Below are 140,281 nucleotides of genomic sequence, written 5' to 3' on the forward strand. Positions count from 1 at the left end.
GGAGAGAGGGAGAGAGAGAGAGAGAGAGAGAGAGAGAGAGAGAGAGAGAGAGAGAGAGAGAGAGAGAGAGAGAAAGAAAGAAAGAAAAAGAGAGAGAGAGAGAGAGAGAGAGAGAGGGGGGAGAGAAAGAAAGAGAGAGAAAGAGAGAGAGAGAGAGAGTGAGAGAAAGAGCAAGAAAACAGTGAATATCACATGTACACATACCATAGCGAGCATACACACAATGTTTTGCAGCACACAAATGATGCAGTTACATCAGCTTTTACACGTGATGTGCGTTTGCCACATCAAACAGAACTAGGGCTGTACGATATCAAAAAATAATGCGATTCTCGATAACGTTATGCAATACCTCGATAACAATCTTTCAATGATATTTAGAAATATAGTCATGAGTTTTTCTTGTCACTAATTTGTCGGTCTGTGTGGGGAGCGTGGCTTTGGTCATGGCAGACTTCTTGCACATTTCTTGACATTCAGCAAGTGATTGGACTGCACAAAAATGATTTACTTATTCGCCATAATTAAGTCATTTTCGCGATACGCGTATCGCCACTTGATATCGCAATTTCGATACATTTTTGATATTATATATTGTGCAGCCCTAAACAGAACTACTAGAGCCTGTGCAATCTGTGCACTCTTATTCAAGATTCAAGATTTCTTTCATTACATCTCAGTATAAGTGTATAAGGCAGTCAAATTCTGTGCTTTGTCTCCTGAAAAGAAATTGTCATTGTGACAAAGCAGTTCACAGCAAACAACATAATTGCATTTATTTGCCTCATCCGTGCAAGGGAGGAGGTCTGATTAAGTAAGGGTTAACGTTCGGCGAGAAGGTCGCTACCGTGGAATAGCAGCACGACAGAGAGAATCTTTAGACCCCGACGCGGAGCGGAGGGGTCTTGTTCTCTCTGAAGTGCTGCTATTCCACAAAGCGACCGACTCGCCGAAAGTTAACCCGCTTATTATATGGATATACTTAAATGATTCACACATGCGGGGACATTTCTTTAGACATATTTAATGTTAAGATTGTTGCTGCGCAAAACAAAACATTGCCGTTGTGGAACACCGCTAGGCAACAGTTAGGTAGCCAGGACAACAGGTGTTGTCTATCACAGCAGCTGATTAGAGTGACAAAAGACCGGACCCCCTGCGGAGTGATATGAAACATTCGCTTTAGCCACTGACTTGTATACAAGCCAGTGGCTTTAGCAGTGAACGTCTTGTTGCCATTGACAGCGGTAGCCAGGACAACGGGTGCTGTCTATCACAGCAGCTGATTAGAGTCTTGTTGAAAAGTCGCTTTAGCAGTGAAAAGTCTTGTTGCCATTGACAGCGGTCTGTTATAGACCAACCCGTCCGTTATCGAAAAATAACAGACGTCCGAACGTTGGGGAGCCCCGTTGAAATGAATGGAGCATTAGACAGATGACGTCACAACCATATAATAACACTGGTTAATTACTCCCTCACCAACCAGCACCTATGGCCTAATACAAGTCTGAAGCCCTAACCGCTTACCCATGACTGCCTACCGGTACATAGAAGTGTGTAGTTAGTAAAATGTGCTGAGCTGTGCAGAGGCGGCCAGGGCTGAGCTGTGGCCAACCTGAGCCGGATTCAAGATCATCTGACACACTCCATCACTTCCTCATCTCCTAGACAATACTACCATGTGTGTGGAAGTGTGTGAGCGTGCCTTTATGTGCATGAGTCTTTGTGTGTGAGAGTGAGTGGGCATGTCCGTGTGCGTGGCTGCATGTATGTGTGCGCGTCTGTGTGCTTGTGTGGCTGTATGTGTGTGTGTGTCTTTGTGTGTCTGTATGTATGTGTGTGTGTATGTATATGTCTTTGTGCGCATGTCTGGCTGTAATGCGTGCTCGCATATAACTGTGTGTTTGTGTGTGTGTGTGTGTGTGTGTGTGTGTGTGTGTGTGTGTGTGTGTTTAGTGTAGCCTATGTGGGAAAGAACGGAGCCTGTAAAAGTCAATGGCACAAACGGTGTTCTGTGTAGTGTGCTGAGCTGTGCTGTTTGAGAGAGCTGTTGTGAGGCCTTCATTCACTCACTAATATCATTCACACAATCAGCAGAACAGAAGCAGATTGGCCCGGCCAGCTCACAACGCAGAGCACTGTACTGTACATTCAAGTCTGTATGTGTGTGTGTGTGTGTGTGTGTGTGGAGAGAGAGCGAGAGAGAGAGAGAGAGAGAGAGAGAGAGAGAGAGAGAGAGAGAGAGAGAGAGAGAGACTGTGTGTGTGTGTGTGTGTGTGTGTGTGTGTGTGTGTGTGTGTGTGTGTGTGTGTGTGTGTGTGTGTGTGTGTGTGTGTGTGTGTGTGTGTGTGTGTGTAATAAGGGGAGACAGGGGAGTGGTCTGTAAGGGACAGAGAGTGGGTGAGTGTGAGTCATGTGTATGAGTGAGAGAGAGAGAGTGTGTGTGTGTATGTGAAAGTATGTCTATGTGTTTGTATGCGCTTCCTCTTTTTCCCCTTGCAAGTTGCCAGCCATCTCAGTTTGGCCGTGGCCAGAGGATATGACACCCCTCTAGACCACTGGCTCTCAGCCACCCCTCCCCTCTACTCGCCTCCTTCCAGACACACACACACACACGCACGCACGCATACACGCGCACACACACACACACACACACACACACACACACACACACACACACAATTCTCAGGGTCCCAGGAAGAGCCAAGTGCTACCAGAGCAGCAGCCAATGAAAAGGCTCCCCTGAGGAACTCTAGCGGCCGGAGGGAGGGCTGGGTGGCAGCCAGCTTCCTGTCCGAGTGCCAGACCCAGTGCAAACCTCTTCCTGCCGAGTCACCCCAGGTCATGCCAGTCCAAGGCAGGGCAGACTGGGGCCAGACCTGGGCCAGCTGGGGGCCAGAACCAGGTGGGGGGATGGGTGGGTTTGGTTGGTTTGTCGGTCCGTCTGTCAGCCTGGTCTGGGTGGCCAAAGTTCTGCTGCTGTGTGTGGATGACAGACAGGCAACCAAGCCCACACTTCCATCAGCAGGCCAGCCTGTGACAACAGCCTCTCTGCTTGCTACTGCGACTGCTTTCCCCTACTGACAACACTATTGTAACAAAAGCAAAATAGCCATCCCGTCCCATGTTTTTAATACATTTTAGACCTTTTTAGACCTACATGTAGACCTAGATTTAGGGTTTAAATGCTTCTAAGGGCAAATAATCACAGTTGCTGCAAACAGTATTAATGAGTTAAACGTTCAAAGCATTTGGAGCTGCATGAATTGGGCTAGAGTAGAGTGCCATTTATTGATCCCAGGGGGAAATTAAGACATTCATTTAGAAATTACGAAATTAAGGCTTTGCAGGCAGTTAATCATTATGTATTACAACTGCAACTGCCTGGATACTTCTCATACACAGAAGCTGACCACTTCTGCTCCTACGTCTGCAAAGTAGGTCTCACAAACTGGCCAACTAGCTGACTGCCTGTCCTGGAAAACCACCAGAGGTCCTTTGTGGTGGTAGTGGTGGTGGTGGTGACTGATGGGGAGTGGTGGTGACTGATTTCCCCTAGAGCTGACTGACTAATGCCTGAGTTGACCACTTACTGGTAAAGCGTTTTCTTTTTCTCATAGGGTTAACGAGAGAGAGAGAGAGAGAGAGAGAGAGAGAGAGAGAGAGAGAGAGAGAGAGAGAGAGAGAGAGAGAGAGAGAGAGAGAGAGAGAGAGACAGAGACAGAGAGAGAGAGAGAGAGAGAGAGAGAGACTGTGTGTCAATTTAACTGTGTGGTAGCACAGAACTCTGTAGCACGGACGAAGCTGTAGAGAAGAGATGATCGCCTGGTGTTTTTCCATGACCCAAAGTGCAGTGATGCAGATGGCCACTGACTCACTTTGAGAAAACGTCATGACTCGACAGGAGAGAAAGAGATAGAGAGAGATGTGCTTCTGGCCTCTGTATACAGCCAAAGTTTGAGTCCAGCCATACACAGATGTAGCAAAAGTAGCCAGACCAAATACCAGACTTAACAAGCACACAGAGCGACAAGCCTCTTTACAGTGCAGCCAAAGCTCACATAGCCAGAGGGTTTAAACTGGCAAAAGGACTAGAGGACAATAGGCAGAAACAAGAAAAAAACAGATGTATTCCTGAAAGGTTAAAAAAAAATGTTCAAAGTTATAATGACAATCTACTAGCAGATGTTAAATGCAGTGTTATCCACCCGATTTCACATATGCCTGGGTTATTTCAGCACTGTATAGGCCTATGTCAAAGTAAAGTCCATTTCAACCACATTTTTCCAATGACTGTTTTAGGGAAATAAAACAAAACAAAAGCAGCGAAAACAAATCGACGTTTTTATATAGGCTGTGTGAATAACAGCTTTTCACTCGTATGGCTGATGGAGCACAAGGTGTGAGGGCTGCCTGAGGGTCAAAGCTGACCTTGTTATGTTTCTCCCAAGATAGCAGAACAACAAACTTCTGCGGCCATTTTGGGGTTCACCAGCCAGAGCTAGCTGTCCTTTTCTTTGAAGGTGCTCTCCAACAGGGATGGCTGGGCTGGGCTGGTTGACCTACATGGTGGCTCATCAAAGACAGATGTTTCTGGGAAAGCCCTCCATGCACGCACGCACACACGCACGCATACATGTAATGCCTGACTACTGTGTGCGTGTGCAATTACTCATAATATAGCATATAGAATAGCTACTTTTGAGTACAGTATTCCCAAAAGGGAAGGCTAATAGGGTTGACCTAGATAGTGAGTACTCAAAGACACTGAGACAGATGTTAAATGGAAGAACCCCAACGCAAACGCAAAACTGCGGTCTGTCTGACTGTGTGTGTGTGAGTGTGTGGTGTGTGTGTGTGTGTGTGGTGTGTGTTTCTTCTCCCCTGTATGATCAAAAAAGCCTCCTTAGTTGACGGCGGGCAAGGTTGGCCTACATGATGATGAAGGGTCTCTCCCCCAACTAGAAGAAGTGTATGTGATGCGCGCACATCCAGTAAAACAGGTGCTGTATCAAAACCAAAGTGCGTAAAGGAAGAAAGGAAATCCGCACACTGTTGCTGCTCACCGATTTATTATAACACAACGTTTCGACCTCAGGCGGTCTTCGTCAGGTGTATAGGTATATGCTATACACCTGACGAAGACCGCCTGAGGTCGAAACGTTGTGTTATAATAAATCGGTGAGCAGCAACAGTGTGCGGATTTCCTTTCTTCCTTTTCTCTCCCCCAACTACCCACAACCCACGACCCACCCCTCATCGATCGACTAGCACCACGTCTTTCAAGCACTCTGACACTGATCCACAAGGCCACTCTGAGCCATCAAGACAGACGGGATCCTGTAACGTTTGTGTCATGCTCTTTTGACAACATGTCTTACTTGTTTACATGTCTTACTTCCTCTGTCCTTCATTGACATTAACGAAGAAAATTAGGGTTCCATCCCCCTCCTATTTCTCCCATCGTCTTTTTTTCCACCAGTGAACAAAATCTGATGCAATTCTTCACTCTTCCTCTCACGCAAAAAAAACATCAGAGGCTTTTGGAATGTCATGACACCAGACGAGACAAGATGAGGGAAGGAGAAAAAAAAAGAAAAAGACTGGGGGGAAAAACGAGGCTGTCGGAGGCAGAGGAATAGTCTGCCTTTCTCATAAACGACCCAATCTCACTTCCAAAAGCAATCTGGGGCTGAGGCCGGGATTAGAGCCCCTCCTCTTCTCTTCTCTCCTTTCCTCTCCTCTTCTCTCCTCTCCTCTTCTCTTCTGCATGTGAAAGCACCACACTCCCAATTACGGCCCCGAGATCTCATCCTTGTCAAGGGCAGCGCCTTCAATCAGCACACAGACCCCTCCATCCGCCTGAGGCCTGACCTCTACACTCCTCTTTCATCATCTCTCTCTCTCTCTCTCTCTCTCTCTCTCTCTCTCTCTCTCTCTCCAAAGCCCAGTAAAGCCCCTGTCCACCTATCCTGGCAACAGATCCAGCAACAAACAAGGGGGTTGAGATTTACTCCAAAGCTCCACGTTGCACTATTATCGTCATCCACCAACATGATGATGCAACGATCTTGCAAAATTGTGCAAACAACACGCTTTTGGACAAATTATATGGCACACACTGCATGTAGGTTACCAACAAGGTGACGTGGGGTCCGTAACCTTTATAATTGCTAATCATGTCATCGGTTTATGAGTCAGGTTACAGGCTGATGCCATATTAGCAGAGTTTGAGCCAAGGACAAAGTGATGGATCTTATACTCATGCCACAAATAGCAGATGGCGATGGGCCCATTTTACACGGTCAATTGAATTCACCACGCATTTGACACAGATCAATATGTTACAATATCTGACACCAACATGACTCCCTTCCCCCTTGGCCATTTAACAAATCATAATCACGACAATCACGTCATGTTGTTGTGAGCAAGGAGAGGAGATGCTTGGTTTGCATCCATCAATGTCATCCGAAGCCTGCTGTACTTTGTATAATGGAAAATAACCATTTCTAAATGCTGATAATGGGCTTCTACGTGACTGACACAATATTAAGTATTTCTACATTTCCTATGCAGCCTGTATTATCACTTTATTCATCCAGTGCATGTTTGCAAAATCACACAAACATTTTGCTTTTTCTCTCCTCAACTATCACAAGAACAAGCTGCTCTCACCGGCAAGCTAGAAGACAGGCAGCTCCATCTAAAAGAGGTTAAATCCTGTACTCACTGCCATCCACAATTAAACACACAAACCTGACCAGGAACACAGTGTACACACAGGCACACACACACAGAAGCACTAAGGCCTAATGTCCTGGCCTCCTAATGAGAGGCGATGCCACTGATTTCAGCTGTCACTGTTTCAGCACCATGGAGAGGGAAGATCCCCCACAGACCAGGTCCTGCACTCTCTCATAGCGTAACACACACGTGCACACACACACAAACAAACACACATGCATACACATGTACCACACACACACAGATAAGGTGTTTGAGGTCACGGGATCCGTTGCCGTCTAGTCAGGCTCTTTAAGGAATGGCACGCTCTGTCAGCTCAGCTGTGGCGCTACAACATGATGGATTCATGCATCGCAAACATGGAGAGCATTCATAACTCATACAAGCTGACCTTGCAGAGTTGTGGGCGTGTGTGTGTGTGTGTGTGTGTGTGTGTGTGTGTGTGTGTGTGTGTGTGTGTGTGTGTCTCAGCATGCTTGTGTGTGTGAGAGAGCATGTGCATGTGTCAACAGAATGTGTGTGTGAACATGCATAATCATCAGCCTCCTGTGTGTGTGTGTGTGTGTGTGTGTGGTGTGTGTCTGTGTGTCTGTGTGTCTGTCTGTGTGTCTGTGTGTCTGTGTGTCTGTCTGTCTGTCTGTCTGTCTGTCTGTCTGTCTGTCTAGTAGTTGTCCTTGCAGACCTGTCTGTGTGTGTATAGTCTATCAATTTGAATGCTGGGGCGGGTGACCAATTCCTTCCAGGGACAGCTACCACGACACGTACAGTATCAGGATGCTGCACAGACTGGTGCACCTCCACTCCCCCCCAGCCCTCTTCATCTCCCTTAAAGGGACAGTTTGGTCAATTTCAACATGCAGTTGTAATGCTCACACTACCCTGGACTTGTCAGTGCCTGAGATTTTTTTTTCTTCTTCTTCAGCCTTTTCCTAGATCCTGGTCATTGTAATGGGGGCAGCTCTTTGTTTACATTTCAAAAAAACATTTTTATTTATTCCCAAAAACATCCAAAAGGTTATAAAACATCAGCAGACAACTAGCAAACAGCAGTACCTTTTGGGAAAATATTTGGAGTTGGCCTATGTTTCATTTTTTAAAAATGTAAACAAACGCTGCCCCCATTAGAATTGCTCATATCTCGGAAAGGGCTGAGCCGAAAAATGTGGCATCACCAGGTACTGACAAGTCAAGGGTAGCGTGAGCAATACAACTGCATGTTAAAATTGACCAAACTGTCCCTTTAAGCAGGACACCCAGAGAAGGCTGACGCAGGCAGACAGACATCCCCTGCACTACGTCCCCAGAGAGCCAAGAACCGTCTGAGGCAAAGAAGCACTTTGATTTAGCGCTTTGGTGGCTTTCTGGAGACACCCTTGTCATGATAGTCCACTTCCTCTCGAGTAGACCTTTCTAGAACACCTTTGTTTTTGCTTGTACATCATGCACTCCTCCACATCCTGTGGGACAATATATCATGGTGGTGTCAATTGTGACAGTCAGAAATCTTAGGTTGATCTAATAATACTGAATAGGTCTAGAGCAGTGATTCTCAAATTGTGGTCCGGGGACCACTAGTGGTCCGCGACAGAGCTCAGGTGGTCCGCGAGGAGATTTCTACTTTTCCAAGATACGCTAGCAGTAGGCTATATTTGTAACATTTTCATGTTTTCAACACAATAAGACAGGCCTATAATGTGAATAAAAAGTAAGTGATCTGCATAAAAATTAGCAGTGTCAAATTAGCATTCATCAACTGCCAATTCAGTTGACAGGTGGTCCCCGATCATTTTTGGGGGGGACAAAGTGGTCCTCGGTCTGAAAAAGTTTGAGAAACACTGGTCTAGTGGTTATCCTAATAGTAGACCCATCACTATCAGGGTTGAATAAGGCAAGGTTGTTCTTGAGCCTTGAAATCAATGTTTAAATTGTACAATTGTGCTTTGTGTTGCTCGTATTGTTCACCTCTGGACATTCTTCAGAAAAGTACTAGGTGACTCACTCCTGAGTGACATGGTGTTGTTGGGCATTAAGAGAGAGAGAGAGAGAGAGAGAGAGAGAGAGAGAGAGAGAGAGAGAGAGAGAGAGAGAGAGAAAGAAAGAAAGAGCGAGGGAGGAGGAGAGCCACAAGTTCAACCACTCAGTTAGAGAATGAGGAGCATTAGGCCTGCCACTTAAGCACATACAGCCACTGTGATTGGCATAATCACATCCAAGAGGATTTCACGGCACAGGGGTAGGGCACAAGCAGTCATCAGAACCAAGTCAAGCAAAAGAAAGAGAAAAACGCTAAAAAAAAACATGCTGCAAGAAAGCTAATTAACAAGCAAGAGAGAAACACTCAATCAGGCAGAAAAGGAAAACAAGTGAAATAGAAAAGAAAAGTATTGAAAAGCAAAAAATGGATGAATGAGAGAGCAAAAGCAGAGGTCCGACAGAAAAGAAAGAGAAAAAGAGTGCGAGAGAAAAATAAAGCCAGTCCCTCAGATTCTGTTTCTGACTACTGGACACAGGGAGCAAAGGACACAGAGCTTGGCAGCAGAGCGAGCCAGTCAGCCAGAGAGCCAGAGAGCCAGAGAGCCCAGTGCTGCTGTCACGTGGACGGGAGTGGCAGGCAGTGCCATCCTCGGCCAGTGACGCCAGCTTAGCTGGAGAGTGGAGAGAGAGAGAGAGAGGAGAGGAGGGCAAGCGAGCGGATGTGCAGGCGGCGGCTCCATCAAGAGGGCATTCCTGCCAACTCTGGACCAACTACAGACTTCTGAGACTTTTGTGGACATTACTCAGCTGCTCATGAAAGTGCAAGGATAGTCGCCTACATGGGTCAATGATGTTTCTGTAGGTGGTTCTGACAAGGTGGTGCAACCACAGCTAATGCCACTATTGTATGGATTAAATGTTTTTTTATTTTGTTTTCTGATTTATCTAAGAAGTGGGCCTATATTTAATGCTTGTTTAATGACCAAGTACTAATACATTTTGGTTTTACCCCCTGATGTCTGCTACTAAAAAGAGCAAAATATATTTATTTCCAAAGTTACTTCCATAAATAATCATAATGTGTAAAGCCGGATCACACTGCACTCTCGATTAAAAGGTGCCAAACATAAACAAAAACTGTGTAAAATTGAAAGAAAAATGTCTGCACACTTAAATCCCCTTTGTGTTCTTTTTAATAGGCCAAGCTTTCGGTCTACTGACCTTCCTCAGGGCTCAGTTACAAATGGAACATACAAACACACATATCAATTAAGACTCATTAGGTGTTCAGTGACACCTGCACTGGTTGTAGTCCAAATGTAGTGGGAGTTGTAGTTTTTCTCTTCTTCCTGGTTGTCATGCTTCCTCTACCTAAGGTAGCCAGGCATACATATTACATCAATACACCAAACAGAGTTACCCTCCACCAAAATAATATATTTACATGTCAGTCCACATTCATACAGACAGTATAAGTTCTAGAAAACTGCAAAGACATCAGTAAAAACAACTTCATAAATTGCAATTTCAAGACTTTAAGAGTTATGCCTCCAATCATAACATGACACCCATATCAAAATCAACGTTTAAACCTTTGGGGTGTAGGGCATCCAAAGTGTGGATCCAGAACAGTTCCCTTTGGCATAATACTTTATCAATATTCCCACCCCTTGATAATGTAACTTGCTCAATTCCCTGAAACCGTAGGGAAGAGACAGGTGGGCACATTCTATAAAGTGACAGGCCACAGGATAATTCAGATCAGCACGTCTAATAGAACTTTTATGTTCACTGATCCTTTGTTTTAAACTACGTGTCGTTTTCCCCACATAGACCTTATCACAGGGACATCTTAACAAATAAATAACATTCTTTGTCTTGCAGGTAATAAAACCCTTCACACTGTAACTTTTTCCAGACCTAGGATGTTTAAAAGTGCGGGTCTTGTGTGTACTGTTACATTGAGCACAGTTACCACATGGGTGGTTACCATCCCTCAGGGGGGCTAAGAGTGTTTGAGAGGGAGTAGATCTTACACGTGCTTTGACAAGTTTATTCCTGAGGTTGGGACCCCGTCTGGAGACAAACAAAGGTGGGTCCTCAAATTTACCCTGGAGTGAAGGATCATCACATAGCAGATGCCAGTATTTCATGATTGTGTTTTTAATTATGTGGGATTTCGGGGTGAAAGTAGTAATGCAAGAGACTGAGAACTTTTTCTCTTTTTTTAACACTTTTTTCCAGGAGGTGTGACCGTGGTGTGGACAAGGCCATGTTATATGCCTCCTCCACAGTTTTCATTGGGTAACCCCTGGACAGGAATCTTTGTTTCATGTCTAATGCATTCTCCTCATATTCTTCAGTGGAGTGACAGATCCGTCTGAGTCTATAGAACTGACTCTTGGGCAGTCCATTTTTTAGAGCAGTTGGATGGGAGCTACTTGCCAACAGGAAAGAGTTGCGGTCAGTCTCCTTTCGATAGAGGGTTGTGGTCAGTCTCCCATCTTCAAGTGTGATCCACATATCTAGGAAGTGCACACGTTTAGAATCAGACTGCACAAGCATGGGGAGTACTTTTGCCCCCAGCTACGCAAATCTGTATGTGGGATTTTTTGAACAACAGTTCATTTTCAATGAGGACAGAAACCCATTTTATAGCAATATCATCAGATATTTTAGATATTTGGATGATGTTTTATGTGTTTTCAAAGGGTCTCAAAATGAGCTAAATGAATTTACCATGCATCTGAACGAGATGAGCCCCGACCTGAAATTCACTGCTGAGTCTGATTCTAAACGTGTGCACTTCCTAGATATGTGGATCACACTTGAAGATGGGAGACTGACCACAACCCTCTATCGAAAGGAGACTGACCGCAACTCTTTCCTGTTGGCAAGTAGCTCCCATCCAACTGCTCTAAAAAATGGACTGCCCAAGAGTCAGTTCTATAGACTCAGACGGATCTGTCACTCCACTGAAGAATATGAGGAGAATGCATTAGACATGAAACAAAGATTCCTGTCCAGGGGTTACCCAATGAAAACTGTGGAGGAGGCATATAACATGGCCTTGTCCACACCACGGTCACACCTCCTGGAAAAAAGTGTTAAAAAAAGAGAAAAAGTTCTCAGTCTCTTGCATTACTACTTTCACCCCGAAATCCCACATAATTAAAAACACAATCATGAAATACTGGCATCTGCTATGTGATGATCCTTCACTCCAGGGTAAATTTGAGGACCCACCTTTGTTTGTCTCCAGACGGGTCCCAACCTCAGGAATAAACTTATCAAAGCACGTGTAAGATCTACTCCCTCTCAAACACTCTTAGCCCCCCTGAGGGATGGTAACCACCCATTTGGTAACTGTGCTCAATGTACAGTAACAGTATGCACAGACCCGTACTTTTAAACATCCTAGGTCTGGAAAAAGTTACAGTGTGAAGGGTTTTATTACCTGTAAGACAAAGAATGTGATTTATTTGTTAAGATGTCCCTGTGATAAGGTCTATGTGGGGAAAAACGACACGTAGTTTAAAACAAAGGATCAGTGAACATAAAAGTTCTATTAGACGTGCTGATCTGAATTATCCTGTGGCCTGTCACTTTATAGAATGTGCCCACCCTGTCTCTTCCCTACGGTTTCAGGGAAATTGAGCAAGTTACATTATCAAGGGGTGGGAATATTGATAAAAGTATTATGCCAAAGGAACTGTTCTGGATCCACACTTTGGATTGCCCTACACCCAAAGGTTTTAAACGTTGATTTTGATATGGGTGTCATGTTATGATTGGAGGCATAACTCTTAAAGTCTTGAAATTGCAATTTATGAAGTTGTTTTTACTGATGTCTTTGCAGTTTTCTAGAACTTATACTGTCTGTATGAATGTGGACTGACATGTAAATATATTATTTTGGTGGAGGGTAACTCTGTTTGGTGTATTGATGTAATATGTATGCCTGGCTACCTTAGGTAGAGGAAGCATGACAACCAGGAAGAAGAGAAAAACTACAACTCCCACTACATTTGGACTACAACCAGTGCAGGTGTCACTGAACACCTAATGAGTCTTAATTGATATGTGTGTTTGTATGTTCCATTTGTAACTGAGCCCTGAGGAAGGTCAGTAGACCGAAAGCTTGGCCTATTAAAAAGAACACAAAGGGGATTTAAGTGTGCAGACATTTTTCTTTCAATAAATAATCATAATAAAAAAGGTGTGAATGGACGGGCTATTGTAATAATAATATCCACTAGGGATGCAAACGATTAATCGATTAAAAAACATTAATCGCAATTAATCGCCAATTCAACTGACAAAAGACCCAGGTGAAAAGGGCATGTGAAGAGTGTGTGTGAAGAGGGGTGTGAATAATTGGGAATATTTAAATCACTTTTGGATTAAAGAGTATAAATAGAATTCATTTAAATTTAGAATTTTTTCTCACTTTTTAATTACATTTTTTTAGATTAAATAGATATAAACATTGTCATATCAGGGGAAAAACGCCTCTCATCAATTAATCGTAAGTCGATCAATAAGGTAATCAACTAACGATTAATGAATTAATCGATAATTTGCATCCCTAATATCCACTTGTTTGTATTACTTATCCACTTATTATTTTTCACATAGCTAAAGGTACCGGTACACAGACAACAGTCATGGGACAACTAACTTAACCCAAGCCAGCCCACACAAATATTTCTCTCCCAGTGAATTGAATTTAAATTGAAATTGACTTGAGCATAGAAAGAAGAAGCTTTTTCTGTTGGTTACACTTGAGAGTGTTGATTGAACCTTACTCCCTGAGGGTGGAGTTAAACATCTGATAACTGGAGTGAAGGTGGTCTTTTATGATCGCATTGGCTTTTTCGAGACACCTAGACATTGAACTTGAGTCAAGGGAGAGGAGGAGAGGGGACAACCGATCATCTTGGTGACCCTCTGTAGACTTCACCTTGGCCACTGTACAGCCAACGTTAAACACTATAATGATACATTATCATGTTTTGACCCAATAGAAAGCAAGAATATTGCTGCACTCTAGATGTTTAGAGAAATAGCCGGGTGCACGGCCCCCAAAAAAAGAACAGTTCAGGGTGAGAGCAAGTTCATTGTGCTAACCTGTTCTCACCATGACCCAACAGAGGAAAACCAGACCGGTCCTCAAGGCAGGACAGTACCCTGTCCGAGCCGCTCACCCGCCACCTGTGATCTGCTCCAGGGTCTCTTAACCCCTTTGCGCAGAGCCTATGTTATAACCTTACTGTCACCAGAATTGTAATGGATATTAATCTGTCACTTATGTCATAGCAATGTTGTTATGATGATGTAGTGAAATATTTTCAGCAAGTAGTGAATAGGTCGCCGGCGACCCCATTTGCACAAAGAGGCTACAGACCTCATGTGGACTGTGCGTCCGTTCTGCAACAACCTGTGACTGTTCACTTCATACTTCTCTTTAATCCCCCCTGCAAGGTAAAGGCCAAGCTAAAGAATAATCCTGTTACAAACATTAACAAACAGCCACCTCACACGTGCGCTCCAGAAACGAGGAGCCTCGCTCAGCGGCGCTCAAACTAAGTACCTGATATTGTCGTCCATTGCTTCCAAGTTTTTCTATCACTGGAAAAGAAAATACTTCACAGGGGTGGGTTCAAATTCAGAAGCCTTGTACAGGCAGACACCCCACACCATCGACCCCCATGTTTCCTTTCTTCATCCCTACAAACCTTTGTCACTATAGGTCAACAGTAGGCAATGCTGCACTCAAGAACCAACAGAGCATGTCAACTCTGCTGCTTGCTCCTGGAAATTGTTCCCTTGTGGATTCGGATCACTGGGCAGCATGCTCTTACATGTAAATGTTTCTGTGGAGGAGTTAACAGCTGCTGTGGCTTCTGTTTTTACTGCCTTCAGGTCACATCATGCAAATTCCCAAATGGGCCCAAATATTCCAAACAACAACATAAATGAAATCATGTTCTCAAACAGCAATTCTGAGAATTCTTTGTGGGGTGTTTTAAAAGTGTTTCCATCAATCAAGTAGCATGTCTACTACAGTACATCTTACTGTAGATTTGTGGCCACTGCAGATTGAAAATGTATACTGCTGCACTGATATGAATGCAGCTCTGCCATGGACAATTTAGGGATCATTTACCCTCAGCTGTCAGAATGAGAGAGCTGTAACTGATAACACCAACACAAAACCACTGTTCACCACTGTCTGAGTTTGATAGTGAACGTTGTAGAAGGAAATGGCTCTTCCACAACTGCAGCAAGGCTGTCAAGAGTCATCTATCAACAAAACAAATAAGATCTAGCATAGGCTCCATCTTATCTTAACGTGATGATGAATGGGTCTTTCTTTAACCAGAAATTACTCGCAATGCGTGTTCAGATAAGAATGTGGGAGAAAGAGCAGCACAGTCTCGCGAATTCCATAAAATGACCCACCCCTTGGCACAGTCAGGGGACCTTTTGGCTTTGAAGAAAACCAAACCCAGTATCCTCACATCAATGGGTTTTGTTATCACTGTGAGTGCTAAGTTTGATGAGAACTCGTGCCGCAAGTAGTCTATTGTGATATTCTAAAAATTATGAAAGCTTCTGGGATAGCTTCTAAATCCAATGGCCACATTACGAATCTCTAGGGACCACCTCAACATCCGCCTGAAATAGAAGTTAGGCTACACAACTTCGAAGTGTGTTGTAACAATGTAGTTACATGGCGTACGAGTGTACTATTCTATGAGGGTGACGAGTTGACGACCTGCGTGGTCTTTAATGATTAAAACTTGCTCGCCTTGCCTCATCAAGCTACCGGACTACAGCGCAGACCACGAAGATGTAAGCAGCGATATAACTGCGTTATCGCTAGCTTCTTGGATTTCTGCTCCTTTAGAAAATTACGAGGTGCCTCAGCAGGTCGTCAATGAGACGTCTGGCATGAAATATGTGAGATACAATATCTCATCCAAACCAATGTCACCAACCCACTGACAAGCGCAAATTAAATTCTTTCCTGTTAGCCTGCTAACTGAATGCTCAGCTGCTGTGTCAAAACCATACAATCTCTTGTATGGCTAGTTAGCAGAAATGCTAACAGGATGTAGGCTGCACATTCAGATGATGTGGCTGACACAATTTGCACAAACATTGGGGGCATCACAACTCTTCGATTACATCAATAGTACATCGCTACTGATATGTCTCTCAAAGTCAGGACTTACCAATACACTGGCCAACAGGAGTGCTGTAAGGATTCCCCAGCAAGAACTCCATCTTGATGACAACAAACAGTCTGCTCAGAGTGAAGGTGGGAGACAGCGCGGCTATGCGGCTCCCGCCTATGATATGGTTTGATTGGCGAACAGGCGGCAATCTTATGTGTGAATGGATAGTTCAGATGTCAGTCAAACTTGTCAGCTATGTTCAATGAAACTGGTGTAATGTATTTGTAGCAAATCATATCTTGCACGTAAAGTACCCTATTGTTTTGAGTGTGTTTGTTTGCGCTTGCTTTTAAATAACAAATGTGCTGTACATCTGACACATATTGATTCCATTTGCATATTAAATACAATTTGCAAAAAATAAATAGAAAATTGTCAGGAATGGTAATGTCATAGGGAGATTATTTCGCTATTTACTCAGAAAATAAATCGTCGTGGAAAATATCCATACCTCCTAAAAATGCGACAAATCTAGACGCTTGAAGAAGATTGTGAGTAGTTATTGGAGCTTACGCGTGACATTTTGCGGAACGAACGTGCCCATGAAAGAACTTTTGCCGTCCGCCTTGTTGCCACGCAACGATGTCCGCGTCTGTTGGGGCCAGCTCTCTTCCGTAAGGTAGGCAATCGACTATCTTGATCATTTGATTTTGCGATCAGTTTCTTTACGTTACGAACAGTTTACTTCTCTTCCCATTCTAGCCTAACAGGTGGCTCACTTGTTACTGCACGCCTTCGGTTGCTGAAATAACTTTTACCTTTTTGATTGCTTAGCATGTGCAATGTCAATGTGCACTATAGTTTCCCCAGAATATAGCCAGAGATAGAGAGATAGGCCAGAATCTCTGATATAGCTTTCCCTTTATCTAGCTTAGTCGTAAACAGCAAGATGAAGCACAGACGCAAATATCGCCAGCACATGAGCTACGCAGACGAAATTTGTTTATTTATTTAACCCCAGACGGTCAATGAGATAGGCCTACTCCAGAGTAGCCTAACCAAGATTGCAATTGGAAATGCATCTACAGCACAGTTTGTTAAAAGTGCAGGCAAACAGAGGAGGCACATAAAATAGCCTACTAACAAGCAGAGGAGGCAAGGATAGGCCTACACTAACCATAAACCTGGACAGATGGTGCAATCAGGATAGAAACAAGAGAGATTGCAAACCAGGCAGACAGCAGTAAAAAAAAAGAAATAAATACAGAAATAAACACTAGATATAAACCAACACTGACAGAAATGCAAGCAACATGAATGCATGGGATTTATATAGCAATAGAGCCCTATCTCACGTCTTTCGTGAAGTCTTCACGAAAATAATATATTAATTTTCGTGGTGCATTCACGTTTTTGCCCGCCTTTCGTGAAGTCTTCACGAAAATAATAGATTAATTGTCACGCTGCCTACACTCGGGACTCACTAATTCGACGCCCTTTCGGTACTTACGCCTTATGTCCCCTAAACCTAAACCTAAACCTAACCCTAACCTTAACCCTACTTAACCCTAAACCTAACCCTAACCCTAACCTTAACCCTAACCTTAACCCTAACCTTGACCCTAAACCTAATCCTAAATTGCTTGTTTGAAATGTTTGATTACCATGTGACGGTAGGCTACCGAAAGGGCATCAAAGGCAGCGTGAAAATTAATCTATTATTTTCGTGAAGACTTTACGAAAGGCGGGCAAAAACGTGAATGCACCACGAAAATTAATATATTTTTTTCGTGAATACTTCACGAAATGAGTGAGATACGGTTGGAGCAATGGCAGCAGTACATGATACCTATTTCTTCATATGTTTGCAGCTTACAACTGATAAGATCATCCATCCAGCAAGATGAGTAAATTATATGATGCCATAGAGCCTAGTGTGGTCAATGACCAGATGCTACAGAAGGCCATTGTGGAACAGGGACCACAAGGCACAGCAGGAAAAATTGCAGAGGAGGAGGGAATTGAATACATCGAAGTCACTCAATTGCGTCTACAATTCCTAAGTAAGGAGGGGAACACATGGATCATACATTAGCTTTCTTGTGGCTCGAATTGCATGATAAAAAACACATGATTCAGAAATAGCAGTGAAAAGTGAGTTGTTACATGATTCATTTGATGTGTTTTTGTAACATCATTCTGTTTGATCTCCATTTAGACATCTTAAAGATTGACAACCTATGGCAGTTTACATCCTTGACGAAACTTCAACTTGACAATAATATCATAGAGAAAATTGAAGGTCTAAACAGCCTGGTCAATCTTGTTTGGCTTGGTAAGTATTTGTAGAACTGTATTATTTGAAGGCTAGACAATAACTGTCCTGTCGTTTACATTTGTTGTAGTTCATAACGGATTACATCAGTGGTTCTTAACCTGGGGTGCGGGCACCCCCTGGGGGTGCGCCAGAGATTTCAGGGGGTGCACAGAATTTTGTTTCTGTTGAGGTGGTGACCAAAATTCTGCTTGCGAACATTATAATTAGACCAAATCAAAACCAAATTAAAACATGTTTTGGTCCCCATGTAAAGTCATTAAGGTATTGATTAATGTCTCAAGCAACAATCATTGTAATTCATCACTTAAATAATTTTTTTAGTGTGTATACACGTGTAGAAGTCTGGGTTGGGGGTGCGTGGCATATCTTGGGCACAGGTAAGGGGGTGCATTTAGAAAAAAAGCTTAAGAACCACTGGATTACATTACTTTGTTTTACTTTGTTTCTCTCTCTCTCTCTCTCTCTCTCTCTCTCCCTCTCTCCCCAGACTTGTCATTCAACAATATCGATACAATCGAGGGACTGGACAAGCTGGTAAAACTTCAAGACTTGAGCCTATTCAACAACCGGATCTCAGTTATTAAGAATCTCGACACACTCCTGAACCTTCAAATACTCTCGATCGGGAACAACTTCCTTTCTGAACTTGAGAATGTGAGTCCCAAAACCATCATTGGAAACTTGCAGCCAGACATTGCGACAACCTGCAACTTACAGTTTGATTTTGGTTTTGCCACTTATCACTGAACTCAGTCTCTTTCTTCAGATAATATATCTCAGGAGGTTCAAACAACTGCGTACCCTTAATCTGGCAGGCAATACACTCTGTAATGAGGAAAACTACAAAATCTTCATCGCTGCCTACCTACCAGATGTGGTCTATCTCGACTACAGGATGGTGGATGAGAAAACTGTGAGTAGTTGCCGTATGGAATGTGTCCAAAAAAGGTTGGTGTAAGTCAGTCCAAGTCTGTTGTCGCTGATGTGCTGTTTGTAGAAGGGACAGCAGAAACATTTGATGCAACCTACTGTAGACCAGACATTAGTGTATATGGAAATTAAATGGAAAGTTTGTTTCCGTGGCCAACTCAATTATTTCATTTGTTCCATTAACTTTTCTCATTCTTTTTTTCCAACTGATTGCATTTGGTGACTTCAACAACTACTTGACTATGGAGTGATTCACACCAAGCTTGCTGCTTCAGCTAATAAAGACATGTTCCTCCACTGTAGTGTAAAAAGTTAAGAATGGCTCTTTGTACAGCGTGAAGCAGCGTTTGCCAAGTACCAGTATGCCATAGAAGAAAAGAAACACAATGAAGCACAGGAACAAAAAGCCAAAGATGAAAAGGCAAAGCTTGAAGAGACCTTCCAACTGCATAAGGTACAGTGCATACTGCTGCAAACTCTCCACTAAACTCCACAGAACCTTGTCCAATTTCAATCTAGGCCCAACACTGTACCTACCAAATACTTAAACATACATTACCACTCTATGGCTTGTTTCACTCTGAATGGCATGGCCTAATGGCATGTCTGCATGTAAAAATACTGCAATCTACCTTTGTCTTTCTTCCCAGGATGCTTTTGTGGAGTACTTGGATGGACCTCATTTGTTTAACAGCATGTTTGCAGATGATGCTGATACTGCAAAGTTGACTTCTCTACCTGGAGTGCCCACATTGTGCGATGCATATCCTTACCCTGCACGTTACTCAGTATAAAATTGGGGCAAAAGGTTGTGTTGTGCTAAGTAGATGTCCAGATACTGTAGATTCAATCCATTGGACTACATCATTTTGATATAGCCTGGCTATCACCACTGGAAAGCTCATCTAAGCTTAGTCTGGACAAGCTGATGTGCAAGCAGGTTTCACAAAGGAGTGCACCTACCAAATGGGTATAGAGAAAGCCACCACTAATTACATCATTTATTCTTATAAAGTATGCATTGTTTTAAAACAAAACTACACCAAATGGTGCTTACTCACTCACATTATCATGTGACACCCATTGAGCGCAGTTACATGTGAGAAATATTCCGATTTTTTAACAGAATGGTGGCTGTATTCAGTTTGTGCACGAGTCATGTACTTTAAACTCTTTATTCCTTCCGAATCTGGCCGTGTTTCATGAATATTCCGGTGGCAGAACACCGTTTCACACATGTAAACGGAATATTCCAGAACAAATACTGAGAATATTCCATTTGACATAGGAATGCTCTGTACATGTAACTGCAGCCATTGAGTTCCCGAAAATTTGGGGATCTCTGAAATGGCAGTGATCTACAGCTTGACCACACTAACTTGATTGCAAAATTTTGTGCAGTGTCATAGGAAGAATTGGAGGCCCATTGCTTATTTCTCAATACATGCTTGGTGGCAGTGTTGGGCAGTACTGCATTACAAAAGTAATGAATCACTGTAATGCATTAGTTTTTGCTGTAATGCAGTAATGTAAGGCAAAAATCTGTAATATTTACTTAGTTACAATGCTAAATAACTTGAGTTACAATGCATTACAATGACCTGGATTTTAGTGGTATTCAGTGTGGTGGGTCAGAAAGAAGCTATTCCTGAACTTGGTAGTTTTTAGTCTGCATGCTGCCAAAAACACCTCCTGGATGGGGGGTGAAAATCACGACTCATGAGCTTGATTTACACCATAATAAATGGCCAGATCCATATTTAGGCCTACAGTACTTTTGGCGCAAGTAACTAAAGTTATCCAAAAGTAGTGTAATGCCTTACATTTTAAAAATAGTAATATTGTAGTGTAAGGGATTATTTTGAAAAGACAGCAACATGTAATCAGTAATGCATTACATTTTTTGAGTAACTTGCCCAGCACTGCTTGGTGGCAGTTTGGCCTTGACACAAAGCTACTTTCAGAACTCAGCTGGTGGCTCAATGCACCCAGCTGTTTGAGGTGGGCTTATCCAAACACGCGGTACGACAGACAGAAGTAAAGACCTTCTTCACCTGCCACAGTGAGGCTGTGACTGACAACCAAGGGAGATCTGCTGAGCTAGTCTACAACTTTGAGGCTGTCCGCAGACAGGTGTGCCTTCTATGTATGCGTAACAAATGTTACATTGAGTCACTTTGTTCATTTGGGCTCAGTATTCTATCAAAATCCCCACTTGGGTGATGTCTTTAAAGTATAACTACTTTTGAGACTTTACAGTAGTTTCTGTTGAGGGTTTTTTTTTGTTTTTTTGCTTCAAAATATGAGTTGGCTACACTGTGTATCAGTTTGTGATCTTCAACTTCCTGGGGTGTCTGATTTGTGTGTTGGAGAGAGTAGAGGATGAATGAGATCATTTCCACGACAGACAATGACATGATGGATGCCATGATTGACCAGTTGAACGAAGAGATCGACCAGCTCTACGAGATGCTGATGACCCTGGAGCTGCAGCTGGTCGACCAGCTCGAGGTGAGCCTGGAACCAACAACACAGGGAGGGACAAACTGGTCAGTTGCCCCGGGCCCAAATTCGGGTCCCTGTTACATTGTATATTCACCCATTTTAGCCTGATGCAGCGTATACTGTATGTTGTTTGACCTTTGGCGCCTGGAGCGACATACGCAGCACTCAGGCTTTTGAGATTTTGGCTTTTTAAATTAAAAATGTGGGTTTGTTAGAGCTGAATGAACACATTCTAATTTAAGATAAGGAGCAACTTGCAAAAATGCAACTTATTTTATGTTTTTATGTCCTTTGAAGTCTGAGATATTTAGGATTTAATAGGCAGAGGGCACCTTTTCCCAAAAAGGGCTTAGGGATTCAGCAGGCTTTTTTTTGCAGGCGCCTTGGGCTAAATGGGTGAAAATGGGTGGCCCTTTCAGATGATTTTGTCAACGCTGTCAGCGACTGCAAAGCTCTGCGAGCCATTATTATATTAGTCATTTTTTATTGTAGAAAAGAAATGAGTCTTCTGGAAAAATATGAAGCACTCAGGGTAGACTGAATTATACAACTAGAAAAAAATATGTTTATGGCATAGATCATATGCAGTGACCGAAACAAGACTAATCAAGTTGTCTTTACTTTCAAAGGATATCATAAAAGACTTCGAAAGGAACATCACAGACATGTGTACAGCATTTGTGGAGCACGTGCAAGGAGTATATCCTTTACCTGCTTGCCATCAGAATGCTTATTCTGGAATGGTTATTCTGTATTACTTTTGAAGACAAAAAATAGTGACACAACTTTCCCTTCATTGATGCACTCACAGGTAATTTAGAGCCCAACTCTCCTCTTGGCTTGAATTATAGTATATCAGTAATATAATCGAAGATGAAGATTTAAAGACATATGTAGTATTCATGAATTGGATGTCACAATTGACAGGTTTTGTGGCATGACATCGTAAATAAGATTTAGCCTGTTAATACTATTCCTATGAAAGGTTAGCTCCACTCCCTCACTCACCAAGCAAACATGCTCAGCAATTCTCTGCAAGGACAGGGTAATGTGGCCACAAGGCTGTCCTTCACTGACATATGGACATAGTCTCTGACCCCCAACTTTAATGGTACTGTATGTCCCAGACCCAATTCAATCTAGTGGGAAGTGGGACTCGTCCTACCTCCAACTACAAAGAGTGTACTGTACTGGATCTTCTATTTAAGTGAAGCAAACACAGGGTAACTCAACCTACTCCCACTTCAAAAATGGGAGTGGCTTGGATAAGTCCCACATCTCACTTCATGTGATGAAATCTGGAATACAGCAGAAGGATCTCTAGCTTGCCTTCTTGATACCACCTTGTTCCTCTGAGTTTCATCCCCATGTCCCCAAGCAGTAGTTCTGGATGGTTCCTTGACCCGGCAACACGTTTGCCCAGTGCAGAGACCTGGAGAACCACCACCACGAGAAGCTGCTGGAGATCGCCGTGGCAACGCTGGAGCGAGTGGCCAAGAACGAGCTGGAGGACGAGCTACCTGATGACGTCAGAATGGTCAGTATGCATTACATGTACACTAGACATCCCCATGACTTAACTTTCAACCAATCCTGTCTAGCTTGAGGAGTTAAAGAGTCAAATGGTGCTTTCCCTCATACGTAAAAATAAAAAAGTGAAAACACATGTGCAATTATTCACATATGACTGTACAAGTCTTACAAGGCACATTTTATAAAAGAAGTCCATTTCATTTATTGTATGTTTTTCTGAGAATATTTTAGCATGACACAGCTTGTGTAGATCATTTGTATGCAATATATACGTAATGTTTACTCTATTAAGAAAATCAATACAATATGGCACTTTACCACATATGCTTTCATTTTTGTTCCTAGAATGTGTGTGTCTGCGAACAAAATTAGACCACTTTAATAATATGTGCCATATATATTCTGTATTACTCATCTTGAGAGTTTCATGAATTTTTCTATTTTTTCATATGAGTTTTTGCAAGGACACTACTTATGTGCCTTCGTAGTACACTCAAATATATACTCCAAGAATGATGTGTTAAACTAAGTGCTCTGCTCTGTGACCTACTATATGGCAGCTGTTTGTGGACAAGGACACAGTCATCAATGCCATCAGTGCCTCCCATGATACTCACCTGCTCAAGATCGACAACCGGGAGGACGAGCTGGTCACACGTGTCAACAAGTGGCTGGGCGAACTCATGAAGACGGTATGAGGACCAGTGATCATCTCAGTCTGTCAAAAAAACAGTATGGGGGCTTACATGTAGTTGACTTTACCCCTTGGAGGAGACATTAGTGTCACTGTGGAGGACACATTAGCGTTAACAATAACATATACAACCATTGATTGTATATGGCCTATACTGCCGTGCAATACTAGAACGCAGTAACTCAAAATGGTCGAAATTTTTTTTATATCGGAAATCGGTTCTAAACTACCTCAATTGTCTTGTGTCCAAAAATGGTGGTCCAACACCGTCCCGTTTTGGAGAAAACTCATTTTGAAAGTGCAAAAATGACCCAAAAAAGGTTAAACAAAAACGCAGTAAATCGGCGAGTTACTGCTGCACGTTCCAATGGGACTGGTTTGGAAGTAGACAGTAATACAAGCTAAGAACGCAGTAACTCCTGCAGTAACTCCATTTTGTGGCAGTAATACCAGCCAAGAACGCAGTAAGTCGGTTTTTTGTGGCAAAAAGACACATAAATGTTGTTTTTTGGGGGGTTTTTTTGTGTGCATTAAATTTCTATCCTAAAAAAGCATTACCAGGAAGTGTCACCACCAATTTACCGACAACACAGTTGTCGCGCCATATGGAAAACTTTGAAGCCTTTTTTCTCAGTTTGCCGTTTTTAGAGTTACTGCGTTCTAAGATTGTACGGCAGTATGGCAGCCATGACTTAGTGGTTAGAGAGTTGGTCTTTCAGTCTAGGGGTTGCAGGTTTGAATCCCCCCTGACCTCTCCCTACATCTCCATCCATGGTTCATGCCCTTGAGCAAGGCACCTAACCCCACATTGCTCCAGGGACTGTAACCAATACCCTGACAAAAAATAACTGTAAGTCGCTTTGAATAAATGAAAGTGTCAGCTAAGTGTAATGTAATGTAATGTATATTATGTAAACAACGCTTGCATCACTCACATGAACTATGTACGGTGTACGCCCTCATCAGTAGCCTATCACTAAACATACGCTTTGTCCAAAAACACTGCCTTCGAAAGAAAGTCTTTGGTGGCTGAAATGCATCAAATCTCTCCCAAATCGGATAAATGTTGAAGTGTTGTATTCAGGGTTGCCCTTGGTTTTTCCCCATTTTGCAGGAAGCATATAAGTTGTCTAGCCACGTTTTAGAAAGGAAGTTATTGAATCATTACCTTGACACCTGATAAATAAATGTGATTTTATTCTCTGGTAGTAGAGACCACCGAAATCTTTTGCAGTAGTCATAAGCTTTTCATTTCAGATATACTGCACCACAATATTAAATGTATAGATCCGCACACATTCAACATTTAGGCCTGAACTAGTGAATAAATAACTTTACTCATACAATAAATAGGTCAGTAAAAAAATGAAAGGGGTTAGTAATAGTATAGTCATCATGTCTAACGTATCCATGTCTAATGTTTTCCTTTGTGCTTTGTTTCCCCAGGTCCATGCCAATGAAGGCAGTCGGAACCGCAGTCGCATCTCTGAGATCATCAACTACACAGATTACGTCAGAGAGCAGCTGGAGGTGCTGCTAGCTCAGGAGATGGAGTAAGGAGTAGTACATACAGCAAGGCCCAGCGGTGCTCAAAATGTAACAGTTTTTACCGATTTACACAAAATAAATCCAAAGATGTGTGTGCTTTTGCACTGTATGTTGAACTTGAGCAAAGCTTTGTTTTCTGAGAACATTTTGTTCATGGTGAATTGGTTAGCTCTTAGCTCAGGCCTGCATTGAGAGGAGACATTTTGTTTGAGCAACTCTGCCATCTACAGACTAGTAAAGAAAGCTGTTGTTGATGTTTTTTCTGCAAGTCAAGATACTGATATCTCAAGCAAAGTCAAATCCCTCAACCAAATCTTGCAAACCATTTGTGGATGAGCTTTATAATGGCATGTAGCCTATGTAATGTTGAATCAATGAATGAATTGCTTTGTCTATTTTCATGTAAAAACTTACGGAAACAGAAGCAACGGAAACCATACATTACAAGAAATAAATAAGCCCTGTCTTGGCCTAACGGTAGGGCACTCGTCTGCTATATGGCCAACCGGGGTTCGATTCCTAGCCGGGATCATTTGCCGACCCCTCCCGTCTCTCTCTCCATTCGCTTCTTGTCCACCTCTCATACTGTCCTGTCATCAATAAAGTAAAAAAAGACCCCAAAAAATCTTTAAAAGGAACAGGGATAGACACAAAGGCTTATTTCCATTGTGGTCCCTTAATGTTTTCCTGAATATTATATGTTCCGGAATGAATGCAGTGCTACGTTAATGTCCATTTTAATGTGCCTTGCCAAGTACGAGACTGTCACTATGAATTGTAAGAGGCTGAATTGTTTATTGAATACACATTATTTCTAATGAAGCCCAGTTTTCAGTGTTTGTGGGTGTGTATGCTTACAGTAAGGGCTGTTCATTGCAGGGTGTAACACCCTGATTTATTAGCATAACAAACTCCCAAGTGTCATGTTTTGGCTTGTTACATTTTTCTTTAAAAAGTTATCATCATTTATTACATCATCTATACTGTATATTTTGGAGCTCTGTATGACACTGTAAATAAAATGTTGGATGGATGTGACATGAATAGGCCTATGTACACCATTTTGCTACTGCTGTTGGTGGTGTTATTGTGGCGGTGGATGTGATATAGTGGGGGCATAGCCTATTACAGGCTTTGGGACTGTGACTCCAAAATGTTTAGAATGTCAAATTGCAGACAGGGCAAGAGTCATTCAGTGCGACCCCTCACCCCCTTCCTTGTGATGGGTAGCACAGTCCTGTCCAAAGGTCACACCTGATGTGAGTTGAGTTATCTCATCACCAGTGCAGCTGGGACTGGAAACATCCAGTGTACGCCAATAGACAGTCATGTGACAAGCCGCTGTGATGGACGAGTCGATGCGCCACCGCAACTAGGGCATCCACTAGCGATGATCTGTTGATATTTTTGTCCAAACATCTGTGGGAGAAAGGGAAGATACGAGTCGCCCGCTTTAATTGCTGGTTACATTTATTCCACTAGGGGCAGGCTACTTCATATACAACTGCAAGTTCAAACGACGCTAGTAGTCGCTACTAGTCCTGCAGCTGACTGTCAATGGAGCTACAGTGCATTAATTGGGGGGAGGCCGTGGACGAGGCCTTGTCAACGAAAAGTTACCAGATTTACATGTGTTCTCGGTCCCCTTCTCCTCCGCCGTTATACTCCCAAGGAGAAACGTGTGTTCCTGAGTCCGAAGAGAGCACCGCCGACGAGGCGGTCGACATGCCCGTGCGCACTGACGACGACTACACCAGCTCGTCAGAGGCCTGCACCGCCTCGGTCTCGCTCAACCCACCTCCCCCGATAAACACCGTGCAGCCGGGGGTGACCACTTCTCTTCTCTACGGTGGCGCACAGTTCCAGGGATACCAGAAAAGCAAAGGCAGCTCCTATGACGTGGAGGTAGCGCTACAGGTTAGTAACCTGGCAGGTATTAGCTCGCTGTTGTTAAATCTGACGATGTGCTGTGTATTAACGTTGCAAGTGATGCGCAAGTTAACATTGTAGGGTTCACCGAATGTCATAGACAGCAATTCATTCATTTCTTGTTGCGCGCCAAGTTTGCAGGCAGGCTGTGCGTCCTGTGGTTTTGAATTTGACATATCGCAAGAATGGCTGCGAAAATCTCCCTGTCAGTTACATAACCAGGTTATAAAGGCTGCATATTTTGTTTTTCCTAGGCTAGATTAGCCTACTGTCCTTGACTGTTGTAATTAATGAGTATGATGCACACTGTAGCCTAACGCCTTATCCACAACCCGTGGTTATCCAAATGATAAATTTACTTGCCAAACAGCTGATCGTTGGCATAACTAAGTGGATCCAATATAGAATATAGGTTAGTAGGATCTAATATTGCTTTGAACCCTAAATATAACTGTGGCTGTTTCGACTTGTATGTCACATACCAAACCCACTATTATGTCACATACCCATATAGCCCCTGACACGGTTTTTCTGTTGTTGCAGCATGTGACCATGCAGGACTCCTATCTGTGTGGATACCTGAAGATCAAAGGTCTTACTGAGGTGAGTTACTCACCCTTCGGCAATAATTTACCCCTCAACTTCACTAAACAGGTCCATACGTGACTCTTGGGGGAATGGATTGGTCGTGTGTGTAGCGCATGAAACTTGATAACTAAGCTTAATAGGCACATAGGCAGAAGCCTGGCCTGCAGTATCAGCATTGCTGATGTGTGCTCTGATAGTCAAGAGAGAGAGAGCTGCCAAAGAGGAGGATTGAGTTCATGGGAACAGTTCCAAATGGATATTTAGGTCAAGGTGTTGCCCCAGTTTCCAAATGTATGCTTACTCTTTTCTAAATCATGTACGCGTACTCTTTTTCAAATCATGTGTGATGCACTTTTTTTTTTTTTTTTAAATCATTTCAATGGAAGCAGCTTCAGGTTCCACATTAAGCCTATCATCAGTAGATCCCATATTTGTAGTGATCCGTAATGGTAGGCCTATGCCTACAGATCAGGAGCAAAAGTGGCATAGAAAGACTTGTTTTTTTGTGTACAGTACTGGCATTTGGCTGTCGCTCAAGCTAAGGTCAAAATTCAGACGTCAACAAGAGTGTTCAACTGTACACATCTCTGAGCAGTTTTTCAGTGTGTATATGCCCAGTCTATAAAAAACTTTTTTTCCAGGAATGTGCTTGTTGTTTATTGAACTAAATTGTGTATTTTCTTGTTAAACACACACAGGAATATCCAACTCTTACCACGTTTTTCGCTGGAGAAATTATCAGCAGGAAGTGCCCGTTCCTGACCAGGAAGTGGGATGCTGACGAGGATGTTGACCGCAAACACTGGGTATGGACCTCTTAATGGGTCGATACGGCCTTTTTGTGATAAACTTTTGATTGGGTTTGATTTTGGTTAACGCAAAACAAAAACAACATAAACAAACACAACCGTCCCTCACCATTACAACATTAAATTAAACCCAGAGAAGAGTAGAAAGAGAAAGGCGCCACACCTTGGTAAAGGATAATTGTCTGAAGATTTGTCAGCGGCCTTTATTCATTCATTTAGTCACATAGATGCATGTTTTTTTTTTACTTATTTACCTACTTAGTCCTTGCTTACTTGCTTCCTTCTTGTTATGACCGGTCCGTGTGAGAGGAGACTGGAAATGAGTGAGAGAGTCTGAGGGAAGGGTTGGAAATGTCCCTGGTCGGACTTAAACCGAGGTCCCCATGTGCATGCAAACCCATTTACTGACGGGTGCACCACACTACAGCACCTTCAATGCCCTTTGACTTTTTGTACTCTCTGCAACATACTGCTTTACTCTGAAATCTTTCAGTTTCATTATGTGTACTCAGCATTCAGTGTTTTTCAAATAATGGTTTAGTTTTTGTTGTGCAAAGAGATCCTGACTTTCACAAGGGCTGTAGTTCCGCACAGCCGCACGAGCTCCACTCACTAGGTCTGGTCAAGCGCGTGTTTGATTTGTTTTCAGAAGGCATGGCTTCATTTACTATTTGTCTGTCCTTGCCATCAAGAGATTCCCTCAAAATCATTGTCAGTATGTGGTAGTAGAGTCGCAAATGCAGTTGTTGCATGACTCCTTGATGCAAGCCGCCATTGTTGCTGAAACAACAATCATGACGACAAGCTCCAGACTGGAGAGCTTCCCAAAATCCTAAAAGACTCTATGTCCTGTGCAGAAATGCACGGGTCTGGCGAGAGCTAGGCTAGTACAAAGGGTCCTCTTTTGAATAAGTTTTTGTTAATGTACAGCCATTTTCTCACACTTACCTAACTGCAAATGACTTGTTGTGTTCTAGGGGAAGTTCCATGCCTTTTATAAGTATGCCAAGACGTTTAACTCGGACGACTTTGACTATGAAGATTTGAAGAACAGTGATTTTGTTTTCATGCGCTGGAAGGTGGGTTTCAGCATTTTGCCTTCTATTCCACGTTTCAGAAGCTTGTGAGATGTGACCTGTTATCACAATAGCACTGTGATTTGTGTTCTGTATTTAGTTTAAAAAAGGATGAAAACAGTACAGTAAATGTCCAAACGAGTGTAACCCTTTTCTTGCCCATTTGTCCCAAACAGGAGCAGTTCCTAGTACCTGACCACACTATTAAGGATATAAGCGGAGCGTCCTTTGCAGGATTCTACTACATCTGCTTCCAGAAATCAACAGCTACCATAGAAGGATACTACTATCACAGAAGCTCAGAGTGGTATGTACTGTTTCACCTCAGAGGGTGTATAATCCTCCTACTGATCTCATCACAGGTGCAACTAAAAGTCAAAGTCAGAAAATGGGACCATGTAAACTATTTTTTGACCCCCATAGCTGCAGATGAACTTCACTGATCTCAAGTTTGACATGCATGACATAAAGGAACATGCACACTATGAATGAAAAGAACCTAGACATAAAAGAACATACACAGTTAGTTGTATTGGTTGTGGTGCACTATAAAAATGAGGTGCAGTGTCACTAATGCAAAGGCTTAAAAAAAGATGAAGTTAACAATGATCCTCATTCGGGTTCAGTAGATGCTCTCTAACATGGAGCTCAGTAACGTCGTCTAATAGCAGATAAAAGGACCGGCATTAGGTAGGCTATTAGTAGCCCAAAACCTGCCCCTGACCCTGTGTTTCTCTTCTGTATGTGTATTTGTATGGCGCAGGTACCAGTCCCTCAACCTCTCCAATGTCCGCCAATACAGCACTGGCATTTATGAGTTTCGGTGACACTTTGCTGCCCAATGGGACTTGAACTGGGTAGAGGTGACGGTGGCGGTGTGGGGCAAAGGGTGGACATGGTGCCAACGTCCAGCCAGCCAGAACTACTGGCAGCAGAGAGCCCTGGAAGGTCGGGTAGGGGATGTAGAGGATTGGGTGGTGCACAGGAGCCAGGGTCTGGGAGGGAGACACGGCCAGGCCCCCCTTTCTCTGCAGACTGGACACGCAAGAACCTCCAGGAGGAGACAGGAGCTGTCTGGGGACACATGGGAATTGGCTGGCACACAGCAAGCTTGGGTTCTTTTTGAAGACATATTTATATCTATCTATCTTACACACACACTTTCTCTCTCTCTCTCTCTCTCTCTCTCTCTCTCTCTCTCTCTCTCTCTCTCTCTCTCTCTCTCTCTCTCTCTACTTCTCAGTGTGTGGGTTTTTCAGCCTCTTTTTTACTTACAGCATTTTTACGGTTTTCTTATTTTGATTTCTTTTTTTTAAACTGTGTTCAGAGAGGGGAGTTACAAGCTTTCATGTTCTATGGTGACATCGTGTTTTGAACAGGTTGACTCTGTGTGATACCTGTATAATGGTCGAGTATGAAAGAAAGGGAGGGGAGGAAAAGGATTTGTATTTTTAATATATTTTTAAATAGTTTATCTAATATGCTAAAGGATGCATCATTGCTAGAGTTTGAGAAGGTAGTGAGTTGTTAGACTCTCCACTAATCCAAAATACAGCGGTGCCAGGGACAGAGGCAAGGCGAATTCCACCTCATTACAACAGATTGGACCGCTGAAATTATTCTGAAAGCATTATTTTAAAGTTCAAACAAATACTTATTGTGGCTTTAAGAGAGTTGTTACCAGCATGTAGCCATCAGCCGGAGTGTAGTGGGAAACTAGTGGGGACTATACTTACTGTAGCGAAAGGGTGTAGAGTTGCCCCGCCGGTACTAGAACCCAGACCTTCTCGGGTACCCTACTGGGGCTCTGACCGCTACATGGCCACTCCATCACACTTCCATTGCAGTATTATATCTGTCAAAAACTGTGCTCCAAGTCCTTTTTACAGAATGTGTGTGAGAGAGAGAGAGAGAGAGAGAGAGAGAGAGAGAGAGAGAGAGAGAGAGAGAGAGAGAGAGAGAGAGAGAGAGAGAGAGAGAGAGAGAGAGAGAGAGAGAGAGAGAGAGAGAGAGAGAGAGAGAGAGAGAGAGAGAGAGAGAGAGAGAGAGAGAGAGAGAGGATCAGTGATGGAGGTCAGTGAGCCAAGGTAAGGTACTGCAGGTCTCATCAGTGTGTAATGTAGTAGTAACAGAATAACACACATGTTTCTATGCAACCAGTGTTCTGGGAAAGTTATGTTGTCATTGTATTAACCATTAACACTGGAGTATTCATTTGACAATCTTAACCATGAGAAAAAAATGTGATTATATCGTGTGTATATTTTGTGAATGTGTGTTGTGAATTTGGTTAGGTTTTTACATTGATATATTACCAAAACATTTTTAACACACAGCACTATGAAGCGGTCATAATATTCACATTTTGGGAAACATTTAAATTGTGATTACATTCCCTCCCACCAAAGAAAGTGAGAGAGATGTGTCCAGATGTAATGTTCAAACGTAAAGCACAGTCTCGCATGGAGAGACGATGGCAGAGAACACACCATAAGGTGTGTGTGTGTCCGTGTGTGTGTCCGTGTGCGCGTCTGTGTGTGTGCGCGTCTGTGTGTGTGTGTGTGTGTGTGTCCGTGTCCGTGTGCGCGTCTGTGTGTGTGTGTCCATGTGCCCATTTGTGTGCACGTGCGTGTGTGTGTGTGTCTATGTGTTAATGAATGTATCCCTCCCTGAGTAAAAGAATCAAAGAGCAGAGAGACTTGCTTGGTTTATACTGTGTCGCAGCGTGCTGCACAGCTGCCCCTAAATCAGATCACCGGTGCCTAAGTTGTGAGCATACTCTACTCTGTATGCCCACATCATGGAGGAGGAGGAGGTTGAGGAGATTGTTTGTTTCAGTCAAGACATTTGTACAAAAACGTAAATGAATAAATGCTGTTTTAACAAATTGTCTGACCATCACTGAGTATGTCATTTGTATGTATTTCTTCATGTCTACATGCAGTATGTATTTGAAGAGGGGCGCTCATGAAGGGATGGCATAAGTTATGCATAGCCAATACAATACAAATTTCCATTAAAGGGGTATGCCACTATTTTGGGGCTTAATACAGTTGAAATCGTTGGCTGGGGTTTATAAAGGTGGTAAAGTGTCTTATTTTTCATGTTAAGCGCTGTCTTGCTTTAAGACAAGTTAAAAGAGGGAATATGTCGCTAAGCTAGTGAAAGTCAATGTATCCGTGTAGCATTGAAGCACATAAAGGTCTACTTTAAGCCCATTAAGCTTTAAATGCAGTTCTGCTGTGAGAAAACCGTAATGACAAAATTGGGGGTTTTATGTCATGTCTGATAAATTAAGGCACATGTGACCACCATTAGATGGCAGTAGACCTGTATGTAATTGCTTGGCTCTCAGTTTACAAAGTGCTGCTGAAAAGCTCCTGAATATTCCTTGCAGTTTAAATGGTGTCATGAAATAATAATAATAATAATATTGGTATGGTTGAAAATGTATTTCTCAGAATGAAAAGTATATGTTTGGTTTATAATGTCTCTCTTTCAAAAATCAAAAGACATTGAAGATGGACAGGGAGATGGGTTAGGGTTGGGGAAATTGATTGATTGCTTTATTGACAACACATCAGTTATCTTCTATTAGAAGCACTGTTCTTCCTGTGGTCAAAAATGACTCAGGCTGGACTCGAACCTGGGTCCCCATGTGCGAGTAGCAGCCCGATTGCCACGATACATTAATGCAATGCAATGCCCCTCCCAATTTCTCTTTGATGACTCAGGTCACCAAAAGTTTAGCACATTTCCCCTAGCTCTCCTCTATTCAACTGGTCAGTCATACAGCATGAAACATTCTCTGATAATATCATGACTTATCATGGTTTGGGATATGGATTCAAGAGTTTTTTTTTATTTCACAAAGTAAGCAGTGGACAGGAAATTTCTGAGGAATCTGATATGTGAAGTATTGACAAAAGAGTGACTGCACTGAACTTGTGCAATAGAGGAATCTGCACTCCATTGTGAGGACCAAGGACCATTCACTTTTTGCAGCTCCACAATGGCTGAAAGGTTTTGGGGAAGATGCCATACTGATCTTATTTTAAATATGGGTATTATGACCAGCCATTTAACAGTACAGTAAATTTGTTTCGAAATATGCTTTGTGTACTTGATTTAAAGGGGCTAGAGTTTTGGTTCAATAGCTCTGGTGAAATGATGACACTCAAGAACATTTTGAAATTCTGTCCAGACATTCAGTGGGCCTACTTAAAAAAGGAACGTCTGGCTGAGGGAAGGAGGCTCTAATCAGACTTTTTCTAGCACTCTGAGCCACAACAAAAAACAAAAACAAAGAAGTGAGTAGAATTTGAGGTTCAAGGGCAAGGCAGAAAGGACTCGGAGGAATCAGTTTATGCCTGAAATCATTGAAATATTTGGACATTATAGTGACTTATTGTCCACGTTATTAGGCCACATTGAGAAACACTAGTTTTCGGTGCTCTACAGCGTGACAGAAGAGTAATCATATGGTGAAGCCAGTAGCTGAGCGTTGGGGGGTCTTTGGGGCCAGGAACCCCGGGCCTCAACACTTTGTGGGGCCCCCTGCCAATGGCTTTCGATCGCCTTTTACAATATTTTGTGGGCCCAACGCCATTAACGCACACAGTTCTATGTGTTTTATGTAAGATATTTGTTTATAATGCGCAGAACAGTGTCCTATACAGGTCAGTGCTGCCTTACTTGTCATGTGTGACTGTTACTGAAGATTACTGTGGCATTTTGAAATTGTAAATGCCTTTATTGCTGGTACTTTTTGGCAGCCTGATCTCCGAAAATTCCAGCCTGATCTCCGAAAATTCCAGCCTGATCTCCGAAAATTCCAGCCTGATCTCCGAAAATTCCGTGCTCCTGGACACGGATGTTAAGGACACAAAATCCGTGTCCAGGAGCACGGATTTTGTCAAAATTCTGTGCTCCTGGACACAGAATTGTTTTCCGTGCTCCTGGACACAGAAGTGCTTTCTATAGGCTATTACCACAGCACTGTGTAACTCTATCATTAGAAAATACATACCAAATGCTAATTCTAACAAAATAATGCTATAGCAATTTAAGTTGTGCCCTGACCAAAACATTCCCTAACCTTAACCTGTCATTAAAGACATATTTTTGAGAAATATATTTTCCAGTTGGTTGCTAGGCAATTGAAATCATATAATGAATGAAAGAAAACTAGCTGTGCCCAGATCAAAACAATCCCTAACCCTAACCTGTCAGTAGGAAAAAAAAAATTTGGAGAAAAAATATTTGAAATTAGAAAAATCCTGAGAAAACACAAGACTGTGGAAACATAGAGCTGTGGGATTAGCCTATAGACAGAGCACTTCTCTGTGTTAATCGCGGAAAACAATTCCGTGTCCAGGAGCACGGAAAACAATTCCGTGTCCAGGAGCACGGAATTTTGGCAAAATCCGTGCTCCTGGACACGGATTTTGTGCCCTTAACATCCGTGTCCAGGAGCACAGAATTTTTGGAGATCATGTTGCAGCGGGCCTAAGACACATCCCCCCTCACTAGACGACTAGACTATATAGGCCATGTTGTGTTTTGTGTGTCTTTAATGTGCATTTATATGTGGATTGTGGAGAAGTATCATGCAACACAAATTTCTGTACAAACAGACAATAAAAGTTTATCTTATCTTATCTTATCTTATCTTACAATACCAGTGCTCTGCCCCTGTGTGAAGCACAAATATTTAACTTGTGTCAAACGGACTGGTCCGAACTATGAACATGCTCAGTTGGAGCAAAAAGGAATGAATTGATTATTATCATAGTTGATATTTACCATTTATATGACTCTGTAGCACTACTCACACTGTACAGAGTTCAAACAACACTTTCAAAATGGGAATGATCTCAGTTAAATCCAACATATTAAAATGCCCACACTGAGAGAGCGTGTCATGGGTCAAGACACACAGAGCCAAAGCTAATTTCCTCTTCGTTGTAATGTAATGCAACAGTCTCAGGAAAACATATTCAGAGTTGTAAAGTAGAAGAAGGAGAATCCTTACATATGTAATTAATTACAACACTAGTAGTATGATAACTGCAAAGTTGAAACGATATAATATCATACCACTAGAGTTGTAATTACATTTGTAAGAGTACGAGTTTTTCTTTATAGATCTCTGGGCTCAACACCTATGTTGGAGGCAGCATAGCATAAGATGTTAACTACAAAGCCCGAGACAATATAACATGAGAGATTATTTTTCAGAATGGTCTTCCAACTGGACTAAATTGTACTTTACGCGCGAAATTACGCGCGTTTCCAAAGTCCAAGCAGTGGGCACGACGACGAATAGCCTATAGAGAGAAGTAGCTTGGCTCTGTCTCCAGCTTGATATCTGTGATTAAGAAATAAAGGTGGACAGCGACCTGAAAGTAAGTAGGCCTATCTGATGTCAAAGATCTAGTAGACACTCTTAAACTTCAGTCCGAGAGGCATGCGCAAAATGCGCATTTCAACTCCCCCACCATGTTGTGAGTAACAATGTACAAATAATAAGAAGAATGATAATGATAATTGTCGTTCTTGTTTTATACAGGTTTCTTTTTTTCTCGGTGTGGCAACCTTCACAACCCTTTCAATTGAGCACCTGCTCAAATACTTTGATATGAGCTCACCCAACACCACGAGCTTGTCAATGCCGCCTGTAATCACGATGCCTATATTTGTGGGCTGTCGTGTAGGCTACTGTAAATTAATGTGCCTAGAGCAATGGTTAGGCATTGATGTCAATTAATACCATATCACCCTCGTATTTTTTCCGTTCACGCACGGAAAACCTTACATTACATGGCATCCGGTTGACACCAATATTGATTGCCGTACTTTCCCGGTGCGTTTGGATAGAGAGAACGTGCAGGTGAGAGGATGGTTATCAACGTCACTTTCCAACCACGCCTTTAACTGTTCCTCTCAGTATAAAGACTCCTGGGCAGATACACAAGTGACGCAGCTGTCTTCAGTCAGACTGACTGACACTTCTTACATACGCGCACACGGCTCTGTAGAAAATATTTTTAGGCGACACCACTGAAAAAAATCACATAATATGGACAATCAAAAGTATGCCGTGAGCATCAAACTTATTGGGGTGATGCACAAAGAAACCGTTAAGGTATGAATATCTATTTCTTCTTTAAAACAGTGTTGGGGATTCTTTCCTTTAAATAACAATCTCGAGTAGTAACAATTTGCTAAGTTGGTTTGCTTGGTTCATTTCTTGTAGATGTACATGACTTCGGTGCTTTGGTCTGACGACAACGAAATGGTTGTGTACCGGTCCCTTCAAGATTTCAAGGACCTACATGTAAGTCATAGTATCCTGCCTTGCAAAAGTTGATGCTTGTGTCAGTGGTTAAATATGGGGACATATAGAAACAAGCATGTGCTGTCTTTTGCAGTGGAAACTGAAGAAAAGGTTCCCCCCACAAAACCCTCTGAAGAAATCTGAGAGACTTGTTCCAAAATTTAAAGGTGGGTTTGTTGGTTTGTTTCATTTTATATGTTTACAGACAGTCCCCTGAGATGAACCATCTCATTTGCGAGGGGGCTTGCTTATTTATTTATTTATTTATTCATTCATTTATTTAGGCTATTTATTTATTATGTAGCAGAACGCCAATTTATTACACAATATAGAATAAAATATGTCCAAAATGTTACACAATTGTGGTAATCAATAAAAGATTAATAACCAATGAAATCTAATGAAATTTTTTTTGCCTTTGTTTTAGCAAAGAAGGCAAAGAATAACGTTGGCAAAAAGGGCCCCAGCAAGTCTGTGCTGAGGCTGAAGGCCCTGGAGCAGTACTGCAATGACTTGCTGAACAGCGACAACCGTGTTGCTCACAGTGCTGACTTTCGGCAGTTCTTGCTTCCTAACAGCAAGGACATGTCACCAGAATTTTCCAAAAACAGGTACTCCTTATTTCCATACAAAATTATTATTATTATTATTAGTAGTAATAATAGTAGTAGCAATAACAGTAGTGTTATTATTATTGTTATCATAATTAATGTAAGAGGTAGTAGTAGATCTGTAGGCGTGGTAGAAGAAGTACCATTGCTGTGATCAAAATGTAGTAGCCAAATCTAACCAGACCACCATCTGCTTATAGCATTGTCATAATGCCATCAGAGGACGGTCTGGATGGCGCCGGTGGTAATGGTGACAGTAGCAGTGGTGGCAACGTAACACAGCCGTTTGTCACCGAGACCTATCGATGTGTGGCCCCATACGAGACCAAAGACACCAAGAACAAACCCTTCAAGGTGGACATTGATCAGACCGTGGATGTTCTCATCAAAGACAAAGCGGGTAAGGCAACCAAGTCGTTTTTCACAAGATCATCTCTTTCTTTTATGTGATGGGAGGCCTAGTTCATTCAAAAGGCATTCGATTACATTAGCCTTTATTGTCTCTATATGAGTGAAATGTTGATGTATTGATGTATTGTTTGCTATATTGTTTTCTAAACTTGTGCATGTACTGCAGGCTGGTGGCTGGTGGAGAATGAGGCGAAATGTATGGCATGGTTCCCTGCTCCGTACCTGGAGAAAGTGGATGCAGATATTGGAGACGACCTTGACAACACTGATGGAGGTACGTGGCCCATGAATAGGCTGCAAAGATAAGTCCATGACATGAAAGTAGTGGAACATGTTACACAGTACTTAAATGTATTTCTTCAAGTCTGTTTTGTGACATATGTAGCCACATAATGCATAATATTTACATAATGTTCGATTTTAAATGTCGTTGATTGAAAAATCCTGAACTCTGAAATTGATGTCTGTCTCTGTGTGTGCAGGAGTGTTGTATTGCTGCTCTAAGACGTTCAAAGCTAAGTCTTCCGACGAACTCTCTGTCGACATGGGCAGTGTGGTGGAAGTTCTCCAGAAATCGGAGAATGGATGGTGGCTTGTCAGGTATGACACATTCAATGCAATTTCCTTGCTAATGCAATGACCTACGTTGCAAGACACATCCTACACATTCGAGACTATACATCCAGTTACTCTCCACTCAATTGTGGGTCTTTATGTCCTCTTTTGTAAGCAATAATGGGCAACCTTGATTCATAAGCTACAATCCTACTGTCACATATTCCCGATGATCTGGTTTTACCTGTCCAAATGCCCTGAATTGGAGAGGTAGAACCAGCTCATTTGCAATAGGTGGTACTGGATTGTAGCTTCTGAATCAAGGTTGCCCATTACTGTTTGTAAGGCACGTTGGATGAAAGCACCTGCTAAGTATACGGCAATGCAATCTTCACAACACATGTACTGCAGCTAAACCAAGTTCTCCGTCTTATTTCATCAGGCACAATCGCAAGACGGGCTACACCCCGTCCATGTACCTACAGCCCTACAACAACCCGCGCGTCCAGCTGCTCACCGCCCAGAAGGAGATGAGGAGCTCCACCCTCAACCTGGCCCAGCTGCAGCAGCGCCCTGGCTCCCCCGGGGGGGCATCAGTAGCATCAGGCTTCCTCCTGGCCCCCTCCAGCCAGCAGCAGCTCAGCCGCTCCCAGGGCAACCTGCTCAAGCTCCCCGGCTCTGCCTCCTCCTCCCGCTCCCCGTCCCCAACCCTCACCCCACGCCTCAACCTGAAGGACCGGTACAAGTCCCGCTCGATGAACACGCTGGAGTCGGAAGACTCGCCGGACGCCATCTACCAGAATCCCCGAAGCCTGGGGGTCCCTAGTCTCCGGGTGGACCCGGGAAGCAGCCCTAACCTGGCCGCTGGAGACAGCATGGGCAGGGAGGAGAGCGTGGATAGAGGCAGCGAGGAGGGAAGCGAGGAGGGGGATGACAGTGAGTTCAGCTTCAGCGACGATGGCAGCACCTTCTCTGGCACGAGCTCGCTCAACGTGAGCCGCAGCGACCTGCGGGAGGAGCTCCAGCGTAGCCGCACGCCCGATCCCCCCACCAGGGCGGGCCTCAGCCCCGACAGCGGCCTGGGTGTGCCTGGGGGCCGCCTGATGCCCAGCCGCTCGCAACCCAACTTGGCCAACCTGGCCTCCACGCCCAAGGTGCCACCCAGGCCGCGGGCGAAGGAGCTGAGCCGCTGCACCACCGTCACCCGCAAGAACGCCATGGCCATCCAGAACCAGCGGGTACCTCAGATCGGCACCATCACCAGCTACTGAGGTGGAGCTAGAGGGTCAAGGGTCAAATGGACAGGGGTGTTCATACCGGCTTCAGAAATGCTCTGATTTCCTGACAGCCATAAGATGCAGAATTGTATTGTGAACCAACTGAACTTTACCAGCATCCAAAATGGTAGCAATGGGCAAGATATGTCATTCAATTTGGCTTCAGCTGGGTCTGGGTCTCCAGGATACCAGACATCCTGGTATCTGGTATCATTGTCGACTACGATGTTTAAAGGCCACGCTCATCCATAGTAATGACAATCCTTCACACAAATCACCAGACTGATGGATTTGATTATTTTGAGAGAACCAGTTTTAAGGCAGCATGGAGAAGGAATACGACAAGGTGTACGCTTTCATAAGCTGGAATTGATACAGTATGTGTCAAAAACTGTGACAGGCCTACAGGATTCGTGGCCAGTGAACAATAGGAATATTCAAATTCTTCTAAGGACTTCATGGCGATAGTATCAGCAGATTGGACAAGCTGTTGGGGCAATTCCCTTTGCAAAAGGCAGACTTTTCAGGACTTTTTTTCCCAACAAAACTCTTAATTCTGCAGTTGGTGGACATGTGGTTGTGCAAATAGGTCCATATAGAAAAACTACATCAATGTGCCTTATGGGAGTCTTTGTTTAGTTTTGTTACCTTTATAAAAGAAAAAAAATCCATAATGGAAATTATGGCTATGCTTTCTATGTATTGCTCTTTATGTGAATTTTGAATAAAAACATACCTGCTTCTACAACTTCACTATTTGTCAGTGTTGTGGATGACACCAGGAAGCATTTCATCAAACTTCCTGTAACTGAGAAACACAATAGTTGCTTGGCATCTTCAAGGAAACCTGAGCTGAATGATCCAAATGCATCAATGGGTTTTGGCCTCCAAAGAAGTTTCTGCAACCACATTCCTGGCACTGACAAAAGTAATGTAGAGTCTTGCTGGCAACACAATGCACAATGAGGTGAAAGCATGTGCTTCATAGTGGAGTGTGTCTCTGTACAAGGAAGTTTAAAATGTTAAAAATCTGTCTGTCTGCAAGATAAGAGTGGTGACAGGAATGACAGATGTTTGCTCTTTTTGTACACCACTAAAAGCCACATACTGGCTTTTGCCAACTGGCCTGAACTAAATGCTAGTGGGCTAGTGAGCCACATTTTGCAAAGAGGGATGTGATGGTTTGGGCAGAGATGGTCCACATATTACACATACACTTTGCCCACACAGAGCACAATTATCTTTGCTCTGTGGGATGTAACAGAAGTGACCTTTAAACCGAAATTTTCAGAATTTTATGATGTTAAAGTGTAGTTCACTTATTTGAATCACTTTTGAGGGGAACACCTCTGCCCCATCGAATTTGACATTGTGGTATCAAATAGGATAGCGCTGGAAATGTATTTGAAAACATTGCATACACTTTCTTTAGAAGTACATATATATCTATAAATAAATTATTTCTTCCATACATAGCTCAAAGGTGCAGATGCCCATTTATAAATCTGTGATTTCTATTCCAGCTGTAGGAGTGATCATAAACATTGCTGCATTTCCAAACCATGCTGCTGAGAGATGCATGTGCAAGCTACAGCAACGAGGACAGTAGAACTACAGCACACGATCAACCACATTCCTCAAAGTCATTAGCCAGAACAGAAACAAAGGTCCAGGATCAGTAATAGAAATCCCTTGGCAGCAATTGCTTTACATGTGCACGAAAAGCTACCTTCAAAAGTTCACCTTCAGCTACCTGTGCCAATACAGTATCTGAATAATTTGAATCACCACAGATACAGTCAGATGGCCTTGAACCCATGGATGTAATACTACAACTGGAGTGGAGTGCTTTTACTTTCTGAAGCCTGACTCTTTGACCCTTCTTTGAGGTTTTTTTTTTTTTGCCTTAGTCATGCAGAGAAGTACAGTATGATAGAGGCTTGTACCGGTATTCCCTGTCCCATTGCACAACTTTTGAGGCACCTTGTGTGCACCCTGATTGAGATAGGCTCCTGTCCTGTCCCCCAGGGCCATTAGGTTGATGATGCGGTGGAACAGGCAACGGTTGAATCACAATGACAGACAGACAGGGAAATTAGCTCCCAGCATTCTCTACTATCAGTGTCACGTAGTCAGAACCGGCATTACGGGTGAGAAGAATGTGCGGTGAGGGCCAAGACGGGTCTGACTAGTCTCCCCTTCATCACCACAGGGAAGATCATTATCATCCATCACCTGCACTGCATTCCTTTCTATTGTGTCTGCAATTCCAAGGTATACTTTCCTAACATTTGAGGCGGTGTACTCAAGGCAAAGCTTCCAAGCTTACTCAACAGGCAGTTTGTCTCAGCACAGCCTGAAAGAACAGCCATTGTGCCGTCTTTGACAGTTGTGCAAATGCTATAGCCTGCTCAAATAAGGCCGATTGGTCAAGGGGTCATTATTTTTTTAATCATTGTGACACTTGAAACTTAACTGGCTTGGGAATTCTACATTTAGTAAATAGGCATTACGAGATGATTGTATTCTTCAGTTCAATTATTAATGAAAAAAGAAAAAAAAAAGCTGAAGCATCACTGTTATATTGTTTTATTATATGGTTGTGACGTCATCTGTCGAATGCTCCATTCATTTCAACGGAGCTCCCCAACGTTCGGACGTCTGTTATTTTTCGATAACGGACGGGTTGGTCTATAACAGACCGCTGTCAATGGCAACAAGACTTTTCACTGCTAAAGCGACTTTTCAACAAGACTCTAATCACTCAGCTGCTGTGATAGACAGCACCCGTTGTCCTGGCTACCGCTGTCAATGGCAACAAGACGTTCACTGCTAAAGCCACTGGCTTGTATACAAGTCAGTGGCTAAAGCGAATGTTTCATACAGGTCTGTGGTTTCATATCACTCCGCAGGGGGTCCGGTCTTTTGTCATTCTAATCAGCTGCTGTGATAGACAACACCTGTTGTCCTGGCTACCTAGCTGTTGCCTAGCGGTGTTCTACAACGGCACTGTTTTGTTTTGCGCAGCAACAATCTTAACATTAAATAGGTCTAAAGAAATGTCCCCGCCATGTGTGAATCATTTAAGTATATCCATATAATAAGCGGGTTAACTTTCGGCGAGTCGGTCGCTTTGTGGAATAGCAGCACTTCAGAGAGAACAAGACCCCTCCGCTCCGCGTCGGGGTCTAAAGATTCTCTCTGTCGTGCTGCTATTCCACGGTAGCGACCTTCTCGCCGAACGTTAACCCTTACATATATGGTTGTATGGTCTGCCAAAGGAAATGCAGTTGAGTGAGACACAGCGTGTGCATAGAGATGAAAGCTATACTAGAAAGTAGTGCAGTAACACCAATACAAAATTGAAACTGAGCAAAAGCTCTTCAAAGCACTGGTATTAGGTTGGATATTGTGGTTACTGCCAATTTGACACAGCAATATCTCTAAAACGGGACACTTTTGGACCATTAGGCTTTGGCACAACATAAAAGGTGTTATGGAAAACATTTTCAGTCTAGACTTAATTTTGACAAAATATGTGGTTACTGCACTTTGCCTTTGTAGGGCAGCATACGGTACATAGGCTCCTCTCTTTATGGTTTTCACCCCAACTTCCCCTGTGGGTTAGCCTTCTCAGCAGACAAGTACATAGACACAAAACAAAGGACTCAGACATACAGTTCACATTATATATTTTCTTAAAAATTAATTAATTTGACAAAAATAGCAAAATAACCTTCCATTCCCCTGCACTGTCTTACTTAATTGTTTTGACATTAGTTGAGTTACAATCACAAACCAGGTCAGACCATACACAAACGTGTGTAATGTGTGTGAGAATTTCCTTGATGAGAGGACAAGAGGGGGGAAAAAGGGAAAGTGAAAATAAGTGAGGCACATTTTAAAACGGACGTTATCAAGCCTTTGGAGGAAATAATCTATTAAAAGGTCCGTCAATGATCCTTTTGTCTCAAATGCAGATATACAGCACAGCGGACTGCTTGTAATGACGCGTGCAGAATGGTATGAAGGAAACAAAATGTAGAACAGAGGACACATTGTCTGGCATGTTTCCCACAGTCTTTCCTGGATAAATATCAATCTTCGATGCCCAATCACTTCACAAACTTTGAGAGTAATCAAATAAATCCTTTAGTTTTGTCAAATAAAATGTATGCGACATTTCATTAACACTCCGGTGAAACATACATACTAATAGTAATAAAAAAAATAACAAATCCTGAATAGTTCCATCTGCCCAGAATCTCATAAATGGACAGCAAGCCTTTGCACGGTACAACTATGTTTAAAACACTCCTTAGTTTGGCGTGTACTAGCACAGTGCTTCGTCGTCCAGTCCATCACAACACAGAGGGTCCAACTCAAACTAGTACCTCCCATACTCTCCTTTTGGCTTGTGGCCTTGTGACTTGAGGCAAGACATCATTGATGGTGGAAGTTTTAATCAAGAACACAACAAAACACAATTGAAAGGTCATTTTCTCCTTTGCAATGGGGACGTTGAATGGGGAAAGGGCCCACAAAGTCGCTCCGCCTACGCAGACAGCGGGAGAACGTTATCGTTTTCTCCATGGAGGCGGGGGCAAAAGGCCACAAGCAAAAGCAGAGCATGGGAAGTACTAGTTTCAAATAGACCCAGAGAGGGCAAGTCAGGGGAGGCTTCTGATTGGTGACACGTATGGAATGCTGCGTTCCACAGGCAGCCATCACCTGACCTCCGTCTGGATGTACGCAGGCTGCTCTGTTGAACTCAGTGCATCCGCGCCTTCCGTTACTGCATCTGCACTTTCTGTAGCCGCCTCGCTCACCACAACACCCTTTCTTCTCAACACGATCACTTTCTTCTCCTCCTCCTCCTCCTCCATCTTGACATCGTCATCATCATCATCATCAGCATCGTCCTCTGAGCTGCCAATTGTGTAAGTCACCTGCACTCTGCTCTTGCCGTTCACACCATTGTGTGGATGGGTGGAGGCTTTATTTGAGGCACCATCACCCTCATCCTCTTCCTCCTCTCCATGTCCAATGTCCTGAGGGTTCTCCTGCTTGTGCTCCTCCTGCTCCTCCTCCTCCTCCTCCTCCTCTTTCGACGGTGGTGATGCTGCTTCACCTGTATGCTCCTGCTCTGCAGATGGGGTCTTGTCCATCAGGAACAGAGGCTGATAGCCAGGAAGGGAGCCGGTGTCCATCTCTTCATCCAGAGCCCCACTGCTGAGTAGGAAAGGAGAGGAGACAAGTGTTGGGTCACGTTCAAGTAATAAGGTTTAAAAAGCCGTTTTCACTACACTGTATTTCTTAAAGAGGGTCTGGTTGTGTTTCCAAAGTAAGCACAGGCTTGATATCAGAATAACGGCATACTGTACATCAGAACAAGGCAAGGCAAGGCAAGGCAAGGCAAGTTTATTTATATAGCGCATTTCATACACAGGTGCAACTCAATGTGCTTCACAAAGTTAACAAATGTAAATGAAAGGAAACAGGGAAGAAAGAAGGAAATGAATTAGAGTCAACAAGAACAAGACATTGACTGGTTGATGATGCTGTAGGGGCGACATTCATTATTTGCACTAATAAATAAAAAGTTGCACTTCTTGGAAAGAAATGTTCGTCACAACCAAACAATCAGTAAGAAGGTGATTTGCCAAGAAGGTGGCTTGCTAGCCTAATACAGAGTTGAATCTGAGACATACACACAGAGGCATCTGCTGGGGCTATTTTTCTAGCATTAGCAATCTGCTGATGTAAAACACAAATTGCAATATCCCAGAATGCTGACAATTAATACTGAATCAGAAAAAATAAAAATGGTCAGATCTCTTGCTAAACAGGACGAGTGCATCTGAACAGCTGTGAACTGGTGACCTGGATTTTTGTCGATCTCCGTCAGCAAAAAAATATGTACCAAATGCCAAACACAGTAGAGATGACAGCCTCAGCTCTACACTGTCGGTACACGTTTCGTCACACTCAGCACTAATAAACCATAGCAGACAGTTTCTTTTACAGCGCTGCTGAGTTAGAAGGGTGAGCTCCTCCATCTGGAGTAGTTTCTTTATCTCCCAGTAGACGAGCAGAAGTGAAAGCAAAGGACGGCAACATGTCTTCGATGACTACACAATGCCCAGACATTTATCACCAGCTTTAATCCATGGCGTGGGTTTTATTCAGGCGCCTTTGTCTGGACTTTGAAAGCCTGAGAGATATACTGTACCGTACACTGTGGCATACTGTAGGTTCAATCCGTAAGTCGGTCACACAGAACTATGCACTATATCAGTGTTTCCCAACCAGGGGTATGTGTACCACTAGGGGTACGCAAGTACACCTCATGGGGTACTTAGAAAAATGTAATAATAACAAATACATGGAGTGCAGTCACATTGGGAAAGAGGAACAGATATAGAGCATGAATGAGGGGGGTACTCATATGACAAAATTGCTTTGGGGGTACGCAGGACAATAAAGGTTGGGAATCACTGCACTATATATACACGTCAGAAAAAAGTCGCCACCCAAAAAAACACCAGTGCTTGGAATGCCATTAGCTTTGAGTATGGTATCAGTTTACTTTGCCATTGTTTCGATACAGTTGTGTTGAAACTAATAGCAGTGTGCTAAAAAGGCGAGTAAATGTCTACATTAAATTGAAATAAATTGTACTCTAAAGAACGCAACTGCATTAGGTACATTGCACATTCTATCTCAAAGCAAAAAAGGGGGAAATGTAATTGCATGCTATAATATTTCACAAAAAGTGAATAATTGTCAATGTTCAAACTAACCATGGTTTCTGATAACTGTTTCGCATCTGTGGTGCATGGAGTCAACCAACTTTTGGCAATGTTCAATAGGTATTGCAGCCCAGGTCAATTGTACTACATTCCACAATTCCTATGCATTTCTAGGTTAATCCTAATGAACAGCATATTTTATGTCAACCCACAAGTTTTCTATGGCATTAAGATTTCTATGGGATGGGTTCCAGGGATTGTGCTGGCCACTCCATAGTTGGATGCTGCTTGTCTGGAACCAAGATTTTGCTCACTTGTTGCTGTGTTTGGAGTCATTGTCTTGTTGAAACATCCATTTCAAAGGCATATGGCAAAATGACTGCTTACAGTATCCTGATTTCAGTAAAATGATCCATGATCCCTGGTACTCGGTAAATATCATATCATGATGCTCATACCACCATTAGATAAGATTGCTCTTTTTAGGTCTAAGGGTCACAGACATTTTTTCAGACGTCCTGCTAACACAGAATTCAAGCACAGTACACAATGAATACGTTTTAGCATAGTGGTGCAAGCATAATGATAAGTGCGCAATTTGCGGCAAGAATTTATCTTTCAACGCAGCAACCAGTTGTACAGACATTAACCACGTCACCTCTCAAAGATAGCAGGTAACTGCAACTGCAAACTAATAATAAACACATTTTAAGGCAAATGAGCTGATATTTCTGTGAAAAGCAATCAGGAAAATCAGAGTGGCCAATTTCTCTCCCTTCCTTCAATTCTATCCGCGCATCCGGTTTTAAAAATGCACATGTACACACGCCTGCTATCTCTCTATATCCCTCTACTTTGGTCGATAATCTTCTGGCAACATAAACCATCAAGGAGGTGTCTGTGAATAAAAAATGTCTTTGTCTTGTCTTTGATGACTAATGACTTTGGCAAAGCATGCAGCCACAAGTCAATTAAAGGGGCACAATGAGGACGACCTAGTGAGAGATGTAGGATGACGTAGTTTGCACAGTACCCGTGGAACGCCTAACCGTCATGAAAAAATGCTGTTCAAATAGGCTCGCTGTGAGAATGTTTTTCATCACAGAATGCCAGCAGTTGGTACAAATCTGAATACGTTAGCGAGCTGTTACTCGTAGCGAGTCGCTCTGTCTAAAGTTACATGTGGGGTTCTCTGACAGCGGAACGTGAAAGTGGTCGCGAGAGTCATCGTTCACTTACTATTCACTCAAATAAGAGTCGGCTGACTCGGGACAGTGATTAATTTAACGTTTAATCCTCCACAGAGCCCCCATTAAGAATTGCATTATCTAGCAAGAATAACTCCGGTTTTGGATCCGTTTCAGCTCGACTGAGGATTATACATGACTTTTAAACCTCTGACTTTAGTCGGACTGAGATAATAATTTAAAATGTCTCTAAGTGCACGTATACCCACTGAGTAATGGTGAGAGTGTAAGGCAGGCTTGTCCCCGTCCACCTGACCTGACTGATGCCTCCCTTTATCAGGAGTTGATGATGAGTTTTGCGAAGTTCTCGTGGGTCATTAATGGTTGTGGTTGGAGCGGGGGGTGGGGTAATGGGCGTGTCCATGTCCTCCTTACCTGACGGTGGCCCCAGTGAGTCTCATCTTCTGCCACATGTAGTCCAAGAACATGGAGGCTTGCAGCAGGCGCCCAATACGCTGCATGTGCCTCTCTGGGGAACACAGAGGAAACACGGCACAGTCAGAGTCAGGCAAACACCCATTCAGAGTAGTTTTTGAAGTCGGCACACTTAAAATCCTTTCTGTTGTCTTTTATTATTTCATGGCTGGATTACGTTTCGACTTCAACAGTTTTCATCAGATTCTCGCCATTAAATAATAAAAAATAAAAGACAACAAAAAGGATTTTAAGTTTGCCGACTTCTCACTTCGAAAACTACAGTCAGCCTTTGTCCTGCACCTTTTCCTGGGATGGGCACAATCCTCTCCTTCAACTAAGCACTCATGGGACAGGACAGAGACTTTGAAAACAGAATGAACACCTTTCTACACAGTTGCTAAAAGCTAAGCGTGCTCTAACGTCATCACATATTTCCTCCAATACACATATCATTAATATAAAAATCTTAGATGAATACGATATTGATTGCCTTACCACACACAAAATCAACAGGATTTATTTATTTTACATAGGATGACTACCTCCCTTGCTGGGAACTCATGTACTAAGACTTGCGTGGATTTCCATCTACATCTTGACATGAGTCACACACACACACACACACACACACACACACACACACACACACACACACACACACACACACACACACACACACACACACACACACACGGGTGATTCTCACGAAACGCGCAACAAAGTTGTTTTGACAACCATTTTTTCAAAATGCTTTTTTGATTGAATTTCTTTTTGAATCGGTTACATTAAAGTGTACAGTTACTAAGCACAATAATATCAACTTACCTGACAACTATTTAAAACAATTTTTTTAACGTTTTAAAAGTCCATGTCTGCTAAAATGCTCATTACCGCAATTTTTTTCTTTCATGAAATGTATTAGGAAACTTAATTGTTCTTGCAGTTTTGTTCATTGAATATTGATAGTTGTACTAGGGGCTACATAAAACACTCAAAAAAGTTTTTTTTCTTATTATTGTAGTTTAAGAATTTTACCATTTTACCTCATTACCGCAATAGGATCATTTGTTTTCCTCTTTAATTTTAGAATAAATCAGTGAAAACCTACAATTTCGGTCCAAAAATATATTGAAGTGAAAGAAACATGAAAGGTACTGTGTTCATAAAAAATATATATGAATACAGTTTTCCTTTAGTACTTTTTTTTTACAATTAAGTGCTCATTTCGGTAATGAGGGATACATTTCGGTAATGAGAATGAGTTTTCGGTAATGAGAATAAGGAGGAATAAATTGAACTAAAGCCTAATATTAGTAAGTGATGTGATTTGTTATTATTATTAGCACAACGACAGAGTCTCCAGGGCAGAACTAATCAAATGACACCTAATAAGATGATAAATATATTCTATATAAAACCATTCATTAAGCTACTGAAGGATATTGGGATTCAAGACTTGACCCAGCCAAAGACCATAAAAGACCATAGGTCAGGGGTGGGGAACCTGTCTCGAGGGCCATTTGAGGCCGTTTAATCACGCCCCCGATATAAAATCAATGTTATCCAGCTTCACATGAAATATGACATATTTTGTAAAGGAATCAACATTTGCAATACAATTAAGTTATATTCAGGGGAACTAGAGAAGGTGGGATCTGTTCTAAAGGTGGCTGCCTTCAATATAGGCCTAATGTGCAGGGGGAAATCCTCAGATAAATTTGAAGAGGCCCCTCGAATGAAAAAGGTTCACCACCCCTGCAGTAGGTGAAGAGGTGAGCCCCCTCCTGGGCACCAAAGTAACATCATAGTATAGGGGGTGAAGGCCAAGGGGTGCACACTAAATTTAAAGTTAGTCCATCATCAAAACACCGGAGGGTAGCCACCTGATGACCCCAATGAAGCGCATACATCCCACTCCTCATCCCCACCCTGAATGACATCACAACTCACCACTTATCTCTCCAGCCAAAAATCTATAGTGGACCAGAAATCTAAATCTGTCATGAGAAGGAAAATAATGTCGCAGTGCGAGGTCGTGCACTGGACTTTTTTTCTGACTCAGCACGCACCGGCAACTAGGAAGTAGGTAGTAGAAGGAACAAGAGATGACTAGAGTAGCTTGTATGGTATGTGGGTTCGGTACACCTTGGTTTTAGGGTTCACAGTTCGGTACATTTTCGGTACAGTATCACCATAATGCTGTCCGGACCAAAGCTGGAATTCACAATGAACGTTATGTGTTATGAAATATCACTGAACACCACTAACTGCTTGTGTTGCACATTGCACATCAATGGCAGTCATGGGTTAGGTCATCATCAGACTCCCGATTCCCGACCCGTCGGGTTGGTGGAGGGAGTAATTAACCAGTGATCTCCCCCATCCTCCTCCATGACTGAGGTACCCTGATCATAGTACTGCTCCCATTCAGGTGCTATTGGGGATGAGGCATAAATGCCATTCTTTTGTGTGCAGTGTTCATGTGTGTGCTGTGGAGTGCTGGATCACAATGACAATGGGAGTTGTAGTTTCCCAAGTGGGCTTTCACTTCACTCGCATTTTTGAAAAAGAAAAAATGTTTGGTTTTCAGGACAATATCAGACATGCCCATAATAGTATAGGGTGCATGAAACACAGAATTAAAACGTTGCAAAATCCTGCTCTTCTCTTGCAGTATTGTTCCATTGCAACTTCCTTGTCATTTTCTAGCATGTTTGGTACTTGTCAACGGGTGGCACAATAGACTTGGAATTTTGAATTGCTGTGAATGGGCATTTTCAGCTAAATCAGTGCAAAGTGCATTTGGAGGCTGTTTTGATCCAGTTGCCTCTCCACTTACCCAGGACATCAAGAACCCACAGCATGACTAAAAGACTAAAAAGGTACGTGGGTGCTTGAGCATGGCTAAAGGATCGAAGTATGGGACCTGAAACCTTGCTAAAAGTTGCAAACAACATGCATAAGCAGTTTCTAATTTGGGAAAGTGTAAAGGCAACTACAGCATTCCTCCAAATGATTCTTCTTACTAGTTTTGATTGAAATATTCTAAAAACTGCTTCACACTGAATTCGCTAAAAAGGCCTATTCACTGCTATTTCAAATGCCAAGCCTTTTGTGACACCACAAAGATTTTGGAAGGAAGTCAAGTTAGTAAAAAAGGATAAATACTCAAACCCACTACAAATGAGGGTATGACAACCAAACACAGGAAGCAAAAAAACCTGTCAATTTCTGGGAAAGCACATAGACTTGAAGTGAGTCGATTTTGTCTCCCAACTTTTTCCCTTTTTGCCATCTACAGTTGAGGACGATATTATTAGCCCCCCTCCTGAAATTAGACATCTCTCTTGATTTCTCAGTGAGGAGGACCATTATGAACCATTTCTGTTATTCTGGAAACAAATACACTGATGGAGATAATGTCCAATGAGTTGAATTTGGATTTTTCCATTTTCACAATGAGTTTAAACAAAAAAGGGTAAAAATGGCAAGGACAAAATTATTAGCCCCCTTATCATTAATAGTCAATATAGTGCCATTTATGAACCAAAACTGACATCAGGCACTTGGATTAGTTGTTAACTATGTTGGCACATGCCCTACCAGGGATTTTGGCCCATGTTTTCATTGCAAATAGTTAACCTGATCCAAATTGCATGGATGTTGAGGATGGACATTCATTTTCAGCACTCCTCAAAGACTATCCAAAAGATTGAGATCTGAACCACGACATGATCGTGGTTTTAGTAACCTTGAAGAACATTTGAACAATTTTGGATGAAAGTTTTGGGTTATTATCTTATTGAAAGCTCCAGTGAAGATTTTAGCTTCCTCTATGATCCTATTTTTGCATGGTCACCTTCCACATTCTATCATAATCTTCTTTTTTTATGGTGCTGTACACCCAAACAAGGTTTCCTGTGGCTGAGGCTGCCACAGAATGATGCTTCCACCACCATGTTTAACTGTGGAAACCATGTTATAAAGTTTTAAGGACTATCCCATTCTCCAACTGACAGAAGCAGAATTCATGCATCAAAGCAGGTGCAATTGAATCTCATCAGATGAAATCAGAGACTTTCAGAACTCATTTTTTACTTTTAAATGTTCATAGGCAAAGCTCTCTGATATGCACCGCCTTTAGTAAAAGGGTTCTTCTGTGATGATGGCCCCAAAGCCCAATATGATGACAAGCCCTAACAGCTGTCTTTCTTGACATAAAAAACTCCAGGTGAGGCCAGGTCAATAACAATCATCTAGGCAGGTGTCCAATGCTTCTTTGGTCTAATGAGACAAAGCAGTTTCCACAGTTACAAATAGTGGTGGGGGCATCAAGTTTTTAGACTGTTATTCAGCCTCAGACACAGGGAGTCTGGGTCTGGATCTGGATTGCTGGGTCCTCCAACAACATTGTAATCCAATGTAAACATTTAAATTAGTTCAGAGGTTCTTCAAGGACACTAAAACCATGATACTGGAATGACCTGCTCAAAGTCCAGTCCTCAATCCCACTGAGAGTCTGTGGCAAATGTCTATGCTCAGCATCCATGCAATTTGGACCAGCTAGAACACTTTGCAGTGAAGATATGGGCCAAAATCCCTAGTGGGGCATGTGCCAACCTAGGTAACAACTGATCAAAGTGCCTGTTGTCAGTTTTGGTTCATAAATGGCATCATATTGACTATTAATGATCAGGGGGCTAATAATTTTGTCCTTGTCATTTTTGCCCTTTTTTGTTTAAACTCATTGTAACGATAGAAAAATGAAAATTCAACTCATTGGACATTCTCTCCATCAGTGTATTTGTTTCCAGAATAACAGAAACGGTTTATAATGGTCATTCTCACTGAAAAATCAAGATAAATGTCTAATTTCAGGAGGGAGGCTAATAATATCGTCCTCAACTGTACGCAATCTGACAACTTCACTGCAAGTGCTGGCTTCGTTGTTTGCAATTGCCTTTGCATTGGGTGACATCACTAGGCAATTTGATCATTTTTTGCATCAAAAGACCACATTTCGAGGGTGGAAACAGCCAGAATATTGATTCATGGGTTGGCATGTGAGCAAGAATTAAGTTGTGACTTGCTACTCTCAATGAACTCTCACAACAGGGTTTCTGGCCCATAGTCGATTAAGTTATTGTTCTTCTAAGGGTGGGACAAAATGTAAATGTTACCACAACATTAGCCAGAAAGGATGAGAACAGAAAAATGGTCTAAGAACAACACCTATATGACCACTGAATTTAGCCAATGTAATGTATATGGAGATGATCACTTTTACAGACAACCCCCATTAGTTGAAGGAACTATTGTATATGTTAGGCATTTACTTTTGCTTTGTTTACTTACAATATTGTATATCGAATATCGATTCAATTGCATATTTCAACCTGAAATGGATGCAATTTCACTTAACACTTCCATCAAGTGCTTTAACTATAATTAAGTGACATAGTGACAATATTTATACTGCAAAAATATAATTTCTATTCAAGGTTGCAGTTGCATGTTTAAAAATGTACATAAATAAAAAGCGAAATACATATATGTCATGAAAATATATTCTAAATGTAAATCACCATAGAGTCTCATTACCGAAATTGACAATCCTCATTACCGAAAGGTACTTAAAACATTGCGGTAATGAGAATGTGTATTGCGGTAATGAGATGGCTCAGCACAATAATGCTAACTGTAACTTGAGTAATTATGACATAGCTAATTCATGACCATTGTTGAATTCTGAAAAGGAATACCCTATTACCAAGCAAGTTTAAAATGAAAAAATCTTTTTCATTTCGAAATATTGACTGATTTCGGTAATGAGAACCACTTTTGTCGTATTTGCATATTTTTGAGACAAATTGTGACATTTTACAGGCACAAACAATAAGGCTGACTAATCATGTAGCAATCTTGAATCTCCTGTTAGTACAGATGAATTGGAGGTAGTTTCAGCTCATAATGAAATTCTGATGGCTTTTAATTGTAGTTCTGAAATATATTGCGGTAATGAGAAGAAAAACTTGGGGACACGATCTTTTCTTGAAATATTCATTAGTGTTCATTATTTAAATTGCCAACAAGGAACACTTAATGAAACTTCGGACATAGACTAACGCTCTTGTAGTGTCATTTATGTATTTTTAAAGTTTTTATTATGTTTTACCCTAATTCAAAGACCAGAAATTTTGGTCGGGACACATTTCGGTAATGAGAATTTGCCTATAAAATGCATAAAAAGTGGAAAATAAAAATAATATTTCTTAAAATGAACTAGTGTGCCAGAAAGTACACGTCTCGCTCTACAGTCATGTATATTATCAAAAGAATCCCTGTCATATTTAACCATTAAAAAGTCATTGCCATTGTTTTTTTTAGCTACGTGAGAATCACACACACACACCTTTAAGACTTTCAAACACACAAACACACACACACCTGCATATACACAGGAACACGCACAGGTTAAAAAATGCTTCGACAAAAGAATGCACAGCTTGATGGACACCTCTTCATTATTCCAGTACTGATCTTCAATGGATATGATATTGATTGCCTTGTCACACAAGTAATATCAATGAATCAATCCATAGTATTACATACAGATTCAAAACCTATTAATGTTTAACTACAATTTGGGTGGGGAGACGAAGTTAAATCTGTTCCCAAACTGGCATGAGAATGTGCATTTTGAAATCATACTAACGTAGGCACGTGCTCATGCACACACGCAACACCACCAGTCCCCGTATCACTGTATGACAAGTCTCTTTTGTAAACGACTTGAAACCCATTAAGTGTAGTGTAGTGTAATGCAATATAATGAACAGGTTCCTGGGAGTGGTTTTTGTTTTGTGTAGAGCGGTGTCGTAAATGGAATGGGAAAGCGCAGATAATTCCAAACCCGCCCATCGAGACTGAGCCTCTGACGGGGTGGCGGTACACAGCGTACATTAAACGCAAAGCTCTGTAACAGGTATGATGACAGGTATGCACCTGCATGGATCTTAGAGAGCGTGTGCTCCTCAGGGCTGACATGGCTAAGTGGGCTAAGGCCATAAAATAGGACCCGGGTTTGATTTCGAACCAAGGACATGTCCCGAACATTTCATCCCTCTCTCCCAGTCTCTCATACAAAATGTGCGTTCCCATGCAAGCACAGTTTTGGCTCCATAAGATGAAAATAAATGAGATAAGAAAATAAAAGAAGAAAACGGGTGTAGGAGGTGGGGTTGTACCGGTGTAAGGGATGAGGGCCTCCAGGTGTGAGCGCGCTCCCTGGAAGCTCAGCAGCTCGTCTGGGCTCAGGTGTGTCAGCAGCACCTGCACCACGGCCTGGGCGTGCAGACAGTTACGGGCGTTGGTGTTCCACACCGTGCAGAACCGCAGCAGGGACTCTGGAGGATTACACACACGGAGTACACACATCAGGAAACACACACACATACGGAAACACACACACCACATACACTTGGAAATGCAGAACAAAAAACAGAGACATAATGCAAGGGCTACACAGATACATAATGACATGGGAAACATTATCCGAGCCTCTGGAGAATCACACACACACACACACAAAACACACATTAGGAAACACATTAGTAACGCCACACCACAAAGAGAACACACACATCATGCAGCCACTCAACAGATAGACAATGGGAACCGGAGCAGAGCCTCTGGGACAACACACAATAGAGAACGCACGCACGCACGCACGCACGCACGCACGCACGCACGCACGCACGCACGCACGCACGCACGCACGCACGCACGCACGCACGCACGCACGCACGCACGCACACACACACAACAGGGAATGTTAATATATTGCAAGCACATTCAGAACGATTTAAGATCACGGCTTTACATTATCCACTAGGCCACCATGTTTTAGATGTTTAATTGAAGGAGTCCTTGCATCTGCACCCAAAAGATAACAGGTCAGACTCACTGGAGTCATCTGTAACGTTCACCCAAAACGAAACTGTCAAAAGTTCTGAAACATCCTTCGTAGACACAGACTTGCAGAATAAAGGAGGCCTACCTTTTTGGTCCTGACGCAATTTCAAGATGGTCTTCTGCAACTCTTCACTTTCTTCACTCTGTTGGATAGCTGCGGGGAACATAAGAAATCTTGTATGAGCAATGGTAACAATGCATGATTAGCGCACTTACTTGCCATGACTGCATTTTTGAATGAGCTTTGTGAGGACGTACTGCATTCCTCACCCACCTCATATCTGTTAAAGGGGTATGCCACTATTTTGGGACTTACTTTAAGACAAGTTAAAAGAGGGAGTATGTAGCTAAGCTAGTGAAAGTCAATGGATCACTGTAGCATGTAGCATGCTACACGGATCCATTGACTTTCACTAGCTTAGCGACATGCTCCCTCTTTTAACTTGTCTTAAAGCAAGACAATGGCTTACATGAAAAATAAGACACTTTACCACCTTCATAAACCCTCGCTAACGATTTTAACCGTATTAAGCCCCAAAATAGTGGCATACCCCTTTAAAGAACAGGATGTCTGTAGCCAAAGAGAACAACTATGGACTACAGCAGGGGTGTCAAACTCAAATTGACGTAGAGCCAAAATCAAAATCTGGAACGAAGTCATGGGCCAAAAACAGTATTTATTGAAAGCAATGGACGAAAATTGTGCATGCATGCGCTTCATACTCACAGTAAAATTTTATAACCATTCTTTCCTATCATATATGGTAGTTCAAATGTGCCTGCACATCCTGTGACACCCCACATGTCATGCTCAAGTCTTATGACATACACTAATGGTGTTTGTGGGCCAACTGTGTCATACACATTTGAAATGATCTCACGAACCGAATACAAAGACTATGTGGGGCAATTTTGCCCCCTGGAGATGAGTCTGACATCCCTGGACTACAGTATTATGCAGTATGCTACGTTCTTAAATAATGCAGATCAGTCTGCAACTTCAGGTGGGATAAAGAGCCAGTCTTGCCGTGATGACAGAAACCCATTGATGACAGGCAGACCACAGCTTTCAGTCATGCATTGTGTTTGTTTTTGAAAAACGGCACTTCAGAAATTCCTGTGAAACTCTGTCCAGCTGGAGCGTGAAGGTTGTGTTTTGTTTTGGAGCGTTAAGGTTGTGTCTTAAGACAATACATATTGTGATGGGACTGTTCAGCGTGCATGTGATCTACACATTACATGCGAGTGATCAATACATTACAAAGGGGCAAATAACTGAACTTTTCCCCAACAGGAAATAGTCTCGTACGTGTCTAGGCCTGGGTATTGATTGACAATTTTCGGTTCCGGTTCCATTTCCGGTTCCTTCGTTTCGGTTCCGGTACCAGAACGGTTCCATTTTCGGTTCCTAGAAACCCTGAATTAAACCTGCAGTTACCCAAAGTGGCCAGTAGATGGCGTAACGGGTCTGTAAATCATGAGTTTCCCTGCCTGCCACAAGGCGGAGCTCTTCGTGACTTAAGCAATGGCGGGTTAAAGGCATTTAATTCTATACAGCATTCATGAATAATTGCATGCTGCAAGTTGTCCTCTCGGCATGGCTTGGCAAGTATATTAAACGGTTTTGATACTGATAAATGTACTCATGTCTGATTAAAATTGTTCTGCTGTACGGTGCAACTTCACTTCTGGTACCAATCCTATGTCAAGCGTGCCTGACATGATTTTTTAATGTAGCCTACGCTACCCAGTCTGTCGACAGCTGGGGCTTTTCTACTAGGTACTGCAGAACTGTTCTAACACAACTAGGCTTCATAAATAGGCTATTCATGAAACTTGACGGGGTCTCGATGGTGCTGTCTCGCACGCATTTCCATACAGGGACTAGAACTGGGCCGTATGATCAGCTGCTGCAAGTAGCCGCGACAACACTGTGCTTTCACGCCATGGTGAATCTAAGCTAAAGAGTCCTAATCTAAACGATATATAGGCCTAATTATATATATAACCAGCGATCGCCTTCTCCTACAGACATGTGTTAGGGCTTGTTCGAAAGCTGCGAATCTTAGCTTTTTACAGTTTTTTACGGCACGTTTTTATGTTCTTTCATTCAAAAGTTATTGAACTGTAAGCGGCCGCTGTTGCAAGTGAAAAAATAGCGCTTTCCAACCATTTTTTTAATCTCGTCATTTTTTTCCTAACAGCCAGCGATCTCCTTAACCTAGACCTACAGACATGTGTTAGGGCTTGTTCGAAAGCTGAGATTCTTAGCCTTTACAGTTTTTACGGCACGTTTTTATGTTCTTTCAATCCACAGTTATTTAACCTTAAGCGGCCGCTACTTCAAGCCTAAACAATGGCGTTATTATCCAGCCGGATAGAGAGGAAATATTTTTTTCTCGCTGTGTTCTTTGTTCCCTCGAATTAAACCGACGGTCTAAATAGGCTACATTTGTGCGTCCCCTACACAAGACCAGTTCTTTCTCAGTTAGCTCTTTTCATGGAAAAACATGTTTCCAAGGAGTCAGAGACATCTTCCTGAAGAGTCGAGGTCATGGTTGAGGTTGACGGTATAGCATAGTTGAGGTTGACGGTGCCGTTGTAAAGATGCTGCAACTCCGCACGCAAGTTAATCGAATGCAAGAGCAGGTGTTTGAACAGGTTGGATGTATTGCCATTCTTGCATGATAGCCTATTAGTTTATCGCAGATAGGCTATTGCAGCGCGCTCCTTCCTTATCTACTTTCCTGAAATATAGCCACGCTTTCGACGGCATGTTTTTGTTTCTCAATAGTACAATCAGCTGGTTGAATATCAGCTGTCTTATCAATCGTTTAAATGAGGTGCGAAACGGGAAGAGGAGGAGCGTGGTCAGTTTGTGACACTTGTGGCCGCGTGCTTAAACACACATTTGATGGCTCTGACAGTCAGACTTCAGGAACCGAAACGTGGAACCGACAGACAAGGCACGTTTCGATTCCAAGTAGAACCTTAGCTTTTAATTCGGTTCCATCAAAGAATTGAATTTCGGTACCCAGTCCTATACGTGTCATGCGGAAGCGCACACACACATACAGGCACGTACACACACACATACACGTGCGCACGTACAAACGCCCACACATACATGTGTGTGTACGCGTACACACACACGTACACACACACACACACACCTTTGATGACCTGCAGTACAGTATGCGGCTGGTCTAGAGAGAGGGCCAGACCCAGGGCCTTCAGGTATTTCTTCTCATGGAGCAGGTTAGACAGCTCCTGCTGCCTGGAAAGAGGCAAAACAAATACAAGTGGTCAGCAACTGATATCGGGTGACATCGGAATCTTCAAAGTCAAATGGTGTGACTCCACTAATGTGTTTGTGATTTGGTTTTGATTAGCTGGTCGTTACTTTTTAAGTTGGGGCATGGTGCGATAAACCTTCTCAATAAGAGAACAAGATGGAGAGTCTATATTTTCTGTACCTAATCTGATGCATTTCAAGCGCACCTAAAGCAGCACTATTTTTTGTTTTTACTTTAGCTTAGAATGTGTAGAATGTTTTTGCAATGGATGATAAATTCCTTTTCTAAAAAACATATTTTTGGGGGGCTTTTTATTGCCTTTATTTGACAGGATAGTGAAGGTAGTGACAGGAAGTGAGTGGGCAGAGAGAGATGGGGAAGGGTCTGCAAAGGACACGCGCCAGGAGTCAAACCCGGGTCGGCCGCATAGCAAACGAGTGCCCTACCATTTGTGCCACGGAAGGGCCGGATGATAAATTCCTAAGCAGAAAACACATTCTGCAAATGGAAGATGCCAGAAGAAAAGATCCTCACCCTAGTAAGATCTAGCGTAACTACAGTAGGGTTTGGTGATTAGTTTTGTTTACAGGAAGGGATTAGTAAAACATTTAGTAAATGCAGGTACACACTTGAGGATTTGACTTTCCTCCTTGGCCTGTTCCTCCGCCAGTTCCTCCTCAGTGACGTCCTGCAAGGAAGAGAAACAACACTGGTTAATCTCCAACAGGGCCACTGACAGCGTTGGCTGGGCCCAGGACAATGTCATGCGAAAGGGCCCCAACCAATGCACACAATGTTTCGAGAAACTAATTTCAACTGACAACAACCGACCGCATCGGGCTGTAAATAATACTCGATCCTATGGCCAACAATCGAATCGTATCGTATCGTAACATGGGACATTCTGAAGTATCAAAAATAATAAAAGCGCAAGCCCCTGCCCAATGCCCAAATAATAGAAGTGGAAAAGTAAACAAATTGTACCGTATCGTGGGGCATTCTTAAGTCTCAAAAATAATCGAATCGCTGCCTTTAAGATATCGATATCGTATTGTCATGGAGGCTGTGATTTACACCCCTAACACAACGTTGACAGACGTGACTCAACATTGCCACTGCAAAGCCAGAAAAGGAAATGCGGGCAAAAGAAAAACAGAAGACAGATCTTTTTTTATCTGAAGCACATCAGGTATCACTCTCATTTGCACAGAAGGGGATGTTAAGCTGTATAGCTTGGTTTACGGGACATGGGTGTCTGAAGAGAAATGCAATTACATCTCACCAGAATGAGAAGGAGGATTTTACATCCGTGTACAAAAGGACAGCAGACAGAATTAGACTCATTTGAGAAGTAGGTCAAATAGATAGATTGATAGGCCCAAACAACATACAGGTAATTAAAATGTCTGAATTAGCAACCAAAACCGTGGCAAGAAAACAAAATAATTGTGCATGCATTAACAATTAATTTTGATGATATGCTTCTCCCAGCTTGTGTCGCATTTTGTACACATGGTGCTGCTTGTGGACACGGTGGTATTTGATAATAAATAGTGATACTCAGCTTGTGAGTCTGGATTTTCTCCTCTTTAAGTTTGGAGTTTTTTTCACGCACCCAAAGTTACTCTCGAAGTTGAGCGCTGTCGCTCCCTCTGTTACATTTGAAGCATTTGGTACACAGAGACACTTAAAAGCCTTGAATTTCCCCAAAAATCAAACATGCAACTAATCAGTGTCTTATCGTTTGTTTTAGTCTATATAGTTTGTTTTTAATTATATATTTTCTATTGTCAAGGTCACACTTGTATGCATGTCTATGTATTTCTGCCCTGTTGATTACTTTTTTTCTGGTGGTTGCAAAAAAAACAAAAACAAAAAAAAAACCTTTACTCTCAACGTTACAAGAGCACAGTAACAGCGCCTTCACTCCACTGTAACACTGTAAGTATGCACAGACCTTCCAGATAATGATGTTGGAGTCTGCCGAGCCGGTGACCATCTGGCTGTCCTTGCTGCTGACGTGAAGACCCCAGACTTTGTCCTGGTGGGCATCCAGCGTCTTCACACACTCATTAGTCTTAATGGTCCACAGCTTCACCAGTCCATCAGAGCCACTGAGGAGAGCAGAGGACAACAAGGGGGTCAGAGAGAGGAAGGAACAACAGCTGGGGGATCAGAGGGGTTGAGGTTCGAATCCCAATGTGTGTGTGTGTGGGGGGGGGGGGGCACGGTCTCTCTCTACACCTTCATCCATACATATTGAAATTAATACACTTGTATTGAAATGAATACATGTTGTGCACAAGAGTCACTGGGAAAAGATCACTATAGGGGGTCAGAGAGAGGGTCAGCTTACATCATATCAGACTTAGGCCTACACACTAGCCTAGTGCTAGAGGTATATCCCCCAAACTCAACATTTCATCAAAGAAAGTGGATCTAAGAAGAAGCGTCATTTTGTTTCTTTTCCGGTATCCACTTTATGTCGGGTGAACGCCCCTTTAGGAGACCTTCGGTTAGGAGACCTTCGGAGTCCTGAGGTTGAGAATCAATCAAGTCCCCTTAGCGCTGTAGATGAAAAAGAGAAGAAGAAATAGGGGACAACGCCCCCTTAGGAGACCCAACTTGAGCACACGCTTTTGCATTGAGTGGGCGTGTTTTGCGTTATCTTGGTTTGATTCAGTATTTTTGATTTCATCCTTTTATGAACTCATTATAGAGCGTTAGTTCAAAGTGCTAGTGTTGGTTTCTGGGATATAATAAATGATAATTGTTTTGTCACTTTTGCTGATGATACACTACCCCTCATTCATCTACATCCTCAACTTCAAACTGACAACATTCAGCATATTTTGCCCTAAAGCATAACTAGCTATTCTTATCCATTTCTAATTTCATCCTGTAAAACTTTATTATACTGCTTCTTATGAAACATTCACTGGCTCTTCTTAACCTCTCACTACACTTTGCAACAACAATTAAGATTTAAATAAATAAACAATGCAGGCAACTTCTGCCATGCATGTGACGATGATGTGAAGTTGGCCTTTCAGCTGGCTCTGGCTCGATCTGATATGAAGTAGGCTTGTTGAGCTAAAGATGACACTTGACTTTAGTCATGTCGACATTCCACCGGCATAACAATAGGCTGACACACATTAATGCCAAGATAGACACACATCATTGGTGACTTACTGAAAATATTCTATGTACACACACAGGGTTTGATAAGGCAAATGTGACGGGAAGTCCTGTGTGTGTGTGTGTGTGTGTGTGTGTGTGTGTGTGTGTGTGTGTGTGTGTGTGTGTGTGTGTGTGCGCGTGCGTGCGTGCGTGCGCGCGTGCGTGCACGTGCGTATGACCAACTGTTTCTTTGTTCATTCGTTTGTGTTTGTCAGTCTGTCGTGTGTGGTGTGCGTGTGTGTGGTGTGTGGTGTGTGGTGTGTCTTACCTTGTCAGGATCTGGGTTCCCCGACTGGTGAAGATCAACTTCAGCACAGAGGCATCATGGCCTTCAAATGTCTGGCAGGACGAGCAAACACACACCATTAGGAATAAACACACATGTAACACAATACGTTTGTGCACACACACACACTTTCACACAGCGACCAAGTATGGAACCAAGGGACCTTTGAAATGTGCGTGGAATTTGAGTTGCTATATTTTGCTTGTGTCTATTTTCTGTTTTCTTTTCAAAGTCAGGTGAACACACACCTATAGAAGTTAATGGTACGGTACTAGATTACTATGCCGGTGGTGACCCGGCTTCGATTCGTGCCTGGGTCATTTGCCAGTCTTTCCCCGTTTCTCTCTCCCCACTCGTTTCCTGTCCCTCTGTCACTGTCCTATCATAAATAAAGCACAAAACCCTAAAAGAAATCTTTACAAAAAGGGAACCTTAACCTTGACAAAAGGGCTAAAGGCCGTCTCAAGTTCACTAATATTATATAGGATGTCTACAGTCTAAAGACGGCAGCGCTCAAGGAGCGATGAAAGTACCAAAAAAATGTCAAGACTACAGTAAATCAGTGTTTCCCATACGTTGAGGAAACTATGGCGGCCCGCCATAGTTTAAATTTGGCCGCCGTAGTTTCCGAAAATGTAAAAAAAAAAAAGATTATTATTATTTTTTTTAACGATTTCCGTTTTTGTTAAAAACGATTTGAATTACGATTTCCTTCGCATTTTCCTCCTGGAGTAAATACATCCTATAGAGAAAACCACAAGTGCTTGAAAGACAGAGGGATCAAAAGCCTAGTCAAGTTGTTATAGTTAACTTGGGTTTGGGCAGGGACGCAGGAAGTGGGGTGCTCCGGGTGCTGGACAACAGACGCAGCTGCATCATAGCCTTTCTACCTACTGCATCACTTGTGTATTAGGCCTACCCTAAATTCAGACATAGATTTTTTCCTCATTATTATTCTAAAATAGAAACACAAAATATGAATATTTTCTACTTTTTAAATACTTATAAGTAGTTTGAAATGTGAATGCAATTTTGGTTTGAAATGAGTGATAAACTTTTAGACCCCAACCAGACCGGAACACTGGTGTAGAACGGTGCAGCCAGTGACGCGGGAGAGATGTTTGTTTTGTTTAGCTTGTGGTGTCAAGGTAGTAATAAAAGTATTAACAGCGATATGTTGGCTTGGGCATGCATCAACATACACGGTCTTAAACCATTGGAGGAGCTGACTTGTTGTGAAGAGAAGTCTCATCACTTTGGTGATCAAACACGGACCAACTAAGCAAGGAATTGGGTGAATTTAAAGTGCGACGGGAGAAGGGAATGTCACCAAAATTGTGCATCGTGTCAGGTAAGAAGTGGCTTTTGTTCCTTGCGGTGGAGATAGTAGCACATTGGTTGGATAGGTCTTGCCGGTGAAGTCTATCTTAGCCTCGGAGTTTGCTATGGGGTGAATCTGTAGCACAGCCGATGTTGTGAGTGGCTTGTCTATCAACTGTTGCCAAAGTTGAATTGCCGCGGTGTGAAATGGCTGTGCTATTGTTAGATGTTTTGGACTTTTGTAGTGGTGGCGATTTGTTCCTTTTGCCTCTTGCTGCTGATTTGACCACCGTTTAGCCTATGGCCTACGTTAAATGCAAACTAAAGGTGGCTTTCACACTCTCCCTGTATCAATAGCCAGCAATGGCACGAGCTGCTTTGGCGCTTAGCCTACTTCTCTCGCCGATCACAGCACAAACTCTTTGGCCGTCAGAGTGTAATCACATACGGGAAGCAGTATGCCTGTCTGTGTGTCGTGCGTGCTTTTGTGCGCGGGCGGGGAGACAGGGCAGTTGTCCTGATCGTATGCATCTTGAGATACACAGTCGCAATTGCAAGACAATCTAAATTGTTTGAAAGCCCGGTCACCTCTCACAAGTGCATCGCATAGCCTAGTCATGCATTTCTACTAATTTCACACATTGTAGACTGCCCATGGAAAAGAGAGAAACTGTCACGGCAGCGCGATTTGCTCTTGAACACGCCCTCACCTCCACATTAGGTGCGCGTTTCCCTTCCACAAGAAGAACTTAATAATTTTGAAGTGAAATGTTAAGCAAAAAAGGTAAAATCTAGTCATCCTTGGTTAGGTTACATAAAACATGAAGTTAGTCAGATGGGATTCATCATTCTTCATCCTAAAATTTATTAGAATGCAGGAAATTGCATCTAAAAAACACATTTTTTTTCTGGGAGAGGACTCCCAGAGCCTCCGCCGACCACAGCACCCCCTGGTCAAAATGAGTTCCTGCGTTCCTGGGTTTGGGAGCAATATAAAAAAAACTTCAGAGAAGGGACAGTTGGGATGAGTTTACTAACACTCCCCAGGCTTTGTTTTACAGTTGTAATGAGTTAGGTGACAGGCCTTCATTGACACAGCAGAGGAGACATCGGGCTGCATATAGAAATGAATGTGTAATGAATGTGAATATAGACATAAATGTGTAATATGTTGTTCAGCCCTTTTAATGGAAGGAATTTTGAAAAACTGGCCCTGTGACCAGCACCCCTCATGTAGAATGTGTACGCCTATGTGTGTGGGGGAAAAGGCATAGCCTACCCTCTTAGACCCTTTTTGTCTATGCGTTACACACAGTGATCTTAAATTCTTATCTCTGCTCCTATTTTGTTTTATTATTGTTTTCATTATATAGACCCCTGCATGAGGGACAAATGAAACTGTGTTGTAAACAGAAATGATTCACTGTACTGCATTTTTTGACAATGACAATGTACTACTATTATACATGTCATGGGTAAAATGGGTAGCCTTATTTCTCAAAATATAAATGGCTGAAATGTTGGCCCAGGCCTATAGTTTCTCCATGCGCCAATGTCATACTGTACTCATTGTTTTGCCGTTTTGCATTCACGCTGTGTGAATACAATAAAGGCCCGCGTGAGAAGACCCACCCCGGAAAAAAAATCCCTGCTACCCCCATAGTTTCCAAAATTTCTGTGGGAAACACTGGTAAATGATCCATTAGTCACGCTCCATAAGAGTAAGCACTGCAGGATGTGGCAGTGGCTTTTGACATCTCGCCTCAGTCATCAGAGGCAATTACTGGAAGACCATTCAGCAGTGGAATTTCAGGTAGGATGAATCATATTGCCCAGAACGCAAGAATAAGGATGCTTATCTGATATGAGCAAATAATAAGTAAGTGTAAGCAAATAACAAAGTTTGTGCAAAATGAACTCAGGGTTTCCCACACTACAGGCAGCCACCTTCACAACAAACAAATGCCGTCCACCTTGACTAGGTGATCTGAAACCCAGCCTAGACGCAAGATGCTTGGAGGCAAAAGAGGCCTTTTAAACAATACAAAAAGTTTCAGGTAATACAACCAAGAAGCGGCAGCAATAAAAAGACGTGCAGGACTTGTCCTTTGCGTCAGCCTCAAGCTTTAGGACGAGGCTTTCACAAGCCTAACGGCTCATCACTGGGCGCCGCGTGCAATAAACTACATTTGCTGCTGCTAGGGGCACCTAGGCTAGGGCGTTTATCTGTTTCATCCAAGGCGGACAAACTGGATCTACAAAGAAAAAATCCTGCCAGATTTTCCTTCTCCCTGCCAGCAGAGGTGATTGAAGTAATAAGCCAATCAACATTCCTGAAGGGGTGTGGCAATTAGGATCGCCAGGGTCACTGAATTAGCAGGAACAAATATAGCTGAAGTCCTGCCGGCCCCTGATCTTAACCATCAATCAATCAGATTTTATTTAGCACAAAATGGGCCAACTACATCAAAAGTGCTTTCATGGCCCTGCCGTGGCCTAACGGTAGGTTACTAGGTTACTATGCTGACAACCCGGGATTGCTTACGGGCCGGCTCATTTGCCTCTCCTTCACAGTCTCTCTCCCCCTACTCATTTCCTGTCTCTCCTCCACTGTCCTGTCAAAATAAAGGCAAAAAAGCCCTAAAAAACTATTAAAAGTGCTTTCATTCACACATCTACAAGTATACATTCACACACCGCTCACCTTGAGGCAGCTGAAGTCCTGCAGGCCCCAGACCTTGATGGTGCCGTCTGCGGAGGAGGTGGCCAGCACCTGGTCCATGGGGGAGAACTGGACGCACCAGACGCCCCTCTTGTGGCCCCGGAACACCCCCAGCAGGGAGAGCTCCGGCAGGGCCCACAGCTTGGCCGTGCGGTCCTGGGAGCCGGACGCCAGCAGCTTGTCGTTCGGGGAGATGCACACACTGTTCACATCCTGGAGAGAGGGGGTGGATAGGGGGCGAGGCAAGGGATCAGACAGGTGGGAATTTCTTGGTTATAATTTGTCGCTTTATGATATTTTTGTCCATAATTTGGTGGGTTTCTTTAGGACTCTAAGTTTAGAATTTGCGGTCGTATAGCTATGCTTGCTGCTTCATTTCTGCTAATAAATATAACTGTTGGGGTTGGGAGGTTTTAATGGGGAGTAATCGAATACATTGATTAATTGCACAGTCGGTTTTCCTACCGTCACTTATTCTGATTCGACATCATTACATTGACTTTACCACACAGTATAGCACATTAACAAAACATTTCACAAGACTCCCACTCAGCAGCCGCAACAGTATAACTCATGTGACGCGCAGCCGCCTTCAGGTGACACCAGCAATTCTGCACACTGAGCAAAAGCACAAGGTCAAAAGGGTAACATACGTGGGAAAAAAATGAAGGCAGTTAATAGTCAGTGTGCAGACTTTCACGTATTTACCTTGCCTACAGTCCATTTCCATTTCCGTGATATTTTTCCCTGTGACGTTACAACTCGCCAGACAGGTTTGAAGTAGAATAGCTATTCCACAACACGTAGGCCGGAAGCGGCATGGAAGACAGTCTAAATTTAGACTGGTGATTCATGACTACTACCGCATAGTTTTAGGTAACAAACAACTCAATCATGCTCATTTGACTAGCGGACTATCTATCCAGCCTTTTCTTCCCTAGGGCAGGTATACCTTGTCATGTGCTTTCTCTGTGACCTGTGCGCTGAGGCGAGCAGGCTCCGAGTCGGCTGAGGGGAGGGTTTCCGGCAGATCCCACAGCTTCAGCGTGCTGTCCTGACTGCCAGAGACCAGGAAGGCCTTCTTCAGCCTGGAATAATGAGGGGACAATATTCATCAATATTATTACTCAAAAAATAAACACACGGATCAAGTGTTGTTTCTATTGTACCGGTTTAATATTGTAATGCTTTAATAACATCATTAACCCATTTCTACGAGTTTCTGACCCCACACACACACACACACACAATATTCAGAACATGTTCATGGCAGTATCATATTGGTCTTCCACCGGAGAAATCTCATGAATACGATGGTAGTAGTGATATTGGTTATGCTTAATATGACATCTAATAAATTAGTGTATTCATTGCAGCCCTCTGCTTTCGACGAAACCTGAATTCTCGTGTCCACATCAAATAAGTCAGAGGAACAAGCCTTGTCATCGTAAGCTTTGTGCTTACTACAACCCACGCACTGATGAAGGCTTGATAGCCGAAACGTGTTTGCTTTTGGACATGGTGGTAATCTATAAATACATAATGAGACTTAGTTTGTGAGTGCGGATTTTTCTTCTTTCAGTTGCTTACTACAACCTTCATTGTGTGTACGACAAGCATCAATAACATCTTGATCTCCAATATCATGTGATGTAATCCTTCAAACAATACAATTCATGTGGCAACACTCAAGGCTCCCAATCGAATCTCACGCACATCCAGTGACTGGTTTCGGGTGCAGGTTAAAAAAAAGTTAATCCATAGGTAATGAAGAAAACCACACCAATTAACTCCCATTTAAGCACTTTTTTTGTCTGAGGAAGGGCCAGGTTGGCCCGAAATGTCACGCAATAAAATGGGTTAAATGGGAATTCATCTATGTGCGGTTTTCTTCATTACCTATGGCAACACTCAAAGCTGAAACTGATCCGGGGTCAGTTAAGCTGTGCTGAGTCCAGGGTTCCCACTCTAATTCAGATATGAAATTCCATGATTTTCCATGACTTTCCAGCCCCCAAAAACAGAATTTCCATGACCACTTCTGTAAAAAAAAAAAATGACATTCAAACGTTTTAAAAAGTGTAAAAACTGAAGATTATCTTCACCCCTCGAGACGACGCAGAGCCACCGCCAGAGTTCAGTGGGGTCATTGCCTTCTAGAATGTTGCACATTACAGTGCGAAACCAAACCGTCTGTGGCGAAGCGTTGTAGTATAATCAGTAAGAAACAATGTTATACACCAAACAAAAAGGTTTTTGCTTCTAAACAGCTGTAAAGAAAATGCCATGATTGTGCATTCAAAATTGTCAAATTCCATGACTTTCCATGACTGGAAAAACGTTCATGAAATTCCATGATATTCCATGACCGGTGGGAACCCTGTGAGTCACACTGCGTCTGCACTAACTGCACTGTCCCTGGCCCTACCGTGGCACTAATGGTAGGGCACTGGGCTGCTATGCCAGCGACCCCGGTTCGATTCTGGACCAGGGCCTTTGGCGAACCTTCCACACCTCTTTCTCCCACTCAATTCCCATCATAAATAAACTACTAAAAGACCAAAAACAAACTGCACTGTACCTGGAGCAGCAGATGGAGCCCACTGCGTCCGAATGGCCGCTGCCCTGGGCCACACAGTGCACCACTCCGGTCTCCGGCTCCATCTTCCACACCCTCACCGTTTTGTCCTGAAATCAGATTTGGGATTTAAAAGAGATGCACATTGGTGTATTTTATACTTAATACTTTACTGACGTTTTCAGGGCAGCCGGTGCAGAGTGCAGTTCCTGCACCAATAGCATTCAGAAAGGTAAGGTAAATTTGGGCACGGGCATGCTTCTCTGTGGGCCTGAACACGCATTAAAAGAACATGTTACTCATGGTGACAAACAGAAATGACACGCGTCTCAAAGAATGCACAAAAGAAACTAGAGATGACCATTGTGAAGTTTGACAACATTGAATCATGTGACTGCGGCCTGTGGCATTACTTCAAACTGTGACAATAAAACAAAAGAAACATAAAACTGGTGATGCACGGTGACTTGAGAGAGAAATTGTATACTGATTGGTGCTTCACTAAAACGGATTTATTGAGGCCTCACCTTTGCGCAGCTGACAAAGAGTAAGCCTCTTCTGAACACATCCAGGGACAAAATAGTGTCTGTGAAAAAACACAAGGCAAAAAAAAACACATTCAAACCTTCTCTTCATTTACACTATTCACTGATGCACCTGCTGTATGTGGCTATTAGAGCGATGACAGAGCACAAAAAACACAACATGACATGGATCAGCCAGTATTTGGAAGAAGAAACCAACGGACACTAGAGGTTTCGAGGTGCAGGTAGCAGGTAAAGTTCACTTTCAGAGAGGAAGAGAAGAGGAAGAGAGAAAGGCCACACTGGCCGAAACGTTGTTTCTGTAAATAAAATTCAGCACGATGGACAAGAGTGTGCGGTATCTTCCTCTCTGAAAATGGATCAGTCAGTACCATCAGTTTAAAATATCTGTCCCTGTGATTAATAGCCAAACAAATATCCGTTGGAAGAAGAGATTACTCTACAGTCAGTTTTGACCCAAACCTCAATTCCCCATAGCCTAGTCAAGTTGCTGATAGGATTTTTTTTCACCTGGAAAGCATTAAACCCGTCTCTCCAAAACCCATTACTTCACCTCAAATGGAGGTGCTGCCCCCTCGTGGTGACTACACAAACATGTCCAAAGAGTTCAGTTGTCAACAATTAGACTTCTTTGGGAGCTCGAAGCCGTTTTGTCTAGCCGACTTCTTCATCTTAAAAACATTTTGGTTCTCTTCTTATCACCGCCAAGCAGATGTTAAGTCTCCAAAAAGAGCCCCAGTTGCTTACAACTAATATGTGCTATAAAAAAGATCTGAATGAATGGGATTTTTGTACGTTTCCATTTACTGCTAGTTCAGCAGCTATAGCTAAATCATGGCCAACACAAATGGAAAAAAGAAAATTCAATGACAAATGAACGAATGATTGGGACTCTTCACTCTTCCAAATACAGTACTGACCTGTGTGTCCATAGAGGATTTGGCAGCTGCTGGTGGCCAGATCAAAGACCTTCAGCTGAGAACTGTTGGTGGCCACCACAATGTGGCTGTCCTCTTTGCCCAGGAACTTCACATCCAGAATGTCGTCATTGTACCCTACAAACTAGGAACAAGAAATGAATATGCAATATTAAATTAAAACTCTACTTCCTGCCAGGACCGTATGAAGCCAATGTGTCTTGTGGTGGCCCCTAACTAGTCAAAAATGCTTGGTGCCCCTGGCCTTTATGGATAATCAGGAGCATGCTACCTGCAAGGGAACATGGACATAAGACAGTGGAGCTGAACTGTCAAAGGAAAACAACCTTGGCTTGAGAAAGGAAAAGTCTGCTCTGCACTTCTAAAAGGCAACAGGTGGGCTCATGAGCGTGAGCTAGTTTGGTGAATTGACTGGTGAATACATGGTTGGACACAATCTGAGTTTTCCCATCTCTGCTTGCTTACTATGCAGTCTTGCAACACAATACTCACAAATGAAAAGGGTTCATTACATACATCTCTGAAAGGCCTAGTTCGGGGGCAGTCGTGGCTCAGTGGTTAGAGCACTGGGTTGGCAACCTAAGGGTTCCCGGTTCGATGTCCGATCGAACCATGGCTGAAGTGCCCTTCAGCAAGGCACGTAACCCCCACACTGCTCCCCGGGCGCCGCTCAGCAGGCAGCCCACTGCTACGGACTAGTGTGTGTACTTCAATTTGATTCACAAGTCCAAATGGGATTAAGTCCAGAGACAGAATTTCCCCTGGGGGACCAAAAATTGGCTCCAATTGGCTTCGTTATAGTTCTATACTACCTTTATTGCTCAGTTTACAGCGCTTAACTGAAAAACACGTAAAAATTAACACATAAAAATTAATCTGAGGAAAAAGAGGGCTGGAGGGCTATGGTGGTCAAGTTGTAAACATCTGGTGAATTCAAGGTGGCCTTTGGCTGTCAAAGGATGTCAAAAAATAGGCTGCATGCCAAGGCACTGTTCTAACAGTTTGGACAAGTGCCTTGGCATCCAGCCTGTTTGTTTTGTTCTATTTATTCTACTTTACACATGTGTGCAGTGGTCTTGCCTGCTGCTGGGTGGTGAGCTGTGGCAAGCGGTAGAGCAGGATGTTGTGTTCTGCGGTGACGGTGGCCAGGCCTCCGTGGAGGGGCATGGGCAGGCAGTAGGTGATGCTGCGCGGGTGCCCGTCCTCGTCAGCGCCACCCTCACCACAGGCAACCAGGGCCTGGCTGTACACACACTTGGACGTGCTGGCCTCCCACACTCGCAACACACCTTTTCATAAAGAAGGGCAGGGGTAGAGAGGACTGCGTATATTAGGAAAGGACTCCAAGGCATAGACAAACCAAATCCAACGTAAAGGAGTACTCATGTATGTACAAACACTCATTAAAAAAAGAACATAATAAATAGTAAATCTTAAAGTGAAGACATCCTCAAAGATATGTACAAGGTCAAATTTAATGAAAGACTCCATGAAAGAAAGACCGAAAATATTTTTTTTCCCTTAGGATCTTATTCATGTACCTTTACTGCCAGCTGTTATGAAGTGCATTCCTTTGTTCTTCACTCCCAGGTCGGAGTAATCCTCTCCCTCTGGCAGCAGAACCACCCCTTCCACCGTCTGCACAACAACACAGCCACAGTCTTAGACTTATTGGCCATTACACTTGCATGAAACGGAAATGGAAATGTCTCTTTATAAAAAGCCATTTATAATGAATTAAAGGATAAGGTTAAAAATAGGATAAAAATGATAGAATAAAGAAACATAACTCTGTTCATTTCACTCACATATCAAAACCATTTAAAAGCTACCAAACTACTGTACTGCGAAAAGACTGTTTAAGATGCACACAGAGCTTATCTACAGTGCGTTACTTAAGCCTAGGCAGTTCTTTATTGAGAATGGTCACAGCTGATGGGGGAAAAGACCGCTTGTAATCATGTCTTTAGTTATTACCATTATTTAAATGAGGTTATTACATATACAGTATGTGGTAATGGCTAGGAATTAGTTTTAATCGCCTTTAGTGAAAAATAATCTGTCACTTTATTGTCTCGGTCATGCCATCTACTGTAAATACAAAGAGAGTAGAGGTGTGTGGCATTCTAAACATTTGGTGGAATCGCAACAATAAAATGCAGAACAGGCTCAATCAATGCACATGGTGTGCCACAGAAAATAGAGGGGTCATTCTTGCTGCGTATTTTGATTAGAGACAAAGCGAAGTGATAGTGGATAGATACAATGTTCAATGTACATTGTGCAATCGTGAAGTATGCATATGCATGGAGTATGGCTTGGGTTTGGGACCAGATGGTACGTTTGGACACCTTGACCTTTGCTTCACTTGGAAAATCACTCCTTTATCATTTGGCGTGACACCTAGATCTGCTTAATAAAAACTGTCTTTACCTCGTAAACAGGTACAGTCCTCTTCGCCTTCTTCTTCTCCAGATCCCATACTGTGCAGATCTTATCCCTTCCAGAGCTGCAAAAACACACAGTGCAGAATGAGAATCGGAAATATTCACCTTGTCATCAACATGGATTTCAGAGACTTTTGGTGCACTACCACGATTGCAGAAGAGGCGTGACACTCGGCACACAAGAACTGCATCCATACACAAACACGGCCTCTTTCCAAATCATGTATTATTCCTTTTCCTGTTTAGTTTTGTATTGCTCCTTGTATACAACCCCTCCCCTTGCTTTTACACCTGAACACTTAAAACATATCACATATAGAGGGCATATACACTGTATTCAAAATTGTACTGTACATTATACAGTATGGGCTAATCCTGTGATTCTCAAACTGTGGTCTGGGGCCCACTGGGGGGCCCTGAAATAGTTTTCTAAAAATCAAAATAATATTTGTGTGTGTTGCAGTCATTTTTTGTTGTTATTGTTGTTGTATTGTTTACTGGGTCAGAGGTAGGTCCCGAACATTTGTGAAAATTGAAAGTGTACCCCAAGTTGGAAAAGGTTGGGAACTCTTGCTCTAACCTACAACCATCAGCATCATTTCATCAGCATTGGGCCAATGCAGTGTGATTATGGTGATACCTGACTAGAGTGTGTCTGTCAAGGGAGAATGGCAGGGGGGTGACAATGACTAGCGTGTCTATCGGGGGCAGGGAGTTGCCAAGGAGGTGACTATGGTGGTGGTGGTACCCGTCACCTGACTAGGGCATGTTCGTCGGGGGGGGGATGCCAGGGAGGTGATTATGATGGTGGTACCTGACTAGAGTGAGTCCGTCGGGGGAGAAGGCCAGGGAGGTGACGGCGCTGAAGTGGCTCTCCAGGACACACAGGACCTTGCTGGTGCGCAGGTCCCAGATGCGGATCACACAGTCTGCTGACGAGGAGAAGAGCTGCAGGAGACTGATGTCTGGGTGGAACTCCACCAGGCTGTGAATGAATAAACAAACACACACACACACACACACACACACACACACACACGCACGCACGTACACACACACAATCAAAGAAAAGTTCAACAAAAAATATGCAGCACCATATACAGCTTAATCAGAATCCAAAATGGATAAAACTACACTTGAATAGAAGTAAAAGCCCAACTAAGGAAATCCAACTCCCATTGTCATTGCGAGTAATACAGCGGGACAGTACCATGCTCAGGGTACCTCAGTCAAGGAGGAGGATGGGGGAGAGCACTGGCTAATTACTCCCCCCACCAACCTGGCGGGTCGGGAGTCCAACGGCAACCTTTGGGCTACAAGTATGGCGCCCTAACCGCTTCCCCAGGACTGCCCTTATATAACTCTGTATCTACAATCTTTGTATTCTCCATTATGCTCGTAAACATGCACAGTTGGTGCAGTACAGTAGTGCACTTTGTAAATGGAGTCCCTTTACCAGTTACATGTTTCACCCAAATATTACATCTGAAGAAAAAATACTTACTGTACGACTCCAGAGGAGCCCTTGAGGTTGTGTGTGCAGTACTGTTTCACCACGTCCCACAGCTTAATGGTGCCGTCGCAACCACCTGAAGAAGCACAACAACACAATGCTTTACTTACAGCAAGAAGCACAAAGTTCACATTACCAGTCTTTACTTGCTGCAAGGGAAGCTGTGGGAGAGTGCACATGAGACTGTCATCATCAATGAACAGGAACAAACTCTTCAAAAACATAATCTTTGAAGTACTGTATAAAATAATAGTACCGTACGGTTAAGTGATATGGTAATATGGTAATGAATGTGTTCAGTGGTGGTAGAATTACACGCAGGGCCCCAGGGCAAAACACTGAAAGGGCCCCTCAGAAAATGGCCAACAAATGTCCTAATAGGGCCCCCACCTCCAATACAGGTGGACCCTGGGCCCTGGGGCAAATGCCCTGCTTTCCCCCACCCCCCATACTGCCGCCCCTGTATGCGTTGCAAGGTAAGTGATACGAGTGTAGACATGAGGCGAGTGTCACCTGTGGCAAGGAGTGTGGATGTGCAGTCGAAGGCCATGCTGGCCACGGGGACGTTGTGGATGGCCCTCCAGGAGCGCGTGCACTGGCCCTGCTTCCAGTCCCACTGCTTCAGCAGCAGGGCCCGGCTGGCCGTCACGAGCATCTGCAAAGCAGAGACAGGATTACAGTCACACCACCTCACCTTACCTTACACTGGCAACCATATAGGGTGCATATGAAGACTGTCATTGCAAAATGATATCCATTTTGGACATTTTTTTGGGAGAATGACCTTTTTGTATTGGACATTGTACTAAGTTGCATTGCAAAATGCATTTTATATTGTGTGTTCACAAAATAGTTTTGGCAAGAATTCCCACATAGATGGAGGGACGTCAGACGCCTGCACTGTCATTTCCAATAATAAAATGTGAAGGATGAAAGTTAAAAAATGGCATTTAAGATATTTTGCAACAAAACTCCTCATATGATATATGGTAGCATCATTAAGGCAGGAATACAAATACAACAGGAGCAATACCCCGCTACAGAGCTGCTGTGAAGTGAGACCTCTCTTACCTCGTCATCTGGACTCAAGGCAAATGAGGTAATGTCCTCTTGGTCATCCTGTGAAAGTAATGCGGCACAAATGTCACAATGTGGGTTGAAATGCTGCCTTGCAGTGTTGTCCCATACCTTTTAATACATGAAGATACACTGACCTGTTCAATGGAGTGAACAATTTTCCCAGTTACAATCTGCAGTACATTGATGCGCGTCCCACATGTGCAGAATATGTGTTTCTCATCTTTGCTGATCTGTAATAAGGTAATCAGGATGCACAAAAACAATTAGGTTGGACCTCACCTGGACCAAACCACTCACCCATGTTAACTAAATTGGTCTTCAATACACAAGCATAAAGCTTCGTTTTACCTGTACTTTTCCTCCTTTGTAGAATGGCTCGATTTTGCTTGACACTGCAAAGCTATGGGTGTAAATAACAACATGCAATTGAAGCAAATTAACATAGAAATGCAGCAATTTCACTCTCGATATTGTAGCTCGTTGCTATCTAAAGGAGAGCTTAGGCAGATTGATAAACAGCGAAGTGGGAAAAACACTTACTTTGTTTTAAACTGCAGAGTGTTCGCCATCGTCCGTGTACCCGCGTGTAAGATATATTCACAAACTATTGCCAATCAAAAAGCAGACGTTATGAGAAAGGATATTCATTCATCCAACTTTACTGTCACACGCATCCAACATGTGTCTACATGAGTGGTAAACTGTCGCATGTATTACACGTCATGAGAGACTTGGCTACATGCACACCGTGGGAGGGCGCTGTTGCACTACAAACCACGGTCATGCCAAACTTGCTCATGAAGTTTACACAGCCAGCTGTGAATTCAATGGGCCTTCATCACAGACCTAGAGCATAGAGGATTCCTCTATGCCTAGAGTAAACTTTATTCTAGGTCTGTGGCCTACTGCTCATGTTAGTGCAGGCCAAGACAATGGCTTTGCATTTCAGTTTGCAGATACATGCATATTCAGGTTAATTAAATAATATTTAAAATTAATTAATTATACATTAAAATGTATTTGCATAAGCATGGTCTATTTATCTTAATAATTAGTTATAATTATAATAATTAGTAATAGAGAAGAGAAGTGAAGCTTTAGGTTATTAAAGCAAGAACATATTCATTAAAGACTTCTTCCTCATGTCTCAGAGCAACTTAAAGTGGACTGATTTTTTGTAAACTTTTTTTTAATGTTAACCTCTACACTAGTTGAAAAGAATAACACGGAAAAATGAGGGTATAAGAGCAATAATTCAATGACGCCATTGCATAAGAATTAATGTGTGTCAAATGTATTACTTACCATCTGACATTTCCCCACAGATTTGTCACCAGAAAGTATTTTTTTCATTTTTATTTTTAAACTTACAACACAATAAACATAAAAATGAGATCAAAGGCATGCTGCTTTATCAGACCTTATCAGAGATTCATAACTTTGGTTTGCTTGACCTTGTAGCTCTTGTTTATCATCAGGAAGTGATGTTGTATCCCACAACCAACACGTTTCATGGCAAGTTTTACTTCACACTGCCCTGTGACACTTAAGTTACACATTGAAGAGGGGGACAATTCTTGTGAAAGCCTACAAAAAAGAACTTTAGTGTTAAATATTGAAACTATAAATGTAACAGTAGGCCTAGTAACCAGTGATGAGAGTAGAGTAGAGTAGATTGTCACATACAATGCTCCAACCAACCTACATTACAGCTTGTAGTAAAATGACTGGTAGAACTCCACAACGTGCAAAAAGGATTAACAAAAATATTAACTTAAAAATTCACATATTAAATGAGATGCATTTGATGCAGTACATACAAGGCAGGGTGGGATGCTCAGGGCAATATCACCTTAATAAGGCAGAAGGGAATCAGACTGAGCCAGAATGAGAGACACAGAGCCAGAGTGTTCCCCTGTCCAGAGGCTGTGGTGGCCACTGTCATCTGCACTGCCTGCGTGACGTGTGCTGTGGTGGTGGTGGTGGGTGCAACAGTTGATGTGCATTTAGCAGGAGGGTGAAGTGTAGGTTTAGCAGAGGTGGCTTTAGATGTGGTTACTACAGGGGTACGTTCAGTGGACGCGGGTGCAGAAGTTGGTAGAGTGGTGGGTTGAGCAGTACGCATTCCAGTAGTAGTCACAGCGGTTGGTTGAGTAGAGGGTAGGACAGAATCAGTAGAAGCTGATTCAGTAGAAGCTGGCACAGAGGTAAGTTCAGTAGCTGGTTCAGTAGAGGGCAGTGCAGTGGATTCAGGGGATTTAGTGGATTCAGGGGTGGGTTGAGAAGCAGCAGGTCCAGTGTGATCTGTGGTGGCAGCCTCAGTGGTAGCTGAAGAGGTGGGGGAATCCGTAGTGGTGTTTGAGGCTCTTATGGACCGTACAGGAGCAGATATGTAAATCACCTGTAAGATAATTACATTCATTTGAAAGATTATAAAGGCATTATATTTTATAATATGTGCCCAATCCAAGTGCCTTGAATGACAATATTGCACAGATGTGTTAAAGTGTTAAAGTGATATTGTGCCATTTTTGGAAATCAGTTCATTTTACACCTCCCCTTGAGTTAAATGATTGAGGTGTACCCGGTACCTTTCTCCTGTAATTTCAGCCATTCACTGAGTATGGCAATTCTACTTTCAAGCAAGCAATTAACATTGAATCATATGAGGCCAGCTAACAGTTATGATTCAATGTCAATTGCTAGCTTGGAGGTTAAGTTTGCACTGCCAGACTCAGAGAACGACTGCAAATACAGAAGAAAGGTACAACTCAATCATTTAACTCAAGGGGAGGTGTAAAATGAACTTGTATCCAAAAATAGCACAATATCACTTTAAGGACAAATGTTAATGCCAAGAATATTTTTTAAGTATGTGAAGTAATTGTGTAATAAGTGGGTTTAATACTGTATATGAATTCAGGGAACCCTTTAAAGTTGGAAGATGAACAAATGCCTTGTAAATATGAATATACACAATGGTTGTAAAATATAGGAGTGATTCTCTAATTCGCCTACACTTTTAAGTCCGTGGATTTTATTTGGCAATTCCACTATCTATTAACTGCATCCAATGATGTTTTGGACATTAGAAAACATTTATCTTTCATATAATACAGAAAGTGTAGACATAGCATTATTTCCCTCAGCAAGAATGAATATTTAATACTGGTTTTGGGCGTTTTCATGCCGTCCTGTTTTCCAAATGTCAGATTCAGTCTTCATATTAGCATGTAAAGAAACTTTTTTTGCCCAAGACGATTGCAAATGTTGATTCACAGTAATCATCACAATATGACAAAACTGTCAGAAAGACCACTGTCCTTTCCATTATACATGAAATTTGCCATTTTGTGTTTGTCCACGAAAACTGTGTTAACGGTGTCACGGTCTGAAACCTCCTCCATAAATCAGTAATGGTTTGGTCTAAGGCTATACGAATAACATCACGTGATGTCATAACCTCTTTGGCAGGATACGGGAAGACTTTTTGGTAAATATTGAGCTCCATCCTTCCATAATTTAATCCATTCTTTTTCATGTTCTCATAGCGGGAAAATTGCCTGTCAACGGTGTTATCAACATATTCATAAGAATCTGAATTAGAAATCACATGTAGAAAAACACAGATAAAGCATACAGATACATTAATTGATTAAGGTGTTGTGGTGGAACTTCTGAGGTCCTCAGTTAGCACAACACCATAAAAATGGCTGAAATGTCAACGGTGTTACCGTCAATGGTGTTACAATTAAGTATGACAGTCAGGGTTGCCAGATGAGGCTGATGATTTCCAGCCCAAAAAGTGATCAAAAACCAGCCCAATTCTATTAATTTATATGGCAGTGGGAAGGTTTTTCTGATAGATGCCATTTTTACCCGCACCCGGCCATCCTAAGCAGCCCAATTGGGCGGGAACCAGCCCAATCTGGCAACACTGATGACAGTTGAGGAGGAGTATGTTTTTGCCAATTTATATCCATACTGACAGACAAACAAACTAAATAATTTGTGGTCTAGGGAGATGGGTTTGTCTGCTCTTTTTTTTTCGCCTAAAAAAGTGCCGACTTGTTCCCCTGCACTGTTGACCGTAACACCGTTGAGTAACACCGTTGACTGTTTTGAAAGTGTTTTTGCGCTATTGATCCCTTATGTGTTGGAAAAATCCTATGAACATACACTAGGAATTATCTCTGGAGAAGGAAGTCTTGTGTAAGGAGGGTGACTATATTCAAATCAGACGTTACAGGGATTTATGATGAAAAATGTGTCAGTCTGTATCACAGTGACTCATAAAATCCTACTTATGAAGCTCAACAATCACATTTTCTATATCAGTTGCACAGATTAAATACAACATTACTGCTAAGGGACATACGCACTTTCAAACATATATTGTTTCAACTCTGTAGTATTTTTATATATGTTTGAAATGACATAGTATTTGTCCATAACACTGTTGACAAAATAATTAAGCAAATGTTCGCTTTCATTAGAGTATTTATCAAATGATTTAAGATTAAGCTTGGCAATTTGTTTGTTTGAAAACTTAAATACACTATGTAAACATCTAGGTCATTTAGTTGAAAAAAAATACTGATAAATGACATTTTGCTTTTGCCAAAAGCGTAGGGGAATCGTAGAATCGCTCATAAGACTTTTTGATACAACTTCTTTACAGTTGAAAATGCCCTTAAAGTTATGTGTGAATGTGAAAAGTAGCCTTCTGCACTTTACAACCCTAGTGAACAGAATAAGCACATACAAGAACTGAGATGAAGCCTTGACACTAACTAACCAAGTTAAGAACCATGTAATAAAGTAAAAGAACTGGTGTACATAAATAACATGAATGAGCCATACCTTGAAGCAAAGTGTTTGTGTCTGAAGAAGCATGATTGTTAGAAGAACTCCTCCAGTAAACGTCCTCAATAAATCTGCAAAAATAAAATTAAAAATCACTACAGTATTATACAGTATATCTGTATATGAATATGCAAGTCATTTTTTGGTCAAAGTCAGTAAAATATCAATTAATAAGCCAATAATAGTGCGTACATACCCATAATTATGAGTAAATGTCAGCCCAACTATGGTTGCCTTTTGAGCGAATGAGGCATTTCATTGACAAAATTCCATAGACAGTGTCTTCATTAAAAACTAGGAATTAAAGTTAATGCCTTCCAGCTGTGAAGAGGAGTATGAACAAGATTTAAAACGGCACTCAACATTACAGATTATTTTTTCAATATTGCATGTTTTGACAATTCTGCAATTTTTGACTTTTGGCCAATTGAGCCCCCCCTGGCTGCTGCCATATCTAGCCTGTGCATTAATCTGGCCCTGGTTGTGTCTCTCTGTTTTGCCTCCATGAGTCAGTGGTCCCAGATATACATTGATGTGAAAATAACGACTGATAGATATCTGCACTGCTGTTGACATTCGTCACTGTCATTATCATGAATGTCAATAGCCTATTTGATTTTCAGGTGGCTTTTAAAATACATATTACATTTTAACACTGGCACTGCACACTATATGTGAATGACTTGGTCTTGCAGACTGTGTGATTTTTGATTAGCCAATAGAAACCTTTTCAGTCTCCATACCTTGGTTAATTCCATTCAGCATTTCTTAATGCATTGTGCATGAGGCACTGCATATTTTCATTTTGGACATGTGTGCTGTGCTAAGGCTTTGACAAACATGCTCATGAAGTCTAGCTATAAGTCTACACAGCCAGTTGTGAATTCAAATAGGCCTACATTCTGCTCATGTCAGGGCAGGCCAAGACAATGGCTTTGCATTTCAGTTTGCAGTCACATGCATATTTACGTGAAAAGGTCAATGAAAATGCAAATGAAAATGTAAATATTTATTTGCATAAACATGGTCTATTTTAATAATTGGCAATTTAGTAATTGAGTAGAGAAGTGATTCTTTAGGCTACTCTGGCACAAAAAAGCACATTCATTAAATACATTCATTAAAGCCCCCATGTCTCAGAGCAACTTTAAGTGGGACGATAGAACTTTTCAAAATGTTGACCGCCATTTTAGTTGAAGAGTAACTTACACATGTATCCTTGCCCCATATAATTGGGGCAAAATTTATAAGAGCAATAATTGAATGACCCAATTGCAGGGGTGGAAAGCTTTTATGAGTACTTTGTACTTGTTAAGTGGTTTTAAAAAGTAATACTTTTACTTGTACTTGAGTACATCTTGACCCAAGTACTTTACTCAAATACACTGGAACCTGGCCTGAGTAGAGAGTGAAAAAAATGGACAAAAAGCCATGCAAAATAAAGCCACAATCTGCCGGAAATTAACGATTATGCAGGATGGCACACAGCATTTCCACTATTGAACTGTCTTGGATCAGTGCATTGGATGATGGCTGGTGCAAAGAAAGAGATAGAGGTTATGGAGGACGATATTCAAGAAAAAGAAACATTAAATTATCGAGAGGAAAGCTAATTAAAAGTAACTTTTACTCAAATTACATTTTTAACTGGAGTACTTTTTACTTTTACTTGAGTAGGATTTAGGCAACGTAAAGATACTTTTACTTGAGTACACATTTTCTGTACTCTTTCCACCTCATAATAATAAGAATTATTGATTGCCAAAGTTATTACCTACTATTTGACATTTCCCCACAGATTTGCCACTAGCATGTAGCTTATTTTATTTTTGCTTTTCAAAACTTAATAAAAAAAAGAGGAGATCAAAGGCATGCTGCTTTATCAGACAAGACATTCATTTATTATTTTGGCTTGACCTTTAGCTGTCGTCTATCATCAGGAAGTGATGTATCCCACAACCATCACGTTTCATAGCAGGTTTGCATACTTCACATTGCCCTTTGACACTTTGGATACACATTGGAGAGGGGACTAATTCTTGTGAAATACACATAGCCTATAAAAGAACAAAACAAACTTCAGTGTTGAACATTGAAAACATAGGACTAAATGTAACAGTAGGCCTAGTTAGCAGTGATGAGATGCGTGTCATTTCAGGCAGTACAAGGCAGAGTGGGTTGCTCAGGGCAATATCACCTTAATAAGGCAGAAGGGAATCAGACTGAGCCAGAATGAGAGACACAGAGCCAGAGTGTTCCCCTGTCCAGACGCTGTGGTGGCTACTGTCATCTGCACTGCCTGCGTGACATGTGTGGTGGTGACATGTTTGGTGCTGGTGGGTGCAACAGTTGATTGGGCATTTAGTAGTAGTAGTAGTAGTAGTAGTAGTAGTAGCAGTAGTAGTAGAGTAACTTTAGTAGTGACGTGTAGGCGTCAGTGACGAGTAACTTTAGGAGAGTGACGTGTAGTATGTTTAGTAGGATAGTGACGAGTAACTTTAGTAGGATAGTGACGTGTAGGTTTAGTAGGAGAGTGACGAGTAACTTTAGTAGGATAGTGACGTGTAGGTTTAGTAGGAGAGTGACGAGTAACTTTAGTAGGATAGTGTGGACGTGTAGGTTTAGTAGGAGAGTGTGGACGTGTAGGTTTAGCAGAGGTGGCTTTAGTTGTGGTTAGGGCAGGGGCACGTTCAGTGGACGCTGGAGCAGAGATTGGTTGAGTAATGGGTTGAGCAGTAGGCATTCCAGTGGTTTCAGTGGTGGGTTGAGCAGTAGGCATTTCAGTGGTAGCTACAGAGGTGGGTTGAGCAGTAGGCATTTCAGTGGTAGCTTCAGTGGTTGGTAGAGTAGTGGGTTGAGCAGTAGAAATTTCAGTAGTAGTCACAGTGGTTGGTTCAGGGGTGGGTTGAGTAGAGGGTGGAACAGCAGCTAGTTCAATAGAAGATTGGTCAGTAGAAGCTGTTTCAGTGGAGGCTGGCACAGAGGTAAGTTCAGTAGAAGCTGTTTCAGTAGAGGGCAGGGCAGTGGTGGGTTCAGTAGACGTTGGTTCAGTAGAGGGCAGGGCAGTGGTGGGTTCAGTAGAGGGCAGGGCAGTGGTGGGTTCAGTAGACGTTGGTTCAGTAGAGGGCAGGGCAGTGGTGGGTTCAGTAGACGTTGGTTCAGTAGAGGGCAGGGCAGTGGTGGGTTCAGTAGATTCAGGGGTGGGTTGAGAAGCAGCAGGTCCAGTGTGATCTGTGGTGGCAGCCTCAGTGGTAGCTGAAGAGGTGGGGGAATCCGTAGTGGTGTTTGAAGCTCTTATGGACCGTACAGGAGCAGATATGTAAATAACCTATAAGGTAATTACATTCATTTAAAAGATTATGCTGCTGTTGTATTTTTTACACTGGGTGCCCACAATCCAAGTGCATGGAATGACAATATTGCACTGGTAGTGTTAAGGACAAATGTTAATGCAGAGAATGTTTTTTTAAAGAATGTGAAGTAAATATGTGTAGTAAGTGAGTTTAAAACTGTACATGAATTCAGAGAACCTTTCAAAGTTGGAAGATGAACAAATGCCCTTTTCTGACATTGCAAACATGAATATACATATTTACAGTTTTTCTCGATTGGTTTGGCTAATTTCTTGAAACCGAGATGACATTTCTATAAATTTTGGGTAATTTGGCTAAACATTCTTACACTTCTGCACAACAGTTCAGATAACTAACAAAATGTCATATACCTCCCAAAACAGCTCATTCTTGCATCAGCACTAAACCTTCTCCCACATAAATAGTCAGTACCATAAAAATGGCATATATCCTTCTCAATTGGTTTGGCTCATTTGCATTCATTTAGTCATTCTGTCAAAATAAACTGGATGGTTCAGCATAACGCCATGGATCCTCATCACTTGCTCATATCGCTCCAAAAACAGTTTACGCGTCTGTCGAAACTAAATTCCTTCCACAGAATGCTGTTTGAAAAAATTTCAAGAAATTAGCCAACAGAGGAAACTGTAGTATACACGGTTGTAAAATTATTTTCTACAAACTAGTAAAGTTTAACAATATCATCTGGCCTGTTGAACAGTGTCATGAATTTACTGTTTACAGTAAAGAAATTCTTAAAATATTATGTCCTTGACTGTTTTGACAATTGTGTAGACTACTTGCATATGATGACACACAATTAAATCAGTCTGACGTTTTGGTGAGGGCAACCATTGGACTGAGAATTGTCTAATTCGTTTAGATAAGACAGGTCAATTTATTTGGAAAATGTGCTAAATGTATGCTCAATGTGTCAACTGTAGGGTAGGCTACTTGTACATAGCCATCTGCAGAGATGTACTAAACATTTGAGACATGTACAAAGCATTTGAAATTTGATGAAAGCAATGAAAAATGCCATTCTGTTGTGGGAAACTGAAAGTTGATTTGGAGATTTGTCCGTGTTGTTTTGAGAATGTCATCTCAGTTTTGAGAAATTAGCCAAACCAATCGAGAAAAACTGTGAATGTACTTAATGAATCATGCATCGATTGTGAAATATTGACTTTTTGATACAACTTTTTTTTTTTTACAGTTGAAAAAGTCATAACAGTTATGTGTTCTGCCAAAAGTAACCTACTGCACTTGGCAACGCCAGTGAACAGAATAAGCACATGCGAGAAGAACTCAGTTCAGCTCAGTTCAGTAGCTTTACTTGTCCCATTATGGACAATTGTTGTGCAGCAGTAGTACACCTCACACACACACACATACTTCACCCATAAAAATATTAAAAACACAAGAAACACAAAAGTTTTAGGAATAATAATAGAATTATAAAAGCATGGTGGAGAAATAAATAAATAAGTGCAGCACTAAGAATACATAAAAGTTCATAAGCGCGCTACACATGACTACCGGTATCTGCATTTTGTAGTTGAGTTGAACAGCTGAACAGCTGTGGGTACGAAAGAGTTCTTGTATCTGTGGGTTCGTGCCAGTGGATATTTAAGGCGGGAACCAGAGGGCAAAAACTGGAATTCACTATTAAGGGGATGAGTATAATTTTCCAAGATTGATTCGGCCTTCTTCATTACCTGCTCTTCATACAATACAGTCTTATTTTTCTGCTGAACGGCGGTGATTTTACGGCATACCTTGATACTCAGATGAAGTCTTGACACTGACTAACCACGTCAGGATCCATGTAATAAAGTAAAAGAACTGGTATACACAAAGAAAAACCTTGTTTGAGCCATACCTTGAAGCAAAGGGTTTGGGTCTGAAGAAGCATGATTGTTAGAAAAACTCCTCCAGTAAACGTCCACAAGAAATCTGCAAAAGAAGATAAGTTACATTACTATAATAGGCTATTGGGTGTATAAATATGAAAGTCATTTCAAAAAGAAGTCTGTCAGTAAAATATCAATTAATACGCCAATAATAGTGCGTACATACCCATAATTATGAGTAATTGTCGGTCCACCTATGGTTGTCCTTTGAGGAGATGAGGGAGGTAAACCATTCCCAGACAGAATGTCCATGACAAACGGGAACTTTTGGTACTAGGTTTTCTTTTACGCAATATGTCTTGTGACCCATTTTGCCTAAATAGCTAAAGCACATGCACATGAAGTAAGAATCCATCTCTTTTTAATTGTCTTGTCATTAATGGATTAAAATTGTTGCACAAAAATATAGTTCACTGTTTAAATCAGCTTTGTTTGCTTGAATACCCCTTGTGTGATGTTAAGATTTGTTAATATTGAATTTTAACCCACATGGCATGTTTATACTTATATCTTCTATACTACATGCAACATGATCTGTTATGAATGGACAGAATATTTGTGTGCTTGTCTCTGTTTTGCCCCCATAAGTCAGTAGTCCCAGATATACTTTGATGTGGAAATAAACGCTGGGTGACTGATAAATACCTGCGCTGCTGTTAACATTTTGTCACTGTCAATATTTGATTTTCAGATGGCTTTTAAAACACCCATTACATTTTAACACTGACACTGCACACTATATGTGATAATGTGAATGAGTTGGTCTTGCTTGCAGACTGTGCTTTATTGATTAGAGCCTATAGGAACTCAATATTCATACTTTGGTTAACTCCATTCGGAATGTCTAAATGCATTGTGCATGAATGAGGGATTGCATATTTTCATTTTGGACATTTAATTCTCTTCAATGTGTCCTTCACGCACACACACACACATGTATGATTCTCTTCTCCACTAGGTTGGGTTTTTGTTTTGTCCCACCCCCCTCCCCCTTTTGGAGCTCTTGGGAGTTTTCTCTTTTATTTTCTCCATACTTATTTGCTTACTTCACTTGTCTCCTTTCCTGTTATCACTTTCTATGGATAGGCCCTATATAAAAAAAGAAAATGACTGCAAGTTGAAAGCAAAGTGAACAGAAGAAAACTATGCTGATGTTGAATAAACTTGCAATAAAGTTAAAAAATGTGTGTCCTTTATGTGGACACTATCTAAGTGAAAGGTACTTATTCCTACAAAGGCAGAGTGTTGCATGATGTTTGTGTGTGTGTGTGTGTGTGTGTGTGTGTGTGTGTGTGTGTGTGTGTGTGTGTGTGTGTGTGTGTGTGTGTGTGTGTGTGTGTGTGTGTGTGTGTGTGTGTTGTATCACTTCCTATTATAGCATTGAACTAATCAGCTTATGGTAGGTCTGTGGGTCAATTATTGTGATTAATGAGAAATGTCACATTCAGGCAGATAGGCCTATAGGCCTATGTTTTATTGTAGTCAGACTCATTAGGGTAAAACCGACAAGACAGACAAGCTGTGGTGACACGCTTTGCTATGTGCAGTGACTGGCCAGTAGCCACAGTGGGAAGACAGAAACATCAACATTGAACCTCCACAACTCAGCAGCGAGGAAGACGTAGGGGGGAGTCAGACACGAGGAAAAGACGTTTGGTTTCAAAGGTCACGTCTTCTTCTCAGCTGCCGCCTGCTCTCTGGCAAATCCGGAGCAGCAGACTGACTCTTCACTAGTATGTATAACGCAGCACTTTCGCATCTCCTCGATTACATCCGCACATCGGCTTTCAATGTATTTGTTTGCTGCAACAGAAAACAACATCCAATTTATTGCACAGCCATTTAATAAAAACAGAAGATTGCACAGCCACCCTCCACTCCGCTAGGATCACGTTACCTTGTAAACATTTCTGTATCTCACAGGCTTGCCGCTGGCATGGATCTTTCTTAGGCATTCTTTAAACAGCGTAACATGAATTGGTAATGTTAATACATGATCTTCACACTTATATCACAAACGGTAGCCCATTACTTTGTGTAAATTTTAACTTTAAACCAAGGTTAGCGTTCTTCACCTGAAACACGGGTCACTAGCACTCACGTGTCCCTGCACACTTCCGTTATGGCAACATCAACAATTGTCAAAATAAAAGCATCCACAGTAAAAGTACCTGTCCACCGCTTTAGGTTCAGTTCTTGACTTAAGTCAAATACATAGAACTAATTCATTTGTACTAATACTAATACTGTATTATTTATATGACTCCAATACAGCTCAAACCGCTTAAAACCTTTCATCAGTGTAGAGAAATATTTGGCTGTTCATTTACATAACAAAATTGCTACTTTTCAAAGAGGCAAAGTCAGATGTCTTTCCTGCTAAATGTAATTGTTAATCAAACTTAATTAAATTTGATGATACTGTACAGAGATGGGACCAAGTCACTAATTTGCAAGTCGCAAGTAAGTCTCAAGTCCTTCCAATCAAGTCCGAGTCAAGTCACAAGTTACGACACATTTGACCAAGTCAAGTCCAAGTCCAAGTCGTGCCAAAGCCAAGTCAAGTCCAAGTCCAAGTCTTATTTTTTCCAAGTCCTTAACAAGTGACAGTATTGACAATTACTTTTGGTCATAAATTAATTACCTCTCGACACTGCTTCGCATGTCCCCCTTCGCCAGTCATGTCTCTTACATGATTTCATGTTTTTTTGAGCATGGTTCGGCATGGTTTCTGGTTTGACTATGTTTAACTATAATATGAACCATGGTTTTAATCTGAAAACTAACCATGGTTTTACCACGGTTTATAATTATTCATTAAATTACACCTAGTTGCCGCTTTTTTTATTCAATGCACAGTGACGGTGCTTGGAACAGAGGTTCGGTGCCTTGCTCAAGGGCACTTCAGTCATGGATGGAGGGGTAGGGAGAGATGGGCCTAAGGGTGGGATTCAAACCTGCAACTTTGTGATCTTCAGTCCAACTCCCTAACCATTACACCACGGCTGCAAACAAGTTTTCATGTTTTTTGGGTGATTACGATTTTCGTAAGGGGTTCTAAACAAAAATAGTAGGCCTACTGGTACTGTTTAAGTGTACATTGTTTAGTTTTTTCACACACAAATGAACAAATATATATATATATTCATTGACTTGGAATGCTATTGCAAGTCATTGCAAGCTAAAACTGGCAAGTCAAGTCAAGTCTCAAGTCAATAGCGTACAAGTCGAGTCAAGTCACAAGTCATTCCTAATATATTGGCAAGTCAAGTCTCAAGTCGAGTCATTTGTGACTCAAGTCACAAGTCCACATCTCTGACACTGTATTTTATGGCCTTTTTGTGCCTTATTAATGACATGACAGCAAAAATATAACGAAAATTATGGAAATCAGTGGGGCACAGAGATGGTGGCAGGGTTGGGCCAAGACCCAAGCCGGACCCGAACCAAGGTCCCCATGGGCATGCAAGCCCAAATATGGGGGGCTTGGCGTGCTGCATCACATTATCCCCAGTTGTTAATCAATGTCATTGCATAGGATTGTGTAACTACTTTGTAGATGGTTGTTGTTTGTAAATGGCCATTGTAGGATAACCCCCTTACTGACCTAGGAGAGAGCAAAATAACATCAACCATTTTTTTTCACACCCATTTACTGTATCATTGCTGGAACACACCACACATTGCACAATGTCAACTAAAGTACTTTGTTTTATTGTTATGAACTAATCAGTAGTAGTACATACATACGGTAAGTACAACGTAAATACAGTGTAGGTGTGGGCACAGTGTGTTGAGGGGGTTGCATTTCCGCAGGCAGGTCAGGTCAGAGGCAGGCATGACCTTCCAAGCCCCACACCAATATCTCTGACCAGACAGGTCCCCTCCACCAGTGGTCTCTTGTCTCGGCTTCACCAGCGTAATCAGACCAATGAGATGGATGATATGACAACACAGGGCATGAAACCAACACAAGTTGCAGAAAGGAGTAGGAATGTGACCCAACTGGGTATGATCAAACAAACAAACAAAAACAAACAGTAAAAAAAACAATGTTTAAATCAAGCTTAAGTCCTTAGTTCTGTCAAGAACAGATATGTCTGGAAAAGGAACGTCACACCAGTCTTGACGCCAGCAGCCTTATGAGGGAGTGAGGAAGGATGAACACCGTCTTCTTTCCTGATGTTTTCTTGGGGAAGTGCACCATACGTATATCCGCATGCAGCAAGTCTGCCAGGAGGTATGCACTATGTACTGATATATACAGTTTCAGAAGCTACAGCAAGTCAGCTCCTGTCTCTCTCTCTCTTTCTTTCTCTCAAATCAGGACTAACAACACAATCTAGGTACTGAGACCGCATAGATATTTAGAATAAAAAAAGGGGCGGGAGAGGTTGTCTTCTGACGGGGGAGCTATACGCTTCAACACACAACTATGTGTATAATAGAGGCTTAATTTAGATGGAGATAGTAGAGCAACATACGGACAACACAGCTAAGTCAACCCTACAGTACGCTGACTTCCTCTTACACGACAACCAACCACATGCCTTCCTGCCGGACTGACGTCGGGACGCTCTTTGGAAGAAGTAAGGAGGAGACGGGCTAACCACGGGACTCCAAGGATCTGGAAGATGGACACACACATACAGAGCCCAGTGATTAAAGGTTCAATTGGTAACATTTTTAGGTTTTCATTATGATTTTTCCCCATTTATTTGCAAAGAGTGGTGTCATTATGGCATGATAAACTCATAACAGGTGTAGGGTAGGGTTGGGGTTAGGGTAAAGGGTTAGGCATTGTCACTTCTCTGCCCTGGCAGGCATCGAGGAGGGGAGGGAAAATCTTGTGAATTGTGCATTTAAGGTGTATGCTGTCCATACAGATATTCAAAGTTTGTATTTGTGCAGATGGACCAGCCACACCAAAAAGCAAAGCGCTGAAAATATCAGATCCAGACGGTTGGCGTCACTGCCGCAAGTGTTGACTTCAGTCAAGGTGTCTAAAATCTTACACGACAATGTTATGACAAGTCTGCACATGGGAGTGGTGGCACACCGTATTGTATGCGTGAATTTTTGGAGGGATACGTACGAGTAGCTGGTGTGTTGCTGGCGTCTCCGTGCGCTGCGCAGCTTCTCGAAGCGAGCCTCCATCTCCTCCAGGACCTTTGGGGTGTATCGCACCACCAGCTTCACCGAGCCCTGGGCCGCCTTCAGCAGCTCCACAGCCTTCTCATGGTGCTCACCCTCCACGCTCTACACACACACACACACACACACACACACACACGCAAGCACGCGCACGCACGCACGCGCGCACACGCACTCAAGCACGCACACACAAACACACATTCTATCAGGTTCATGTTTCATGGTATTAACCCTTCAAACATGAAGAGTTACATTGCAAAATGACGTAAACACCATTTTTTGACTTGTGCATCTTATTATTGGAAATGACTATTCAGTCGCACTAGGTCCTACAGTATCATCTACAAACCCCAACTCCGATGAAGTTGGGACGTTTGGTAAACAGTGAATAAAATCAAAATGCTATCATTTTCAAAACATTCAATCTATTCATTAGATGGAGAATAGTGAAAAGACAACATATTAAGTGTTAAAACCAAGAAAAAATATTGTTTTGGGGGACATATGTACTCATTTCTAATTTGATAAATCCAACACGTCTCAAAAGAGTTGGGACGGGGACAATAAATGGCAGCAAATGTCGAGGAAGACTAAAAACAAAACAAAAGACAACACTTAACAGTTAAATACATTAACCGATTGATAAATTTATTTAAAGAACAGTGTTAATTCCTATCTTGGACATGATTTCACCAGCTTAAATGGTGGGTGTATTCCTTGTCATGTTTTGCAATGTTTTCCTTTCTGTAGTGCTTACAGTGTGACAGTTCTTGACCAAAAGCCCACCATTTTATCACCTGCTGGTCCTTATGATGGCGCCAAACTGTTAAAACATAGTAGAGAATGCAATTTGACCTTACTATGTGGCAGTAATCGAAGATCTCCATTCAAAATATAATGCATGAGTGGCTTTTCATGCTGTTTAAAACCCATTTATACCATTCAGCACTGTATTTAACTCTACAGATGAGTGAGAACATCTTAACCAATGCACTACTACACCCGCATGCTATCATGGAGGCTGACTTTTGAAGCTAGCACTAACACAAGTTGGATGGTCCATTTTCACTGTAGCACAGGGTGTGCAATGCTCTATTATTGTCAAAAAGAATGGACTTCTAGAACTTCTGCCGACTTCTGTAAGCAAAGGACAGTTTCCCATGTCTTCTGGGTCTATTTCAAGTGAGCTCAGGTGCTTAGGAGAATGTTACACCCCTGTATCATTTGCACGCATTAAGCATTCTTAATATGGTCAATTTTCAATAGCTCTAATTCCTGGAGTGCTAGAGTGAGACTACAGCCAATATATATTTCATGATGTCATGAACCTATACAATGATTTTAGTAACAAAAATATGTCTTATATACACTCAATCGTGGTAAATCAAAGGGAATTCAAAAATGTATGTAATAACTATGGTAATTATTCCCTTTGCATCTTTAATTCTGAGTGACTCAGCCTCTCTGTGATGATCTTATACCTGGACACCTATATTGTCTGTCAGTACAATTCATTTTGAAATGTTCTTCTTTGTTGTTTTATCTTATTTGGATGTTTACTAGGTTTCACTGATCCCCGTCCCAACTTATTTGAGACGTGTTGGATTTATCAAATTAGAAATGAGTACATATGTCCCCCAAAACAATTTTTTTTCTCAGTTTTAACACTTAATATGTTGTCTTTTCACTATTCTCCATCTAAGGAATAGATTGAATGTTTTGAAAATGATAGCATTTTGATTTTATTCACTGTTTACCAAACGTCCCAACTTCACCGGAGTTGGGGTTTGTACGTACAGTATGTGTGAATTCTTGCCACTCACATCTTTTGATAATACACTTTTTAAATCTATAGAAAATGCATCTTGCCATGCAGTGCAACACCCAAAACAAAGATGTCAATATCCCCAAGTGCCCCAAAATGAATATACGTTATTTTTGCAACGAAGCTCTTCATATTCATGTTTGCGCACACACACTGAGGTTTGTGATTCTTCATTACATCTACCTGCAATGAGAGGAAGCCGTTTCTCTACAACTATACAATAATCCTATACATTAACATATATGAACTGCACATACAGTAAGCCCTCTGTTTCTCTAACAGGCACATGAGACCATTGTCTTGCTGAGTCGAGGCACTGTTCCAGGATTAGCATGACCATTTTCACACGACAAAATGAACAGGGGATTTCCTGGCAGGGGGAGCTGAGAGGACCATCTGCTTGCCCCGAGAGTAATCTGCTAACCGTCTCTCTGGTAAACGGCCCATTGGGCTGACGTCCACTAAGCACCTCACACACAACACACTAACGTGCACCTTCCTCTTCTCCAATCCACCCCACACCCCAAAGCTTGCTCTGTCCCATCCACTTATACAAAACACCCATTACGGCTAACCTCTGTGTGTGTGTGTTACTGATGACTATTTATTTGAGCTTTATTGATTATTGGGTCAGAGTCAGACGTGGGCTCCGAACATTTGTGAAAATCTCAAGTGGCCCCAAAGTTGGGAAGGGTTGAGAACCTCTGGCTCACTATTAAGTAAGAATATATTGAGAGGAAGGACATAGATTTTACCCCACGCCATTGACATGACCATGATAAAAAGCCATAGACTCCACTCCCCTGCCCCACTCACCACTAAGGGTGTGCAAAAAAAAAAAATCGTCATGACAATGCATTCATGATATACTGCATCGATTCATGACAATGTATTGTGATACTTATTTTCACGATATACTATTAATGCCAATCGATTATTTAATAATAAAAATGAATTTGCCACTGGTTCACTATCTTCAGTAGAATGTAGGTAATATTTCTGTTGTAATGGAAGCTTTCTCCCAGATGCTAAAATGCTTAATAAAATTAATTGACTTATGAATGCTACACAGCAACTGGCAAATAAGCTGCATTTTTACACATTTACAGAAGTAAACATTGCAATAGTACATGAATCGCAATGCATCGTGATAGAATCGCATCGTGGCATGTGTATCGTGAATCCTTTGCCAATACCCTGCCCCCACTCACCACGCCATTGACTGACAGGAGCTGGTCGCCCCTCTTCAGGCCTCCCTGCCTGTCGGCCACCCCGCCGGGGATGACGCGGGAGATGTAGATGGGCGAGTTTTGCTCCTTGCCCCCCATGATGTTGAAGCCCAGGCCCTCGTCCGTCTTGGGCAGCTCCACCACGCGGGGATGAGCGTGCCCCTCGCTGGCAGCGAAGGCGGCTACGGTGGCCTGCAAGGATCAGAGAGAAGGGATCAGGGGCTATTTCTGTTTTGTTGGCGCTCCCTCGGGATGCACATTATCACACACACACACACACGCACGCACGGACACAGACACAGCAGTGGTGCACATGCATGCCATGCTTGACTTGTATAGTAATTACTTCTCTGATGATCATTACTTTATTACAACTGATATCAACAGTCATAATATGCAATAACTTTACAATAATAATACGCTACTTAATCCTTAACCCATTAAGACACGGCGTTACAAATTTGCTGTTACCAGAATGGCAATGACCAAGTCGAGGTGCATTACTAAAGGCCCTGTCTTATGTCATAGTACTGTAGTACTATAGTAGTTAACTTTTCAATGTCTTTTACGGCGTGCCACTGGAGGTACAGCGTGCATTAAGGGCCTACCTTTTTTAGGAATAAGCTGAGAAGGTGACACACTCTACTAGAAGTAAATGCCACTAAGTATGGTGACACGTGTAAGGGGGTGCAGCGATTTCGGTCGTAACACATCACCCATGGCCGGATTACCCTTAAGAGCCAGCGGCACAGTGCCCAGGGACAACAAGCGTTGGCAAATACCGAGGGGGTCACCGATATGATACAAACGTTCGTAAAGGGGGCGCCTGTGAGATATAGTGCGCAGGAGGAGCACCATGTTTACAATCTTGCGCTACTGCACACTTCACCCTAGCAATCCCATGCTGTTCTGATGCCATGCTTCACACTGTGATGGTGGCCATGGTGCTCTGCTCTGACTGTCGTGCCAATGAGCCGGGCTCTTCGGTGCAGTGGTCAGAGCCTCAATTTGGTACCCCTGAAGGTCTGGGTTCAAGTCACAGCAGGGCAACTCTACTCCCCTGTGCCACACACACACACACACACACACACACCATTGTTTAAACTGCCGTGAAAGAGTAGTGAAATAACAAGCATGCTTACTTTGGCTGTGGCCTGGGCTCGTACTTCAGGGCCCCCTACAATGTCCAGCGTGTCATAGAGCTGCTCATACACCTGGTGGAGAGGAGAGAACAGAGTCAGGAGCAATCACATCCAAACCAACAAGACTGGCATTTCATGATTAAAATGTTCTGCAGTTTAAAGGAACACTAAGCCGTTTTCCCTCTTTGATCAACGTACAAGTTGGAAGCCGAGGCATGACAGGGATTCTGGCCCAATCATTCAGATATGACTTACACATAGGTACTGTAGTTACAGTCCATGATGGGTGGCAAACTGAACTAAACTAAACAATAATTACTAACTTAAGTGCTTATCGTCCCAGTATACAGTCAATGCCAGGGGTATTCAATTAAAAGTCACTGAGGTGCAATTTATCTAATTCCTCACAGAAAAAGGGCCGAACATGTTAGCGCGCCTATGGGTGCATCCCAATATGTGTCCTTGCCTCCTCCACTTGTGCTTGTCTCCTCGTCCCGCCTCCTGGCCCCTCCTCCGTGGAGAAAACGATAAAGTTTCCCAGCTGTCAGCCTCGCCACAACAACTTTTGAGGGACTGTTTATCATTCACCATCCCAATTGCAAATGAGAAAAAGACTTTACAATTTAGCTTTTGCAAGATATTGAAATATAATGCTGTTGTCAGTGATGTCATCATGATGAGAAGCAAGTGGAGGAGGCAAGTGGAGGAGGCAAGGTCACATATTGGGATGCACCCTATGTTTTCATTTTGTTCAGACCTCATGGAGGGTATTAGCCATGCCATGCAAGGGCCGGATCTGGCCCAAGGCCAGTTGAATAGCCCTGGGGCCGGATTCACAAAAGTTTTCTTAAGATAAATCTTAGGAAGATTCTTAAGAAAAAAAGTAAGAAGTTCCTAAGATTCATCTCAACTGAAATCCTTCAATATTTTCTTAAGAACAATGCCAGGTCCCTAAGACTTGAAAAGCCAAAGAATTTTGGAGCTATTGCATTTAGACTTAGAAAAACTACTCAGTGTTCCTTTAACAGCGAGAGTGAATGCTTGTAAAAACAAGACATCAGCCTAAATCATTCTGACATCTGCAAGCCAAACGACATTGTGATTAGACTGAAAGACTAATAGTGCATAATATATGACATGACATTTCAGCAAGACTCTAACTTGTGTAAGATCTACCGGAAAGTTTGTACAGGATTAAATGATGTAAAAAAATAAATAAAAAAAAAACACCTCTCCATTCGATCTCAAGTCACGTCTTCAATTTGTAATTGAAAGGGTTTGGTGAATAGATGAGTGACAAATTATCAGCATTGACAGACTGTTTCAGCTACCAGTGACAGGCCAACAGGGCAACCTATCATCCAGCAAAAACCTAGCATTATCAATAAGGCTATCATTCATCTCTGTGACAACAAACAACACTGTGCATTCTGACGATTACACTGAGCAAAGAGTGAGGATGCAAGTGGTGTATGTTGCAGGTGCACAGACCATGTGTTACCATTCATTAGACCAGGTGGATATCATATCAATCTGGGAGTAGCGGGTGGTGGGGGAGGGGAAGACAGCAAGGCATCTACAAAAAATCACCAGTTAACCTCATTTACCATGATCAGCCAGTTTCCTTGAAATGCACTAATGCTGACTGGAGACACTTGCAGGGAAAAAGACAGTTCAGAGATCATCAGTTACACACCCAGATAGGTTGGGATGGACACATAATGGACAAAATCAGACTGCATCACCTCTCTGATTGCAGCACAGAACTTGCTCTGAAGAACCCGCTGAAGGGCTTGAAGTTTGGGTGGGGGCAGCTCCCCACTTCTCTGCAACCTGTCCAACAACTCAATCACTCGACAGATATCTGGTAGGAGATGAGGAGATAAGAGAGTAAGAAAGTGGGATATGAGAAGGCAGCTTGCCAAAACCTAGATTCAAATATATTTAATGGCCATTTCCATGCATTTTACAACATATGCCTACTACAGTTAAATAACTCATTTGGCATTATTATAAGACAGCCAGGTAGAAGAATGCACGCGTAATTGGTTGAGTAGGCAGAATATGTCCTCGCACCCACCACACACGCACATCAGCCGTCTATTTTCATTGAAGAGCTCCCCCCTACGTCCGTTGTCATTAGTGACAACTAATCCCACTTGTCGCCAACGCAGCTAGTGCGCTGACGACGCACAAAGACTATTTCAGAGACTCATTTCTTTGACAGCACAACCGCATTTGTCATGAGGAAACTCTTCACTCAATCATAATCAATACATCTTATTGGGTACCTCTTTCGAGACATAGCGGTTCCGCCATAGTCGCCATGTCCGCTTCCTTCCCAGTGTGGTAATATGATGACATCATGGAGATGAACTCGCCTTCAGCCTCTGCGGTGCGATGAAAGGACGTGTGTGGTGCGCTCGGCAGGATGCCAAAAGGGGAGTGCAATCCTAAGAATATTCCCAAGACCTTCAGCCGCCTTCTGTGCAATCGAGAGGTAGCGTGCCGTCCCCGTGTCTTGCGTGGTCGTATCCTGGGGTTGGGGAACACCTTAAACTGGGAAGATGACTGCCAGCGGAGACGTAAGGGAGAGGAGGACCACTTGACTTATCTACGTAATGCACTACGTAACACTCTCTGAGAGCAGGGCGCATCTTTAAATTGTCACTCAAGAAGCACTGTAAGCTAAGGCTTTTCAAGGATACACTGTTGTGTGTTGAGCTACTACCTTCGTAGTTACTGGTGTTCTAGTCATACAATTATGAAAAATATTAATTGGCAGTTTCATCTTGATACAATTGAATTATGTAAAATATGAATTGGCCTTTCCACAGTATTGACAATACCTGTCAAAAAATATCAGTCTGACTTGCATCCTTGTATGACCTGTACATAAGAAGAAACTGTCAACAAAGCTGACTTGACAACAGGGACATACACAAAGCCAGATAACATGGTTAAGTAAAAAAGGTATTTTATTAAAAGAGAATGTAGATGCAGAACAGAATCAAATGACTCCAAAGGAGCGGTTCACAAGGGCTTTCTCGAAACAATTAGAATTAACATAATAATTACAAACAAAAAATGATAGTGAGCCTGTGGGAACATTCTCTTCAGATTAAAAACAAACTGTAGGGGGTGTTCATAACTTCCATAATGGAGGATGGTGTTACTGGTCAATTTGCCTTCGTGCTGAAGTAAAGAGCTGGTGTGGGGAGACTTTTTCTGTTGCCAAAAAAACCCAAAACATTTGTTTTCAAAAAACGGACGACAAAGCAAGCATGGAAGCTTGGCATCTCAGGGGGAAAAAAAAAAAGAAAAAAAATAAATAAAAAATTCGGTGCTACAGCAAAGTGTCCCAATATTCCGCATAAAGCACTACAGTCGTCACAGACAAGGGTGTGTGTTGAAGTGAATTCATGAGAGATGAAGGAGGGAGGAGGACCTTTGTTGGACTGACCAAAGCTTTAAAAGCAGACGTGAGCGAACATGTTCATATGCATGAAGTTCCTATTGATGATCCAAGTCCTGAGACACCGGGCTGGACTCAACTCACCCATTTTGGTACACAGTAGCTTTATTACATCACAGCTTTCTATTACTATGCATGAGTGGGCACACATCAGGTAAGCACAAGGACACTGAAGACCATTTGTGTTTGTTGAGTGTGGGAGGCTTTGCCTCAAACCAACATGCCAAAAGGACAACTGCAACAAAACCAGAAGCCAATGTAAATAAATGAATGAATGAATGAATGAATGAATGTCTCAGTAGGATTTCAGACAGGGTTGTTTTTGGATCAGTACTCGTCGGCTTGTGCCTCCATCTTGTATCCGTTCTCGTTAGAGCCGTAGCCTTCTCCCGACTGCATGGACTCCTGGTCCATCATCATCATCCTCATGCCGTCCTGCGAGCCCTCTTCAGACTGGGGTGGCATGCCCTCTCCCCTCTCCCTCTCCCTCTCCTCGCCCCCGTTGCCCATGTCATCCATGTCGCTGGAGGGGTGCAGCATGGAGTGGCGCTCCTCTCGGCGGTCTCCCCGCTCCCGGTCGCCCCTGTCCCTCTTGTGCTCGCGGTCGCGATCGCGGTCCCTCCTCCTCTCGCCGCGGTCTCGGTCCCGGTCCTTGTCGCGGTGGCTGCGCCGTCTGTCGCGGTCCCGGTCTCTGTCCCTGTCCCGATCCCTGTCTCTGCCTCCTCCCCTCTCCTCCCTCTCCTCCCTCTCCTCCCCCTCCATGCCTGGTTCCTCTCCGTGGCCCATGTCTCCTCCTGCCATCTCATCCATGCTCCGGTCTCCTCCTTCTCCCATCATGCCATCCATGCCGGGGCCCTCTTCGCCTCCCTCCGCTCCCTTCCCTCTCTCTCGGTCCCTCTTCCTGTCCCTGCTTCTGCTCCTCCTCTTGCGATCGCGGTCGCGGCTGCGTTCTCTGCTGCGCCCTTCTGGCCCGCCGGGTACCCCCGCGCCTCCTCCGCGCTCCCGCTCCCTGTCCCTACGGCCCCTACCCTCCTCTGGTGCCCCTCCTCCTGCTGCTGCTCCGCCCCTCTCTCTCTCCCGGGAACGGGAGCGCCTGCGTCTTTCTCTTGAACGGGAGCGGCGGCGTTCACCGCGCTCACCCTTGTCGCCGCGTTCACGCTCCCGGCTCCTCTCTCGCCGATCACGCTCGCCGCGGTCCCGATCACTGCAACAACACAGGACGAGAGACAATTACATTTGAGGGGAAGCCGCGACAACAGATTGCTTCAAAAGGTTCACACAGCTTATTTTTTTTCTTTCATGATCAATGGTACTCACCCGCCGCCTCCACCAATCGGTCTGTCATCGTAGCGAGACGTGTCGTCCCTGCCAGAGTGCTTAATGTTGACGTCTGCCCCTCCCCTTCGGGTCCCACCCAGGCCACCACCTATCCAGACAAAACACAACACCATTACTACTACACACTGAAAAGTGTAATTAACGGTATACAGATGACAATGAACACTCAAGAGTAACGAGTCAAGAGTAGACCTCAGTGGTGCCTTTCTTACCAAGCCTACGTGGATGCCACCCCTTCACCGTGCGACCCCTCTCCACGTCCACCAGCACTCTTCTCCCGTCTATCTTCTTGCCGTCCGCATGCTTGTAGGCAGCTACCGGAGAACGGAGAAAAAACAAGTGTGAGAAAGGGGGAAAGCCGTGCAGACGTGGAGGTTTTGAAGGCCTCTCCTGCTCAGCACATTTCTGCAGTCCACAAGAGGAGGACACCTGGATACTGCTTACCTTCACCGAGAGGAGGAAAAAGGACAGGGTGGAGCATTTTCAAAAACGTTTCAAAGCTGAATTCCATGTCGTCTCTGCTTTGCCTTCGACCAGATAAAGTTCATTTTCAAACCACTCCAGTTACGGAGTCAAACAGGAATGGAGGTCCTTCAAATAGCAGCATTGAACCATTTACTGAACTTTGTAGCTTAGAACAGTAACATTATGAAACTATGAAATATTTCTGCTGCATACTTACATCTCCATGCCTACCTTTCCAAAATCAGCCTTGCCATCACTTTGAAATGGCATTGAAGGCTGTTATTTCACATGTTGTGGTATAAATGGGTTCATCAACCCTCAAGATAGGGTCAGGGTGATGTATTTAATCCATTAGAGAAGCTTACTTATGAACCCATCCCTTTTTTCCTATTAGTTTTGTTTGGGTTATGTCTTTGCTTTAGACACATTCGCCCAATCAATAAAATTAAAGCAAAAGGTTTAAGGAGTGCCAGTTTCACAATGGCTTTTACACTCCTGGTCTACTGGTTTAAGGGGGTCAAGAGAGTTTGATCAAGTACAAGCAAGAGTGTAAAGTAATGCTGGTGCAAGTAAACTCCTTTGGGCAGATTGCAGCCTCGAATCTCTTTCCCTTGTTGACCAGCTGTCTTGGCATGCAACACTGCAGGTCAGCAGAAAAATACTCCCATATCAAAATAAATACCATGACAAAATAAAATAAAAAAGTGCCTGCGTGGTTTGTTGGCTGAAATTCAGCCTTTCTGAACATAAAATGCCAGACTGGAGAGGTTTTTTTTTCGGACAGAGCCTCAATCATGTCATGTTGTCCAGTTAACATCCACAGAAAAGACATGCACTGTGTCACTCCCAGTAAGAAGTTACCAGCCTTACCTGACGCCTCCCATCACACACATACACACACGCACATCACACTCACAAATGCAGAAATAAGAACTGCTATAATTCTGGAATATACTAATTTAGATGTCGAAATACAAATTTTTGGCCGAAAAAAAAAAAAAAAGTTGCCAACCGTGCAGAAAAGCTGAGTCTCGTGGCATTCTGAGGATCAGAGAACCAGTGTCCAGTTGAATGAGTACAATATGAAATATTTTGAAAAATGAAAAATGTTTTAAATTATTATTTTTAAAGTCAAGAAATCTATGGTAACATGAGGGACCACATACTAGTCACCACATACTAGTACCTGCATCCAGCATCTTACCACCTGCCGCCAAGGCAGCTACCTCACCTGCGTGGACACGGGCCTCAAGTACCCTGGAGGAAACGTCTGGAAACGCAGCGTACGGTTCACCTCACAGTTCCCATAACTTACGCATGAGGGCTACATAACGTCCAGTCGCTTTGACGCGAAAAGATCGGGTATCATCCAGTTCTTTAGTGGATTGGGGGACGGGGGAGCGCGCGGATCGATCCGTCTTGCTACTCTCGGTCTGCACTGCAGATGAGGTGAAGATCCAGTGGCGTAGGGCACAGAGATCGTTTGCCAACCAATCAGAGGGCCTTACCACAAACCCCCACCTCTCTTTCTAACACAGAGGGCCTTACCATCCACCCTCGCCTTACCTAACCCACACTGGAGGGCCTTACCACACACCCTCATTAAGCTAAACTAACCAGAGGGCCTTACCACAAACCCTCATGCACCTCACCTACCTTGCAGAGGGCCTTACCAGCAACCCTCTTCATCACAAGCCACTTCAAAAAAACAAGCTTTAAACTGTTACAGCCCCTTACACCCTCCCAAACTATTCCCCCCCCCAAAAATTTAAATCCCCACGGTCAAGCAAGACTTTTAAAAAATTATAACTATGTATTCTTGCTTGAAGATAATATCCCCAAGATAAACAGCACAAGGGGAGAATTGCTTTTTTAAATGAATCTTGTTAGTTTTGTCTAGAATAATTTTGAATGATAAACTGAACTAAATGCATCCAACTCTGAAAGACTTAGAAAGTCTATTGCACCCGCATATTAAAGCAGGAATTATTTTAGAATAATTTTTGCCTGTGTGTCTTAGTGTCACTCAACTACTAGGAAAATACCTAGGCAAAAGTGTTGGAAAATGGAAAATAAGGTGTTGTCAGGTCTAAAGGGTTTTTTTTCTCTCTTGGGTCCTCTCTCTGTGTGGTCCTGCGTGTGCTGTATGAAATTCCCCTCGCTGGCAAATTCTCTTAAAGCCTTTTTTCCATGATTGCTTTACAAAACAGGAGTTACACTACTCAAGATTTGGGAGGATGACCGGGCAGTAGTTCATGAAGTTCAGAAGAGGCCGTAGTAGAATTTGCTTTTCGATGCTTTAAAATACATGTTCTTTCTCCATTCTCATCTGAGACCGTTATAAAAGGGACTAACTTTAAGGGTTGTAAACGGTTTGGTGAGTGATTGTGAGGCGCTGACACTGGAATCCTAAATACAGCCGAGATTGGATGGGAAAGAAGAAAAAAAGCGACCAAAATCTTGGAGTATAACTCCTCTCATTGGGCCAACAATTCTGATAAAACCACAGCTTTAAAAGAATAGTCAGACGGAGAGGAAGTTCATACGCTAAACTCTTGACGTGAGGCACGTTCAATGCCCAAAACGCCTCATGTCGTGGCTTACTAATCAGAATCTCTGATGGACCCGGTGGAAATAGATTTTTTTTTTTTTAATTGCATCTTGCCCATTGAACGTGGCCCAAGCCTTAACCCTAATGGGGGGACATGAGGGTGTAAAGAAATCTTACCCATCATACAAACCCATCATACCAACCATATAATGAGCTGTGGTAGTAGGGTGTAGATGTATCAAAACCACCAGCATGATCTGCAAGCCAGCTCTAGCCAATAGCCATCAGAGATAGGCGGCTGCAGTGGCAATGAGAACAACACAGAGTTAATACAGAGCCATGGCCGTCTGACACCACTCATCCTCACCTCACCTGAACTTGTAACAAAAATGATCAAAAAAATTCACAACGCTTCAGACAAACAGCAAGAGGGGGGGTCACCTTTGGCTTACCGTCGCCGTCTCTAGCCAGAACAACACCCTGGCACCCCCACCCCTCCCAAAAAGGCATGCCACTAAACGCTTCACTTCACAACCGGCCTGATTGCAGGGGTGAAGGGACAAGGCGGTCAAAACATTTGTTTTTTAAATAAGGAAATGCCTGCCTGTCTTAGCTAGACCAAATGGCCTCCCTCCCATCTCCCTTTTCCTGTACCCATGCCCTTTGTGTATGGCAGTGAGTACGGTATATACACACAGGCACGCAAGGCCTCGACGGACCACAGATATAGAGAACTATAGCACGCACACACACTCACAATGAGGGACATACACTTCCCCTGCATGCCTATAGCTGGCAGTGGTTGTATGTCACTCACTCATGCATGTGTTTTTTTTCCATTCTTTGAATTAATCTTGAATTCTCTCTTGCATGCTACTGTATAAAATGTGACGGAACATCAAATACGCTGGCTAAAAACAAAAATGACCCTTTGAATTGTGTGGGGTGTTTTTGTGCTCGCATCAACACGTTGCGGTTTGGTGCGAGATGGGGCCAAAGCCCACCACAACACAGCTGCTGGATTACAGCAAAACTGCCTTGAGAGGAGTCCCTGCCATTCACCAACATGGTGTAGGTGTGAGGAGAAACGTGAACGGGTTACTCACAGTGCATGTCCCTCTCGTGCTCGTACTCGATGAAGGCGTAGCCACGGGGCTTCCCCGTCCTCTTGTTGTACACTATGTAAATCTGGACAGGGGAGGAGGAGGAGGAGGAGGAGGAGGAGGAGGAGGAGGAGAAGAGAGCAAGGGGAGCACATAGAGTCAAGTACTCTCCATTTCTTCACATGCACAGGACATACAAGGAAATTTAAATTGCGTTTCTCTCCATCCCAGGTAAAGAAATATAGAGGACTGACAAAGTTAAAGATAGAACCAATGACATTTCAAAATAACATTTTAATCACTTAAACATAATCTAAGCTAGAGACAAGACGACAAGAACAAGACTAGTGCGCAAAGACACAGTACAGTAACATAAAAGTAGCGTAGACACAGCAGTACAGTAGCCCAGACACGCAAGATGGGAAAAGAGGGAGGGACTGGCGAAGAGTCGTATGGGTGTCATGTGTGAAGGCATTAAGTACATCAGCTTGGAAAAAGTAATGCCAGTGTAATAACTTACTCGTTTGATGGGCCCGTAGACTTCAAATTCCCTTCTAAGTTTGGATTCTGTAGTATCGTAGTTCTACAGAAATGAAGGTAAGGTGAGGTTCAAATGAGACGGAATCAGGAGTCAAAGGTCACCAATATTAAATTGATTTAGTCAACTTGTATAAATAGCCAGGCATAAAAACATTGATGCATTTTTTTTTTCACTAGACACTTACAACTCGAGCCACAAACAGCGTCTTGAAGGCATCGCCTTGTGCATTTGGATCATTGTGAGGATCCCCTGTGGATTTACAGAAGGTGAAAATGTGATTAACATCATGTTGTGATCCTGCGATAGTTGCCACCCTACTTTCAATGCATGCGATAGGTCTGAACTAGGGATGTGCCGAGTCCAACATTCGGTTTCTGCCTTGTTGATGGGGTTTGGTTTCGGTGATCAGAGTATGATTTGATATTCGGTTCTGGCCAAATCCTAAGCATTGAATTCCGTATTGGGCAGAACCTTAAAAATCAGGATTCAATATGTCCCTAGTCTGAACGCAAATGCACATCTACTTACACAACTTCAGCTCTTCCTCCATGACCGTCTGCCGTCTTTCGATTTTCTCCCGTCGCTGAAAAAAAAAAAAAAACACAAACACATTTGTAAGACTGCAAATACTTGTAGAAATATTTATATTCAATACATACCACAAAATGCACCATAATCATATTTGATCGAATGCATGCTAGATCTCTCACAACCCAAAGGCTGACATGCTAAACGTGAATACAACGACAACACTTTCACAAATGCAAAGACTACTCTTGACCATTCGATCAGTAAACAATAGAGAGCCATCAAAGGCACATCAGACCGGTTTTTCACAAGTTGAAGTGATTAAACCCAAGAGCCATCTATCTCCTCACCTTTCTCTCCAACCGCTCATCTCTGGTTTCGGCTCTGGTGGGTGGCGGCGCATCTCTGGGGTCCTGAAACACACCAACTAGGGGTTAGGGGCAACCACAACACAATTATAATAAAACCGATAAAAAAAGTGTCCCTGTTATAAATGCATATTGTTACAGAATGTTGAACAAGCCCCTTATGTCTGTACTGCAGTGAGTTTCAGATAGACCAATGTACACAAGAGGATGTTTTGTCCAGCACAATGAGACCAATTGCTCAATCATATTTAACATGACCTCAAAATGAACCGAACGTCCACATAATCCCTGCTTACCTCGAAGTGTTGGATGAATGGTGCAATGCCACAGTATGGCTGATTGTGGCGTTTCTCATGGGGAAGCTTCTCCAACTGAGGCAGAAAGGGGATGGGGTCTCGGGGGGCAAACAATGCCAGCAGGTTGGGGGGAAGAAACTGCGTCATGGTTTACCTGTGAATGCAGAAAAGATGTTGAGGGAAAAAATATATACTGTATGAAACGTTTGCTCTCAAAAGTAGGGTGCTGCTGAAATATGCGTAATGAACACCACTCTGACGTTTGCGTGGACGTATGGTAACTGGTTGCTTCAGCATTCAACACACAAACTGAGAAAGCTAGCAACTACACCAAATGATTAAGTAGTACCAGGGACAATCATTTTGCCATCAATAAGAATACAACATATAGTGACCATTCACGGTTATCAATGCACGTTGATGCTGTAGGCCTAATGTATTTAAGACAATCATAATAAACGCAGAAGTCCACCAACGTTAACTCGTAGCTGTCGGGAAAGGCTAATGTCGGTTGTAAGAAAAAGGGGTCCGATTGTGAGTTTGAAATGCAGTGAAGGGTCATAAGACTATACGACTGCTAATGCTACTTTATTTTAAGTGTATCCACTATTTGATTACCATATATTCTACAACAATAGCATAGAATGACGAAAATCCATCCATTGTCCATTAGCTTATTAGCTTTGCTAGGCTACAAGTCTAACCAACGGTGTGGACGGAAAGGCATCAGCGCCTTCAGTGTAGGCCGCGTGCAATCAAGCCACAGACTTACCTCAGCTCCGCATTCAATCTTCGAAGAAAGGCTCTCCAGTAAGGAGAATTTAAGTAATGTTTTCGTTCTCCAGGAACACACACGCAATCGGTTAGTTCCAACAAGAAACTTCGTTTTACGAATCTTTCTCCAGGCTTACACAAAATTATCTGGTCTTGCAGTAACTTCTCTCTTGTACAGCATATCCTTGAAATGGCGGGTGTGATGCCGTAAACCACCGGTAAAAGCTTTACGACACTTGGTAATAAAGTGCATCTCGACGACAGAGGCGTGTCTCTGGTCTTTGTAGACCTCCCAAAGATTTTTCTTCTACCTAACATTTGGTAGGCTACAAGCAATTGTTTGGCCTAGGCTCGGCCTATTGTTTTTTTCTCCCAAAATGTACCAGGCATCTTTTGATAGTTTCTATTTTCAGTATTTGCTCTTATGGGCATTCTGTCGCCTTATGGGGGTCCGCTCATTTTTCCGACGCACCATTGGTCCGATGCGTCAAATGTTCCGAACATTTCCCATTGATCCTAACTTTTTACCAATTAAATGAAACCCTTTGTCCCGACAGTCCAATGTTCCGACCAAAAGCTGCTTTAGATCACCGTCATCTCTGAAGCCTACGCAGCAGTGGTCATGCTGCTGTCTGTGACAGGTTAGGTTCAGGGAAAGTTTTGGTCAAGGCACAAATTTAAAACTCAGAAACATGCAATAGCCTACTGACAGGTTAGGGTTAGGAATGGTTTTGGGTAGGGCACAATTGTAAAACTTGGCAACATTGCATTAATGACAGGTTATGTTTAGGGGTGGTTTTGGTAAGGGCACAGCAAGACCGACTCAGACGGCATCTATGTGCTCGTCGCAGCGCATGCAGCTGAAGTCTACTTGGCACCGGGAAAAGCAGGACATACGACCTGGGATGATGACCAACCCCAAACAGCCATTGGTCGGAACATTGAGCTGTCGGAGCAAAGGGTTTCATTTAATTATTTCGAGTTAGTGGGCTGTAGGATTAATGGGAAATTTTCTGAATATTGACAAAACATGCTACCCTCTTTATGACAGTGGTTTTCAACCCTTTTTGAACAAACGCCTCCCTTGGCCTCACCACAAGCTAACACCCCCTTGCCATCATCATAAGACTGGCAACGCCCCCCTTAGTATAAAAAAGTAGGCTCGTTCGTGACGAAGCAGTTTTGCTCATCAGCGAGCATGCGTAGAGGCAGTCGGCTACTAGCCTATGCTAATAAGCAGGCAGGGCACTCGGAGGGTCACTCTCAGCCTCAAAATGAATGGTAGTGAATGAGAAGCCAGCGCACTGGAGGGTAAATTCTGCTTTTTTAGACTGTAATTGTCGTAATTGTCGGGTGCACTTTCATTCAAAGTCCACTGCCTGCGTTGTGAATCCAGGGAAACGACTATGAAGCGGCAGAACCATAGGCCTATAGGCCTATCTATGTCCGAACGATCACAAGCTGTTGTGGAATCCATAGTTCCCCCCACCAACACTTTTAAGCCTGTAAGGGACCGTTCGTTATTTATTTTTGGGGTCACCGGAAGAAAATAGGGGAGGGTCGGGTATTTTTTTTCATGGCTGTGGGGAGGGTCATCAAAGTTTTTTAAGCTCGCTAGGAGAGGGTCATCCAAAAATGTTTGGCCCATTTATTACAAAAAGCATTTCAAAGTGGCCTTGTTTGTTGTATGTTTCAATGTAACATAGCCTCAGAAACGGCCCTTTCACTAAGCAGTGTTGGTCAATCAATGTCAAAAATAAGGCAGAATAAGGCTATTTCTTAATTCTCCCTAGGGGAGGGTCATGCATTTTTTGACGGCGTCGCGGGGAGGGTCATCAAAGTTTTGAAGCTCGCTAGGGGAGGGTCATGCAAAATTTGACGATCAAAGGTAGTCATCTTCCGACGACCCCGAAAATAAATAACGAACAGTCCCTAAATGGCGCTTTTGACTATGAATGGTCTGCCACATTTTAATGGTTCGCGCGCCAAATGCGCAAAATTACGCACGTAAAGTATGCGAAGCCCTTAAAGGGACACTGTTCAGGAAATGGTCAAAAAAGGTAGGCCTACTGCAACTATGCTGCTCATTGAAACTGGGCTGCCTATTGCCAGATTTGATCTTTACATGAAAGTTTCCTAAGTAATAAACAAATATTTTCTAGTATGGTCCAAGTAGAGTCATTTTTGCAGCTAAAAATTGCTATTTTTGGAAATTCAAAATGGCGGACCATGGAGAAGATCCCCCTTTTCATGTATGAAAAGTGCAGTTTTTCCAGTCATAATGAATACTTAGAATTTGATGGTGGTGGTAAGTATTCATGAAAAAGGTAACATTAGTGAATGGGCAGCATGCATTCTGGAAATAAACAACTAAAAATCTCACACAGTGTCCCTTTAAGATGTCAGACTGAGTGTTGGTGGGGGGACTGTGGATTCTACAACTGCTCGTGGTCGTTCGGACATACCGGTACATATGGTTATGCCACTTTATAGTCGTTTCCCTGGATTCACGACGCAGGCAGTGGACTTTGAATGAAAGTGCTCCCGACGATTAGGCTACAAGTCTAAAAAAGCACAGTTTACCCTCCAGTGCCCTGGCTTCTCATTCACTGCCATTCATTTTGAGGCTTCGAGTGACCCTCCGAGTGCTCCGCCTGCTGATTTTCGGTAGGCGGGACATATGAGCCGACTGCCTCTGACTAGATGTGTCATCCGCTTTCTCGTCAATCAAGTCGAACATCCGCGCATGGCGGCCATGTGAGCACAGCCTGCTGGCTCACCCAGTTGCAGTAGGCTCGTTCGTGACGAAGCATGCTGCTTTTGCTAAGCAGCGAGCATGCGCACATGGCCAGTTTGATGCATTGTGGTTAGAAAATTCTAACCAGAATGCATCAAACTGGCAAAGTGCGCATGCCCACTGCCTAGCAAAAGCAGCACTGCTTCGTCACGAATGAGCCCAGTGACTTTTTGGTGTTGTACTCTTCAGATGGTCATAATTCCCTCAAATTTCCATTGATTTTCGAAAGGGTCGGTTTGTTATACAGTATAAAAAAATCCAAACGAAAGTATATGTTGATAATGCAAAGTGATGAATAATTTCATTATTATTATAATATATTACATTATATTATAATGTGCATAGGCCTAAAATCATGTATAGTATAGTTTAGTAGGCGTAATACGACCCACAGCACTAACCATCTAGTGAAGTTTGCGGATGATACAACACTGGTGGGCCTCATCACTAAGGGCGATGAGACCCACTACAGAGAAGAAGTAGACCTGCTGGCCAGATGGTGCAAAGACAACAACCTCCTGCTGAATGTCAACAAGACCAAGGAGATTGTTGTCAACTTTCAGAGGGTCCAAAAACAACTGCCACCACTGACCATCGACGGTGATGCTGTGGAGAGAGTGAGCAGCACCAAGTTCCTTAGAGTGCACATCAGCGACGACCTCTCTTGGACCACCAACACTACATCACTGGCGAAGAAGGCCCATCAGCGTCTCTACTTCTTGCGCAAACTAAAGAAGGCAAGTGCTACACCCTCCATCATGACAACATTCTACAGAGGAACCATAGAGAGCGTCGTGTCCAGCTGCATCACAGTGTGGGGAGGAAGCTGCACGGAGAAAAACAGGAAGACACTCCAGCGTGTTGTGAACACAGCGAAGAAGATCATTGGAGTACCACTCCCCTCCCTGCAGGACATTTACACCGCACGCCTCACCCGGAAAGCACTGATGATCATCAAAGACACAAGCCACCCTGCACACAAACTGTTCAGCCTCCTGCCCTCTGGAAAGAGGTACAGGCGCCTCCGTTCCCGTACCACCAGGCTTGCAAGCAGCACGATGCATCAAGCAATCAAGATACTGAACACTCAACCCACTCTCCCTTCACTGTCAGCCTCTAGCCAGCCAGGCCACTGACAACGCTCCCCCCCTCATCCCCACCACCATATCTGCGACTGAACATTCCACCTGCACTACTACATCTGTGACTGAACTTTCAACCTGCACTAACTCAAAACATACACATGCACACACACACACACACACACACACACGCGCACAGCACACACACACACACACACACACACACACACACACACACACACACACACACACACACACACACAAGCACACTGCACTTTCTGCACTAAACCCAAACATACACACACTGACACACAACTCATACTCACACACATACACACACACACACACACACATACACAGGTACACACACACAGACGCACACCGCGCTTTCTACCTGCACTAAACACACACACACACACACACACACACACACACACACACACACACACACACACACACACACACACACACGCACACAAAACACATACAAACACACACACACACACACACATACTGCTGCTGGTGTATTTAATAAACCTTTTTTTTTTTTTTTTTCTTCAAATGCTACTATTACTATGTCAGAACGCTATAAAGGACTTTTAGAAAAAGCACAACAAAATACCTCCTCTTAATGTATGTTCTCTACAAGTCTTCTGTTGTCCAGTCTTGCACTTTAAATGTCTGTATGAGCAATGTCTACGTCCATACTGTCTATGTCCATGTATGAGTACTGTCTATGTCTATACTGTCTATGTCCTTACCTAGATTAGTCTATGTCTGCATGGGAGAGCAAGAAACGCAATTTCAAATTCTTTGTATGACCAGTGCATGTAAAGAAATTGACAATAAACTTGACTTGACTAATAAGGTAATCAAATAGATCCCATAAACAAATGCATTAAGTATTCTTTTATATTTTCAGTAAAATAACAATTAAACGTTCCCATGTTCGACACCTCCACCCTGTGTTCAAAACGAGTCGTGACGCTTTGAATACATTTTTGTAGGCTTAATAGTCCAGCGGATGGGTGATTTGATCGTGCACTTTTGAGTAAAAGCATGAAAATCGGTACACATATCCTTCTTGATATGCTGATTAATATTAGCGTTGGAGGCGTCGCGAATAATTCAGCATTTTCAAGATGGCCGCCAAATCCAATATGGCCGACCCATATTAATGAATCTACCTGACACTTTGTAGTAAAAGCATGAAAATCGGTACAAATATCCTTCTTGATATGCTGATTAACATTGGCATTGGAGGCGTCATGAAAAATGCATCGTTTTCAAGATGGCCGCCAAATCCAATATGGACAATTCATATTTATGAATCTACCTATCTACCTGACACTTGGTAGTAAAGGCATGAAAATCGGTACACATATCCTTCTTGATATGCTGATTAAATTTAGCGTTGGAGGCGTTGCGCAAAATTCATCGTTTTCAAGATGGCCGCCAAATCCAATGAGACCGACCCATATTAATGAATCTACCTGAGACTTGGTAGTAAAAGCATGAAAATCGGTACACATATCCTTCTCGATATGCTGATTAACATTAGCATTGGAGGCGTCGCGGGGGAAAAAAATGTTTTCAAGATGGCCGCCAAATCAAATATGGCCAGCCCATATTAACTACCTGGTACTTTGTGGTAAAAGCCTGACAATTGGTATATACATACTTCTTTACAGTAGATGCTTATTCATATTAGGGGCCATGAATAAAAATCAAATATGACTGACCCATATTACAATACAATACATTGCAATGTGTATTTATATAGCACAGTATCACAACTATGAAGTTTACTCAAAGCGCTTTGAAAAAAGACATACACGCATACATACACATTCACACACCAGCTGTGCACAGTGTGCAGACTCTCTCTCACACACACACACACACACACACACACACACACACACACACACACACACACACACACACACACACACACACACACACACACACACACACAGAGAGAGAGAGAGAGAGAGAGACACACATCATATGCCAAATCTTCACATCATTATCATGGTCTAGAAATGAATCATAATACTGTACATGTAAACTTTTCACTCAAGTTATATTTTACATACCCTGAGTTGACTTTTTGATGGCCATCATGTTCCAACTGTGCCATTCACCATTTATTCAAAGTGTAGCCTATATGCCAATCCTTTAATTAGGCATTATTGGCAGTTTGATTGATGTTGGCCATATATACCATAGCCTGTGAAATCCTACTACTTTACACAATTGTTCTGATCTGAAATGTAGCATGGATTCCATCCCTCAGTGAGGGTACCAGATCTTGGGGTTCAATCAGGAAAATTAGTAGGGGTGTAAGAGCCCTATCTCACGCCTTTCGTAAAGTCTTCACGAAAATAATATATTAATTTTCGTGGTGCATTCACGTTATTGCCCGCCTTTCGTAAAGTCTTCACGAAAATAATAGATTAATTTTCACGCTGCCTATTCACTTGAATTGCCCCACTGCTGCTATGGTTATCCAAACGTCTGCAGGGGCGGGGAGGGGGTGCTGACAGAACACTGCTGATACACTCGGGACTCACTAATTCAACGCCCTTTCGGTACTTACGCCTTATGTCCCCTAAACCTAAACCTAAACCTAACCCTAACCTTAACCCTACTTAACCCTAAACCTAACCCTAACCCTAACCTTAACCCTAACCTTAACCCTAACCTTGACCCTAAACCTAACCCTAAATTGCTTGTTTGAAATGTTTGATTACCATGTGACGGTAGGCTACCGAAAGGGCATCAAACTAGTGGGTCGCTAGGCAACAGTCGGGCAATTCAAGTGAATAGGCAGCGTGAAAATTAATCTATTATTTTCGTGAAGACTTTACGAAAGGCGGGCAATAACGTGAATGCACCACGAAAACTAATCGAATTTTTCCGTGAATACTTCACGATATGAGTGAGATACGGTTGTGCTAGGAGACCTCATGACCAACAAGCTGAGCGAGGTACCATCACAGACCTATACGTCTGTGGGTACCATATCACCAGCACCCGCATGAACATGGGGTTGGAAAAGTTCAAGTGTAAAGAAATCCTGCACACTGTCCATTCTACCAACAAACTTTAATACAATATCTAAGTCAACCATAGCTTGGCTCTCGCGCAGACCCTTCTTGCTTCTTGCATCTTCGTTAAACTTTGTGAGCTCGCACAAGGGTCTGGAAATCCTAGACGAGCCCGAACGGAATCAGATATTTCACAGCCTGTCCAATCAGAATGTGGGCGGGATTGCGGGGCGGGGTATATACAAGTCAGTGGTTGAAGTACTACGTGATAAAAAAAAGCCATGTGAATTCTCCAATCAGGTTCGAGCTGTTTTGAACACACCTATGCCTTTCCAGAGCTAAGCGATTGACAATGTTCCACAACCTTCGCGTGAGAACCAGGTTAGGTCATCCAACTTTCTTCAGGTAACTTTACCTGTAGAAGGTCGGATGACCGAAACGTTGTATTAACGTTTATTGGTGGAATGGACAGGTGCAGGATTTCTTTACACTTGAATGACAACCCCACTGGGATAATATCCTGAGCATCTGCCCAACTACAGAGGAGTGCAAAAGCGTCTTCTTGAGTTATGGTTAGCATCGATGCTTCAGAGAAACGGGGTCCAGGTTAGTGCTTAAGGACAGCATGGAAAAGGTGCACGGTGTAATATTTCTTAGCAGTTTCTTTCCAGAATTCATGCTGCTCATTCACAAATGTTCCCTTTTTCATGAATACTTACCACCACCATCAAATTTTAAATGTTCATTATGACTGGGAAAGGTGCACTTTTCATACATGAATAGGTAGATATTCTCTATGTCCACCATTTTGAAGGCAGCACAGTTTCAAGGAGCAGTAGAGTTGCAATACCTACTCTGGCCACCATCCTTCACAGTGCACCTTTAAAGTTGCACCATGTCATATTTTTAGTAGATTATTTCCAGAATTCATGCTGCCCATTCACAAATGTTACATTTTTCATGAATACTTACCACCACAAAATTGCACTTTTCATACATGAAAAAGGGGATCTTGTCCATGGTCCACCATTTTGAATTTCCAGAAATTAGTAGAGTAGAGTAGAGTAGAGTAACATTTATTGATCCAGAAGGAAATTTAGTTGTCAGGCCAGTAAAACTAAGGTTTAACCCCCCCAAAAATGTATACCAATAGGTTTTTTTCATGGATTTTATTACTATTGGACATGCTTAATGACATACTAAAAATCTAGCAAAATCGGACATTGGGAAATGGGTTATTTTCAACATGGCTGACAGAGGCTTGTATATAAACAAATATACTTTAGATGGTGCCAAGCATGTGTGGTGGTAAACAAGTGAGTTTTACAACAAAGGTGTATCCTCTCAATAGCCAAGCATGGTAGTGGGACTGACATGGTTTGGGGATGCATGATTGCTGTCATCATTGGCTATCTGAAATACACCTAAAAGAAACATGCATGTCAACATGCATTGTGACTACTGAAGCAGATCATGATATTCTCCATAGGATTGCATTCAAATCTCACACCAATCTATTTAAGCCAGATGCAGACTCAAAATGTAAAAGCTCAATGCAAAGAAAGGTTGAAACGCACACTGATGACCTCCCTTGTCATCCTTTTTCATTTTGTTTCATTTCGAGACGATTCAAGCCAACACAGCCCCTTCTCTACCGGATTTTAATCTGGGGTGTACTCACTTTTGTGAGTACATGTTCAAACATTAATGGCTGTATTTTGTTTTTTTCTGAGTGAAAAAGAAATTTAAGCGGTTAAATATGTTGTTAAAAGGTCACTAATCATTGTGTCAAAGTGAAATTTCTGTAATCCTTTCCTATGAAAAGATATACTGAAAAATCTGCAAAACTGGGAGGGGTGTATTCACTTTCGTGATATACTGTACGTGTCTAATAGGCAAGAGATGAGCTACAGTATTTTAAGAGAACAGTATTAATGTAATTCTATTCTGTATACAATATTCTGTGTACAATTTTGTATTTTAAGGGGTTTTTTTTTTTTAAATTACCTAATTCATTTTTCTTCAACTACTGCCTAAACTTCAAGAATATTTTCTTCGTATCCTTATTGTGGTCAGATTGTTGTTTTGAAAGGGAAATGTCTTGTTGTGATCCACACTGACCGCTAGGTGTGGTTGTTGGTCCATATCCATATATCCATATCTTGACAACTTGCATTTGCATGTGTGCCTGTGGGCTGCGTTAAATGATGGGTCAGTGTTTTGCATACAGCTGTCATGTCAGCTTTTTTTGGAGCGCCGTTTAGTCATTACACATCGATAATAATGTAGGCTATTCAGCCTGTCAAGACAGACAGATTTAATGACAGCAGAATGGAGAGATAGAGCTCCACTCCTCTTGTGCTGTATTTGACAGGTAGACAGACAGACAGACAGACAGACAGACAGACAGACAGACAGACAGACAGACACACACACACACACACACACACACACACACACACACACACACACACACACACACACAGAGTGAGCCCACACACTTACAGCCATGTCCTTGTGCAGTGTGCGTCTGAACGAGAGGAAGAGGAGGGGTGTTGAGGACGATAAGAGGCTGGCCTACCTCCTGGACATCAAGACCATCGCCATGGTGAGTCATCCTGAGGACTATTAAAAAAAAAAAAACTGGCTCAGTAGTAAACCAGGTGAAGTGAACCTCCAGGTAAATGGATGGTAAATGGTAAATGGACTGAATTTATATAGCTCCTTCGAGCACTCAAAGCACAAACTAGTGAGTCCCGCACTTTAGATTGTATGCCTCAAATTCACCCTTTCACACTCACATTCACATACTAGCGGCAGTGGCTGCCACGCAGGGTACCATCCTGCCACCAGGTAGCAATATAGCAATAGCAATAGTGTTTATACAGTGAGGAGAATAAGTGATCCCTTGCTGATTTTGTTGTTTTGTCCACTAATAAAGACATGATCAGTCTTTAATGTTAATGATAATATGTAGGCCTACTATAATATGCAGAGACAGAATATAAAAAAGAAAATCCAGAAATTAACTCTAAAGAATATATATTAATTGATTTATATTTCATTGAGGGAAATAAGTATTTGATCCCCTGCCAACCATTAAGAGTTCTGATCCCGCAGATCAAATGGCACTTCCAATCAACTTGTTATCTGAATTGAACACACCTGTTAATAGTAACCTGCACAAAAGACACATTGAATCTGCAGAATCAGTCCATAGAATCAGTCAATCAATCAAACTAAAATTTGCCAACATGGGACAGACCAAAAAGCTGTCAATGGATGTCAGGGACAAGATTTTAGAGCTCAACAAGGCTGAAATGGACTCCTAGATATTAAGGAGCAAACTGTTGGTGCATTTCTTCCCAATTTTAGGACATACAAAATGATCATCAATCATCAATCTTAGGCCTGTCTGTGGTTCCATACAAGATTTGACCTTGTGGAAATTTAATAACCAGAAAAAAAGATAAAGCACCTTAAAACTCTATGGGAGGAGCTAGGAAATTATCTCAAGGCAGCTGGGACCTCAATCACTATGAAAACTGGAAACACTTAATACCACAGGAATCAGATGCTGAAATCAGATGACACCAAAATCAAACTGTTTGGCATTAACACAGCTCGATGTATTTGGAGGAAGAGAAATGCTGCCTATGATCCCAAGAACAACACCTTCTCCAACATCATACATGAAAGTGGTAACATTATGTTTTGAGGTTGTTTGTCTGTCCAAGACACAGGACAACTTCATATCGTCAAGAAATGGATGAAGGGAGACATGTAAACATACAATGCTGCATGCCAACCTCTTTCCCACCACCACTAGACTGAAGGTGGGTCATGGATTGTCCTCCCAATATGATAATAATCCATAACATACAGCCCAAGAAATGAAGGAGTAGCTCGCAGAAGCACATTAAGGTCATGAAGTGGCCTAGACAGTTTCCAAACATTAACCCTATAATAATCCTGTGAAGGGAACAGAAGCTCCCATTTGCCAAGCTACAGTCATACAACTTAAATGATTTAGAGATGATCTGCAAAGAAAAGTGGACAAAAATCCTCTCTAATATATCCACAAACATTGTCATTACCTGAAAGAAACATCTGACCTCTGAATGAGAAAAGAAGGGCTTTGCCACCAAGTATTTTGTCTTCTTTGACTAGAGGGGTCAAATACTTATTTTCCTCAATGGAATACAAATCAATTAAAATATATTCTTCAAAGTTATTTTCTGGATTTTCTTTTTGATATTCTGTCTCTCCATATTAGAATACATTTTATCATTAATATTATAGAATGATCATGTCTTTATTAGTGGGCAAACCAACAAAATCAGCAAGGGATCAAATACTTATTTTCCTCACTAGCACATTATCATACATAACTGTCAGTCAATGTGCTAAATAGACAAGAAAGAGAAGATAGGAGAAAACATGTATTGTAGAAAGTTTTATAGGTAGTAGATGCATGATTCTGTTGGCCCAGTTAAAGATAAAAAACACTATTTGAGGCACTCCTTACTAAAGTTAAAAAGCCTTTATTGAACACTGGTAGCCAGTGTTCATGCCATTTCACCCTGTCTGGATTTTACCTTAGGCAGAGGAAAAAATCAGTAGAGGAGAAATCATCTACCTAATAGCAGGTTTTCCACTTCCTGTAGTTAAATGCCATGTTTACCAGTTAAGCATTTTCATATAACACGCCCGGCCACGCTAGCACTCAGCGGCCTTTGCAGTCAAAGCGGCGTACACACGGCCTCTTGTACAGTTCCACCACGCAAACTCCACACCATCGCCCGCAACGCCCCAATAACAACAAGAGCACTCGCATAGCAGAGCCCAGACCTCCTCCAGGACAGCTCAGATAACACACACACACACAGGCATGTCCTTCGGTCTGCCTTCTCTCTCTCCCTCATTCTTGTTCTCTCCCTTCTCCTCCATCCCTCTGTTTCTCCCTCGGCCCCTCTCTTCCTCTCTACACCTCTGTCCCTCTCGCCCCCTCTCTTCCTCTGTCCATCTCTCTTAACCTCTCATTTTGCGGCTCTCTCCCTTCTTTCTTCCCATCTCGTTTTCTTTTTATTTAGTACTTATTTATTTTCTGTTGAAGGTGGGAAAAATGAAGAAATGCTTTCATCCAATTTATTAACCTGTTGCTGAGCAACAGGTCTCTGTGTGTGTGTGCGTGTGTTATATTGTTATATTTATATTATGTATATAGTTATATTATGTATGTGTGTGTGCGCGCATTTATATTGTGTGTGTTTGTGTGTGTCTCTGAGGTGTATGCATATTTCCGCTCCCCCCACTTAATACTAAAAAACAGCTCTCCCTCTATGTCTCTCTCTCCCTCTCCCTCTCCCAATGTCTCTCCCTCCCTCTCTCCTCCCTCCACTGTTCCTATCATTTTAACATGAACCGTTGTACTGCTATGTCTCCTAGTTCCCTTCTGGTTAATGCTGTAGCCTGCTGTGCTGTGCTGTGCTGTGCTGTGCTGTGCTGTGCTGTGCTGTGCTTGAGAGTGACTCATGGGGCAGTGACAGCCTTGCTGTTGCTGAGAGCACGTTGGTATTTCCTAGGCCCGGCCCGAGGGGCTTGAGAGGGACTAGAATGTCGTACCTTTACCTGGCCCACCGGGAGGGGAGGGGGTTGGGCTAGGTGTCGCAATGACTGTCTGTCTGTCTGTCTGTCTGTCTGCCTGTCTGTTTTTCTCTGTCTGTCTGCCCGCCGGTGATGTCTATGGACCTCTTTGGGAGTGAAGACCCAGAAGCACTCCAATTATCTGGTTGTGTTTTCTATTTAATATAATTGCAATACGGGACTAAATAGCATTCTCACAGAAAATGCTGGAAGCGGGCTTGCCTTTTGGGGCAGAGCTGAGCAGTTTTATATTTGATATCTCTATACCTAAATTAAAAACAAACTACTATTGTGAAAACAAAGCTAAAAGAAAAGTGGGAAAAATCCATCCACCCAGTCAGATGTTATGGGTCAAACAATTCAGCCATCTTGGATTCAGCCATCTTGAAAGTGTTGTAGCTCCGCATTTTGGGGATATGCAGTGTTCCTTGGCCAACTTAAAATAGCATGTATGTCATTTAGTATATGATATAATTTTGAAAATCAAGATGGGTCCGAGTGGGATTCGAACTCACAACCTCCATATCTCTAATCCAGCACCTTTGCCATTGATACTAAATGACATACATGGTATTTTAAGTTGGCTAAGGAACACTGCATATGATATAATTTTGAAAATCAACATGGGTCCGAGTGGGATTCGAACTCACAACCTCCATATCTCTAATCCAGCACCTTTGCCATTGATACTAAATGACATACATGGTATTTTAAGTTGGCTAAGGAACACTGCATATTATATAATTTTGAAAATCAACATGGGTCCGAGTGGGATTCGAACTCCATATACTCCAGCATCTCTACCATTGAGCCAAGCAGCTGGCTGTCATAAGCATTCCAGCAAGACAATATCACATTGCATTGAAGAGCTGAACAATACTCTAGAATTGTAGTGCAGCTGCTCGTTAAGAATAGAATGTTGAGAGAAAGTGACAGTTGAGATGGAACCCTTTATTGGCAGCACCTGTTCTGATTGTCTGTATGGCAGTAAGTATTGTGCTCTAAGGCAGAGGGCAGAATCAAAACAGTTTTTAGATCGCTGTTGTTAAAAAACTAAAAAGAATTGGCACATGTCCTTTGCACAGATGGGAGTCATATGTGTGATCTTTCTAACAGTCCTTGAATGAAGTTTATAGGTTGAACGGTTCAGTCACAAATGGACCTCTTGTGGAAGATGTGCTGACCTCTTCAGAAAGGCACTTCAATAATCAATAGGACCCAGCCATTGGGCCAGCCCAGCCATGTTTACACACCTGCCATTTAAAAAGTAATGGGAGTTGGGACATGGTCTGTTCACAGTTTGGAGTCATCGTCCAGCGCTCGCTAACAACGTTTCAACTAAACTTCTAGGTGAAAGTGTTGATGTTTTATGGACGAAAAAGTTTCCTACACTCTGATCCCTAGTTTGGCGGAACCTTCATTCACGAGCATTCCACCATTGTTTTCGATGGGGACCCAAACTTACACAAAATCGCCGAAAACGGAAAAAAAAAGCGATTTTTGAAATCTCCAAGCCGAGCCGGTCGTTTTAGTGTTTGAACAGTGTCTCTATCTCGAAAGGCCTAGGAGGAGAAGCGGTTTCTATTTTTACTGACCTGCACAAGAGAAGCAAGGAAGAAACTGGACTTAGAGATTACTATAAGCGTGGCAAGCCCGCTTAATTAGGGCTAAGCAGGCTGTGCTATGGTTAAAATGAGACAATTCCACTTCCAACAAGTTGTGACTGCAAAGGAAAACTACTTTGTAAAGCACCAACAACCTTTTTCATTTTCAAAGTTGTTCCAAATGCCTACTCTCACATCACAAATCGCAAACAGAGCTGTCACAAATGTCAGAGAGGCATTCAAATGTATGAATGGCTCTGGCCTGATGCAAGTTTTTACAGTTTTTCCATTACAAAATGCATTAATAGGCCTATTTTTAGGCAACTATAAGCTATTTTTCTAAACAGGATTTAATTGTTTTTCAGACACAAAAATATATATAGGTTATAGGCCTAAGCCTACAGTATATACAGCCTAATTATAATAAATTTTATTAATTAATTATATATAATAATTATACATACAGGTATATTATTTTTACATTTACTTTATATACATAAAATATAGGCCTATATATGTATGTGGGCATGGGCAATATTAGATGGGCCCTGGGCCACTCTGTACTGAAAAAATGGGCCTCAACGTCAAAATCGTCGAATCCCTGATATAGGCTATACAGCTATCTGATTCCACAGACTTAGAAGCAGTTCATATTTTGTCCATTTTGAGCCACTATTAATCAGTCAAACGAAATTGATCCCATTTGCAATTGAAGTGAAGTCACAGATTCTACAGGTCAGCAGGACAAAATTCAATTTCATCGTATTTAACCCACTGAGGAGCACCCAAATAGTGGCGCTGTATTCAGGGTACCCCAGTCACAGTGTAGAATAGGGGTGTCGAACTGATTTCAGTTCAGGGGTCACATACACCCTTTTGGATCTCCAGTGGGCCACACCAGTAACACCGTTGCAAAATGTCGCAAATTTCTGCTTCATATTGGAATCGCATTGCTCGTCAATCATCTCCAGGTGGATGACAGTGGGTATATCAGGACCAGAAGAATTAAAGTATTTAAAAACCTGAAATCTCAGGCAACAGCAGCATATTTTGTAATTGCCTATAGAGATTTACTTATTATTTTTACATTCTTTCCCCCCCCTTTTTTGTCTCTACAAGTCTGGGGCCAGATTGAACCACGTTCCCCATCCGCCCCCCGGGCCATACGTATGTTTGTGACACCCCTGGTGTAGAATGATAGTGGTGTGGAGAATGGAACCTGTGACTGTGACCCTAATTGAGCATGGCCAACATTTTAATCACTAACGACGATCCCATGCAACTGCTTCAGAGAGACTCTTCTTTCCTTCCTTCCCCTTTCCTGAATGCCCCTAAAACGGGGGTTATCAAAACTTTTTGGGCCGGAGACCCCTATTTTATCATGGGGGACCCCCATAATTAAAATAGTAATTTTAATCTAAAAGAGAGGCTAGGAATAGATTATTTTTTGTTAAATTTGGGTCTAGTTCTCTACTGTGTAATTAAGTTTCCCTCAGTAGTGCATGGTGCTGTAGCATTTGAAATTTCAAAAAACTTTTCAACTTTTCACTTTCGCACCCATGGCAATGTGCCACAGATTTACCACGGAGTCACAGAACCCCACTTTGATAACCACTGCCTTTAAAAGTCAAACAAATTGCTTAATGTGTTTTATTAATGTTTTTTTTCTGGGAATTTAATCATTTCTTCATTAACTTGGAGTCACGCTGCTGGACTTGAAAGCATTGAAAACACGCATGAGGGAAAAAATAGTTTTTTTCTGAGTATTCTGGTGGTCTGTTTTCATTTCAAGGTCATCCTCCTCATCAGAACCTATTAAAACATGACAAAAAAGGCAATTATACATTTTATTAGCTGTGCATCCACATTTCTTCTATTATGTAAGAGATTGACTTACTGCTGCTGCTGTCATCTGCAGAGGTGGCGCTGGTGGCACTGGTTACTTCACTGTACTCGCCACTTCCACTGCTTTCGCTGTCAGTGTATGAACTCTGTACAAGAACCAGTGTCAAATAATACGTTTTCTTTGAGGCTTATGCTATCTCAACAAAGATGCACTCACATGTAGGTACAGTATAGTAAGTAAAAATACAGCATGCCAAATAAAGGAACAAAGTAAATTTTAACAGATTCATACAGTGTGCAATATGTGTCAATCAAAATGACTACGCACCTCAGTGTCAGTCTCTTCCCTTTGCAGAGTGAGGTGATCCAATGTGATTGTCTTCACAGCCTCTTTGGCAATCATGTAAGTAACCATATTCAACACATTGTTTCCAGACGTGTCCGAATCTTTAGGCAGTGGGAGAAGTCTCTCTAACAGCTGCTTGACCATTGCCTTAACAGATCCCTCTGCAAAGGCGCGTGTCATGTCTGAATCACGCTTCACTACAAGATCTCTTTTGAGATCACCGGTTGTTGTTGTTGTTGCTGTTGTTGTTGTTGCTGCTGTCAAGACCCCTGATTCAGTAACAAGCCTGACAGGCTCAATGCAGGGAGCAGAGCTGCCAATTGCACTTAGGTAGCCATACACTCTGTTTACCAGGTCATCTGTGAATGGCCGGAGAACGTCCCGCGACATCAGCCGATGCAGACTTGCTGCTGCTGAGGCATCATCGCGCTCTTGAAGGACCATTCTGTCCGTGACATTTTTCAAAGCTAATGCAGCCTCAGACATGGTGTGGAATGCTTTTGCATTGGCAGTACTTCTAGTGTCCTTCTTCACAGGTGCCTCTGGTGGCATGTCCTTAACGCCACTCAGGTCGTCAGCTTTGGTGCCTAAAATGGCCGTGTCAGAGGAAGGCCACATCCTATTGCTTGCAGAAGGTGTGCGCATAGGCGGTTGTGGAGATGTGTCACAAATAGAAGCAGCGCCGACGTCCAGCGCATGGCTTGGAGAGGTGGACACATAAGGGACTGTGTCATCTGCCTGCATGGTGGGTTCCTCATCCACAGGCTTAAGGGGCCTTGCAAATAATATTTTTAACTTCTGGCTCATGTTGGGGCGTCTAGATTTAGTGTCTGTACCGGATTCAGTAGGGGCACTTTGAAGTTGAGTTTGAGGTTCCTTATCCAGTTTCATGACTGCTTCAGTTGAGCCCTGTACCACATGGATGTCATCACAAGGAGATGTCTCTGGCAGCATGCCCACAGGTGACTGTAGAGCTGCTTCGACATCTGGGTCACTAGCATCAGCCAGTGTCTTCACAGAAGAGGCAGCTTCTTCAGGAATGGTTTCATCTGTCTGCATGGCGGGTCCCACATGCGCCGGCTTAGGGGACCACACAAATAATGATTTTAATTTGACACCAACGCTGGGATGAGGAGATTTAGTTTCGGTAGGGACAGTAGTTTCCTCGTCCAGTGATGAGGCTGCATCAGAGGCCTCCTGGTCCTCACAAGTGTCATTAGGTGAAGATGCTTCTAGCAGCGTAGCCAGTGGGGGCAGTGCAGCTGCTTTGTCATCGGGAGCACTGGCTTCCATGGCATCAGGCGCACTGGCTACATCCACAATTTCCACTGGAGAGATGGCTGTCTCAGTGGCAGCCTCATCCATCTGCAAGGCAGGTCCAACATCCACTGTCTTAGGGGACAATGCAAATAATGCTTTTAATTTGCCACCTACGCTGAGACGCTCAGATTTAGTGTCTGGGGTGGTTTCAGTAGGGACAGCTTCCTCGGCCAGAGTTGTGTCTGCATCAGAGACCCCCGGTCCATCCTTGGGTGAAGATGCTTCTGGCAGGGTATCCACAGGAGGCTGTGGAGGTGCTGTGTCTTCGGGAGCACTGTTAGCCTCCACAGTTTCCACAGGAGAGATAGCTGCTTCTAGAAAAGGTTCATCCACCTGCATGGCAGGTTCAATATCCACTGACTTGGACTTCACAAATAATGTTTTTAATTTGCCACCTATGGCAAAACGCATAGATTTAGTATCTGGGGTGGTTTCTGTAGAGACGGTGTCTTCATCCAGTGTTGTGACTGCCTCAGAGCTCCCCTCATAAGTGTCCTGAGGTAAAGACATTTCTGGCAGAGTTGTCACCAAATGCGTTGGAGCTTCCTCTGCATCAGGTGCACTGGCTACATCCACAATTTCCACAGGAGAGACGGCTGTCTCAGTAACGGTCTCGTCCATCTGCAAGGCAGGTCCAATATCACCTGTCTTAGGGGACAATGCAAATAGTGCTTTTAACTTGCCACCTACGCCGAGAAGCTTAGATTTAGTTTCTGGGGTGGTTTCCGTAGAGACAGTGTCTTCGTCCAGTGTGGCGGCTGCCTCAGAGGCTCGCTCTGCCTCACTAGTGCCCTCAGGTAACGATGCTTCTGGCAGTGTGTTCTGCGGGGGTTGTAGAACTGTCTCAGTGTCAGGAGTAGCAACAGCATCCACCGTTTCAGCAAGTGCAGCAGCTGGTTCAGGAACAGTCTCATCTTCCTGCATGACAGGTGCAACATCCATTGGCTTAGGGGACATTGCAAATAATGTTTTTAAAGCAATGGTTCGGAGTAGAATCACCCTAAAGCCATTTGAACCGTGACACCCATCCACCTTTACACCCGAAGTGTTTTCTGCCGCAGACTTGCATCAACAGAGTTGCCGTGTTATTCGATGTTTATTCCGGTTAGCTTGACTCAAGCGCATATGGATACTGGGCACCGTCTCCAAACTTTCCCCACAAAAATAACATGTCATTACACCAAACTTCTGCAGTAGCACAAATATGGTCTGTACTCACGAAACGAAGCATTTGGAAGTTTGGAAATAGTCCAGGAGTTTAGTATTATCAACACAAGCTGAATAGCTTCTCTGCTGCTAAAGCTGTGCCAACGTTACTTCCGTCATATGAGACAAGCCCGTAAAAGTCTTCAACAAACTTCCAGACGAGAGTGTTAAAAAAGTTTTCACTGAATTGTGATTAAGGCTTATATTTTCAAGGCAATACTTAAAAGATATTTCAAATCTTACCTACTATCAATTAGACAAGGATTTTCGTTATCAATACTGATGCTGAATTCACTTTTCATTGTGCATATTATGAGCTTCGTTGAGGACTCTTACATGCTTGTCTTAGATGACGGAAGTAACGTTGGCGCAGCTTTAGCAGCAGAGAAGCTATTCGGCTTGTGTTGATAATAATAAACTCCTGGACTATTTCCAAACTTCCAAATGCTTCGTTTCGTGAGTACAGACCATATTTGTGCTACTGCAGAAGTTTGGTGTCATGACATGTTATTTTTGTGGGGAAAGTTTGGAGACGGTGCCCAGTATCCATATGCGCTTGAGTCAAGCTAACCGGAATAAACATCGAATAACACGGCAACTCTGTTGATGTAAGCCTGCGGCAGAAAACACTTCGGGTGTAAAGGTGGATGGGTGTCACGGTTCAAATGGCATTAGGGTGATTCTACTCCGAACCATCGCTTTAACTTGCCACCAACGCCGAGAAGCTTAGATTTGGTGCTTGGGGTGGTGTCTGTAGAGACTGTTTCTTCATCCAGTGTTGTAGCTGCCTCTGAGGTCTGCTCTACCTCACTGGTGTCCTCAGCTGAAGATTCTTCTTTGTCCACATGGGACGATGCAGCTGCCTCACATGGTGGGTATGACTCTGGTTCTGAGGCACAGATCTCAACGGCTCTCTCTTCTGGAGTGGAAATTTGCTGTTCCGTGGCCTCATAGGTTTCTGTGGTGGTCAAAGGCTTTGGGCTTTTGGAAAATAATGTCTTGAATTTCTCACGCATGGTTTTTTGGTTGTCAGTTGGGATGACATCTTCTATCACTTCCTCAGTAGTTGACGATGGTAACACAGAAGAGCCTTCCTGACTAGTTAAATTGAAGCTCTCAGAAGTTGTGTGTGTAAGGGTGCTGTCAAGCTCAGTATATTCGCCTGCCGGCTTAGTATCTGCTGAATCAGAATGCAGAGTAGCCTTCTCACACTCTAGAGTAGACTGCTCCGGAGGTTCACAGGTCTCGGCTTCCTTTGTGACTGAATATCTTGTCCCTTTCGCAAAAATGTTTTTCAGTGTCTTCCCAAGGTTGGCTCTATGGACTTCTTTGTCAAAGCTCTCTGTAATAGCAGTGGGGTCATTTTCCTGATCTTGGCTGACTGATGTTGGCATACTTCCACTCTTCTCAGAAATATCTAGAGCCTGGGTATGTTCTTGTGAAGGTAAGGCATGAGGCTGTGCAGCATCTATCGTTGCTGTGTCCTGAGTTTGCACAGAGGAGGTATCCATAGACTCTGCAATGCCAAAGAGAGTACTCTCGTCAAGTAATGGTGGCGTACCCTGTGGCTTTGACTGCACACCTGGAGATACCTTTGAAAGCTTGAGCCATGAAGCCTTATCTTTTGGAAAGAAGATTTTAAGTTGTTTCCTCACTCCAAGCTTCTTATCTTTTTCCTCCGGCTGGCTTGCTGGTGAAGATACAGTTTCTTTATTCTCAGAAGACAATGCTGTGTTATTACTCGTTTCAGTGTCAGGCATTTCCATGGAAGATTGCAGATCTGCATTTGCCCTTAGTTGCACTGCTGACACTGTAGGTTTATCTGAAACATTGCTATCAGTGAGGCCCACATGTTTGTCTGGGGTTTGTGTGTCAGTAGAGGGGGATACCGGTCCCTCTTGCTCTTTTTGTTTTTCAACAGGCAGACCCTTAGCATCAGACTGGATATCAGAGGCATCCTTTAACTGTTCGCCATCATGGCATGTGTCTGGGTTTGAGTCTGGGATGATGTCGTGTGACTGATGAATGGTGAAAATTGCCCTGAGCTTCACCTGAGCACTACACACAATGCTGTGAAATTTACCCTTCACCTTCTTTTGCGTGGCATTACTTTCCTCCTGCGTTGGCAAACTTTGGCTCTGAAGCATTTCAATTTCTTTTGGCTCAAGGCTGTCATACAGTTCTTCTATATCAGTGACAATAGTGTCAACGATTCCCCGAGCACTGTCATGCACAGGTCGGACAGAAGCCATGGAGGGACTTTTGCGGCCACCTTGTTGAGTTGAAGAGACAACTGGTGTCATCAGTATACTACTAACACTTTTTGAAGCTCGAATGATGGCATCTTTAGAACACAGTCTAGTTGAACTCTCACTAGGACTTGCAGGGGAGGACTTGCAAGGGAAGTTTCCATCTTTGCCTGGTACAGCCAGAAGCAGCACAGAGAGACTCTCAACGACAGCTGGCGTTATGTTCAGGGTCTTGGGCTGTTTGTCCACACTCCTAAACGCTTTTGTCAAGTTCTTCATTTTCTCAACCGTTCCTTGAAGGTAACCTATAAACTGTTGTTTCCCTCCAGCATCGCGGTCATCTGGAGCAGGCGTATTCATAGAGTCAAGGACAGTGGTAAGAACTTCCTTTGTTACTGGGGCCAGCTGGACATTGTCTTCAGTGTCATTTTGCTGTTTCCTGTGTGTTAACAGTTATATATACATGTGTTAAATAATAATGATATATGTAATATATAAATACACATATAATAACATGTAATAACATATAACATATGTAGATATAAATGGGATGACAAGTTTCTCCTCTAAACTTGCCAACACAATTTTGTATCAGTTATGGGTAAGTGGTTAGGGTGTCAGACTTGTAGCCCAAAGGTTGCTGATTCGACTCCCGAACTGCCAGGTTGATGGATGGAGTAATTAATAGTATTAACAGTAAGTAATAGTACTGTCCCGCCGCACTGCTCCCTTGGGGCGCCATTGAGGGCTGCCCCCTAGCATGGGTGAGGCATAAATGCAATGTTATTGTGTGCAGTGATCACTTGTGTGCTGTGGAGAGCTGTGTCACAATGACAATGGGGGTTGGAGTTTCCCAAATGGTCTTTCAATGTATCCTACAACAGTGATTCTCAAAGTGTGGACCTTAAGAGTATTACAAGTGGGCCTTGAAATAATTTTCTAAAAATTGAAATAATATTTGTGTGTGTGTGCCACTGATGGCTATTTATTTCAGTTGTGTTGTTTCTTGGGTCTGAAATGGGCCCCGAACAGTTGTGAAAATGTCAAGTGGGCCCCAAGTTGGAATAGGTTGGGAAACCCTGGCCAACAGTAAGTACATTAAGGTGCTATTTGAATACTCTGAAAGACTATAATATTACATGAGTAAGCTATTACACGTCACCCATAATTTGTAACATTAATTACAACCTACTATTGATCAGTAGAGCATCATTTATTCATCCCGAGGGGAAATTAAGGTGTCCAGTATACGTACATAAATGCAGAATACACAAGACATTACACATATTAACCATATAGCTCACTCCAAAGGCAGATCTAACTTTCTCTCTCTCTTTCTCTCTCTCTATCACACACATGCACACACAGACACAGACACAGACACACACACACACGTACACACGCACACACATACAGCTGCAGTTGGTGATGAGAAATCATACTGACCGGGAATGATAGCTGGAGGATAGGATGTTAACTCTTTCTTCCAATGCTGTCATGGTTTGGCTGAGGTTTTTCTTAAATCTCTCCTCAGTCCAGGCCGCCATCATCTTTGAAAGCTCGTCGGGGGACATCTTACATGAAAATTGAAAGCAAAATGCGAGCCTTTTACTTTCACATTATTTTGATTAACCAACATGACTTCCAAGTTATTAAAAGGAAATTTCAGACGTTTGTTTGTTTACTCACTCACATTGTTCTGTATTCCATGGCAAAATGCCTGGAACTGCCTGTGGGGTAAAATCCGTGCATAAACATAAAACAAACAAAGAAATAACAACAAAAATAAACAAAACAACAACAAAATTGAAGACTGACTTTGCCTACAACATAATTCAAAGGTGTATGTAGTTTAGTCTTTATGGAACTTACGTTATAGGCAGTCTCATAATGTCAAACAAGAGGTCATTTCTATCTATATCTGACTTGTCTGGCACACATGAAGATCCAGCTACAGGCCTTGAATCGTCGGAGCCCTCCATGTTTACCACTACGAATTGCAGTAATGTCTGTGAAAAGAGTTCATAAATTCAAACCATGTTAATAACTGCACAAGCTTATTTGCTGAGTGAGCTATGACATGCAGATAACATGACTAACGCTGACATTAAAAAACAGGATAACTTGGCTGCGCATAGACAAAAGGAATACAGTATGCCTACTTAACCTTAATCAAAACACTGTGTAGATTAAAATGCACCACCTATTCTATACACTCGTTTATTTAACCGTGCTATTGTGCCATTATTAAAAATTGATCTCCGTCTCTCTCTCTCTCTGCCTGTACTCTAATATAAGACTATAACACATTTACAGTTTATAATTATTACTCAGTTTATAAGAATGAGAGTGTATGTTTAGTGAATTTAAATGTAAACACTGGTATAGAACAGTGGTTCTTAACCTGGGGTGTGGGCACCCCATGGGGGTGCGCCAGAGATTGCAGGGGGCGCACAGAATTTTGTTTGTGTCGAGGTTGTGACCCAAATTCGGCTTGCAAACACTATAATTAGGCTGAATCAAAAATACATGTTTTGGTTCCCATGTGAAGGCATTAAGATAGTGATTAGTGTCTCAAGCTAGACAATTGTAATTAATCACTTCAATCCTTTTTCAGTGCGTATACACCTGTAGAAGTTTAGGTTGGGAGTGCACGGCTTGTCTTTGGCACAGGTAAGGGGGTGTTTTAAGAAAAAAGGTTAAGAACCACTGTGTTAGAACACTGTCTCTGGAGCAAAAAAAAATCCCACACTGGTTATACTAAGCCAGCAATGACTTGAAAAAAATAATATTGGAAGAAAACTGGTGATTTAAAGGATTCTCAAGCATTTTTAATCACAGGTCAAAATTGACCTGCGAACACCACAGGTGTAAACAGCTTTCGAACACAATACAAGGGTCAAGAATGGACAATGTACATTATTTAACATGCACCAAAATTAGTCAATGACTTTAATCTGTGCTGTCTGATAGGTTTACAATGAAAAAATAAAAAATATATAAATGACAAAACATAAGCTTTAGTAAATAAATAAACAAGATGAAAACTTAGTACAAACTCACCAGAAGTTATGGTAGCCGAAATGCAGCCAGCCCTCTCTGACCCATTTGATGAGAACTAGGCCTACCTCTCTTCAACCCCTAACGGCCTAACCCAAGGTTAACTGTGGATTACAAAATGGTTTTAAAGGCAATAGCATGGCACTGATAATCGACCATGAACCTAGTCCTACTGGAAAATGTTTAAAGGTACACTGTGCAGGAAATGGGCAAAAAGGGTACTGCAACTATGCTGCTCATTGAAACTGGGCTGCCTATTGCCAGATTTGATCTTTTCATTAAAGTTTACTAAGTAATAAATTAATATTTCCTAGTGTGGCCCAAATAGTCATTATTGCAGCTAAAAATGTCTATTTCTAGAAATTCAATATGGCGGACCATGGCGAAGATCCCCCTTTTCATGTATGAAAAATACAATTTGTCCAGTAATAATGAATTCTTAGAATTTGATGGTGGTGGTAAGTATTCATGAAAAGGGTAACATTAGTGAATGGGTAGCATGGATTCTGGAAATAAACACCTACAAATCTTACAAAGTGCACCTTTAATTTAAAACCAAAATAATCAGATAGGGCATTTGAGGGGCCCCTTCAAATTCATCCGAGGGCCGTATTAGGAACACAAACCAGGATTTCCCGCGGAACTTTTGGCCAATATTGAAGGCAGCCACCTTTAAAACAGTCCCCACCTTCTTTTGGTCCCCTGAGATACTGGTAGGGTAGATTAACCCCCCCCCCGCAAAAAAAAGTCTTACCAGAGGTGTGCTAGATGGGTTGAGAAGTAGGCTACTGGGCAACCTATGGGTTGTGGGACTGAGAATTCTATAGAGCTGTGATGCAATAATCCAGAATTTTCATGTTGACTTCTTGAGTCAACCAAGCATCACCTCTGATGCTTTATGTTTCAATAATATATTTTTCTATTATAGTGTCACAATTTCTTCACCGTTTTCCCCACATATGGAAACTCAGTAGGCAATTATGATTGGCACAGCTTAACAGGACAATATTCTAGCACAGCGGTTCCCAAACTTTTCCCCCTGCTCACCCCCTTTTACATTTCCAATGTCGTTCCCGCACCCCCTAACCGAATGTTGCACAACCGCATGATGGGAAGTAGCATGCTACTTGCATAGTTCTGAAGTACTATACACATGCAATGCTTAATTTTTAAACAAATATCGAATTTGGCCCAACTTCACCCATGACTTTGATATTGGCCCATTTGAAGCATGAGGCACCCGTGCCCACACATTTATATACAAATTTCATGTATTAATAGCTTTGAATTTCCAATATCAATAAGATGCTTAAAACCAGTCTGTTCCCTCTGGGCCTCCTTTTACGATCATCCATGACCTTAACTGTACACACCACTATGCTCAATGTAAGGATTTGAAATGTAAACCCAGCAATGCGTGACATGACATTGGTTTCAAACTACAATTTAGGCATAACACTTTTGAAAGCCTTCGTGGTCTTACTAAGTCATGGGTCATAGCTGAAAAATCTTCAGCAGATTTCCTAGTCATTTCACATGCAGAATTCAATGCTCCTTGACCTTGTACAAATGGTTGAGAAATAGATGGCAGCACAACTCATGCAGAATAGACTTTAATCCAATAAAGCACTAGTAAATGTTTTTGCAAGAAGTGTTTTCCCCCTTGGACATTTAACACATTGAATTAGTAGTTAACAAGGTGATCCAACGACTAGTATACGATCTAAGTGCCAGTACCATTCTGTAATACCATCAGAGGTGAGGTGCAAGTCTAAGACATACTTCAAAACATACAATAGAATCAGGTTATGTATACAACAGATGTTTTTATTTCTCGGTCCAAATACAGCACATTTGGCGTTCTCCTGATGCCAAATTAGAACTTCTGGAACTGTTTCTTGGCGCCGGCTGCCTTGGTGACTTTCAGGACGTTGAACCTCACAGTTTTGCTGAGGGGTCGGCACTCGCCAACTGTGACGACATCTCCAGGTGTTACATCCCTGAAAAACAAGCAAAAAGCTTCGTCAAGACACTGAACTTAACGTCTGCTCATTTAGCTAGGCTTTTGCTAACTGCATCAGCAATGCCTTAAGGCGTTATCGTCAAAGCCCTAGACTTGGAAGACCATCGTGAGAAAGACATCATTTGCAGATTGTGGCAACTTGAATATGCACGGTAAAGGGAGGTACACATCAAAGCTAACAGTTGTGGCATTAATGACATTTGTCATCTTACCTGAAGCAGGGGGAAAGATGGACAGACATGTTCTTGTGCCTCTTCTCGAACCTGTTGTACTTGCGGATGTAATGCAGGTAGTCTCGCCTGATGACGATGGTCCTCTGCATCTTCATCTTGGTCACAACGCCTGTGCAAGACACCAGCATAGCAGATGTAAATCACATTATACAGCAAGTTACTACCATATACAACAGCAATTTCAAGCCACTGGAAGCAATGGAATAACTGGGTGCATCAGTGTTGCCATAAGGCGACATCGTCAAAGTCGAGACTTGGAAGACCATCGTGAGAAAAACATCATTTGCAGCCCTTTACAATCAACCATTAAAACTACCCCCTAAGGCGCCCAGTAAGCCCAGACACACATACGTGAACAAAGGCCAGAACTATGCCAGGTACACAGCGTAATCCAAAAAGCCCTTGAAGGTCCTTACCTGAAAGGATACGGCCACGGATGGACACATCTCCGGTGAAGGGGCATTTCTTGTCAATGTAAGTGCCTTCAATAGCCTATTGGGGAAAAACATACTTTTAAGAAAACTACTTTACCAAGGTGCAGTTTCTCTTCAGATTACGGGGCTGCATCAGCATTGCCTTAAGGCATTGTCGTCAAAGTCCTTGTGACTTGGAAGACCATCGTGAGAAAAATAATCATGTGCAGCAACAAACTGTTAGTAGTGCCCATTATGAATTACGTTATAGGGTGGTGTGTAAAACCAACTGAGCCAAAGATGTTCTCACCTCTCTTGGGGTCTTGAAGCCCAGGCCAACATTTCTGTGATAGCGTGGAAGCTTCTCCTTGACACTTTCTTTGCCATCAGCAACCAGAACACGCTTCTTGTTCTGGAAGATGGTGGGCTGCTTCTGATAAGCCCTCTCGTTCTGCAACACAAAACGTCAGTAGGTTAAGCATCAATCAACATTGCAGTCAATGCACAGGTCCCTTCAGTGTGGTCAACTGACAAGGGATCATGACTAACCGGATAAATTAATAATTTAAACAACTGTGGTAAAACATGTTACAGTACAGTGATACAACTGCAGTAACTTTTCTATCTCACTAAATGCAGCCTATTCTCCCCTCAGCCTTCCCCAGGCTGAACTTCCTGCTACAGTTAGCTGGGAGGCTAGCTTCTTACAAGCATATTGTTTCAGTCAAGCCTACTAGCTACATTTTAAAGAAGAGTCTTTTACAGACATTCCATTGGTTGAATGTGAAATATGCAAGTCTGCACTCACTATACATCTTAAAAGAACTTGAGACAGAAGTAACGAAGTCAGCTAATCAACGTTGCCTATTAGCACAAGGCCTCTTGCGGCTCCACATTGTGGAAGAGCATGTTCACGCCACTGGTAATCAATCGAACTTCTCACTGCGTATTCGGCTTGAACATGGATCAAGTCCTTCCCAATGTTACAACAAACGTCTCACAGACAAAAAGTGAAGGAAATTTTACATTTTAGGTTCCATATGAGCGTTTATAAAAAGCCACGAGTAAAAGCCAAGCATACCTGAGCGTCCGCCATCTTCGCCAGCCGAGTCGTAAAGAGGACTACACATGCGCGCGGTGGCCCAAAGACAACCCTTGCCGGATGTGACGATGTTCGGGCGCTTTTTATGTGCTGTCTGTTGTTGTTTTCCCATTTGTTTTAGCTGACACATATGAGATCGCCTATGGTTTGGCCACACATTGAGCGTGTTTCTTCAACGGTTCTTCAGACACATGTGCGCATCATTGATGGGATAAGTTTCCGCTCAACTAATTGAGGAAAACGAAACCACGACATTGTATCACTTCTTTGAAGTAGAAACTTCCTTTGCTCTGTCTGATGACGACAGGCGGAAGCAAAGGACAATATTTGTATCAGAACATGGCTGCGCTGCCCGGAGGAGGCGATGCGGGTAAGAACAATAATTATGCCAGTAACTAAGTGCATACACTTTTGGTGGGTCGAGTTGTATGGACATCTGATTAACTTTTCATGGTTTACCTCCTGAGTGTCAAGTAGATCAACATACAACGACCGAACCAGTCATCAGATGATCAAGGCTGTGTAATGACATCAAGTCATGTCATTTTTCGAGGCTAGCCTGCTAGTTGTTAGCTGTTTGTGTCTGTACTTTAGAACATTTGAAGTTACGAGCAACTACTACAACACTGCGGGGTGGTGGCACAAGTCATCGTTGACATAATGTGAAGCCTAACAACGGCTTTAAATGTACTTAATTGATGGTTTAATGGTGATTTCGCTAGTAATCCATGAATTGCACTGAGGACATTCCGATTTATGTCTGCGTTGCTTTTACGTGGGTCTCTGCCCACGATGTACATTTTCGGTCTTCAAGCTCTTCCAGTCTACCTAAAGGATGAGCCTGGTGGTACACTAATTTATGTCACATGCGGGTCTCAGTGTGCAGAGAACCATCTTGGCCCCGTTGTCAGGAGAGTACCCTTTCCACACGTCAGACAAAACTAAACTTACTTTGAGGTCTGGCAGTTAGATCCACGTTCTTTGCACAAGGTGAACTAAGTGGCTCAACCATAGTCACAACGACGACAATGGCTTGTGGGGGCAAATTCCAGTGTTTTGGTCTGCTTTCGTCCTTTGTATCTTTTTTCCCTAGAGGTTGTTCTGATCTGGTGGGTGAAATATGACTTGTAACCATAGGAATGCTTCCCTCAGTTTCTCTCTGATCTACCTCGGGCGATGTACTTCAGATGGCCTAGGCAACACTTGCAGTAAATCACATTATTGATTTACACAGTATAGTAAGTCAATAATCATGTATGAAAATCACACTAATGCTACTGTATGTGCCACTGCCTTGAGACTTGAAAATTCACTTTCATAAATGGTCAGCTGTAGATAGATGTGATGCTTTAGAATGGAGTTTGGCTCAGTGATTCTCCTCTCAACTGTCTGTTTCTGTATTAGCAGGTAGACCAACTGACAACATCCTGGAAGTGGGAACCGACCTTCTAAAAGAGTGAGTGTCTTCATGTCAGTATGTCTGAAGTCTGAATATCAGTTGCACAAAGTTAAATGTGATCTAAACGCTCAAGACAACATAGACACACTACAGTTGCAATCTACAGTATATGACTAATGTTTTGTGCAGCTCAAATGTTCTAAATTTGTCATGATGGAAGGGTATTGTTCCTGGAATCTGTACGGTTTCCTTGTGGAACCAATCCATCTCATGTTCAAACTGAGATGAGTTATTCAGCAATTACAAAAAGCTAAATGTGTTCAAGGGCATTATGTCTTAACTTCTTGGGGTTCCAAAGGACGGGTTTAGTTTCATGTTCCCTATTTAAACACTTCGCACACCTTCCTGCATATATTGAAAGTGAAATGTCTTCCGTGTTTTCTGTGCCCAGGTTTATCTATGAGCGTGTGCGTCGCCATGGAGACCCAGAGGCAGTGGTGACTCGTAACCAGCTGGGGGGCAGAGAGCTGAGCGACCCCAGCCACAAGAAACTTGCGCTGTGCCTACAGCAGATTGGCGATGAGCTGGACAATAACGCACAGCTGCAGAGGTACACTATGACTCTTCTCACCATGGCATGAACTGGAGGTGGTGTGACTAAACCATGACAACCATTGAAAGTGAAACCAGCAGGACTAGGGTTATCCATTAACTCCATTAATATGGCTAAGCCTGATGGGTTCAAGCATATCTGTAACCTGACTGGCAGAGATTATGTCCTGAAAGTAAAAGTTTTTAACCTGGGACTGTGAATTACACCATGGACAGCTCAGGGTCATAGTGAAACCACCTTTCTGGTGACACTGAGAACCAGGGAGTGCCCAGGAGTGTTCCAGTCAGTTGGATGTAGACAATGCATATAGACAGTCAGTGGTTGGAGTCTGATAGTTTTGCGTGGACAAGAGACTTTTTGCATTATTGTCTATGTACATTGAAATGGGCATTGATGGTTACAGTTAACATGAATTGGGTTGGAAGGGGAAGGACATTTCACTCCCCTGGCTCTGTGTTTCCAGTGTGTAATACCTTTTCACCACTGCATATCACCACATGCAATCAAAGCGGGTTTTTTTGCTTGTAGTTTGTAGATCTGATTGAAGCAGAACTAATGGTGCATTCCCCAGGGTTGGGAGATGGGATGTTTCTGACCTCCAACTTGCTGAAATGCATTGGAACGCCTGTTGAAGCGGAATGTTCAAGCCGCGAGCTGGGGCAAAAGCAAAGCAAACCGACTTCGTCCCATTGACAATCGTGATGTCATCACAGCAATGGCAGCGTACAGTGTTAGGAATAGTTTATGTTGCACTTTACTCAGCAATCACCATAGACAAATAGAGTTGATTTGGACAGGTTAACAGTTGCAAAACCGCCGTTGAACCTTTCTAAGGTTTTGTTATTGGCATTGCCTCTTTCAAAGATGAAATGCTCCTACATGAAAAAAAAAAAACGCATGGTGTTGTTTACACCTCATTGTTTACATTGCTGACATCTTTGAGAAGTGGATATGTATTTTTGTCCCTCCATGTTTGTAGTTTGGTTAGCTTGCTGGTTGGAACGCTTTCAAGTGGGAGGTAGCTGACTCCTTGTTGCCTATTGGGAAGCTCCTACCTCTGGGGAATGCACCATTACTGTATATCACATGAGGATTTAACACTGAAAACATCACTTAAAAATTGGAAATGCATAACCCTAGTGTGACAGACTTTTAGCTGAACATCATCCTTTTACACAATCAACACATTCAATTATAGGGGAAAAAATGTGGTCAGTTTGAGGACTACATGTTTCACATTAGGTGATGTTTTAGACAGACATTTCATAAATCACAAACCAAACAGGTTTAACCTAACTAGAAAACTCTCTCCCTTCTCTTCGTGTGTCGCGCACCTCGCCTGCTGATCAGCATGATCAATGATTCGGCTCTGCAGCCCACCAAGGACGTCTTTTTCAAGGTGGCCTGCGAGATCTTCTCAGACGGCAAGTTCAACTGGGGCCGGGTGGTGGCTCTCTTCTATTTCGCCTGCCGTTTAGTCCTCAAGGTGAGATCAACCAACGGCTTACACTGTAACAATGCTGTAACATTTAGGGTTGTTGTGTTTTTTTGTCTTCTGTGGGCTGTATTTTGCTACCTGATCTCAACGTGCGCAAAATGTTCATATTGTGGTTTGAAAAGTAAAAACCCTGCCACTAATTCGATTGAATCAGCTAATTGTAATCAAAACTCAATTGTTCAGATTATCAACTAGCAGGATTGGAAGCAGCATGTTCTGTTGTATACTGCCCTACAATCTAAGAACGCATTAACTCTATAAACGGCAAACTGAGAAAAAAGGCTTCAAAGTTTCCCGTATGGCGTGACAACTGTGTTGTCGGTAAATTGGTGGTGACACTTCCTGGTAATGCTTGTTTAGGATAGAAATTTAATGCACACAAAAAACCCCAAAAAAAACAACATTTATGTGTCTTTTTGCCACAAAAAACTGAGTTACTGCGTTCTTGGCTGGTATTACTGCCACAAAATGGAGTTACTGCAGGAGTTACTGCGTTCTTGGCTAGTATTACTGTCTACTCCCAAACCAGTCCCATTGGAACGTGCAGCAGTAACTCGCCGACTTACTGCGTTTTTGTTTTGTACGACATAACCTTACAATACAACAAGCAGTAACTTTTTTTTGGTCATTTTTGCACTTTCAAAATGAGTTTTCTCCAAAACGGGACGGTGTTGGACCACCATTTTTTGACACAAGACAAATGAGGTAGTTTAAAACCCATTTCCGATATAAAAAAAATTAGACCATTTTGAGATACTGCGTTCTTGTTTTGCACGGCAGTATACTCACCCGTGTGTATAATTGACCAGATATCATACTAATCCACAATATTGCAATCCACAGCCTTCTTCTTGATCACATGTACATTTTAACTGTCAGTAATCATCTTTGTGTCTTTGACCAGGCTTTACTGACCAAAGTGCCAGACATCATACGGACAATCATAAATTGGACCGTTGACTATCTCCGAGAACATGTCATCAACTGGATCCGGGATCAAGGTGGCTGGGTAAGCATATAACCTTTGTTCTTGCCATTTGGAAAGGGTAATTGAGGTAGTAATGTCAACAGTTCAGGGTTCCATGCACAGCTCCTAGGTGCTGGTAGACGCAGGAATGTTCAACACTTCAAAGGAAAGAAGTCTACCGCACACATTCTTGACTTTATGCTCGTTTTATTAGAGCGAACAACGCGTTTCGCCTCAGTGCGTCATCAGGCTCGCTCAGGTAGTAATGTATTTGACTTTTATTTAACCAGGAAGGTCCATTTCAGGGAGTTCTGGTCATGACAGCATCATGACAGTAATGTAATACAATTTTTGAGTATGTCTGACACTCAGTGTAAACTCACCCTCACTCGCTTCTAGGCCTATCACCACACTTGTGAATATGGTATGAAGTATGAAGGCATCATAGAACTGTGTCAAAAGCAAGACACATAGAATTCAGTACAGACTTAAAATCCTGGATATTCATCAGTCACATCTAGAAGGTTATTGTGAAGTGTGAGTGTGGATGTATTTCCT

The 140,281-nt window shown here is 42.6% G+C and overlaps 12 protein-coding genes and 3 non-coding genes across 22 annotated transcripts in view; 4 read left to right on the top strand and 11 right to left on the bottom strand.

Annotated features, from left to right (window-relative positions):
• LOC134441341 (TOM1-like protein 2) overlaps positions 1 to 16,069 on the bottom strand; it is a 49,279-nt gene extending 33,210 nt beyond the window's left edge. For all 4 annotated transcript variants that reach the window (XM_063191628.1, XM_063191620.1, XM_063191613.1 and 1 more), the window contains exon 1: positions 15,963 to 16,069. In XM_063191628.1, the coding sequence (XP_063047698.1) occupies positions 15,963 to 16,014 (52 nt within the window). In that variant the 5' untranslated portion in view covers positions 16,015 to 16,069. The remainder of the gene's footprint in view (positions 1 to 15,962) is intronic.
• A 459-nt stretch (positions 16,070 to 16,528) lies between these two features.
• drc3 (dynein regulatory complex subunit 3) lies at positions 16,529 to 25,569 on the top strand. The gene is made up of 13 exons (XM_063191660.1): positions 16,529 to 16,584; positions 17,777 to 17,968; positions 18,124 to 18,240; positions 18,731 to 18,897; positions 19,010 to 19,156; positions 19,508 to 19,627; positions 19,824 to 19,935; positions 21,131 to 21,306; positions 21,553 to 21,684; positions 22,308 to 22,378; positions 23,092 to 23,215; positions 23,772 to 23,903; positions 25,352 to 25,569. Exons 2-13 carry the CDS (start codon positions 17,809 to 17,811, stop codon positions 25,460 to 25,462), a joined length of 1,569 nt encoding a protein of 522 aa, XP_063047730.1. The 5' UTR covers positions 16,529 to 16,584; positions 17,777 to 17,808; the 3' UTR covers positions 25,463 to 25,569.
• Positions 25,570 to 26,661: 1,092 nt separating this feature from the next.
• Positions 26,662 to 31,767, top strand: gid4 (GID complex subunit 4 homolog). Its single transcript, XM_063191671.1, has 6 exons — positions 26,662 to 27,370; positions 27,926 to 27,985; positions 28,669 to 28,776; positions 29,757 to 29,858; positions 30,032 to 30,162; positions 30,619 to 31,767. The coding sequence occupies exons 1-6, from the start codon at positions 27,011 to 27,013 to the stop codon at positions 30,680 to 30,682; spliced, it is 825 nt and encodes a 274-aa protein (XP_063047741.1). The 5' UTR covers positions 26,662 to 27,010; the 3' UTR covers positions 30,683 to 31,767.
• A 5,060-nt stretch (positions 31,768 to 36,827) lies between these two features.
• noxo1a (NADPH oxidase organizer 1a) lies at positions 36,828 to 40,852 on the top strand. The gene is made up of 8 exons (XM_063191648.1): positions 36,828 to 37,002; positions 37,114 to 37,194; positions 37,289 to 37,361; positions 37,622 to 37,805; positions 38,006 to 38,205; positions 38,383 to 38,490; positions 38,699 to 38,816; positions 39,214 to 40,852. The coding sequence occupies exons 1-8, from the start codon at positions 36,937 to 36,939 to the stop codon at positions 40,040 to 40,042; spliced, it is 1,659 nt and encodes a 552-aa protein (XP_063047718.1). The 5' UTR covers positions 36,828 to 36,936; the 3' UTR covers positions 40,043 to 40,852.
• Positions 40,853 to 43,723: 2,871 nt separating this feature from the next.
• Positions 43,724 to 77,042, bottom strand: tbl3 (transducin beta like 3). 2 transcript variants are annotated; one of them, XM_063191691.1, is made up of 23 exons: positions 76,887 to 77,042; positions 76,695 to 76,746; positions 76,481 to 76,576; positions 76,338 to 76,385; positions 75,780 to 75,921; positions 75,258 to 75,342; positions 74,568 to 74,738; positions 73,740 to 73,815; positions 72,848 to 72,944; positions 72,387 to 72,595; positions 71,289 to 71,430; positions 70,351 to 70,409; positions 69,827 to 69,933; positions 68,198 to 68,333; positions 67,228 to 67,458; positions 63,186 to 63,256; positions 61,692 to 61,848; positions 60,364 to 60,422; positions 59,612 to 59,715; positions 56,524 to 56,592; positions 55,712 to 55,870; positions 48,423 to 48,516; positions 43,724 to 45,277 (listed from the first exon to the last, which is right to left on the bottom strand). In XM_063191691.1, the coding sequence occupies exons 1-23, from the start codon at positions 76,913 to 76,915 to the stop codon at positions 44,776 to 44,778; spliced, it is 2,895 nt and encodes a 964-aa protein (XP_063047761.1). In that variant the 5' UTR covers positions 76,916 to 77,042; the 3' UTR covers positions 43,724 to 44,775. The 2 variants fall into 2 exon arrangements, with proteins under 2 accessions (XP_063047761.1, XP_063047752.1); XM_063191682.1 differs by having other exon boundaries at positions 43,724 to 45,280.
• A 718-nt stretch (positions 77,043 to 77,760) lies between these two features.
• Positions 77,761 to 87,245, bottom strand: LOC134463568 (mucin-5AC-like). 2 transcript variants are annotated; one of them, XM_063216741.1, is made up of 3 exons: positions 86,645 to 87,245; positions 86,448 to 86,521; positions 77,761 to 78,747 (listed from the first exon to the last, which is right to left on the bottom strand). In XM_063216741.1, the coding sequence occupies exons 1-3, from the start codon at positions 86,646 to 86,648 to the stop codon at positions 78,184 to 78,186; spliced, it is 642 nt and encodes a 213-aa protein (XP_063072811.1). In that variant the 5' UTR covers positions 86,649 to 87,245; the 3' UTR covers positions 77,761 to 78,183. The 2 variants fall into 2 exon arrangements, with proteins under 2 accessions (XP_063072811.1, XP_063072820.1); XM_063216750.1 differs by lacking the exons at positions 86,448 to 86,521; positions 86,645 to 87,245 and adding exons at positions 81,210 to 81,283; positions 81,409 to 81,528.
• A 676-nt stretch (positions 87,246 to 87,921) lies between these two features.
• On the bottom strand, positions 87,922 to 88,638 carry cmc4 (C-x(9)-C motif containing 4 homolog (S. cerevisiae)). The gene is made up of 3 exons (XM_063216760.1): positions 88,554 to 88,638; positions 88,376 to 88,434; positions 87,922 to 88,281 (listed from the first exon to the last, which is right to left on the bottom strand). Exons 2-3 carry the CDS (start codon positions 88,431 to 88,433, stop codon positions 88,145 to 88,147), a joined length of 195 nt encoding a protein of 64 aa, XP_063072830.1. The 5' UTR covers position 88,434; positions 88,554 to 88,638; the 3' UTR covers positions 87,922 to 88,144.
• Positions 88,639 to 90,193: 1,555 nt separating this feature from the next.
• lin7b (lin-7 homolog B (C. elegans)) lies at positions 90,194 to 98,560 on the bottom strand. The gene is made up of 6 exons (XM_063216770.1): positions 98,120 to 98,560; positions 97,574 to 97,692; positions 95,829 to 95,900; positions 94,669 to 94,878; positions 91,574 to 91,737; positions 90,194 to 91,105 (listed from the first exon to the last, which is right to left on the bottom strand). The coding sequence occupies exons 1-6, from the start codon at positions 98,193 to 98,195 to the stop codon at positions 91,084 to 91,086; spliced, it is 663 nt and encodes a 220-aa protein (XP_063072840.1). The 5' UTR covers positions 98,196 to 98,560; the 3' UTR covers positions 90,194 to 91,083.
• Positions 98,561 to 98,788: 228 nt separating this feature from the next.
• snrnp70 (small nuclear ribonucleoprotein 70 (U1)) lies at positions 98,789 to 107,469 on the bottom strand. The gene is made up of 10 exons (XM_063191702.1): positions 107,266 to 107,469; positions 106,494 to 106,647; positions 106,180 to 106,242; positions 105,830 to 105,884; positions 105,486 to 105,550; positions 105,281 to 105,343; positions 104,764 to 104,845; positions 100,854 to 100,955; positions 100,621 to 100,729; positions 98,789 to 100,507 (listed from the first exon to the last, which is right to left on the bottom strand). The coding sequence occupies exons 2-10, from the start codon at positions 106,638 to 106,640 to the stop codon at positions 99,631 to 99,633; spliced, it is 1,563 nt and encodes a 520-aa protein (XP_063047772.1). The 5' UTR covers positions 106,641 to 106,647; positions 107,266 to 107,469; the 3' UTR covers positions 98,789 to 99,630.
• Positions 107,470 to 123,049: 15,580 nt separating this feature from the next.
• LOC134463601 (nascent polypeptide-associated complex subunit alpha, muscle-specific form-like) lies at positions 123,050 to 125,929 on the bottom strand. The gene is made up of 3 exons (XM_063216781.1): positions 123,623 to 125,929; positions 123,347 to 123,440; positions 123,050 to 123,261 (listed from the first exon to the last, which is right to left on the bottom strand). The coding sequence occupies exons 1-3, from the start codon at positions 125,915 to 125,917 to the stop codon at positions 123,140 to 123,142; spliced, it is 2,511 nt and encodes an 836-aa protein (XP_063072851.1). The 5' UTR covers positions 125,918 to 125,929; the 3' UTR covers positions 123,050 to 123,139.
• A 7,352-nt stretch (positions 125,930 to 133,281) lies between these two features.
• rps11 (ribosomal protein S11) lies at positions 133,282 to 135,334 on the bottom strand. The gene is made up of 5 exons (XM_063191771.1): positions 135,226 to 135,334; positions 134,455 to 134,595; positions 134,148 to 134,223; positions 133,711 to 133,840; positions 133,282 to 133,475 (listed from the first exon to the last, which is right to left on the bottom strand). The coding sequence occupies exons 1-5, from the start codon at positions 135,238 to 135,240 to the stop codon at positions 133,352 to 133,354; spliced, it is 486 nt and encodes a 161-aa protein (XP_063047841.1). The 5' UTR covers positions 135,241 to 135,334; the 3' UTR covers positions 133,282 to 133,351.
• Positions 133,544 to 133,625, bottom strand: LOC134443596 (small nucleolar RNA SNORD35). Its single transcript, XR_010033693.1, has one exon. It is a non-coding gene; the product is annotated as a small nucleolar RNA SNORD35 (small nucleolar RNA).
• LOC134443618 (small nucleolar RNA SNORD35) lies at positions 133,939 to 134,019 on the bottom strand. The gene has a single exon (XR_010033695.1). It is a non-coding gene; the product is annotated as a small nucleolar RNA SNORD35 (small nucleolar RNA).
• LOC134443607 (small nucleolar RNA SNORD35) lies at positions 134,289 to 134,373 on the bottom strand. Its single transcript, XR_010033694.1, has one exon. It is a non-coding gene; the product is annotated as a small nucleolar RNA SNORD35 (small nucleolar RNA).
• A 34-nt stretch (positions 135,335 to 135,368) lies between the features above and the next one.
• The window catches only part of LOC134441431 (apoptosis regulator BAX-like), an 8,236-nt gene continuing 3,323 nt past the window's right edge, over positions 135,369 to 140,281 (top strand). The window contains exons 1-5 of one of the 3 annotated variants that reach the window (XM_063191752.1): positions 135,369 to 135,616; positions 136,651 to 136,702; positions 137,097 to 137,255; positions 138,609 to 138,744; positions 139,661 to 139,765. In XM_063191752.1, the coding sequence (XP_063047822.1) occupies positions 135,544 to 135,616; positions 136,651 to 136,702; positions 137,097 to 137,255; positions 138,609 to 138,744; positions 139,661 to 139,765 (525 nt within the window). In that variant the 5' untranslated portion in view covers positions 135,369 to 135,543. The other 2 variants (XM_063191759.1, XM_063191743.1) reach the window with 2 other exon arrangements.

Source organism: Engraulis encrasicolus, chromosome 2, assembly GCF_034702125.1.
Source record: "Engraulis encrasicolus isolate BLACKSEA-1 chromosome 2, IST_EnEncr_1.0, whole genome shotgun sequence".
NCBI lineage: Eukaryota > Metazoa > Chordata > Actinopteri > Clupeiformes > Engraulidae > Engraulis > Engraulis encrasicolus.

What these genes read in the sequence shown, in the direction of transcription:
- tbl3 (XM_063191682.1), bottom strand. Translation starts at nt 76,915, where the DNA reads ATGGCGAACACTCTGCAGTTTAAAACAAA. An exon ending in CATAACAGCTGGCAGTAAAG is followed by an intron (nt 72,596 to 72,847) that starts GTACATGAATAA and finishes CTTTATGAAAAG; the next exon opens with GTGTGTTGCGAGTGTGGGAG. An exon ending in GAGGAAAGTCAAATCCTCAA is followed by an intron (nt 59,716 to 60,363) that starts GTGTGTACCTGC and finishes GCCTCTTTCCAG; the next exon opens with GCAGCAGGAGCTGTCTAACC.
- snrnp70 (XM_063191702.1), bottom strand. Translation starts at nt 106,640, where the DNA reads ATGACGCAGTTTCTTCCCCCCAACCTGCTGGCATTGTTTGCCCCCCGA. An exon ending in CGCTGTTTGTGGCTCGAGTT is followed by an intron (nt 105,344 to 105,485) that starts GTAAGTGTCTAG and finishes TCATTTCTGTAG; the next exon opens with AACTACGATACTACAGAATC. An exon ending in CCGATTGGTGGAGGCGGCGG is followed by an intron (nt 100,508 to 100,620) that starts GTGAGTACCATT and finishes GTGTTGTTGCAG; the next exon opens with TGATCGGGACCGCGGCGAGC.
- LOC134463568 (XM_063216741.1), bottom strand. An exon ending in CCCAAACCCTTTGCTTCAAG is followed by an intron (nt 78,748 to 86,447) that starts GTATGGCTCAAA and finishes ATTATCTTACAG; the next exon opens with GTGATTTACATATCTGCTCC.
- lin7b (XM_063216770.1), bottom strand. Translation starts at nt 98,195, where the DNA reads ATGATGTCATCATATTACCACACTGGGAAGGAAGCGGACATGGCGACT. An exon ending in TCTGTGCTGCAATCAGAGAG is followed by an intron (nt 95,901 to 97,573) that starts GTGATGCAGTCT and finishes CCTCTCCACCAG; the next exon opens with GTGTATGAGCAGCTCTATGA. An exon ending in TCCTGTCAGTCAATGGCGTG is followed by an intron (nt 91,738 to 94,668) that starts GTGAGTGGGGGC and finishes GTGTGTGTGTAG; the next exon opens with AGCGTGGAGGGTGAGCACCA.
- LOC134463601 (XM_063216781.1), bottom strand. Translation starts at nt 125,917, where the DNA reads ATGTCCCCTAAGCCAATGGATGTTGCACCTGTCATGCAGGAAGATGAG. An exon ending in GGGAAGAGACTGACACTGAG is followed by an intron (nt 123,441 to 123,622) that starts GTGCGTAGTCAT and finishes GTTCTTGTACAG; the next exon opens with AGTTCATACACTGACAGCGA. An exon ending in TGCAGATGACAGCAGCAGCA is followed by an intron (nt 123,262 to 123,346) that starts GTAAGTCAATCT and finishes ATGTTTTAATAG; the next exon opens with GTTCTGATGAGGAGGATGAC.
- rps11 (XM_063191771.1), bottom strand. An exon ending in CCGTGGCCGTATCCTTTCAG is followed by an intron (nt 133,841 to 134,147) that starts GTAAGGACCTTC and finishes TGTCTTGCACAG; the next exon opens with GCGTTGTGACCAAGATGAAG. An exon ending in CATCTTTCCCCCTGCTTCAG is followed by an intron (nt 133,476 to 133,710) that starts GTAAGATGACAA and finishes CTTGTTTTTCAG; the next exon opens with GGATGTAACACCTGGAGATG.
- drc3 (XM_063191660.1), top strand. Translation starts at nt 17,809, where the DNA reads ATGAGTAAATTATATGATGCCATAGAGCCTAGTGTGGTCAATGACCAG. An exon ending in TTGAGGCTGTCCGCAGACAG is followed by an intron (nt 21,307 to 21,552) that starts GTGTGCCTTCTA and finishes TGGAGAGAGTAG; the next exon opens with AGGATGAATGAGATCATTTC. An exon ending in AGCTGGTCGACCAGCTCGAG is followed by an intron (nt 21,685 to 22,307) that starts GTGAGCCTGGAA and finishes TTACTTTCAAAG; the next exon opens with GATATCATAAAAGACTTCGA.
- gid4 (XM_063191671.1), top strand. Translation starts at nt 27,011, where the DNA reads ATGGAGCTACAGTGCATTAATTGGGGGGAGGCCGTGGACGAGGCCTTG. An exon ending in AGATCAAAGGTCTTACTGAG is followed by an intron (nt 27,986 to 28,668) that starts GTGAGTTACTCA and finishes AAACACACACAG; the next exon opens with GAATATCCAACTCTTACCAC. An exon ending in TTGTTTTCATGCGCTGGAAG is followed by an intron (nt 29,859 to 30,031) that starts GTGGGTTTCAGC and finishes TGTCCCAAACAG; the next exon opens with GAGCAGTTCCTAGTACCTGA.
- noxo1a (XM_063191648.1), top strand. Translation starts at nt 36,937, where the DNA reads ATGGACAATCAAAAGTATGCCGTGAGCATCAAACTTATTGGGGTGATG. An exon ending in TGCACAAAGAAACCGTTAAG is followed by an intron (nt 37,003 to 37,113) that starts GTATGAATATCT and finishes CATTTCTTGTAG; the next exon opens with ATGTACATGACTTCGGTGCT. An exon ending in AAGATTTCAAGGACCTACAT is followed by an intron (nt 37,195 to 37,288) that starts GTAAGTCATAGT and finishes TGTCTTTTGCAG; the next exon opens with TGGAAACTGAAGAAAAGGTT.
- cmc4 (XM_063216760.1), bottom strand. Translation starts at nt 88,433, where the DNA reads ATGCCTAAGAAAGATCCATGCCAGCGGCAAGCCTGTGAGATACAGAAA. An exon ending in GATACAGAAATGTTTACAAG is followed by an intron (nt 88,282 to 88,375) that starts GTAACGTGATCC and finishes TTTCTGTTGCAG; the next exon opens with CAAACAAATACATTGAAAGC.